The following is a 144,179-nucleotide window of genomic DNA, read 5'->3' as shown; positions in this document are numbered from 1 at the left end:
TCAGCAGTGATTGTGATCTCACAACAATATCTGCAGTGATGGTGATCTCACACCTATATCTGCAGTGATGGTGATCTCACACCTGTATCTGCAGTGATAGTGATCTCACACCTATATCTCAAGTAGTGATGATCTCACACCTATATTTGCAGTGATAATGATATCACACCTATATCTGCAGTGATGGTGACCTCACACCTATATCTGCAGTGATGGTGATCTCATACCTAAATCTGCAGTGATAGGGATCTCACACCTGTAACTGAAGTAATATCTGCAGTGATAGTGATCTCAAACCTATAGCTGCAGTGATAGTGATCTAACACCAATATCTACAGTGATAGTGATCTCACACCTATATCTGCAGTGATGGTGATCTCACACTTATATCTGCAGCGATGGTGATCTTACACCTATATCTGCAGTGATAGTGATCTCACACCTATCTCTGCAGTGATGGTGATCTTACACCTATACGTGCAGTGATAGTGATCTCACACCCATCTCTGCAGTGATAGTGATCTCACACCTATCTCTGCAGTGATGGTGATCTTACACCTATACGTGCAGTGATAGTGATCTCACACCCATCTCTGCAGTGATAGTGACCTCACACCTATACCTGCAGCAATAGTGATCTCACACCTATATCTACAGTGATATTGATCTCACACCTATATCTGCAGTGATAGTGATTTCACACCTATCTCTGAATTAATATCTGCAGTGATAGTGATCTCAAACCTATATCTGCAGTGATAGACATCTCACACCAATATCTACAGTGATAGAGATCTCACACTTATATCTGGCATGATAGTGATCTCACACCTATATCAGCAGTGATTGTGATCTCACAACAATATCTGCAGTGATGGTGATCTCACACCTATATCTGCAGCGATGGTGATCTCACACCTGTATCTGCAGTGATAGTGATCTCACACCTATATCTCAAGTAATGATGATCTCACACCTATATTTGCAGTGATAATGATCTCACACCTATATCTGCAGTGATGGTGACCTCACACCTATATCTGCAGTGATGGTGATCTCATACCTAAATCTGCAGTGATAGGGATCTTACACCTATAACTGAAGGAATATCTGCAGTGATAGTGATCTCAAAACTATAGCTGCAGTGATAGTGATCTAACACCAATATCTACAGTGATAGAGATCTCACACCTATATCTGCAGTGATGGTGATCTTACTCCTATATCTGCTGTGATAGTGATCTCACACCTATCTCTGCAGTGATGGTGATCTTACACCTATACGTGCAGTGATAGTGATCTCACACCTATCACTGCAGTGATAGTGATCTCACACTTATATCTGCAGCGATGGTGATCTTACACCTATATCTGCAGTGATGGTGATCTCACACCTGTATCTGCAGTGATAGTGATCTCACACCTATATCTCAAGTAATGATGATCTCACACCTATATTTGCAGTGATAATGATCTCACACCTATATCTGCAGTGATGCTGACCTCACACCTATATCTGCAGTGATGGTGATCTCATACCTAAATCTGCAGTGATAGGGATCTCACACCTGTAACTGAAGTAATATCTGCAGTGATAGTGATCTCAAACCTATAGCTGCAGTGATAGTGATCTAACACCAATATCTACAGTGATAGAGATCTCACACCTATATCTGCAGTGATGGTGATCTTACTCCTATATCTGCTGTGATAGTGATCTCACACCTATCTCTGCAGTGATAGTGATCTCACACTTATATCTGCAGTGATGGTGATCTTACACCTATATCTGCAGTGATAGTGATCTCACACCTATCTCTGCAGTGATGGTGATCTTACACCTATACGTGCAGTGATAGTGATCTCACACCTATATCTGCAGTGATAGTGATCTCTCACCCATATCTGCAGTGATGGTGATCTCACCTATATATGCAGTGATAGTGATCTCACACCTATATCTGAAGTAATGGTGATCTCACACCTATATCTACAGTAATAATAATCTCATACCTATATCTGCAGTGATGGTGATCTCATGCCTATATCTGCAGTGATAGTGAGCTCACACCCATCTCTGCAGTGATAGTGATCTCTCACCCATATCTGCAGTAATGGTGATCTCGCCTATATATGCAGTCATAGTGATCTCACACCTATATCTGAAGTAATGGTGATCTCACACCTATATCTACAGTAATAATAATCTCATACCTATATCTGCAGTGATGGTGATCTCACGCCTATATCTGCAGTGATAGTGATCTCGCACCTACATCTGCAGTGATGCTGATCTCACACCAATATCTGCAGTGATAGAGATCTCACACCTTTATCTGCAGTGATAGTGATCTCACACCAATATCTGCATTGGTGGTGATCTCACACCTATATCTGCAGTGATAGTGACCTCACACCTATACCTGCAGCAATAGTGATCTCACACCTATATCTGCAGTGATATTGATCTCAAACCTATATCTGCAGTGATAGTGATTTCACACCTATCTCTGAATTAATATCTGCAGTGATAGTGATCTCAAACCTATATCTGCAGTGATAGTCATCTCACACCAATATCTACAGTGATAGAGATCTCACACTTATATCTGCCATGATAGTGATCTCACACCTATATCAGCAGTGATTGTGATCTCACAACAATATCTGCAGTGATGTTGATCTCACACCTATATCTGCAGTGATGGTGATCTCACACCTGTATCTGCAGTGATAGTGATCTCACACCTATATCTTAAGTAATGATGATCTCACACCTATATTTGCAGTGATAATGATCTCACACCTATATCTGCAGTGATGGTGACCTCACACCTATATCTGCAGTGATGGTGATCTCATACCTAAATCTGCAGTGATAGGGATCTTACACCTATAACTGAAGTAATATCTGCAGTGATAGTGATCTCAAACCTATAGCTGCAGTGATAGTGATCTAACACCAATATCTACAGTGATAGAGATCTCACACCTATATCTGCAGTGATGGTGATCTTACTCCTATATCTGCTGTGATAGTGATCTCACACCTATCACTGCAGTGATAGTGATCTCACACTTATATCTGCAGCGATGGTGATCTTACACCTATATCTGCAGTGATAGTGATCTCACACCTATCTCTGCAGTGATGGTGATCTTACACCTATACGTGCAGTGATAGTGATCTCACACCTATATCAGCAGTGATTGTGATCTCACAACAATATCTGCAGTGATGGTGATCTCACACCTATATCTGCAGTGATGGTGATCTCACACCTGTATCTGCAGTGATAGTGATCTCACACCTATATCTCAAGTAGTGATGATCTCACACCTATATTTGCAGTGATAATGATATCACACCTATATCTGCAGTGATGGTGACCTCACACCTATATCTGCAGTGATGGTGATCTCATACCTAAATCTGCAGTGATAGGGATCTCACACCTGTAACTGAAGTAATATCTGCAATGATAGTGATCTCAAACCTATAGCTGCAGTGATAGTGATCTCACACCTATCTCTGCAGTGATGGTGATCTTACACCTATACGTGCAGTGATAGTGATCTCACACCCATCTCTGCAGTGATAGTGACCTCACACCTATACCTGCAGCAATAGTGATCTCACACCTATATCTGCAGTGATATTGATCTCACACCTATATCTGCAGTGATAGTGATTTCACACCTATCTCTGAATTAATATCTGCAGTGATAGTGATCTCAAACCTATATCTGCAGTGATAGACATCTCACACCAATATCTACAGTGATAGAGATCTCACACTTATATCTGGCATGATAGTGATCTCACACCTATATCAGCAGTGATTGTGATCTCACAACAATATCTGCAGTGATGGTGATCTCACACCTATATCTGCAGCGATGGTGATCTGACACCTGTATCTGCAGTGATAGTGATCTCACACCTATATCTCAAGTAATGATGATCTCACACCTATATTTGCAGTGATAATGATCTCACACCTATATCTGCAGTGATGGTGACCTCACACCTATATCTGCAGTGATGGTGATCTCATACCTAAATCTGCAGTGATAGGGATCTTACACCTATAACTGAAGTAATATCTGCAGTGATAGTGATCTCAAAACTATAGCTGCAGTGATAGTGATCTAGGGGTGGGCGGAATTTGCGGAATTAACCTTCGCAAATTATCGCGAGAATGTTTAAAATTATCGCAAACAAGCAGAAATATCGCAAAGATGCGGAAGTTTTTTTCCGGCATGTTCGCGAGATTTTCTGCATGGTTGCGGGTCGCCAACTTACCCATGTGGTTGCTTGCGGGCGCGGCCATCTTGTTTTGAGTTGTTCTCGCGGTGCATGATCGCGAGAAGAAAGACGTGATCGCGCGACGCATGACGTCACTGCGGGCGCGAACTGTCGCGAGACAGCGCAAATGGCTAAAAACAATACAACATCTCATGGAGAACGCGACCGGATCAAGAAAACTTGTCGGCGAACGCAGGGATTCAGGTAAGGCGATCGCGCACGCGCGAGAATGTATCATTTTACAGCGCGAGCAAGAAACAAATTATCGCCAAGCTGCGGAAACCGGAATTTTTGACATTTTCGCGCTCTCCGCGGAACGCAAAAATGTCAAATTATCGCAATTTCCGCGAACGGAACGAAATTTTTGCCCAGGCCTATAGTGATCTAACACCAATATCTACAGTGATAGAGATCTCACACCTATATCTGCAGTGATGGTGATCTTACTCCTATATCTGCTGTGATAGTGATCGCACACCTATCACTGCAGTGATAGTGATCTCACACTTATATCTGCAGCGATGGTGATCTTACACCTATATCTGCAGTGATAGTGATCTCACACCTATCTCTGCAGTGATGGTGATCTTACACCTATACGTGCAGTGATAGTGATCTCACACCTATCACTGCAGTGATAGTGATCTCACACTTATATCTGCAGCGATGGTGATCTTACACCTATATCTGCAGTGATGGTGATCTCACACCTGTATCTGCAGTGATAGTGATCTCACACCTATATCTCAAGTAATGATGATCTCACACCTATATTTGCAGTGATAATGATCTCACACCTATATCTGCAGTGATGGTGACCTCACACCTATATCTGCAGTGATGGTGATCTCATACCTAAATCTGCAGTGATAGGGATTTCACACCTGTAACTGAAGTAATATCTGCAGTGATAGTGATCTCAAACCTATAGCTGCAGTGATAGTGATCTAACACCAATATCTACAGTGATAGAGATCTCACACCTATATCTGCAGTGATGGTGATCTTACTCCTATATCTGCTGTGATAGTGATCTCACACCTATCTCTGCGGTGATAGTGATCTCACACTTATATCTGCAGTGATGGTGATCTTACACCTATATCTGCAGTGATAGTGATCTCACACCTATCTCTGCAGTGATGGTGATCTTACACCTATACGTGCAGTAATAGTGATCTCACACCTATATCTGCAGTGATAGTGATCTCTCACCCATATCTGCAGTGATGGTGATCTCACCTATATATGCAGTGATAGTGATCTCACACCTATATCTGAAGTAATGGTGATCTCACACCTATATCTACAGTAATAATAATCTCATACCTATATCTGCAGTGATGGTGATCTCATGCCTATATCTGCAGTGATAGTGAGCTCACACCCATCTCTGCAGTGATAGTGATCTCTCACCCATATCTGCAGTAATGGTGATCTCGCCTATATATGCAGTGATAGTGATCTCACACCTATATCTGAAGTAATGGTGATCTCACACCTATATCTACAGTAATAATAATCTCATACCTATATCTGCAGTGATGGTGATCTCACGCCTATATCTGCAGTGATAGTGATCTCGCACCTACATCTGCAGTGATGCTGATCTCACACCAATATCTGCAGTGATAGAGATCTCACACCTTTATCTGCAGTGATAGTGATCTCACACCAATATCTGCATTGGTGGTGATCTCACACCTATATCTGCAGTGATAGTGACCTCACACCTATACCTGCAGCAATAGTGATCTCACACCTATATCTGCAGTGATATTGATCTCACACCTATATCTGCAGTGATAGTGATTTCACACCTATCTCTGAATTAATATCTGCAGTGATAGTGATCTCAAACCTATATCTGCAGTGATAGTCATCTCACACCAATATCTACAGTGATAGAGATCTCACACTTATATCTGCCATGATAGTGATCTCACACCTATATCAGCAGTGATTGTGATCTCACAACAATATCTGCAGTGATTTTGATCTCACACCTATATCTGCAGTGATAGTGATCTCATACCTAAATCTGCAGTGATAGGGATCTTACACCTATAACTGAAGTAATATCTGCAGTGATAGTGATCTCAAACCTATAGCTGCAGTGATAGTGATCTAACACCAATATCTACAGTGATAGAGATCTCACACCTATATCTGCAGTGATGGTGATCTTACTCCTATATCTGCTGTGATAGTGATCTCACACCTATCACTGCAGTGATAGTGATCTCACACTTATATCTGCAGCGATGGTGATCTTACACCTATATCTGCAGTGATAGTGATCTCACACCTATCTCTGCAGTGATGGTGATCTTACACCTATACGTGCAGTGATAGTGATCTCACACCTATATCAGCAGTGATTGTGATCTCACAACAATATCTGCAGTGATGGTGATCTCACACCTATATCTGCAGTGATGGTGATCTCACACCTGTATCTGCAGTGATAGTGATCTCACACCTATATCTCAAGTAGTGATGATCTCACACCTATATTTGCAGTGATAATGATATCACACCTATATCTGCAGTGATGGTGACCTCACACCTATATCTGCAGTGATGGTGATCTCATACCTGATTCTGCAGTGATAGGGATCTCACACCTGTAACTGAAGTAATATCTGCAGTGATAGTTATCTCAAACCTATAGCTGCAGTGATAGTGATCTAACACCAATATCTACAGTGATAGAGATCTCACACCTATATCTGCAGTGATGGTGATCTCACACTTATTTCTGCAGCGATGGTGATCTTACACCTATATCTGCAGTGATAGTGATCTCACACCTATCTCTGCAGTGATGGTGATCTTACACCTATACGTGCAGTGATAGTGATCTCACACCCATCTCTGCAGTGATAGTGATCTCACACCTATCTCTGCAGTGATGGTGATCTTACACCTATACGTGCAGTGATAGTGATCTCACACCCATCTCTGCAGTGATAGTGACCTCACACCTATACCTGCAGCAATAGTGATCTCACACCTATATCTGCAGTGATATTGATCTCACACCTATATCTGCAGTGATAGTGATTTCACACCTATCTCTGAATTAATATCTGCAGTGATAGTGATCTCAAACCTATATCTGCAGTGATAGACATCTCACACCAATATCTACAGTGATAGAGATCTCACACTTATATCTGGCATGATAGTGATCTCACACCTATATCAGCAGTGATTGTGATCTCACAACAATATCTGCAGTGATGGTGATCTCACACCTATATCTGCAGCGATGGTGATCTCACACCTGTATCTGCAGTGATAGTGATCTCACACCTATATCTCAAGTAATGATGATCTCACACCTATATTTGCAGTGATATTGATCTCACACCTATATCTGCAGTGATGGTGACCTCACACCTATATCTGCAGTGATGGTGATCTCATACCTAAATCTGCAGTGATAGTGATCTCTCACCCATATCTGCAGTAATGGTGATCTCGCCTATATATGCAGTGATAGTGATCTCACACCTATATCTGAAGTAATGGTGATCTCACACCTATATCTACAGTAATAATAATCTCATACCTATATCTGCAGTGATGGTGATCTCATGCCTATATCTGCAGTGATAGTGATCTCGCACCTACATCTGCAGTGATGCTGACCTCACACCAATATCTGCAGTGATAGAGATCTCACACCTTTATCTGCAGTGATAGTGATCTCACACCAATATCTGCATTGGTGGTGATCTCACACCTATATCTGCAGTGATAGTGACCTCACACCTATACCTGCAGCAATAGTGATCTCACACCTATATCTGCAGTGATATTGATCTCACACCTATATCTGCAGTGATAGTGATTTCACACCTATCTCTGAATTAATATCTGCAGTGATAGTGATCTCAAACCTATATCTGCAGTGATAGTCATCTCACACCAATATCTACAGTGATAGAGATCTCACACTTATATCTACCAAGATAGTGATCTCACACCTATATCAGCAGTGATTGTGATCTCACAACAATATCTGCAGTGATGGTGATCTCACACCTATATCTGCAGTGATGGTGATCTCACACCTGTATCTGCAGTGATAGTGATCTCACACCTATATCTCAAGTAATGATGATCTCACACCTATATTTGCAGTGATAATGATCTCACACCTATATCTGCAGTGATGGTGACCTCACACCTATATCTGCAGTGATGGTGATCTCATACCTAAATCTGCAGTGATAGGGATCTTACACCTATAACTGAAGTAATATCTGCAGTGATAGTGATCTCAAACCTATAGCTGCAGTGATAGTGATCTAACACCAATATCTACAGTGATAGAGATCTCACACCTATATCTGCAGTGATGGTGATCTCACACTTATATCTGCAGCGATGGTGATCTTACACCTATATCTGCAGTGATAGTGATCTCACACCTATCTCTGCAGTGATGGTGATCTTACACCTATACGTGCAGTGATAGTGATCTCACACCCATCTCTGCAGTGATAGTGATCTCACACCTATCTCTGCAGTGATGGTGATCTTACACCTCTACGTGCAGTGATAGTGATCTCACACCCATCTCTGCAGTGATAGTGACCTCACACCTATACCTGCAGCAATAGTGATCTCACACCTATATCTGCAGTGATATTGATCTCACACCTATATCTGCAGTGATAGTGATTTCACACCTATCTCTGAATTAATATCTGCAGTGATAGTGATCTCAAACCTATATCTGCAGTGATAGACATCTCACACCAATATCTACAGTGATAGAGATCTCACACTTATATCTGGCATGATAGTGATCTCACACCTATATCAGCAGTGATTGTGATCTCACAACAATATCTGCAGTGATGGTGATCTCACACCTATATCTGCAGCGATGGTGATCTCACACCTGTATCTGCAGTGATAGTGATCTCACACCTATATCTCAAGTAATGATGATCTCACACCTATATCTACAGTAATAATAATCTCATACCTATATCTGCAGTGATGGTGATCTCACGCCTATATCTGCAGTGATAGTGAGCTCACACCCATCTCTGCAGTGATAGTGATCTCTCACCCATATCTGCAGTAATGGTGATCTCGCCTATATATGCAGTGATAGTGATCTCACACCTATATCTCAAGTAATGGTGATCTCACACCTATATCTACAGTAATAATAATCTCATACCTATATCTGCAGTGATGGTGATCTCACGCCTATATCTGCAGTGATAGTGATCTCGCACCTACATCTGCAGTGATGCTGATCTCACACCAATATCTGCAGTGATAGAGATCTCACACCTTTATCTGCAGTGATAGTGATCTCACACCAATATCTGCATTGGTGGTGATCTCACACCTATATCTGCAGTGATAGTGACCTCACACCTATACCTGCAGCAATAGTGATCTCACACCTATATCTGCAGTGATATTGATCTCACACCTATATCTGCAGTGATAGTGATTTCACACCTATCTCTGAATTAATATCTGCAGTGATAGTGATCTCAAACCTATATCTGCAGTGATAGTCATCTCACACCAATATCTACAGTGATAGAGATCTCACACTTATATCTGCCAAGATAGTGATCTCACACCTATATCAGCAGTGATTGTGATCTCACAACAATATCTGCAGTGATGGTGATCTCACACCTATATCTGCAGTGATGGTGATCTCACACCTGTATCTGCAGTGATAGTGATCTCACACCTATATCTCAAGTAATGATGATCTCACACCTATATTTGCAGTGATAATGATCTCACACCTATATCTGCAGTGATGGTGACCTCACACCTATATCTGCAGTGATGGTGATCTCATACCTAAATCTGCAGTGATAGGGATCTTACACCTATAACTGAAGTAATATCTGCAGTGATAGTGATCTCAAACCTATAGCTGCAGTGATAGTGATCTAACACCAATATCTACAGTGATAGAGATCTCACACCTATATCTGCAGTGATGGTGATCTCACACCTATATCTGCTGTGATGGTGATCTCACCTATATCTGCAGTGATAGTGATCTCACAACTATATATGAAGTAATGGTGATCTTACACCTATATCTGCAGTGATAGTGATCTCACACCTATCTCTGCAGTGATGGTGATCTTACACCTATACGTGCAGTGATAGTGATCTCACACCTATATCAGCAGTGATTGTGATCTCACAACAATATCTGCAGTGATGGTGATCTCACACCTATATCTGCAGTGAAGGTGATCTCACACCTGTATCTGCAGTGATAGTGATCTCACACCTATATCTCAAGTAATGATGATCTCACACCTATATTTGCAGTGATAATGATCTCACACCTATATCTGCAGTGATGGTGACCTCACACCTATATCTGCAGTGATGGTGATCTCATACCTAAATCTGCAGTGATAGGGATCTCACACCTGTAACTGAAGTAATATCTGCAGTGATAGTGATCTCAAACCTATAGCTGCAGTGATAGTGATCTAACACCAATATCTACAGTGATAGAGATCTCACACCTATATCTGCAGTGATGGTGATCTTACTCCTATATCTGCTGTGATAGTGATCTCACACCTATCTCTGCAGTGATAGTGATCTCACACTTATATCTGCAGCGATGGTGATCTTACACCTATATCTGCAGTGATAGTGATCTCACACCTATCTCTGCAGTGATGGTGATCTTACACCTATACGTGCAGTGATAGTGATCTCACACCTATATCTGCAGTGATGGTGATCTTACACCTATATCTGCAGTGATACTGAGCTCACACCCATCTCTGCAGTGATAGTGATCTCTCACCCATATCTGCAGTGATGGTGATCTCACCTATATATGCAGTGATAGTGATCTCACACCTATATCTGAAGTAATGGTGATCTCACACCTATATCTACAGTAATAATAATCTCATACCTATATCTGCAGTGATGGTGATCTCACGCCTATATCTGCAGTGATAGTGAGCTCACACCCATCTCTGCAGTGATAATGATCTCTCACCCATATCTGCAGTAATGGTGATCTCACCTATATATGCAGTGATAGTGATCTCACACCTATATCTGAAGTAATGGTGATCTCACACCTATATCTACAGTAATAATAATCTCATACCTATATCTGCAGTGATGGTGATCTCACGCCTATATCTGCAGTGATAGTGATCTCGCACCTACATCTGCAGTGATGCTGATCTCACACCTATATCTGCAGTGATGGTCATCTCACACCTATATCTGCAGTGATAGTGATCTCACACCTATATCTGAAGTGATGATGCTCTGACACCTATATCTGCAGTGATAGTGATGTCACACCAATATCTGTAGTCATGGTGATCTCACACCAATATCTGCAGTGATAGAGATCTCACACCTTTATCTGCAGTGATGGTGATCTCACACCTATATCTGCAGTGATAGTGATCTCACACCAATATCTGCATTGGTGGTGATCTCACACCTATATCTGCAGTGATAGTGATCTCACACCTATACCTGCAGCAATAGTGATCTCACACCTATATCTGCAGTGATAGTGATCTCACACCTATATCTGCAGTGATAGTGATTTCACACCTATCTCTGAATTAATATCTGCAGTGATAGTGATCTCAAACCTATATCTGCAGTGATAGTCATCTCACACCAATATCTACAGTGATAGAGATCTCACACTTATATCTGCCATGATAGTGATCTCACACCTATATCAGCAGTGATTGTGATCTCACAACAATATCTGCAGTGATGGTGATCTCACACCTATATCTGCAGTGATGGTGATCTCACACCTGTATCTGCAGTGATAGTGATCTCACACCTATATCTCAAGTAATGATGATCTCACACCTATATTTGCAGTGATAATGATCTCACACCTATATCTGCAGTGATGGTGATCTCACACCTATATCTGCAGTGATGGTGATCTCATACCTAAATCTGCAGTTATAGGGACCTCACACCTATATCTGAAGTAATATCTGCAGTGATAGTGATCTCAAACCTATAGCTGCAGTGATAGTGATCTAACACCAATATCTACAGTGATAGAGATCTCACACCTATATCTGCAGTGATGGTGATCTTACTCCTATATCTGCTGTGATAGTGATCTCACACCTATCTCTGCAATGATAGTGATCTCACACTTATATCTGCAACGATGGTGATCTTACACCTATATCTGCAGTGATAGTGATCTCACACCTATCTCTGCAGTGATGGTGATCTGCACCTATACGTGCAGTGATAGTGATCTCACACCTATCACTGCAGTGATAGTGATCTCACACTTATATCTGCAGCGATGGTGATCTTACACCTATATCTGCAGTGATAGTGATCTCACACCTATCTCTGCAGTGATGGTGATCGTACACCTATACGTGCAGTGATAGTGATCTCACACCTATATCAGCAGTGATTGTGATCTCACAACAATATCTGCAGTGATGGTGATCTCACACCTATATCTGCAGTGATGGGGATCTCACACCGGTATCTGCAGTGATAGTGATCTCACACCTATATCTCAAGTAATGATGATCTCACACCTATATTTGCAGTGATAATGATCTCACACCTATATCTGCAGTGATGGTGACCTCACACCTATATCTGCAGTGATGGTGATCTCATATCTAAATCTGCAGTGATAGGGATCTCACACCTGTAACTGAAGTAATATCTGCAGTGATAGTGATCTCAAACCTATAGCTGCAGTGATAGTGATCTAACACCAATATCTACAGTGATAGAGATCTCACACCTATATTTGCAGTGATGGTGATCTGCACCTATACGTGCAGTGATAGTGATCTCACACCTATCACTGCAGTGATAGTGATCTCACACTTATATCTGCAGTGATGGTGATCTTACACCTATATCTGCAGTGATAGTGATCTCACACCTATCTCTGCAGTGATGGTGATCGTACACCTATACGTGCAGTGATAGTGATCTCACACCTATATCAGCAGTGATTGTGATCTCACAACAATATCTGCAGTGATGGTGATCTCACACCTATATCTGCAGTGATGGGGATCTCACACCGGTATCTGCAGTGATAGTGATCTCACACCTATATCTCAAGTAATGATGATCTCACACCTATATTTGCAGTGATAATGATCTCACACCTATATCTGCAGTGATGGTGACCTCACACCTATATCTGCAGTGATGGTGATCTCATATCTAAATCTGCAGTGATAGGGATCTCACACCTGTAACTGAAGTAATATCTGCAGTGATAGTGATCTCAAACCTATAGCTGCAGTGATAGTGATCTAACACCAATATCTACAGTGATAGAGATCTCACACCTATATCTGCAGTGATGGTGATCTTACTCCTATATCTGCTGTGATAGTGATCTCACACCTATCTCTGCAGTGATAGTGATCTCACACTTATATCTGCAGCGATGGTGATCTTACACCTATATCTGCAGTGATAGTGATCTCACACCTATCTCTGCAGTGATGGTGATCTTACACCTATACGTGCAGTGATAGTGATCTCACACCTATATCTGCAGTGATGGTGATCTTACACCTATATCTGCAGTGATACTGAGCTCACACCCATCTCTGCAGTGATAGTGATCTCTCACCCATATCTGCAGTGATGGTGATCTCACCTATATATGCAGAGATAGTGATCTCACACCTATATCTGAAGTAATGGTGATCTCACACCTATATCTACAGTAATAATAATCTCATACCTATCTCTGCAGTGATGGTGATCTTACACCTATATGTGCAGTGATAGTGATCTCACACCTATATCTGAAGTGATGATGCTCTGACACCTATATCTGCAGTGATAGTGATCTCACACCAATATCTGTAGTGATGGTGATCTCACACCAATATCTGCAGTGATAGAGATCTCACACCTTTATCTGCAGTGATAGTGATCTCACACCAATATCTGCATTGGTGGTGATCTCACACCTATATCTGCAGTGATAGTGACCTCACACCTATACCTGCAGCAATAGTGATCTCACACCTATATCTGCAGTGATATTGATCTCACACCTATATCTGCAGTGATAGTGATTTCACACCTATCTCTGAATTAATATCTGCAGTGATAGTGATCTCAAACCTATATCTGCAGTGATAGTCATCTCACACCAATATCTACAGTGATAGAGATCTCACACTTATATCTGCCATGATAGTGATCTCACACCTATATCAGCAGTGATTGTGATCTCCCAACAATATCTGCAGTGATGGTGATCTCACACCTATATCTGCAGTGATGGTGATCTCACACCTGTATCTGCAGTGATAGTGATCTCACACCTATATCTCAAGTAATGATGATCTCACACCTATATTTGCAGTGATAATGATCTCACACCTATATCTGCAGTGATGGTGACCTCACACCTATATCTGCAGTGATGGTGATCTCATACCTAAATCTGCAGTGATAGGGATCTCACACCTATAACTGAAGTAATATCTGCAGTGATAGTGATCTCAAACCTATAGCTGCAGTGATAGTGATCTAACACCAATATCTACAGTGATAGAGATCTCACACCTATATCTGCAGTGATGGTGATCTTACTCCTATATCTGCTGTGATAGTGATCTCACACCTATCACTGCAGTGATAGTGATCTCACACTTATATCTGCAGCGATGGTGATCTTACACCTATATCTGCAGTGATAGTGATCTCACACCTATCTCTGCAGTGATGGTGATCTTACACCTATACGTGCAGTGATAGTGATCTCACACCTATCACTGCAGTGATAGTGATCTCACACTTATATCTGCAGCGATGGTGATCTTACACCTATATCTGAAGTGATAGTGATCTCACACCTATCTCTGCAGTGATGGTGATCTTACACCTATACGTGCAGTGATAGTGATCTCACACCCATCTCTGCAGTGATAGTGATCTCACACCTATCTCTGCAGTGATGGTGATCTTACACCTATACGTGCAGTGATAGTGATCTCACACCCATCTCTGCAGTGATAGTGACCTCACACCTATACCTGCAGCAATAGTGATCTCACACCTATATCTGCAGTGATAGTGATCTCACACCTATATCTGCAGTGATAGTGATTTCACACCTATCTCTGAATTAATATCTGCAGTGATAGTGATCTCAAACCTATATCTGCAGTGATAGTCATCTCACACCAATATCTACAGTGATAGAGATCTCACACTTATATCTGCCATGATAGTGATCTCACACCTATATCAGCAGTGATTGTGATCTCACAACAATATCTGCAGTGATGGTGATCTCACACCTATATCTGCAGTGATGGTGATCTCACACCTGTGTCTGCAGTGATAGTGATCTCACACCTATATCTCAAGTAATGATGATCTCACACCTATATTTGCAGTGATAATGATCTCACACCTATATCTGCAGTGATGGTGATCTCACACCTATATCTGCAGTGATGGTGATCTCATACCTAAATCTGCAGTTATAGGGACCTCACACCTATATCTGAAGTAATATCTGCAGTGATAGTGATCTCAAACCTATAGCTGCAGTGATAGTGATCTAACACCAATATCTACAGTGATAGAGATCTCACACCTATATCTGCAGTGATGGTGATCTTACTCCTATATCTGCTGTGATAGTGATCTCACACCTATCTCTGCAATGATAGTGATCTCACACTTATATCTGCAACGATGGTGATCTTACACCTATATCTGCAGTGATAGTGATCTCACACCTATCTCTGCAGTGATGGTGATCTGCACCTATACGTGCAGTGATAGTGATCTCACACCTATCACCGCAGTGATAGTGATCTCACACTTATATCTGCAGCGATGGTGATCTTACACCTATATCTGCAGTGATAGTGATCTCACACCTATCTCTGCAGTGATGGTGATCGTACACCTATACGTGCAGTGATAGTGATCTCACACCTATATCAGCAGTGATTGTGATCTCACAACAATATCTGCAGTGATGGTGATCTCACACCTATATCTGCAGTGATGGGGATCTCACACCGGTATCTGCAGTGATAGTGATCTCACACCTATATCTCAAGTAATGATGATCTCACACCTATATTTGCAGTGATAATGATCTCACACCTATATCTGCAGTGATGGTGACCTCACACCTATATCTGCAGTGATGGTGATCTCATATCTAAATCTGCAGTGATAGGGATCTCACACCTGTAACTGAAGTAATATCTGCAGTGATAGTGATCTCAAACCTATAGCTGCAGTGATAGTGATCTAACACCAATATCTACAGTGATAGAGATCTCACACCTATATTTGCAGTGATGGTGATCTGCACCTATACGTGCAGTGATAGTGATCTCACACCTATCACTGCAGTGATAGTGATCTCACACTTATATCTGCAGTGATGGTGATCTTACACCTATATCTGCAGTGATAGTGATCTCACACCTATCTCTGCAGTGATGGTGATCGTACACCTATACGTGCAGTGATAGTGATCTCACACCTATATCAGCAGTGATTGTGATCTCACAACAATATCTGCAGTGATGGTGATCTCACACCTATATCTGCAGTGATGGGGATCTCACACCGGTATCTGCAGTGATAGTGATCTCACACCTATATCTCAAGTAATGATGATCTCACACCTATATTTGCAGTGATAATGATCTCACACCTATATCTGCAGTGATGGTGACCTCACACCTATATCTGCAGTGATGGTGATCTCATATCTAAATCTGCAGTGATAGGGATCTCACACCTGTAACTGAAGTAATATCTGCAGTGATAGTGATCTCAAACCTATAGCTGCAGTGATAGTGATCTAACACCAATATCTACAGTGATAGAGATCTCACACCTATATCTGCAGTGATGGTGATCTTACTCCTATATCTGCTGTGATAGTGATCTCACACCTATCTCTGCAGTGATAGTGATCTCACACTTATATCTGCAGCGATGGTGATCTTACACCTATATCTGCAGTGATAGTGATCTCACACCTATCTCTGCAGTGATGGTGATCTTACACCTATACGTGCAGTGATAGTGATCTCACACCTATATCTGCAGTGATGGTGATCTTACACCTATATCTGCAGTGATACTGAGCTCACACCCATCTCTGCAGTGATAGTGATCTCTCACCCATATCTGCAGTGATGGTGATCTCACCTATATATGCAGAGATAGTGATCTCACACCTATATCTGAAGTAATGGTGATCTCACACCTATATCTACAGTAATAATAATCTCATACCTATCTCTGCAGTGATGGTGATCTTACACCTATATGTGCAGTGATAGTGATCTCACACCTATATCTGAAGTGATGATGCTCTGACACCTATATCTGCAGTGATAGTGATCTCACACCAATATCTGTAGTGATGGTGATCTCACACCAATATCTGCAGTGATAGAGATCTCACACCTTTATCTGCAGTGATAGTGATCTCACACCAATATCTGCATTGGTGGTGATCTCACACCTATATCTGCAGTGATAGTGACCTCACACCTATACCTGCAGCAATAGTGATCTCACACCTATATCTGCAGTGATATTGATCTCACACCTATATCTGCAGTGATAGTGATTTCACACCTATCTCTGAATTAATATCTGCAGTGATAGTGATCTCAAACCTATATCTGCAGTGATAGTCATCTCACACCAATATCTACAGTGATAGAGATCTCACACTTATATCTGCCATGATAGTGATCTCACACCTATATCAGCAGTGATTGTGATCTCCCAACAATATCTGCAGTGATGGTGATCTCACACCTATATCTGCAGTGATGGTGATCTCACACCTGTATCTGCAGTGATAGTGATCTCACACCTATATCTCAAGTAATGATGATCTCACACCTATATTTGCAGTGATAATGATCTCACACCTATATCTGCAGTGATGGTGACCTCACACCTATATCTGCAGTGATGGTGATCTCATACCTAAATCTGCAGTGATAGGGATCTCACACCTATAACTGAAGTAATATCTGCAGTGATAGTGATCTCAAACCTATAGCTGCAGTGATAGTGATCTAACACCAATATCTACAGTGATAGAGATCTCACACCTATATCTGCAGTGATGGTGATCTTACTCCTATATCTGCTGTGATAGTGATCTCACACCTATCACTGCAGTGATAGTGATCTCACACTTATATCTGCAGCAATGGTGATCTTACACCTATATCTGCAGTGATAGTGATCTCACACCTATCTCTGCAGTGATGGTGATCTTACACCTATACGTGCAGTGATAGTGATCTCACACCTATCACTGCAGTGATAGTGATCTCACACTTATATCTGCAGCGATGGTGATCTTACACCTATATCTGAAGTGATAGTGATCTCACACCTATCTCTGCAGTGATGGTGATCTTACACCTATACGTGCAGTGATAGTGATCTCACACCTATATCAGCAGTGATTGTGATCTCACAACAATATCTGCAGTGATGGTGATCTCACACCTATATCTGCAGTGATGGTGATCTCACACCTGTATCTGCAGTGATAGTGATCTCACACCTATATCTCAAGTAATGATGATCTCACACCTATATTTGCAGTGATAATGATCTCACACCTATATCTGCAGTGATGGTGACCTCACACCTATATCTGCAGTGATGGTGATCTCATACCTAAATCTGCAGTGATAGGGATCTCACACCTATAACTGAAGTAATATCTGCAATGATAGTGATCTCAAACCTATAGCTGCAGTGATAGTGATCTAACACCAATAGCTACAGTGATAGAGATCTCACACCTATATCTGCAGTGATGGTGATCTTACTCCTATATCTGCTGTGATAGTGATCTCACACCTATCACTGCAGTGATAGTGATCTCACACTTATATCTGCAGCGATGGTGATCTTACACCTATATCTGCAGTGATAGTGATCTCACACCTATCTCTGCAGTGATGGTGATCTTACACCTATACGTGCAGTGATAGTGATCTCACACCTATCACTGCAGTGATAGTGATCTCACACTTATATCTGCAGCGATGGTGATCTTACACCTATATCTGCAGTGATAGTGATCTCACACCTATCTCTGCAGTGATGGTGATCTTACACCCATACGTGCAGTGATAGTGATCTCACACCTATATCAGCAGTGATTGTGATCTCACAACAATATCTGCAGTGATGGTGATCTCACACCTATATCTGCAGTGATGGTGATCTCACAGCTGTATCTGCAGTGATAGTGATCTCACACCTATATCTCAAGTAATGATGATCTCACACCTATATTTGCAGTGATAATGATCTCACACCTATATCTGCAGTGATGGTGACCTCACACCTATATCTGCAGTGATGGTGATCTCATACCTAAATCTGCAGTGATAGGGATCTCACACCTGTAACTGAAGTAATATCTGCAGTGATAGTGATCTCAAACCTATAGCTGCAGTGATAGTGATCTAACACCAATATCTACAGTGATAGAGATCTCACACCTATATCTGCAGTGATGGTGATCTTACTCCTATATCTGCTGTGATAGTGATCTCACACCTATCACTGCAGTGATAGTGATCTCACACTTATATCTGCAGCGATGGTGATCTTACACCTATATCTGCAGTGATAGTGATCTCACACCTATCCCTGCAGTGATGGTGATCTTACACCTATACGTGCAGTGATAGTGATCTCACACCTATCACTGCAGTGATAGTGATCTCACACTTATATCTGCAGCGATGGTGATCTTACACCTATATCTGCAGTGATAGTGATCTCACACCTATCTCTGCAGTGATGGTGATCTTACACCTATACGTGCAGTGATAGTGATCTCACACCTATATCAGCAGTGATTGTGATCTCACAACAATATCTGCAGTGATGGTGATCTCACACCAATATCTGCAGTGATGGTGATCTCACACCTGTATCTGCAGTGATAGTGATCTCACACCTATATCTCAAGTAATGATGATCTCACACCTATATTTGCAGTGATAATGATCTCACACCTATATCTGCAGTGATGGTGACCTCACACCTATATCTGCAGTGATGGTGATCTCATATCTAAATCTGCAGTGATAGGGATCTCACACCTGTAACTGAAGTAATATCTGCAGTGATAGTGATCTCAAACCTATAGCTGCAGTGATAGTGATCTAACACCAATATCTACAGTGATAGAGATCTCACACCTATATCTGCAGTGATGGTGATCTTACTCCTATATCTGCTGTGATAGTGATCTCACACCTATCTCTGCAATGATAGTGATCTCACACTTATAGCTGCAGCGATGGTGATCTTACACCTATATCTGCAGTGATAGTGATCTCACACCTATCTCTGCAGTGATGGTGATCTTACACCTATACGTGCAGTGATAGTGATCTCACACCTATATCTGCAGTGATGGTGATCTTACACCTATATCTGCAGTGATACTGAGCTCACACCCATCTCTGCAGTGATAGTGATCTCTCACCCATATCTGCAGTGATGGTGATCTCACCTATATATGCAGTGATAGTGATCTCACACCTATATCTGAAGTAATGGTGATCTCACACCTATATCTACAGTAATAATAATCTCATACCTATCTCTGCAGTGATGGTGATCTTACACCTATATGTGCAGTGATAGTGATCTCACACCTATATCTGAAGTGATGATGCTCTGACACCTATATCTGCAGTGATAGTGATCTCACACCAATATCTGTAGTGATGGTGATCTCACACCAATATCTGCAGTGATAGAGATCTCACACCTTTATCTGCAGTGATAGTGATCTCACACCAATATCTGCATTGGTGGTGATCTCACACCTATCTCTGCAGTGATGGTGATCTTACACCGATACGTGCAGTGATAGTGATCTCACACCTATATCTGCAGTGATGGTGATCTTACACCTATATCTGCAGTGATACTGAGCTCACACCCATCTCTGCAGTGATAGTGATCTCTCACCCATATCTGCAGTGATGGTGATCTCACCTATATATGCAGTGATAGTGATCTCACACCTATATCTGAAGTAATGGTGATCTCACACCTATATCTACAGTAATAATAATCTCATACCTATATCTGCAGTGATGGTGATCTCACGCCTATATCTGCAGTGATAGTGAGCTCACACCCATCTCTGCAGTGATAGTGATCTCTCACCCATATCTGCAGTAATGGTGATCTCACCTATATATGCAGTCATAATGATCTCACACCTATATCTGCAGTGATGGTGATCTCACACCTATATCTGCAGTGATGGTGATCTCATACCTAAATCTGCAGTGATAGGGATCTCACACCTATATCTGAAGTAATATCTGCAGTGATAGTGATCTCAAACCTATAGCTGCAGTGATAGTGATCTAACACCAATATCTACAGTGATAGAGATCTCACACCTGTATCTGCGGTGATGGTGATCTTACACCTATATCTGCTGTGATAGTGATCTCACACCTATCTCAGCAGTGATAGTGATCTCACACTTATATCTGCAGTGATGGTGATCTTACACCTATAATTGCAGTGATAGTTATCTCACACTTATATCTGCAGTGATGGTGATCTTACACCTATAATTGCAGTGATAGTGATCTCACACCTATCTCTGCAGTGATGGTGATCTTACACCTATATGTGCAGTGATAGTGATCTCACACCTATATCTGAAGTGATGATGCTCTGACACCTATATCTGCAGTGATAGTGATCTCACACCAATATCTGTAGTGATGGTGATCTCACACCAATATCTGCAGTGATAGAGATCTCACACCTTTATCTGCAGTGATAGTGATCTCACACCAATATCTGCATTGGTGGTGATCTCACACCTATATCTGCAGTGATAGTGACCTCACACCTATACCTGCAGCAATAGTGATCTCACACCTATATCTGCAGTGATATTGATCTCACACCTATATCTGCAGTGATAGTGATTTCACACCTATCTCTGAATTAATATCTGCAGTGATAGTGATCTCAAACCTATATCTGCAGTGATAGTCATCTCACACCAATATCTACAGTGATAGAGATCTCACACTTATATCTGCCATGATAGTGATTTCACACCTATATCAGCAGTGATTGTGATCTCACAACAATATCTGCAGTGATGGTGATCTCACACCTATATCTGCAGTGATGGTGATCTCACACCTGTATCTGCAGTGATAGTGATCTCACACCTATATCTCAAGTAATGATGATCTCACACCTATATTTGCAGTGATAATGATCTCACACCTATATCTGCAGTGATGGTGACCTCACACCTATATCTGCAGTGATGGTGATCTCATACCTAAATCTGCAGTGATAGGGATCTCACACCTATAACTGAAGTAATATCTGCAGTGATAGTGATCTCAAACCTATAGCTGCAGTGATAGTGATCTAACACCAATATCTACAGTGATAGAGATCTCACACCTATATCTGCAGTGATGGTGATCTTACTCCTATATCTGCTGTGATAGTGATCTCACACCTATCACTGCAGTGATAGTGATCTCACACTTATATCTGCAGCGATGGTGATCTTACACCTATATCTGCAGTGATAGTGATCTCACACCTATCTCTGCAGTGATGGTGATCTTACACCTATATGTGCAGTGATAGTGATCTCACACCTATCACTGCAGTGATAGTGATCTCACACTTATATCTGCAGCGATGGTGATCTTACACCTATATCTGCAGTGATAGTGATCTCACACCTATCTCTGCAGTGATGGTGATCTTACACCTATACGTGCAGTGATAGTGATCTCACACCTATATCAGCAGTGATTGTGATCTCACAACAATATCTGCAGTGATGGTGATCTCACACCTATATCTGCAGTGATGATGATCTCACACCTGTATCTGCAGTGATAGTGATCTCACACCTATATCTCAAGTAATGATGATCTCACACCTATATTTGCAGTGATAATGATCTCACACCTATATCTGCAGTGATGGTGACCTCACACCTATATCTGCAGTGATGGTGATCTCATACCTAAATCTGCAGTGATAGGGATCTCACACCTGTAACTGAAGTAATATCTGCAGTGAATCTCAAACCTATAGCTGCAGTGATAGTGATCTAACACCAATATCTACAGTGATAGAGATCTCACACCTATATCTGCAGTGATGGTGATCTCACACCAATATCTGCAGTGATAGAGATCTCACACCTTTATCTGCAGTGATAGTGATCTCACACCAATATCTGTAGTGATGGTGATCTCACACCAATATCTGCAGTGATAGAGATCTCACACCTTTATCTGCAGTGATAGTGATCTCACACCAATATCTGCATTGGTGGTGATCTCACACCTATCTCTGCAGTGATGGTGATCTTACACCGATACGTGCAGTGATAGTGATCTCACACCTATATCTGCAGTGATGGTGATCTTACACCTATATCTGCAGTGATACTGAGCTCACACCCATCTCTGCAGTGATAGTGATCTCTCACCCATATCTGCAGTGATGGTGATCTCACCTATATATGCAGTGATAGTGATCTCACACCTATATCTGAAGTAATGGTGATCTCACACCTATATCTACAGTAATAATAATCTCATACCTATATCTGCAGTGATGGTGATCTCACGCCTATATCTGCAGTGATAGTGAGCTCACACCCATCTCTGCAGTGATAGTGATCTCTCACCCATATCTGCAGTAATGGTGATCTCACCTATATATGCAGTCATAATGATCTCACACCTATATCTGCAGTGATGGTGATCTCACACCTATATCTGCAGTGATGGTGATCTCATACCTAAATCTGCAGTGATAGGGATCTCACACCTATATCTGAAGTAATATCTGCAGTGATAGTGATCTCAAACCTATAGCTGCAGTGATAGTGATCTAACACCAATATCTACAGTGATAGAGATCTCACACCTGTATCTGCGGTGATGGTGATCTTACACCTATATCTGCTGTGATAGTATTCTCACACCTATCTCAGCAGTGATAGTGATCTCACACTTATATCTGCAGTGATGGTGATCTTACACCTATAATTGCAGTGATAGTGATCTCACACTTATATCTGCAGTGATGGTGATCTTACACCTATAATTGCAGTGATAGTGATCTCACACCTATCTCTGCAGTGATGGTGATCTTACACCTATATGTGCAGTGATAGTGATCTCACACCTATATCTGAAGTGATGATGCTCTGACACCTATATCTGCAGTGATAGTGATCTCACACCAATATCTGTAGTGATGGTGATCTCACACCAATATCTGCAGTGATAGAGATCTCACACCTTTATCTGCAGTGATAGTGATCTCACACCAATATCTGCATTGGTGGTGATCTCACACCTATATCTGCAGTGATAGTGACCTCACACCTATACCTGCAGCAATAGTGATCTCACACCTATATCTGCAGTGATATTGATCTCACACCTATATCTGCAGTGATAGTGATTTCACACCTATCTCTGAATTAATATCTGCAGTGATAGTGATCTCAAACCTATATCTGCAGTGATAGTCATCTCACACCAATATCTACAGTGATAGAGATCTCACACTTATATCTGCCATGATAGTGATTTCACACCTATATCAGCAGTGATTGTGATCTCACAACAATATCTGCAGTGATGGTGATCTCACACCTATATCTGCAGTGATGGTGATCTCACACCTGTATCTGCAGTGATAGTGATCTCACACCTATATCTCAAGTAATGATGATCTCACACCTATATTTGCAGTGATAATGATCTCACACCTATATCTGCAGTGATGGTGACCTCACACCTATATCTGCAGTGATGGTGATCTCATACCTAAATCTGCAGTGATAGGGATCTCACACCTATAACTGAAGTAATATCTGCAGTGATAGTGATCTCAAACCTATAGCTGCAGTGATAGTGATCTAACACCAATATCTACAGTGATAGAGATCTCACACCTATATCTGCAGTGATGGTGATCTTACTCCTATATCTGCTGTGATAGTGATCTCACACCTATCACTGCAGTGATAGTGATCTCACACTTATATCTGCAGCGATGGTGATCTTACACCTATATCTGCAGTGATAGTGATCTCACACCTATCTCTGCAGTGATGGTGATCTTACACCTATATGTGCAGTGATAGTGATCTCACACCTATCACTGCAGTGATAGTGATCTCACACTTATATCTGCAGCGATGGTGATCTTACACCTATATCTGCAGTGATAGTGATCTCACACCTATCTCTGCAGTGATGGTGATCTTACACCTATACGTGCAGTGATAGTGATCTCACACCTATATCAGCAGTGATTGTGATCTCACAACAATATCTGCAGTGATGGTGATCTCACACCTATATCTGCAGTGATGATGATCTCACACCTGTATCTGCAGTGATAGTGATCTCACACCTATATCTCAAGTAATGATGATCTCACACCTATATTTGCAGTGATAATGATCTCACACCTATATCTGCAGTGATGGTGACCTCACACCTATATCTGCAGTGATGGTGATCTCATACCTAAATCTGCAGTGATAGGGATCTCACACCTGTAACTGAAGTAATATCTGCAGTGAATCTCAAACCTATAGCTGCAGTGATAGTGATCTAACACCAATATCTACAGTGATAGAGATCTCACACCTATATCTGCAGTGATGGTGATCTTACTCCTATATCTGCTATGATAGTGATCTCACACCTATCACTGCAGTGATAGTGATCTCACACTTATATCTGCAGCGATGGTGATCTTACACCTATATCTGCAGTGATGGTGATCTCACACCTATATCTGCAGTGATGGTGATCTCACACCTGTATCTGCAGTGATAGTGATCTCACAACTATATCTCAAGTAATGATGATCTCACACCTATATTTGCAGTGATAATGATCTCACACCTATATCTGCAGTGATGGTGACCTCACACCTATATCTGCAGTGATGGTGATCTCATACCTAAATCTGCAGTGATAGGGATCTCACACCTGTAACTGAAGTAATATCTGCAGTGATAGTGATCTCAAACCTATAGCTGCAGTGATAGTGATCTAACACCAATATCTACAGTGATAGAGATCTCACACCTATATCTGCAGTGATGGTGATCTTACTCCTATATCTGCTGTGATAGTGATCTCACACCTATCTCTGCAGTGATAGTGATCTCACACTTATATCTGCAGCGATGGTGATCTTACACCTATATCTGCAGTGATAGTGATCTCACACCTATCTCTGCAGTGATGGTGATCTTACACCTATACGTGCAGTGATAGTGATCTCACACCTATATCTGCAGTGATAGTGATTTCTCATCCATATCTGCAGTGATGGTGATCTCACCTATATATGCAGTGATAGTGATCTCACACCTATATCTGAAGTAATGGTGATCTCACACCTATATCTACAGTAATAATAATCTCATACCTATATCTGCAGTGATGGTGATCTCACGCCTATATCTGCAGTGATAGTGAGCTCACACCCATCTCTGCAGTGATAGTGATCTCTCACCCATATCTGCAGTAATGGTGATCTCGCCTATATATGCAGTGATAGTGATCTCACACCTATATCTGAAGTAATGGTGATCTCACACCTATATCTACAGTAATAATAATCTCATACCTATATCTGCAGTGATGGTGATCTCACGCCTATATCTGCAGTGATAGTGATCTCGCACCTACATCTGCAGTGATGCTGATCTCACACCAATATCTGCAGTGATAGAGATCTCACACCTTTATCTGCAGTGATAGTGATCTCACACCAATATCTGCATTGGTGGTGATCTCACACCTATATCTGCAGTGATAGTGACCTCACACCTATACCTGCAGCAATAGTGATCTCACACCTATATCTGCAGTGATATTGATCTCACACCTATATCTGCAGTGATAGTGATTTCACACCTATCTCTGAATTAATATCTGCAGTGATAGTGATCTCAAACCCATATCTGCAGTGATAGTCATCTCACACCAATATCTACAGTGATAGAGATCTCACACTTATATCTGCCATGATAGTGATCTCACACCTATATCAGCAGTGATTGTGATCTCACAACAATATCTGCAGTGATGTTGATCTAACACCTATATCTGCAGTGATGGTGATCTCATACCTGTATCTGCAGTGATAGTGATCTCACACCTATATCTCAAGTAATGATGATCTCACACCTATATTTGCAGTGATAATGATCTCACACCTATATCTGCAGTGATGGTGACCTCACACCTATATCTGCAGTGATGGTGATCTCATACCTAAATCTGCAGTGATAGGGATCTTACACCTATAACTGAAGTAATATCTGCAGTGATAGTGATCTCAAACCTATAGCTGCAGTGATAGTGATCTAACACCAATATCTACAGTGATAGAGATCTCACACCTATATCTGCAGTGATGGTGATCTTACACCTATATCTGCAGTGATAGTGATCTCACACCTATCTCTGCAGTGATGGTGATCTTACACCTATACGTGCAGTGATAGTGATCTCACACCTATATCAGCAGTGATTGTGATCTCACAACAATATCTGCAGTGATGGTGATCTCACACCTATATCTGCAGTGATGGTGATCTCACACCTGTATCTGCAGTGATAGTGATCTCACACCTATATCTCAAGTAGTGATGATCTCACACCTATATTTGCAGTGATAATGATCTCACACCTATATCTGCAGTGATGGTGACCTCACACCTATATCTGCAGTGATGGTGATCTCATACCTAAATCTGCAGTGATTGGGATCTCACACCTGTAACTGAAGTAATATCTGCAGTGATAGTGATCTCAAACCTATAGCTGCAGTGATAGTGATCTAACACCAATATCTACAGTGATAGAGATCTCACACCTATATCTGCAGTGATGGTGATCTCACACTTATATCTGCAGCGATGGTGATCTTACACCTATATCTGCAGTGATAGTGATCTCACACCTATCTCTGCAGTGATGGTGATCTTACACCTATATGTGCAGTGATAGTGATCTCACACCTATATCTGAAGTGATGATGCTCTGACACCTATATCTGCAGTGATAGTGATCTCACACCAATATCTGTAGTGATGGTGATCTCACACCAATATCTGCAGTGATAGAGATCTCACACCTTTATCTGCAGTGATAGTGATCTCACACCAATATCTGCATTGGTGGTGATCTCACACCTATATCTGCAGTGATAGTGACCTCACACCTATACCTGCAGCAATAGTGATCTCACACCTATATCTGCAGTGATATTGATCTCACACCTATATCTGCAGTGATAGTGATTTCACACCTATCTCTGAATTAATATCTGCAGTGATAGTGATCTCAAACCTATATCTGCAGTGATAGTCATCTCACACCAATATCTACAGTGATAGAGATCTCACACTTATATCTGCCATGATAGTGATCTCACACCTATATCAGCAGTGATTGTGATCTCACAACAATATCTGCAGTGATGGTGATCTCACACCTATATCTGCAGTGATGGTGATCTCACACCTGTATCTGCAGTGATAGTGATCTCACACCTATATGTCAAGTAATGATGATCTCACACCTATATTTGCAGTGATAATGATCTCACACCTATATCTGCAGTGATGGTGACCTCACACCTATATCTGCAGTGATGGTGATCTCATACCTAAATCTGCAGTGATAGGGATCTCACACCTATAACTGAAGTAATATCTGCAGTGATAGTGATCTCAAACCTATAGCTGCAGTGATAGTGATCTAACACCAATATCTACAGTGATAGAGATCTCACACCTATATCTGCAGTGATGGTGATCTTACTCCTATATCTGCTGTGATAGTGATCTCACACCTATCACTGCAGTGATAGTGATCTCACACTTATATCTGCAGCGATGGTGATCTTACACCTATATCTGCAGTGATAGTGATCTCACACCTATCTCTGCAGTGATGGTGCTCTTACACCTATACGTGCAGTGATAGTGATCTCACACCTATCACTGCAGTGATAGTGATCTCACACTTATATCTGCAGCGATGGTGATCTTACACCTATATCTGAAGTGATAGTGATCTCACACCTATCTCTGCAGTGATGGTGATCTTACACCTATACGTGCAGTGATAGTGATCTCACACCTATATCAGCAGTGATTGTGATCTCACAACAATATCTGCAGTGATGGTGATCTCACACCTATATCTGCAGTGATGGTGATCTCACACCTGTATCTGCAGTGATAGTGATCTCACACCTATATCTCAAGTAATGATGATCTCACACCTATATTTGCAGTGATAATGATCTCACACCTATATCTGCAGTGATGGTGACCTCACACCTATATCTGCAGTGATGGTGATCTCATACCTAAATCTGCAGTGATAGGGATCTCACACCTATAACTGAAGTAATATCTGCAATGATAGTGATCTCAAACCTATAGCTGCAGTGATAGTGATCTAACACCAATAGCTACAGTGATAGAGATCTCACACCTATATCTGCAGTGATGGTGATCTTACTCCTATATCTGCTGTGATAGTGATCTCACACCTATCACTGCAGTGATAGTGATCTCACACTTATATCTGCAGCGATGGTGATCTTACACCTATATCTGCAGTGATAGTGATCTCACACCTATCTCTGCAGTGATGGTGATCTTACACCTATACGTGCAGTGATAGTGATCTCACACCTATCACTGCAGTGATAGTGATCTCACACTTATATCTGCAGCGATGGTGATCTTACACCTATATCTGCAGTGATAGTGATCTCACACCTATCTCTGCAGTGATGGTGATCTTACACCCATACGTGCAGTGATAGTGATCTCACACCTATATCAGCAGTGATTGTGATCTCACAACAATATCTGCAGTGATGGTGATCTCACACCTATATCTGCAGTGATGGTGATCTCACAGCTGTATCTGCAGTGATAGTGATCTCACACCTATATCTCAAGTAATGATGATCTCACACCTATATTTGCAGTGATAATGATCTCACACCTATATCTGCAGTGATGGTGACCTCACACCTATATCTGCAGTGATGGTGATCTCATACCTAAATCTGCAGTGATAGGGATCTCACACCTGTAACTGAAGTAATATCTGCAGTGATAGTGATCTCAAACCTATAGCTGCAGTGATAGTGATCTAACACCAATATCTACAGTGATAGAGATCTCACACCTATATCTGCAGTGATGGTGATCTTACTCCTATATCTGCTGTGATAGTGATCTCACACCTATCACTGCAGTGATAGTGATCTCACACTTATATCTGCAGCGATGGTGATCTTACACCTATATCTGCAGTGATAGTGATCTCACACCTATCTCTGCAGTGATGGTGATCTTACACCTATACGTGCAGTGATAGTGATCTCACACCTATCACTGCAGTGATAGTGATCTCACACTTATATCTGCAGCGATGGTGATCTTACACCTATATCTGCAGTGATAGTGATCTCACACCTATCTCTGCAGTGATGGTGATCTTACACCTATACGTGCAGTGATAGTGATCTCACACCTATATCAGCAGTGATTGTGATCTCACAACAATATCTGCAGTGATGGTGATCTCACACCTATATCTGCAGTGATGGTGATCTCACACCTGTATCTGCAGTGATAGTGATCTCACACCTATATCTCAAGTAATGATGATCTCACACCTATATTTGCAGTGATAATGATCTCACACCTATATCTGCAGTGATGGTGACCTCACACCTATATCTGCAGTGATGGTGATCTCATATCTAAATCTGCAGTGATAGGGATCTCACACCTGTAACTGAAGTAATATCTGCAGTGATAGTGATCTCAAACCTATAGCTGCAGTGATAGTGATCTAACACCAATATCTACAGTGATAGAGATCTCACACCTATATCTGCAGTGATGGTGATCTTACTCCTATATCTGCTGTGATAGTGATCTCACACCTATCTCTGCAGTGATAGTGATCTCACACTTATAGCTGCAGCGATGGTGATCTTACACCTATATCTGCAGTGATAGTGATCTCACACCTATCTCTGCAGTGATGGTGATCTTACACCTATACGTGCAGTGATAGTGATCTCACACCTATATCTGCAGTGATGGTGATCTTACACCTATATCTGCAGTGATACTGAGCTCACACCCATCTCTGCAGTGATAGTGATCTCTCACCCATATCTGCAGTGATGGTGATCTCACCTATATATGCAGTGATAGTGATCTCACACCTATATCTGAAGTAATGGTGATCTCACACCTATATCTACAGTAATAATAATCTCATACCTATCTCTGCAGTGATGGTGATCTTACACCTATATGTGCAGTGATAGTGATCTCACACCTATATCTGAAGTGATGATGCTCTGACACCTATGTCTGCAGTGATAGTGATCTCACACCAATATCTGTAGTGATGGTGATCTCACACCAATATCTGCAGTGATAGAGATCTCACACCTTTATCTGCAGTGATAGTGATCTCACACCAATATCTGCATTGGTGGTGATCTCACACCTATCTCTGCAGTGATGGTGATCTTACACCGATACGTGCAGTGATAGTGATCTCACACCTATATCTGCAGTGATGGTGATCTTACACCTATATCTGCAGTGATACTGAGCTCACACCCATCTCTGCAGTGATAGTGATCTCTCACCCATATCTGCAGTGATGGTGATCTCACCTATATATGCAGTGATAGTGATCTCACACCTATATCTGAAGTAATGGTGATCTCACACCTATATCTACAGTAATAATAATCTCATACCTATATCTGCAGTGATGGTGATCTCACGCCTATATCTGCAGTGATAGTGAGCTCACACCCATCTCTGTAGTGATAGTGATCTCTCACCCATATCTGCAGTAATGGTGATCTCACCTATATATGCAGTCATAATGATCTCACACCTATATCTGCAGTGATGGTGATCTCACACCTATATCTGCAGTGATGGTGATCTCATACCTAAATCTGCAGTGATAGGGATCTCACACCTATATCTGAAGTAATATCTGCAGTGATAGTGATCTCAAACCTATAGCTGCAGTGATAGTAATCTAACACCAATATCTACAGTGATAGAGATCTCACACCTGTATCTGCGGTGATGGTGATCTTACACCTATATCTGCTGTGATAGTGATCTCACACCTATCTCAGCAGTGATAGTGATCTCACACTTATATCTGCAGTGATGGTGATCTTACACCTATAATTGCAGTGATAGTGATCTCACACTTATATCTGCAGTGATGGTGATCTTACACCTATAATTGCAGTGATAGTGATCTCACACCTATCTCTGCAGTGATGGTGATCTTACACCTATATGTGCAGTGATAGTGATCTCACACCTATATCTGAAGTGATGATGCTCTGACACCTATATCTGCAGTGATAGTGATCTCACACCAATATCTGTAGTGATGGTGATCTCACACCAATATCTGCAGTGATAGAGATCTCACACCTTTATCTGCAGTGATAGTGATCTCACACCAATATCTGCATTGGTGGTGATCTCACACCTATATCTGCAGTGATAGTGACCTCACACCTATACCTGCAGCAATAGTGATCTCACACCTATATCTGCAGTGATATTGATCTCACACCTATATCTGCAGTGATAGTGATTTCACACCTATCTCTGAATTAATATCTGCAGTGATAGTGATCTCAAACCTATATCTGCAGTGATAGTCATCTCACACCAATATCTACAGTGATAGAGATCTCACACTTATATCTGCCATGATAGTGATTTCACACCTATATCAGCAGTGATTGTGATCTCACAACAATATCTGCAGTGATGGTGATCTCACACCTATATCTGCAGTGATGGTGATCTCACACCTGTATCTGCAGTGATAGTGATCTCACACCTATATCTCAAGTAATGATGATCTCACACCTATATTTGCAGTGATAATGATCTCACACCTATATCTGCAGTGATGGTGACCTCACACCTATATCTGCAGTGATGGTGATCTCATACCTAAATCTGCAGTGATAGGGATCTCACACCTATAACTGAAGTAATATCTGCAGTGATAGTGATCTCAAACCTATAGCTGCAGTGATAGTGATCTAACACCAATATCTACAGTGATAGAGATCTCACACCTATATCTGCAGTGATGGTGATCTTACTCCTATATCTGCTGTGATAGTGATCTCACACCTATCACTGCAGTGATAGTGATCTCACACTTATATCTGCAGCGATGGTGATCTTACACCTATATCTGCAGTGATAGTGATCTCACACCTATCTCTGCAGTGATGGTGATCTTACACCTATACGTGCAGTGATAGTGATCTCACACCTATCACTGCAGTGATAGTGATCTCACACTTATATCTGCAGCGATGGTGATCTTACACCTATATCTGCAGTGATAGTGATCTCACACCTATCTCTGCAGTGATGGTGATCTTACACCTATACGTGCAGTGATAGTGATCTCACACCTATATCAGCAGTGATTGTGATCTCACAACAATATCTGCAGTGATGGTGATCTCACACCTATATCTGCAGTGATGATGATCTCACACCTGTATCTGCAGTGATAGTGATCTCACACCTATATCTCAAGTAATGATGATCTCACACCTATATTTGCAGTGATAATGATCTCACACCTATATCTGCAGTGATGGTGACCTCACACCTATATCTGCAGTGATGGTGATCTCATACCTAAATCTGCAGTGATAGGGATCTCACACCTGTAACTGAAGTAATATCTGCAGTGAATCTCAAACCTATAGCTGCAGTGATAGTGATCTAACACCAATATCTACAGTGATAGAGATCTCACACCTATATCTGCAGTGATGGTGATCTTACTCCTATATCTGCTATGATAGTGATCTCACACCTATCACTGCAGTGATAGTGATCTCACACTTATATCTGCAGCGATGGTGATCTTACACCTATATCTGCAGTGATAGTGATCTCACACCTATCTCTGCAGTGATGGTGATCTTACACCTATACGTGCAGTGATAGTGATCTCACACATATCACTGCAGTGATAGTGATCTCACACTTATATCTGCAGCGATGGTGATCTTACACCTATAGCTGCAGTGATAGTGATCTCACACCTATCTCTGCAGTGATGGTGATCTTACACCTATACGTGCAGTGATAGTGATCTCACACCTATATCAGCAGTGATTGTGATCTCACAACAATATCTGCAGTGATGGTGATCTCACACCTATATCTGCAGTGATGGTGATCTCACACCTGTATCTGCAGTGATAGTGATCTCACAACTATATCTCAAGTAATGATGATCTCACACCTATATTTGCAGTGATAATGATCTCACACCTATATCTGCAGTGATGGTGACCTCACACCTATATCTGCAGTGATGGTGATCTCATACCTAAATCTGCAGTGATAGGGATCTCACACCTGTAACTGAAGTAATATCTGCAGTGATAGTGATCTCAAACCTATAGCTGCAGTGATAGTGATCTAACACCAATATCTACAGTGATAGAGATCTCACACCTATATCTGCAGTGATGGTGATCTTACTCCTATATCTGCTGTGATAGTGATCTCACACCTATCTCTGCAGTGATAGTGATCTCACACTTATATCTGCAGCGATGGTGATCTTACACCTATATCTGCAGTGATAGTGATCTCACACCTATCTCTGCAGTGATGGTGATCTTACACCTATACGTGCAGTGATAGTGATCTCACACCTATATCTGCAGTGATAGTGATTTCTCACCCATATCTGCAGTGATGGTGATCTCACCTATATATGCAGTGATAGTGATCTCACACCTATATCTGAAGTAATGGTGATCTCACACCTATATCTACAGTAATAATAATCTCATACCTATATCTGCAGTGATGGTGATCTCACGCCTATATCTGCAGTGATAGTGAGCTCACACCCATCTCTGCAGTGATAGTGATCTCTCACCCATATCTGCAGTAATGGTGATCTCGCCTATATATGCAGTGATAGTGATCTCACACCTATATCTGAAGTAATGGTGATCTCACACCTATATCTACAGTAATAATAATCTCATACCTATATCTGCAGTGATGGTGATCTCACGCCTATATCTGCAGTGATAGTGATCTCGCACCTACATCTGCAGTGATGCTGATCTCACACCAATATCTGCAGTGATAGAGATCTCACACCTTTATCTGCAGTGATAGTGATCTCACACCAATATCTGCATTGGTGGTGATCTCACACCTATATCTGCAGTGATAGTGACCTCACACCTATACCTGCAGCAATAGTGATCTCACACCTATATCTGCAGTGATATTGATCTCACACCTATATCTGCAGTGATAGTGATTTCACACCTATCTCTGAATTAATATCTGCAGTGATAGTGATCTCAAACCCATATCTGCAGTGATAGTCATCTCACACCAATATCTACAGTGATAGAGATCTCACACTTATATCTGCCATGATAGTGATCTCACACCTATATCAGCAGTGATTGTGATCTCACAACAATATCTGCAGTGATGTTGATCTCACACCTATATCTGCAGTGATGGTGATCTCATACCTGTATCTGCAGTGATAGTGATCTCACACCTATATCTCAAGTAATGATGATCTCACACCTATATTTGCAGTGATAATGATCTCACACCTATATCTGCAGTGATGGTGACCTCACACCTATATCTGCAGTGATGGTGATCTCATACCTAAATCTGCAGTGATAGGGATCTTACACCTATAACTGAAGTAATATCTGCAGTGATAGTGATCTCAAACCTATAGCTGCAGTGATAGTGATCTAACACCAATATCTACAGTGATAGAGATCTCACACCTATATCTGCAGTGATGGTGATCTTACACCTATATCTGCAGTGATAGTGATCTCACACCTATCTCTGCAGTGATGGTGATCTTACACCTATACGTGCAGTGATAGTGATCTCACACCTATATCAGCAGTGATTGTGATCTCACAACAATATCTGCAGTGATGGTGATCTCACACCTATATCTGCAGTGATGGTGATCTCACACCTGTATCTGCAGTGATAGTGATCTCACACCTATATCTCAAGTAGTGATGATCTCACACCTATATTTGCAGTGATAATGATCTCACACCTATATCTGCAGTGATGGTGACCTCACACCTATATCTGCAGTGATGGTGATCTCATACCTAAATCTGCAGTGATTGGGATCTCACACCTGTAACTGAAGTAATATCTGCAGTGATAGTGATCTCAAACCTATAGCTGCAGTGATAGTGATCTAACACCAATATCTACAGTGATAGAGATCTCACACCTATATCTGCAGTGATGGTGATCTCACACTTATATCTGCAGCGATGGTGATCTTACACCTATATCTGCAGTGATAGTGATCTCACACCTATCTCTGCAGTGATGGTGATCTTACACCTATACGTGCAGTGATAGTGATCTCACACCCATCTCTGCAGTGATAGTGATCTCACACCTATCTCTGCAGTGATGGTGATCTTACACCTATACGTGCAGTGATAGTGATCTCACACCCATCTCTGCAGTGATAGTGACCTCACACCTATACCTGCAGCAATAGTGATCTCAAACCTATATCTGCAGTGATATTGATCTCACACCTATATCTGCAGTGATAGTGATTTCACACCTATCTCTGAATTAATATCTGCAGTGATAGTGATCTCAAACCTATATCTGCAGTGATAGACATCTCACACCAATATCTACAGTGATAGAGATCTCACACTTATATCTGCCATGATAGTGATCTCACACCTATATCAGCAGTGATTGTGATCTCACAACAATATCTGCAGTGATGGTGATCTCACACCTATATCTGCAGCGATGGTGATCTCACACCTGTATCTGCAGTGATAGTGATCTCACACCTATATCTCAAGTAATGATGATCTCACACCTATATTTACAGTGATAATGATCTCACACCTATATCTGCAGTGATGGTGACCTCACACCTATATCTGCAGTGATGGTGATCTCATACCTAAATCTGCAGTGATAGGGATCTTACACCTATAACTGAAGTAATATCTGCAGTGATAGTGATCTCAAACCTATAGCTGCAGTGATAGTGATCTAACACCAATATCTACAGTGATAGAGATCTCACACCTATATCTGCAGTGATGGTGATCTTACTCCTATATCTGCTGTGATAGTGATCTCACACCTATCACTGCAGTGATAGTGATCTCACACTTATATCTGCAGCGATGGTGATCTTACACCTATATCTGCAGTGATAGTGATCTCACACCTATCTCTGCAGTGATGGTGATCTTACACCTATACGTGCAGTGATAGTGATCTCACACCTATCACTGCAGTAATAGTGATCTCACTTATATCTGCAGCGATGGTGATCTTACACCTATATCTGCAGTGATAGTGATCTCACACCTATCTCTGCAGTGATGGTGATCTTACACCTATACGTGCAGTGATAGTGATCTCACACCTATATCAGCAGTGATTGTGATCTCACAACAATATCTGCAGTGATGGTGATCTCACACCTATATCTGCAGTGATGATGATCTCACACCTGTATCTGCAGTGATAGTGATCTCACACCTATATCTCAAGTAATGATGATCTCACACCTATATTTGCAGTGATAATGATCTCACACCTATATCTGCAGTGATGGTGACCTCACACCTATATCTGCAGTGATGGTGATCTCATACCTAAATCTGCAGTGATAGGGATCTCACACCTGTAACTGAAGTAATATCTGCAGTGATAGTGATCTCAAACCTATAGCTGCAGTGATAGTGATCTAACACCAATATCTACAGTGATAGAGATCTCACACCTATATCTGCAGTGATGGTGATCTTACTCCTATATCTGCTGTGATAGTGATCTCACACCTATCACTGCAGTGATAGTGATCTCACACTTATATCTGCAGCGATGGTGATCTTACACCTATATCTGCAGTGATAGTGATCTCACACCTATCTCTGCAGTGATGGTGATCTTACACCTATACGTGCAGTGATAGTGATCTCACACCTATCACTGCAGTGATAGTGATCTCACACTTATATCTGCAGCGATGGTGATCTTACACCTATATCTGCAGTGATAGTGATCTCACACCTATCTCTGCAGTGATGGTGATCTTACACCTATACGTGCAGTGATAGTGATCTCACACCTATATCAGCAGTGATTGTGATCTCACAACAATATCTGCAGTGATGGTGATCTCACACCTATATCTGCAGTGATGGTGATCTCACACCTGTATCTGCAGTGATAGTGATCTCACACCTATATCTCAAGTAATGATGATCTCACACCTATATTTGCAGTGATAATGATCTCACACCTATAACTGCAGTGATGGTGACCTCACACCTATATCTGCAGTGATGGTGATCTCATACCTAAATCTGCAGTGATAGGGATCTCACACCTGTAACTGAAGTAATATCTGCAGTGATAGTGATCTCAAACCTATAGCTGCAGTGATAGTGATCTAACACCAATATCTACAGTGATAGAGATCTCACACCTATATCTGCAGTGATGGTGATCTTACTCCTATATCTGCTGTGATAGTGATCTCACACCTATCTCTGCAGTGATAGTGATCTCACACTTATATCTGCAGCGATGGTGATCTTACACCTATATCTGCAGTGATAGTGATCTCACACCTATCTCTGCAGTGATGGTGATCTTACACCTATACGTGCAGTGATAGTGATCTCACACCTATATCTGCAGTGATAGTGATCTCTCACCCATATCTGCAGTGATGGTGATCTCACCTATATATGCAGTGATAGTGATCTCACACCTATATCTGAAGTAATGGTGATCTCACACCTATATCTACAGTAATAATAACCTCATACCAATATCTGCAGTGATGGTGATCTCACGCCTATATCTGCAGTGATAGTGAGCTCACACCCATCTCTGCAGTGATAGTGATCTCTCACCCATATCTGCAGTAATGGTGATCTCGCCTATATATGCAGTGATAGTGATCTCACACCTATATCTGAAGTAATGGTGATCTCACACCTATATCTACAGTAATAATAATCTCATACCTATATCTGCAGTGATGGTGATCTCACGCCTATATCTGCAGTGATAGTGATCTCGCACCTACATCTGCAGTGATGCTGATCTCACACCAATATCTGCAGTGATAGAGATCTCACACCTTTATCTGCAGTGATAGTGATCTCACACCAATATCTGCATTGGTGGTGATCTCACACCTATATCTGCAGTGATAGTGACCTCACACCTATACCTGCAGCAATAGTGATCTCACACCTATATCTGCAGTGATATTGATCTCACACCTATATCTGCAGTGATAGTGATTTCACACCTATCTCTGAATTAATATCTGCAGTGATAGTGATCTCAAACCTATATCTGCAGTGATAGTCATCTCACACCAATATCTACAGTGATAGAGATCTCACACTTATATCTGCCATGATAGTGATCTCACACCTATATCAGCAGTGATTGTGATCTCACAACAATATCTGCAGTGATGGTGATCTCACACCTATATCTGCAGTGATGGTGATCTCACACCTGTATCTGCAGTGATAGTGATCTCACACCTATATCTCAAGTAATGATGATCTCACACCTATATTTGCAGTGATAATGATCTCACACCTATATCTGCAGTGATGGTGACCTCACACCTATATCTGCAGTGATGGTGATCTCATACCTAAATCTGCAGTGATAGGGATCTTACACCTATAACTGAAGTAATATCTGCAGTGATAGTGATCTCAAACCTATAGCTGCAGTGATAGTGATCTAACACCAATATCTACAGTGATAAAGATCTCACACCTATATCTGCAGTGATGGTGATCTTACTCCTATATCTGCTGTGATAGTGATCTCACACCTATCACTGCAGTGATAGTGATCTCACACTTATATCTGCAGTGATGGTGATCTTACACCTATATCTGCAGTGATAGTGATCTCACACCTATCTCTGCAGTGATGGTGATCTTACACCTATACTTGCAGTGATAGTGATCTCACACCTATCACTGCAGTGATAGTGATCTCACACTTATATCTGCAGCGATGGTGATCTTACACCTATATCTGCAGTGATAGTGATCTCACACCTATCTCTGCAGTGATGGTGATCTTACACCTACACGTGCAGTGATAGTGATCTCACACCTATATCAGCAGTGATTGTGATCTCACAACAATATCTGCAGTGATGGTGATCTCACACCTATATCTGCAGTGATGGTGATCTCACACCTGTATCTGCAGTGATAGTGATCTCATACCTATATCTCAAGTAATGATGATCTCACACCTATATTTGCAGTGATAATGATCTCACACCTATATCTGCAGTGATGGTGACCTCACACCTATATCTGCAGTGATGGTGATCTCATACCTAAATCTGCAGTGATAGGGATCTCACACCTGTAACTGAAGTAATATCTGCAGTGATAGTGATCTCAAACCTATAGCTGCAGTGATAGTGATCTAACACCAATATCTACAGTGATAGAGATCTCACACCTATATCTGCAGTGATGGTGATCTCACACTTATATCTGCAGCGATGGTGATCTTACACCTATATCTGCAGTGATAGTGATCTCACACCTATCTCTGCAGTGATGGTGATCTTACACCTATACGTGCAGTGATAGTGATCTCACACCCATCTCTGCAGTGATAGTGATCTCACACCTATCTCTGCAGTGATGGTGATCTTACACCTATACGTGCAGTGATAGTGATCTCACACCCATCTCTGCAGTGATAGTGACCTCACACCTATACCTGCAGCAATAGTGATCTCACACCTATATCTGCAGTGATATTGATCTCACACCTATATCTGCAGTGATAGTGATTTCACACCTATCTCTGAATTAATATCTGCAGTGATAGTGATCTCAAACCTATATCTGCAGTGATAGTCATCTCACACCAATATCTACAGTGATAGAGATCTCACACTTATATCTGCCATGATAGTGATCTCACACCTATATCAGCAGTGATTGTGATCTCACAACAATATCTGCAGTGATGGTGATCTCACACCTATATCTGCAGCGATGGTGATCTCACACCTGTATCTGCAGTGATAGTGATCTCACACCTATATCTCAAGTAATGATGATCTCACACCTATATTTGCAGTGATAATGATCTCACACCTATATCTGCAGTGATGGTGACCTCACACCTATATCTGCAGTGATGGTGATCTCATACCTAAATCTGCAGTGATAGGGATCTTACACCTATAACTGAAGTAATATCTGCAGTGATAGTGATCTCAAACCTATAGCTGCAGTGATAGTGATCTAACACCAATATCTACAGTGATAGAGATCTCACACCTATATCTGCAGTGATGGTGATCTTACTCCTATATCTGCTGTGATAGTGATCTCACACCTATCACTGCAGTGATAGTGATCTCACACTTATATCTGCAGCGATGGTGATCTTACACCTATATCTGCAGTGATAGTGATCTCACACCTATCTCTGCAGTGATGGTGATCTTACACCTATACGTGCAGTGATAGTGATCTCACACCTATCACTGCAGTGATAGTGATCTCACACTTATATCTGCAGCGATGGTGATCTTACACCTATATCTGCAGTGATAGTGATCTCACACCTATCTCTGCAGTGATGGTGATCTTACACCTATACGTGCAGTGATAGTGATCTCACACCTATATCAGCAGTGATTGTGATCTCACAACAATATCTGCAGTGATGGTGATCTCACACCTATATCTGCAGTGATGGTGATCTCACACCTGTATCTGCAGTGATAGTGATCTCACACCTATATCTCAAGTAATGATGATCTCACACCTATATTTGCAGTGATAATGATCTCACACCTATATCTGCAGTGATGGTGACCTCACACCTATATCTGCAGTGATGATGATCTCATACCTAAATCTGCAGTGATAGGGATCTCACACCTGTAACTGAAGTAATATCTGCAGTGATAGTGATCTCAAACCTATAGCTGCAGTGATAGTGATCTAACACCAATATCTACAGTGATAGAGATCTCACACCTATATCTGCAGTGATGGTGATCTTACTCCTATATCTGCTGTGATAGTGATCTCACACCTATCTCTGCAGTGATAGTGATCTCACACTTATATCTGCAGTGATGGTGATCTTACACCTATATCTGCAGTGATAGTGATCTCACACCTATCTCTGCAGTGATGGTGATCTTACACCTATACGTGCAGTGATAGTGATCTCACACCTATATCTGCAGTGATGGTGATCTTACACCTATATCTGCAGTGATACTGAGCTCACACCCATCTCTGCAGTGATAGTGATCTCTCACCCATATCTGCAGTGATGGTGATCTCACCTATATATGCAGTGATAGTGATCTCACACCTATATCTGAAGTAATGGTGATCTCACACCTATATCTACAGTAATAATAATCTCATACCTATATCTGCAGTGATGGTGATCTCACGCCTATATCTGCAGTGATAGTGAGCTCACACCCATCTCTGCAGTGATAGTGATCTCTCACCCATATCTGCAGTAATGGTGATCTCACCTATATATGCAGTGATAGTGATCTCACACCTATATCTGAAGTAATGGTGATCTCACACCTATATCTACAGTAATAATAATCTCATACCTATATCTGCAGTGATGGTGATCTCACGCCTATATCTGCAGTGATAGTGATCTCGCACCTACATCTGCAGTGATGCTGATCTCACACCTATATCTGAAGTGATGATGCTCTGACACCTATATCTGCAGTGATAGTGATGTCACACCAATATCTGTAGTCATGGTGATCTCACACCAATATCTGCAGTGATAGAGATCTCACACCTTTATCTGCAGTGATGGTGATCTCACACCTATATCTGCAGTGATAGTGATCTCACACCAATATCTGCATTGGTGGTGATCTCACACCTATATCTGCAGTGATGGTGATCTTACACCTATATCTGCAGTGATACTGAGCTCACACCCATCTCTGCAGTGATAGTGATCTCTCACCAATATCTGTAGTGATGGTGATCTCACACCAATATCTGCAGTGATAGAGATCTCACACCTTTATCTGCAGTGATAGTGATCTCACACCAATATCTGCATTGGTGGTGATCTCACACCTATATCTGCAGTGATAGTGACCTCACACCTATACCTGCAGCAATAGTGATCTCACAACTATATCTGCAGTGATATTGATCTCACACCTATATCTGCAGTGATAGTTATTTCACACCTATCTCTGAATTAATATCTGCAGTGATAGTGATCTCAAACCTATATCTGCAGAGATAGTCATCTCACACCAATATCTACAGTGATAGAGATCTCACACTTATATCTGCCATGATAGTGATCTCACACGTATATCAGCAGTGATTGTGATCTCACAACAATATCTGCAGTGATGGTGATCTCACACCTATATCTGCAGTGATGGTGATCTCACACCTGTATCTGCAGTGATAGTGATCTCACACCTATATCTCAAGTAATAATGATCTCACACCTATATTTGCAGTGATAATGATCTCACACCTATATCTGCAGTGATGGTGACCTCACACCTATATCTGCAGTGATGGTGATCTCATACCTAAATCTGCAGTGATAGGGATCTCACACCTATAACTGAAGTAATATCTGCAGTGATAGTGATCTCAAACCTATAGCTGCAGTGATAGTGATCTAACACCAATACCTACAGTGATAGAGATCTCACACCTATATCTGCAGTGATGGTGATCTTACTCCTATATCTGCTGTGATAGTGATCTCACACCTATCACTGCAGTGATAGTGATCTCACACTTATATCTGCAGCGATGGTGATCTTACACCTATATCTGCAGTGATAGTGATCTCACACCTATCTCTGCAGTGATGGTGATCTTACACCTATACGTGCAGTGATAGTGATCTCACACCTATCACTGCAGTGATAGTGATCTCACACTTATATCTGCAGCGATGGTGATCTTACACCTATATCTGCAGTGATAGTGATCTCACACCTATCTCTGCAGTGATGGTGATCTTATACCTATACGTGCAGTGATAGTGATCTCACACCTATATCAGCAGTGATTGTGATCTCACAACAATATCTGCAGTGATGGTGATCTCACACCTATATCTGCAGTGATGGTGATCTCACACCTGTATCTGCAGTGATAGTGATCTCACACCTATATCTCAAGTAATGATGATCTCACACCTATATTTGCAGTGATAATGATCTCACACCTATATCTGCAGTGATGGTGACCTCACACCTATATCTGCAGTGATGGTGATCTCATACCTAAATCTGCAGTGATAGGGATCTCACACCTATAACTGAAGTAATATCTGCAGTGATAGTGATCACAAACCTATAGCTGCAGTGATAGTGATCTAACACCAATAGCTACAGTGATAGAGATCTCACACCTATATCTGCAGTGATGGTGATCTTACTCCTATATCTGCTGTGATAGTGATCTCACACCTATCACTGCAGTGATAGTGATCTCACACTTATATCTGCAGCGATGGTGATCTTACACCTATATCTGCAGTGATAGTGATCTCACACCTATCTCTGCAGTGATGGTGATCTTACACCTATACGTGCAGTGATAGTGATCTCACACCTATCACTGCAGTGATAGTGATCTCACACTTATATCTGCAGCGATGGTGATCTTACACCTATATCTGCAGTGATAGTGATCTCACACCTATCTCTGCAGTGATGGTGATCTTACACCCATACGTGCAGTGATAGTGATCTCACACCTATATCAGCAGTGATTGTGATCTCACAACAATATCTGCAGTGATGGTGATCTCACACCTATATCTGCAGTGATGGTGATCTCACACCTGTATCTGCAGTGATAGTGATCTCACACCTATATCTCAAGTAATGATGATCTCACACCTATATTTGCAGTGATAATGATCTCACACCTATATCTGCAGTGATGGTGACCTCACACCTATATCTGCAGTGATGGTGATCTCATACCTAAATCTGCAGTGATAGGGATCTCACACCTGTAACTGAAGTAATATCTGCAGTGATAGTGATCTCAAACCTATAGCTGCAGTGATAGTGATCTAACACCAATATCTACAGTGATAGAGATCTCACACCTATATCTGCAGTGATGGTGATCTTACTCCTATATCTGCTGTGATAGTGATCTCACACCTATCACTGCAGTGATAGTGATCTCACACTTATATCTGCAGCAATGGTGATCTTACACCTATATCTGCAGTGATAGTGATCTCACACCTATCTCTGCAATGATGGTGATCTTACACCTATACGTGCAGTGATAGTGATCTCACACCTATCACTGCAGTGATAGTGATCTCACACTTATATCTGCAGCGATGGTGATCTTACACCTATATCTGCAGTGATAGTGATCTCACACCTATCTCTGCAGTGATGGTGATCTTACACCTATACGTGCAGTGATAGTGATCTCACACCTATATCAGCAGTGATTGTGATCTCACAACAATATCTGCAGTGATGGTGATCTCACACCTATATCTGCAGTGATGGTGATCTCACACCTGTATCTGCAGTGATAGTGATCTCACACCTATATCTCAAGTAATGATGATCTCACACCTATATTTGCAGTGATAATGATCTCACACCTATATCTGCAGTGATGGTGACCTCACACCTATATCTGCAGTGATGGTGATCTCATACCTAAATCTGCAGTGATAGGGATCTCACACCTGTAACTGAAGTAATATCTGCAGTGATAGTGATCTCAAACCTATAGCTGCAGTGATAGTGATCTAACACCAATATCTACAGTGATAGAGATCTCACACCTATATCTGCAGTGATGGTGATCTTACTCCTATATCTGCTGTGATAGTGATCTCACACCTATCTCTGCAGTGATAGTGATCTCACACTTATATCTGCAGCGATGGTGATCTTACACCTATATCTGCAGTGATAGTGATCTCACACCTATCTCTGCAGTGATGGTGATCTTACACCTATACGTGCAGTGATAGTGATCTCACACCTATATCTGCAGTGATGGTGATCTTACACCTATATCTGCAGTGATACTGAGCTCACACCCATCTCTGCAGTGATAGTGATCTCTCACCCATATCTGCAGTGATGGTGATCTCACCTATATATGCAGTGATAGTGATCTCACACCTATATCTGAAGTAATGGTGATCTCACACCTATATCTACAGTAATAATAATCTCATACCTATCTCTGCAGTGATGGTGATCTTACACCTATATGTGCAGTGATAGTGATCTCACACCTATATCTGAAGTGATGATGCTCTGACACCTATATCTGCAGTGATAGGGATCTCACACCAATATCTGTAGTGATGGTGATCTCACACCAATATCTGCAGTGATAGAGATCTCACACCTTTATCTGCAGTGATAGTGATCTCACACCAATATCTGCATTGGTGGTGATCTCACACCTATATCTGCAGTGATAGTGACCTCACACCTATACCTGCAGCAATAGTGATCTCACACCTATATCTGCAGTGATATTGATCTCACACCTATATCTGCAGTGATAGTGATTTCACACCTATCTCTGAATTAATATCTGCAGTGATAGTGATCTCAAACCTATATCTGCAGTGATAGTCATCTCACACCAATATCTACAGTGATAGAGATCTCACACTTATATCTGCCATGATAGTGATCTCACACCTATATCAGCAGTGATTGTGATCTCACAACAATATCTGCAGTGATGGTGATCTCACACCTATATCTGCAGTGATGGTGATCTCACACCTGTATCTGCAGTGATAGTGATCTCACACCTATATCTCGAGTAATGATGATCTCACACCTATATTTGCAGTGATAATGATCTCACACCTATATCTGCAGTGATGGTGACCTCACACCTATATCTGCAGTGATGGTGATCTCATACCTAAATCTGCAGTGATAGGGATCTCACACCTGTAACTGAAGTAATATCTGCAGTGATAGTGATCTCAAACCTATAGCTGCAGTGATAGTGATCTAACACCAATATCTACAGTGATAGAGATCTCACACCTATATCTGCAGTGATGGTGATCTTACTCCTATATCTGCTGTGATAGTGATCTCACACCTATCACTGCAGTGATAGTGATCTCACACTTATATCTGCAGCGATGGTGATCTTACACCTATATCTGCAGTGATAGTGATCTCACACCTATCTCTGCAGTGATGGTGATCTTACACCTATACGTGCAGTGATAGTGATCTCACACCTATCACTGCAGTGATAGTGATCTCACACTTATATCTGCAGCGATGGTGATCTTACACCTATATCTGCAGTGATAGTGATCTCACACCTATCTCTGCAGTGATGGTGATCCTACACCTATACGTGCAGTGATAGTGATCTCACACCTATATCAGCAGTGATTGTGATCTCACAACAATATCTGCAGTGATGGTGATCTCACACCTATATCTGCAGTGATGGTGATCTCACACCTGTATCTGCAGTGATAGTGATCTCACACCTATATCTCAAGTAATGATGATCTCACACCTATATTTGCAGTGATAATGATCTCACACCTATATCTGCAGTGATGGTGACCTCACACCTATATCTGCAGTGATGGTGATCTCATACCTAAATCTGCAGTGATAGGGATCTCACACCTGTAACTGAAGTAATATCTGCAGTGATAGTGATCTCAAACCTATAGCTGCAGTGATAGTGATCTAACACCAATATCTACAGTGATAGAGATCTCACACCTATATCTGCAGTGATGGTGATCTTACTCCTATATCTGCTGTGATAGTGATCTCACACCTATCACTGCAGTGATAGTGATCTCACACTTATATCTGCAGCGATGGTGATCTTACACCTATTTCTGCAGTGATAGTGATCTCACACCTATCTCTGCAGTGATGGTGATCTTACACCTATATGTGCAGTGATAGTGATCTCACACCTATCACTGCAGTGATAGTGATCTCACACTTATATCTGCAGCGATGGTGATCTTACACCTATATCTGCAGTGATAGTGATCTCACACCTATCTCTGCCGTGATGGTGATCTTACACCTATATGTGCAGTGATAGTGATCTCACACCTATATCAGCAGTGATTGTGATCTCACAACAATATCTGCAGTGATGGTGATCTCACACCTATATCTGCAGTGATGGTGATCTCACACCTGTATCTGCAGTGATAGTGATCTCACACCTATATCTCAAGTAATGATGATCTCACACCTATATTTGCAGTGATAATGATCTCACACCTATATCTGCAGTGATGGTGACCTCACACCTATATCTGCAGTGATGGTGATCTCATACCTAAATCTGCAGTGATAGGGATCTCACACCTGTAACTGAAGTAATATCTGCAGTGATAGTGATCTCAAACCTATAGCTGCAGTGATAGTGATCTAACACCAATATCTACAGTGATAGAGATCTCACACCTATATCTGCAGTGATGGTGATCTTACTCCTATATCTGCTGTGATAGTGATCTCACACCTATCTCTGCAGTGATAGTGATCTCACACTTATATCTGCAGCGATGGTGATCTTACACCTATATCTGCAGTGATAGTGATCTCACACCTATCTCTGCAGTGATGGTGATCTTACACCTATACGTGCAGTGATAGTGATCTCACACCTATATCTGCAGTGATGGTGATCTTACACCTATATCTGCAGTGATACTGAGCTCACACCCATCTCTGCAGTGATAGTGATCTCTCACCCATATCTGCAGTGATGGTGATCTCACCTATATATGCAGTGATAGTGATCTCACACCTATATCTGAAGTAATGGTGATCTCACACCTATATCTACAGTAATAATAATCTCATACCTATCTCTGCAGTGATGGTGATCTTACACCTATATGTGCAGTGATAGTGATCTCACACCTATATCTGAAGTGATGATGCTCTGACACCTATATCTGCAGTGATAGTGATCTCACACCAATATCTGTAGTGATGGTGATCTCACACCAATATCTGCAGTGATAGAGATCTCACTCCTTTATCTGCAGTGATAGTGATCTCACACCAATATCTGCATTGGTGGTGATCTCACACCTATATCTGCAGTGATAGTGACCTCACACCTATACCTGCAGCAATAGTGATCTCACACCTATATCTGCAGTGATATTGATCTCACACCTATATCTGCAGTGATAGTGATTTCACACCTATCTCTGAATTAATATCTGCAGTGATAGTGATCTCAAACCTATATCTGCAGTGATAGTCATCTCACACCAATATCTACAGTGATAGAGATCTCACACTTATATCTGCCATGATAGTGATCTCACACCTATATCAGCAGTGATTGTGATCTCACAACAATATCTGCAGTGATGGTGATCTCACACCTATATCTGCAGTGATGGTGATCTCACACCTGTATTTGCAGTGATAGTGATCTCACACCTATATCTCGAGTAATGATGATCTCACACCTATATTTGCAGTGATAATGATCTCACACCTATATCTGCAGTGATGGTGACCTCACACCTATATCTGCAGTGATGGTGATCTCATACCTAAATCTGCAGTGATAGGGATCTCACACCTGTAACTGAAGTAATATCTGCAGTGATAGTGATCTCAAACCTATAGCTGCAGTGATAGTGATCTAACACCAATATATACAGTGATAGAGAACTCACACCTATATCTGCAGTGATGGTGATCTTACTCCTATATCTGCTGTGATAGTGATCTCACACCTATCACTGCAGTGATAGTGATCTCACACTTATATCTGCAGCGATGGTGATCTTACACCTATATCTGCAGTGATAGTGATCTCACACCTATCTCTGCAGTGATGGTGATCTTACACCTATACGTGCAGTGATAGTGATCTCACACCTATCACTGCAGTGATAGTGATCTCACACTTATATCTGCAGCGATGGTGATCTTACACCTATATCTGCAGTGATAGTGATCTCACACCTATCTCTGCAGTGATGGTGATCTTACACCTATACGTGCAGTGATAGTGATCTCACACCTATATCAGCAGTGATTGTGATCTCACAACAATATCTGCAGTGATGGTGATCTCACACCTATATCTGCAGTGATGGTGATCTCACACCTGTATCTGCAGTGATAGTGATCTCACACCTATATCTCAAGTAATGATGATCTCACACCTATATTTGCAGTGATAATGATCTCACACCTATATCTGCAGTGATGGTGACCTCACACCTATATCTGCAGTGATGGTGATCTCATACCTAAATCTGCAGTGATAGGGATCTCACACCTGTCACTGAAGTAATATCTGCAGTGATAGTGATCTTAAACCTATAGCTGCAGTGATAGTGATCTAACACCAATATCTACAGTGATAGAGATCTCACACCTATATCTGCAGTGATGGTGATCTTACTCCTATATCTGCTGTGATAGTGATCTCACACCTATCACTGCAGTGATAGTGATCTCACACTTATATCTGCAGCGATGGTGATCTTACACCTATATCTGCAGTGATAGTGATCTCACACCTATCTCTGCAGTGATGGTGATCTTACACCTATACGTGCAGTGATAGTGATCTCACACCTATCACTGCAGTGATAGTGATCTCACACTTATATCTGCAGCGATGGTGATCTTACACCTATATCTGCAGTGATAGTGATCTCACACCTATCTCTGCAGTGATGGTGATCTTACACCTATACGTGCAGTGATAGTGATCTCACACCTATATCAGCAGTGATTGTGATCTCACAACAATATCTGCAGTGATGGTGATCTCACACCTATATCTGCAGTGATGGTGATCTCACACCTGTATCTGCAGTGATAGTGATCTCACACCTATATCTCAAGTAATGATGATCTCACACCTATATTTGCAGTGATAATGATCTCACACCTATATCTGCAGTGATGGTGACCTCACACCTATATCTGCAGTGATGGTGATCTCATACCTAAATCTGCAGTGATAGGGATCTCACACCTGTAACTGAAGTAATATCTGCAGTGATAGTGATCTCAAACCAATAGCTGCAGTGATAGTGATCTAGCACCAATATCTACAGTGATAGAGATCTCACACCTATATCTGCAGTGATGGTGATCTTACTCCTATATCTGCTGTGATAGTGATCTCACACCTATCTCTGCAGTGATAGTGATCTCACACTTATATCTGCAGCGATGGTGATCTTACACCTATATCTGCAGTGATAGTGATTTCACACCTATCTCTGCAGTGATGGTGATCTTACAGCTATACGTGCAGTGATAGTGATCTCACACCTATATCTGCAGTGATGGTGATATTACACCTATATCTGCAGTGATACTGAGCTCACACCCATCTCTGCATTGATAGTGATCTCTCACCCATATCTGCAGTGATGGTGATCTCACCTATATATGCAGTGATAGTGATCTCACACCTATATCTGAAGTAATGGTGATCTCACACCTATATCTACAGTAATAATAATCTCATACCTATATCTGCAGTGATGGTGATCTCACGCCTATATCTGCAGTGATAGTGAGCTCACACCCATCTCTGCAGTGATAGTGATCTCTCATCCATATCTGCAGTAATGGGGATCTCACCTATATATGCAGTGATAGTGATCTCACACCTATATCTGAAGTAATGGTGATCTCACACCTATATCTACAGTAATATTAATCTCATACCTATATCTGCAGTGATGGTGATCTCACGCCTATATCTGCAGTGATAGTGATCTCGCACCTACATCTGCAGTGATGCTGATCTCACACCAATATCTGCAGGGATAGAGATCTCACACCTTTATCTGCAGTGATAGTGATCTCACACCAATATCTGCATTGGTGGTGATCTCACACCTATATCTGCAGTGATAGTGACCTCACACCTATACCTGCAGCAATAGTGATCTCACACCTATATCTGCAGTGATATTGATCTCACACCTATATCTGCAGTGATAGTGATTTCACACCTATCTCTGAATTAATATCTGCAGTGATAGTGATCTCAAACCTATATCTGCAGTGATAGTCATCTCACACCAATATCTACAGTGATAGAGATCTCACACTTATATCTGCCATGATAGTGATCTCACACCTATATCAGCAGTGATTGTGATCTCACAACAATATCTGCAGTGATGGTGATCTCACACCTATATCTGCAGTGATGGTGATCTCACACCTGTATCTGCAGTGATAGTGATCTCACACCTATATCTCAAGTAATGATGATCTCACACCTATATTTGCAGTGATAATGATCTCACACCTATATCTGCAGTGATGGTGACCTCACACCTATATCTGCAGTGATTGTGATCTCATACCTAAATCTGCAGTGATAGGGATCTCACACCTATAACTGAAGTAATATCTGCAGTGATAGTGATCTCAAACCTATAGCTGCAGTGATAGTGATCTAACACCAATATCTACAGTGATAGAGATCTCACACCTATATCTGCAGTGATGGTGATCTTACTCCTATATCTGCTGTGATAGTGATCTCACAGCTATCACTGCAGTGATAGTGATCTCACACTTATATCTGCAGCGATGGTGATCTTACACCTATATCTGCAGTGATAGTGATCTCACACCTATCTCTGCAGTGATGGTGATCTTACACCTATACGTGCAGTGATAGTGATCTCACACCTATCACTGCAGTGATAGTGATCTCACACTTATATCTGCAGCGATGGTGATCTTACACCTATATCTGCAGTGATAGTGATCTCACACCTATCTCTGCAGTGATGGTGATCTTACACCTATACGTGCAGTGATAGTGATCTCACACCTATATCAGCAGTGATTGTGATCTCACAACAATATCTGCAGTGATGGTGATCTCACACCTATATCTGCAGTGATGGTGATCTCACACCTGTATCTGCAGTGATAGTGATCTCACACCTATATCTCAAGTAATGATGATCTCACACCTATATTTGCAGTGATAATGATCTCACACCTATATCTGCAGTGATGGTGACCTCACACCTATATCTGCAGTGATGGTGATCTCATACCTAAATCTGCAGTGATAGGGATCTCACACCTGTAACTGAAGTAATATCTGCAGTGATAGTGATCTCAAACCTATAGCTGCAGTGATAGTGATCTAACACCAATATCTACAGTGATAGAGATCTCACACCTATATCTGCAGTGATGGTGATCTTACTCCTATATCTGCTGTGATAGTGATCTCACACCTATCACTGCAGTGATAGTGATCTCACACTTATATCTGCAGCGATGGTGATCTTACACCTATATCTGCAGTGATAGTGATCTCACACCTATCTCTGCAGTGATGGTGATCTTACACCTATACGTGCAGTGATAGTGATCTCACACCTATCACTGCAGTGATAGTGATCTCACACTTATATCTGCAGCGATGGTGATCTTACACCTATATCTGCAGTGATAGTGATCTCACACCTATCTCTGCAGTGATCGTGATCTTACACCTATACGTGCAGTGATAGTGATCTCACACCTATATCAGCAGTGATTGTGATCTCACAACAATATCTGCAGTGATGGTGATCTCACACCTATATCTGCAGTGATGGTGATCTCACACCTGTATCTGCAGTGATAGTGATCTCACACCTATATCTCAAGTAATGATGATCTCACACCTATATTTGCAGTGATAATGATCTCACACCTATATCTGCAGTGATGGTGACCTCACACCTATATCTGCAGTGATGGTGATCTCATACCTAGATCTGCAGTGATAGGGATCTCACACCTGTAACTGAAGTAATATCTGCAGTGATAGTGATCTCAAACCAATAGCTGCAGTGATAGTGATCTAACACCAATATCTACAGTGATAGAGATCTCACACCTATATCTGCAGTGATGGTGATCTTACTCCTATATCTGCTGTGATAGTGATCTCACACCTATCTCTGCAGTGATAGTGATCTCACACTTATATCTGCAGCGATGGTGATCTTACACCTATATCTGCAGTGATAGTGATTTCACACCTATCTCTGCAGTGATGGTGATCTTACACCTATACGTGCAGTGATAGTGATCTCACACCTATATCTGCAGTGATGGTGATATTACACCTATATCTGCAGTGATACTGAGCTCACACCCATCTCTGCAGTGATAGTGATCTCTCACCCATATCTGCAGTGATGGTGATCTCACCTATATATGCAGTGATAGTGATCTCACACCTATATCTGAAGTAATGGTGATCTCACACCTATATCTACAGTAATAATAATCTCATACCTATATCTGCAGTGATGGTGATCTCACGCCTATATCTGCAGTGATAGTGAGCTCACACCCATCTCTGCAGTGATAGTGATCTCTCACCCATATCTGCAGTAATGGTGATCTCACCTATATATGCAGTGATAGTGATCTCACACCTATATCTGAAGTAATGGTGATCTCACACCTATATCTACAGTAATAATAATCTCATACCTATATCTGCAGTGATGGTGATCTCACGCCTATATCTGCAGTGATAGTGATCTCGCACCTGCATCTGCAGTGATGCTGATCTCACACCAATATCTGCAGTGATAGAGATCTCACACCTTTATCTGCAGTGATAGTGATCTCACACCAATATCTGCATTGGTGGTGATCTCACACCTATATCTGCAGTGATAGTGACCTCACACCTATACCTGCAGCAATAGTGATCTCACACCTATATCTGCAGTGATATTGATCTCACACCTATATCTGCAGTGATAGTGATTTCACACCTATCTCTGAATTAATATCTGCAGTGATAGTGATCTCAAACCTATATCTGCAGTGATAGTCATCTCACACCAATATCTACAGTGATAGAGATCTCACACTTATATCTGCCATGATAGTGATCTCACACCTATATCAGCAGTGATTGTGATCTCACAACAATATCTGCAGTGATGGTGATCTCACACCTATATCTGCAGTGATGGTGATCTCACACCTGTATCTGCAGTGATAGTGATCTCACACCTATATCTCAAGTAATGATGATCTCACACCTATATTTGCAGTGATAATGATCTCACACCTATATCTGCAGTGATGGTGACCTCACACCTATATCTGCAGTGATGGTGATCTCATACCTAAATCTGCAGTGATAGGGATCTCACACCTATAACTGAAGTAATATCTGCAGTGATAGTGATCTCAAACCTATAGCTGCAGTGATAGTGATCTAACACCAATATCTACAGTGATAGAGATCTCACACCTATATCTGCAGTGATGGTGATCTTACACCTATATCTGCAGTGATAGTGATCTCACACCTATCTCTGCAGTGATGGTGATCTTACACCTATACGTGCAGTGATAGTGATCTCACACCTATCACTGCAGTGATAGTGATCTCACACTTATATCTGCAGCGATGGTGATCTTACACCTATATCTGCAGTGATAGTGATCTCACACCTATCTCTGCAGTGATCGTGATCTTACACCTATACGTGCAGTGATAGTGATCTCACACCTATATCAGCAGTGATTGTGATCTCACAACAATATCTGCAGTGATGGTGATCTCACACCTATATCTGCAGTGATGGTGATCTCACACCTGTATCTGCAGTGATAGTGATCTCACACCTATATCTCAAGTAATGATGATCTCACACCTATATTTGCAGTGATAATGATCTCACACCTATATCTGCAGTGATGGTGACCTCACACCTATATCTGCAGTGATGGTGATCTCATACCTAAATCTGCAGTGATAGGGATCTCACACCTGTAACTGAAGTAATATCTGCAGTGATAGTGATCTCAAACCTATAACTGCAGTGATAGTGATCTAACACCAATATCTACAGTGATAGAGATCTCACACCTATATCTGCAGTGATGGTGATCTTACTCCTATATCTGCTGTGATAGTGATCTCACACCTATCTCTGCAGTGATAGTGATCTCACACTTATATCTGCAGCGATGGTGATCTTACACCTATATCTGCAGTGATAGTGATCTCACACCTATCTCTGCAGTGATGGTGATCTTACACCTATACGTGCAGTGATAGTGATCTCACACCTATATCTGCAGTGATGGTGATCTTACACCTATATCTGCAGTGATACTGAGCTCACACCCATCTCTGCAGTGAAAGTGATCTCTCACCCATATCTGCAGTGATGGTGATCTCACCTATATATGCAGTGATAGTGATCTCACACCTATATCTGAAGTAATGGTGATCTCACACCTATATCTACAGTAATAATAATCTCATACCTATCTCTGCAGTGATGTTGATCTTACACCTATATCTGCAGTGATAGTGATCTCACACCAATATCTGTAGTGATGGTGATCTCACACCAATATCTGCAGTGATAGAGATCTCACACCTTTATCTGCAGTGATAGTGATCTCACACCAATATCTGCATTGGTGGTGATCTCACACCTATATCTGCAGTGATAGTGACCTCACACCTATACCTGCAGCAATAGTGATCTCACACCTATATCTGCAGTGATATTGATCTCACACCTATATCTGCAGTGATAGTGATTTCACACCTATCTCTGAATTAATATCTGCAGTGATAGTGATCTCAAACCTATATCTGCAGTGATAGTCATCTCACACCAATATCTACAGTGATAGAGATCTCACACTTATATCTGCCATGATAGTGATCTCACACCTATATCAACAGTGATTGTGATCTCACAACAATATCTGCAGTGATGGTGATCTCACACCTATATCTGCAGTGATGGTGATCTCACCCCTGTATCTGCAGTGATAGTGATCTCACACCTATATCTCGAGTAATGATGATCTCACACCTATATTTGCAGTGATAATGATCTCACACCTATATCTGCAGTGATGGTGACCTCACACCTATATCTGCAGTGATGGTGATCTCATACCTAAATCTGCAGTGATAGGGATCTCACACCTATAACTGAAGTAATATCTGCAGTGATAGTGATCTCAAACCTATAGCTGCAGTGATAGTGATCTAACACCAATATCTACAGTGATAGAGATCTCACACCTATATCTGCAGTGATGGTGATCTTACTCCTATATCTGCTGTGATAGTGATCTCACACCTATCAATGCAGTGATAGTGATCTCACACTTATATCTGCAGCGATGGTGATCTTACACCTATATCTGCAGTGATAGTGATCTCACACCTATCTCTGCAGTGATGGTGATCTTACACCTATACGTGCAGTGATAGTGATCTCACACCTATCACTGCAGTGATAGTGATCTCACATTTATATCTGCAGCGATGGTAATCTTACACCAATATCTGCAGTGATAGTGATCTCACACCCATCTCTGCAGTGATGGTGATCTTACACCTATACGTGCAGTGATAGTGATCTCACACCTATATCAGCAGTGATTGTGATCTCACAACAATATCTGCAGTGATGGTGATCTCACACCTATATCTGCAGTGATGGTGATCTCACACCTGTATCTGCAGTGATAGTGATCTCACACCTATATCTCAAGTAATGATGATCTCACACCTATATATGCAGTGATAATGATCTCACACCTATATCTGCAGTGATGGTGACCTCACACCTATATCTGCAGTGATGGTGATCTCATACCTAAATCTGCAGTGATAGGGATCTCACACCTGTAACTGAAGTAATATCTGCAGTGATAGTGATCACAAACCTATAGCTGCAGTGATAGTGATCTAACACCAATATCTACAGTGATAGAGATCTCACACCTATATCTGCAGTGATGGTGATCTTACTCCTATATCTGCTGTGATAGTGATCTCACACCTATCACTGCAGTGATAGTGATCTCACACTTATATCTGCAGCGATGGTGATCTTACACCTATATCTGCAGTGATAGTGATCTCACACCTATCTCTGCAGTGATGGTGATCTTACACCTATACGTGCAGTGATAGTGATCTCACACCTATCTCTGCAGTGATAGTGATCTCACACTTATATCTGCAGCGATGGTGATCTTACACCTATATCTGCAGTGATAGTGATCTCACACCTATCTCTGCAGTGATGGTGATCTTACACCTATACGTGCAGTGATAGTGATCTCACACCTATATCAGCAGTGATTGTGATCTCACAACAATATCTGCAGTGATGGTGATCTCACACCTATATCTGCAGTGATGGTGATCTCACACCTGTATCTGCAGTGATAGTGATCTCACACCTATATCTCAAGTAATGATGATCTCACACCTATATTTGCAGTGATAATGATCTCACACCTATATCTGCAGTGATGGTGACCTCACACCTATATCTGCAGTGATGGTGATCTCATACCTAAATCTGCAGTGATAGGGATCTCACACCTGTAACTGAAGTAATATCTGCAGTGATAGTGATCTCAAACCTATAGCTGCAGTGATAGTGATCTAACACCAATATCTACAGTGATAGAGATCTCACACCTATATCTGCAGTGATGGTGATCTTACTCCTATATCTGCTGTGATAGTGATCTCACACCTATCTCTGCAGTGATAGTGATCTCACACTTATATCTGCAGCGATGGTGATCTTACACCTATATCTGCAGTGATAGTGATCTCACACCTATCTCTGCAGTGATGGTGATCTTACACCTATACGTGCAGTGATAGTGATCTCACACCTATATCTGCAGTGATGGTGATCTTACACCTATATCTGCAGTGATACTGAGCTCACACCCATCTCTGCAGTGATAGTGATCTCTCACCCATATCTGCAGTGATGGTGATCTCACCTATATATGCAGTGATAGTGATCTCACACCTATATCTGAAGTAATGGTGATCTCACACCTATATCTACAGTAATAATAATCTCATACCTATCTCTGCAGTGATGGTGATCTTACACCTATATGTGCAGTGATAGTGATCTCACACCTATATCTGAAGTGATGATGCTCTGACACCTATATCTGCAGTGATAGTGATCTCACACCAATATCTGCAGTGATGGTGATCTCACACCAATATCTGCAGTGATAGAGATCTCACACCTTTATCTGCAGTGATAGTGATCTCACACCAATATCTGCATTGGTGGTGATCTCACACCTATATCTGCAGTGATAGTGACCTCACACCTATACCTGCAGCAATAGTGATCTCACACCTATATCTGCAGTGATATTGATCTCACACCTATATCTGCAGTGATAGTGATTTCACACCTATCTCTGAATTAATATCTGCAGTGATAGTGATCTCAAACCTATATCTGCAGTGATAGTCATCTCACACCAATATCTACAGTGATAGAGATCTCACACTTATATCTGCCATGATAGTGATCTCACACCTATATCAGCAGTGATTGTGATCTCACAACAATATCTGCAGTGATGGTGATCTCACACCTATATCTGCAGTGATGGTGATCTCACACCTGTATCTGCAGTGATAGTGATCTCACACCTATATCTCGAGTAATGATGATCTCACACCTATATTTGCAGTGATAATGATCTCACACCTATATCTGCAGTGATGGTGACCTCACACCTATATCTGCAGTGATGGTGATCTCATACCTAAATCTGCAGTGATAGGGATCTCACACCTGTAACTGAAGTAATATCTGCAGTGATAGTGATCTCAAACCTATAGCTGCAGTGATAGTGATCTAACACCAATATCTACAGTGATAGAGATCTCACACCTATATCTGCAGTGATGGTGATCTTACTCCTATATCTGCTGTGATAGTGATCTCACACCTATCACTGCAGTGATAGTGATCTCACACTTATATCTGCAGCGATGGTGATCTTACACCTATATCTGCAGTGATAGTGATCTCACACCTATCTCTGCAGTGATGGTGATCTTACACCTATACGTGCAGTGATAGTGATCTCACACCTATCACTGCAGTGATAGTGATCTCACACTTATATCTGCAGCGATGGTGATCTTACACCTATATCTGCAGTGATAGTGATCTCACACCTATCTCTGCAGTGATGGTGATCTTACACCTATACGTGCAGTGATAGTGATCTCACACCTATATCAGCAGTGATTGTGATCTCACAACAATATCTGCAGTGATGGTGATCTCACACCTATATCTGCAGTGATGGTGATCTCACACCTGTATCTGCAGTGATAGTGATCTCACACCTATATCTCGAGTAATGATGATCTCACACCTATATTTGCAGTGATAATGATCTCACACCTATATCTGCAGTGATGGTGACCTCACACCTATATCTGCAGTGATGGTGATCTCATACCTAAATCTGCAGTGATAGGGATCTCACACCTGTAACTGAAGTAATATCTGCAGTGATAGTGATCTCAAACCTATAGCTGCAGTGATAGTGATCTAACACCAATATCTACAGTGATAGAGATCTCACACCTATATCTGCAGTGATGGTGATCTTACTCCTATATCTGCTGTGATAGTGATCTCACACCTATCACTGCAGTGATAGTGATCTCACACTTATATCTGCAGCGATGGTGATCTTACACCTATATCTGCAGTGATAGTGATCTCACACCTATCTCTGCAGTGATGGTGATCTTACACCTATACGTGCAGTGATAGTGATCTCACACCTATCACTTCAGTGATAGTGATCTCACACTTATATCTGCAGCGATGGTGATCTTACACCTATATCTGCAGTGATAGTGATCTCACACCTATCTCTGCAGTGATGGTGATCTTACACCTATACGTGCAGTGATAGTGATCTCACACCTATATCAGCAGTGATTGTGATCTCACAACAATATCTGCAGTGATGGTGATCTCACACCTATATCTGCAGTGATGGTGATCTCACACCTGTATCTGCAGTGATAGTGATCTCACACCTATATCTCAAGTAATGATGATCTCACACCTATATTTGCAGTGATAATGATCTCACACCTATATCTGCAGTGATGGTGACCTCACACCTATATCTGCAGTGATGGTGATCTCATACCTAAATCTGCAGTGATAGGGATCTCACACCTGTAACTGAAGTAATATCTGCAGTGATAGTGATCTCAAACCTATAGCTGCAGTGATAGTGATCTAACACCAATATCTACAGTGATAGAGATCTCACACCTATATCTGCAGTGATGGTGATCTTACTCCTATATCTGCTGTGATAGTGATCTCACACCTATCACTGCAGTGATAGTGATCTCACACTTATATCTGCAGCGATGGTGATCTTACACCTATATCTGCAGTGATAGTGATCTCACACCTATCTCTGCAGTGATGGTGATCTTACACCTATACGTGCAGTGATAGTGATCTCACACCTATCACTGCAGTGATAGTGATCTCACACTTATATCTGCAGCGATGGTGATCTTACACCTATATCTGCAGTGATAGTGATCTCACACCTATCTCTGCAGTGATGGTGATCTTACACCTATATGTGCAGTGATAGTGATCTCACACCTATATCAGCAGTGATTGTGATCTCACAACAATATCTGCAGTGATGGTGATCTCACACCTATATCTGCAGTGATGGTGATCTCACACCTGTATCTGCAGTGATAGTGATCTCACACCTATATCTCAAGTAATGATGATCTCACACCTATATTTGCAGTGATAATGATCTCACACCTATATCTGCAGTGATGGTGACCTCACACCTATATCTGCAGTGATGGTGATCTCATACCTAAATCTGCAGTGATAGGGATCTCACACCTGTAACTGAAGTAATATCTGCAGTGATAGTGATCTCAAACCTATAGCTGCAGTGATAGTGATCTAACACCAATATCTACAGTGATAGAGATCTCACACCTATATCTGCAGTGATGGTGATCTTACTCCTATATCTGCTGTGATAGTGATCTCACACCTATCTCTGCAGTGATAGTGATCTCACACTTATATCTGCAGCGATGGTGATCTTACACCTATATCTGCACTGATAGTGATCTCACACCTATCTCTGCAGTGATGGTGATCTTACACCTATACGTGCAGTGATAGTGATCTCACACCTATATCTGCAGTGATGGTGATCTTACACCTATATCTGCAGTGATACTGAGCTCACACCCATCTCTGCAGTGATAGTGATCTCTCACCCATATCTGCAGTGATGGTGATCTCACCTATATATGCAGTGATAGTGATCTCACACCTATATCTGAAGTAATGGTGAACTCACACCTATATCTACAGTAATAATAATCTCATACCTATCTCTGCAGTGATGGTGATCTTACACCTATATGTGCAGTGATAGTGATCTCACACCTATATCTGAAGTGATGATGCTCTGACACCTATATCTGCAGTGATAGTGATCTCACACCAATATCTGTAGTGATGGTGATCTCACACCAATATCTGCAGTGATAGAGATCTCACACCTTTATCTGCAGTGATAGTGATCTCACACCAATATCTGCATTGGTGGTGATCTCACACCTATATCTGCAGTGATAGTGACCTCACACCTATACCTGCAGCAATAGTGATCTCACACCTATATCTGCAGTGATATTGATCTCACACCTATATCTGCAGTGATAGTGATTTCACACCTATCTCTGAATTAATATCTGCAGTGATAGTGATCTCAAACCTATATCTGCAGTGATAGTCATCTCACACCAATATCTACAGTGATAGAGATCTCACACTTATATCTGCCATGATAGTGATCTCACACCTATATCAGCAGTGATTGTGATCTCACAACAATATCTGCAGTGATGGTGATCTCACACCTATATCTGCAGAGATGGTGATCTCACACCTGTATCTGCAGTGATAGTGATCTCACACCTATATCTCGAGTAATGATGATCTCACACCTATATTTGCAGTGATAATGATCTCACACCTATATCTGCAGTGATGGTGACCTCACACCTATATCTGCAGTGATGGTGATCTCATACCTAAATCTGCAGTGATAGGGATCTCACACCTGTAACTGAAGTAATATCTGCAGTGATAGTGATCTCAAACCTATAGCTGCAGTGATAGTGATCTAACACCAATATCTACAGTGATAGAGATCTCACACCTATATCTGCAGTGATGGTGATCTTACTCCTATATCTGCTGTGATAGTGATCTCACACCTATCACTGCAGTGATAGTGATCTCACACTTATATCTGCAGCGATGGTGATCTTACACCTATATCTGCAGTGATAGTGATCTCACACCTATCTCTGCAGTGATGGTGATCTTACACCTATACGTGCAGTGATAGTGATCTCACACCTATCACTGCAGTGATAGTGATCTCACACTTATATCTGCAGCGATGGTGATCTTACACCTATATCTGCAGTGATAGTGATCTCACACCTATCTCTGCAGTGATGGTGATCTTACACCTCTACGTGCAGTGATAGTGATCTCACACCTATATCAGCAGTGATTGTGATCTCACAACAATATCTGCAGTGATGGTGATCTCACACCTATATCTGCAGTGATGGTGATCTCACACCTGTATCTGCAGTGATAGTGATCTCACACCTATATCTCAAGTAATGATGATCTCACACCTATATTTGCAGTGATAATGATCTCACACCTATATCTGCAGTGATGGTGACCTCACACCTATATCTGCAGTGATGGTGATCTCATACCTAAATCTGCAGTGATAGGGATCTCACACCTGTAACTGAAGTAATATCTGCAGTGATAGTGATCTTAAACCTATAGCTGCAGTGATAGTGATCTAACACCAATATCTACAGTGATAGAGATCTCACACCTATATCTGCAGTGATGGTGATCTTACTCCTATATCTGCTGTGATAGTGATCTCACACCTATCACTGCAGTGATAGTGATCTCACACTTATATCTGCAGCGATGGTGATCTTACACCTATATCTGCAGTGATAGTGATCTCACACCTATCTCTGCAGTGATGGTGATCTTACACCTATACGTGCAGTGATAGTGATCTCACACCTATCACTGCAGTGATAGTGATCTCACATTTATATCTGCAGCGATGGTAATCTTACACCTATATCTGCAGTGATAGTGATCTCACACCCATCTCTGCAGTGATGGTGATCTTACACCTATACGTGCAGTGATAGTGATCTCACACCTATATCAGCAGTGATTGTGATCTCACAACAATATCTGCAGTGATGGTGATCTCACACCTATATCTGCAGTGATGGTGATCTCACACCTGTATCTGCAGTGATAGTGATCTCACACCTATATCTCAAGTAATGATGATCTCACACCTATATATGCAGTGATAATGATCTCACACCTATATCTGCAGTGATGGTGACCTCACATCTATATCTGCAGTGATGGTGATCTCATACCTAAATCTGCAGTGATAGGGATCTCACACCTGTAACTGAAGTAATATCTGCAGTGATAGTGATCTCAAACCTATAGCTGCAGTGATAGTGATCTAACACCAATATCTACAGTGATAGAGATCTCACACCTATATCTGCAGTGATGGTGATCTTACTCCTATATCTGCTGTGATAGTGATCTCACACCTATCACTGCAGTGATAGTGATCTCACACTTATATCTGCAGCGATGGTGATCTTACACCTATATCTGCAGTGATAGTGATCTCACACCTATCTCTGCAGTGATGGTGATCTTACACCTATACGTGCAGTGATAGTGATCTCACACCTATCTCTGCAGTGATAGTGATCTCACACTTATATCTGCAGCGATGGTGATCTTACACCTATATCTGCAGTGATAGTGATCTCACACCTATCTCTGCAGTGATGGTGATCTTACACCTATACGTGCAGTGATAGTGATCTCACACCTATATCAGCAGTGATTGTGATCTCACAACAATATCTGCAGTGATGGTGATCTCACACCTATATCTGCAGTGATGGTGATCTCACACCTGTATCTGCAGTGATAGTGATCTCACACCTATATCTCAAGTAATGATGATCTCACACCTATATTTGCAGTGATAATGATCTCACACCTATATCTGCAGTGATGGTGACCTCACACCTATATCTGCAGTGATGGTGATCTCATACCTAAATCTGCAGTGATAGGGATCTCACACCTGTAACTGAAGTAATATCTGCAGTGATAGTGATCTCAAACCTATAGCTGCAGTGATAGTGATCTAACACCAATATCTACAGTGATAGAGATCTCACACCTATATCTGCAGTGATGGTGATCTTACTCCTATATCTGCTGTGATAGTGATCTCACACCTATCTCTGCAGTGATAGTGATCTCACACTTATATCTGCAGCGATGGTGATCTTACACCTATATCTGCAGTGATAGTGATCTCACACCTATCTCTGCAGTGATGGTGATCTTACACCTATACGTGCAGTGATAGTGATCTCACACCTATCACTGCAGTGATAGTGATCTCACACTTATATCTGCAGCGATGGTGATCTTACACCTATATCTGCAGTGATAGTGATCTCACACCTATCTCTGCAGTGATGGTGATCTTACACCTATACGTGCAGTGATAGTGATCTCACACCTATATCAGCAGTGATTGTGATCTCACAACAATATCTGCAGTGATGGTGATCTCACACCTATATCTGCAGTGATGGTGATCTCACACCTGTATCTGCAGTGATAGTGATCTCACACCTATATCTCAAGTAATGATGATCTCACACCTATATTTGCAGTGATAATGACCTCACACCTATATCTGCAGTGATGGTGACCTCACACCTATATCTGCAGTGATGGTGATCTCATACCTAAATCTGCAGTGATAGGGATCTCACACCTGTAACTGAAGTAATATCTGCAGTGATAGTGATCTCAAACCTATAGCTGCAGTGATAGTGATCTAACACCAATATCTACAGTGATAGAGATCTCACACCTATATCTGCAGTGATGGTGATCTTACTCCTATATCTGCTGTGATAGTGATCTCACACCTATCACTGCAGTGATAGTGATCTCACACTTATATCTGCAGCGATGGTGATCTTACACCTATATCTGCAGTGATAGTGATCTCACACCTATCTCTGCAGTGATGGTGATCTTACACCTATACGTGCAGTGATAGTGATCTCACACCTATCACTGCAGTGATAGTGATCTCACACTTATATCTGCAGCGATGGTGATCTTACACCTATATCTGCAGTGATAGTGATCTCACACCTATATCAGCAGTGATTGTGATCTCACAACAATATCTGCAGTGATGGTGATCTCACACCTATATCTGCAGTGATGGTGATCTCACACCTGTATCTGCAGTGATAGTGATCTCACACCTATATCTCAAGTAATGATGATCTCACACCTATATTTGCAGTGATAATGATCTCACACCTATATCTGCAGTGATGGTGACCTCACACCTATATCTGCAGTGATGGTGATCTCATACCTAAATCTGCAGTGATAGGGATCTCACACCTGTAACTGAAGTAATATCTGCAGTGATAGTGATCTCAAACCTATAGCTGCAGTGATAGTGATCTAACACCAATATCTACAGTGATAGAGATCTCACACCTATATCTGCAGTGATGGTGATCTTACTCCTATATCTGCTGTGATAGTGATCTCACACCTATCTCTGCAGTGATAGTGATCTCACACTTATATCTGCAGCGATGGTGATCTTACACCTATATCTGCAGTGATAGTGATCTCACACCTATCTCTGCAGTGATGGTGATCTTACACCTATACGTGCAGTGATAGTGATCTCACACCTATATCTGCAGTGATGGTGATCTTACACCTATATCTGCAGTGATACTGAGCTCACACCCATCTCTGCAGTGATAGTGATCTCTCACCCATATCTGCAGTGATGGTGATCTCACCTATATATGCAGTGATAGTGATCTCACACCTATATCTGAAGTAATGGTGAACTCACACCTATATCTACAGTAATAATAATCTCATACCTATCTCTGCAGTGATGGTGATCTTACACCTATATGTGCAGTGATAGTGATCTCACACCTATATCTGAAGTGATGATGCTCTGACACCTATATCTGCAGTGATAGTGATCTCACACCAATATCTGTAGTGATGGTGATCTCACACCAATATCTGCAGTGATAGAGATCTCACACCTTTATCTGCAGTGATAGTGATCTCACACCAATATCTGCATTGGTGGTGATCTCACACCTATATCTGCAGTGATAGTGACCTCACACCTATACCTGCAGCAATAGTGATCTCACACCTATATCTGCAGTGATATTGATCTCACACCTATATCTGCAGTGATAGTGATTTCACACCTATCTCTGAATTAATATCTGCAGTGATAGTGATCTCAAACCTATATCTGCAGTGATAGTCATCTCACACCAATATCTACAGTGATAGAGATCTCACACTTATATCTGCCATGATAGTGATCTCACACCTATATCAGCAGTGATTGTGATCTCACAACAATATCTGCAGTGATGGTGATCTCACACCTATATCTGCAGTGATGGTGATCTCACACCTGTATCTGCAGTGATAGTGATCTCACACCTATATCTCGAGTAATGATGATCTCACACCTATATTTGCAGTGATAATGATCTCACACCTATATCTGCAGTGATGGTGACCTCACACCTATATCTGCAGTGATGGTGATCTCATACCTAAATCTGCAGTGATAGGGATCTCACACCTGTAACTGAAGTAATATCTGCAGTGATAGTGATCTCAAACCTATAGCTGCAGTGATAGTGATCTAACACCAATATCTACAGTGATAGAGATCTCACACCTATATCTGCAGTGATGGTGATCTTACTCCTATATCTGCTGTGATAGTGATCTCACACCTATCACTGCAGTGATAGTGATCTCACACTTATATCTGCAGCGATGGTGATCTTACACCTATATCTGCAGTGATAGTGATATCACACCTATCTCTGCAGTGATGGTGATCTTACACCTATACGTGCAGTGATAGTGATCTCACACCTATCACTGCAGTGATAGTGATCTCACACTTATATCTGCAGCGATGGTGATCTTACACCTATATCTGCAGTGATAGTGATCTCACACCTATCTCTGCAGTGATGGTGATCTTACACCTATACGTGCAGTGATAGTGATCTCACACCTATATCAGCAGTGATTGTGATCTCACAACAATATCTGCAGTGATGGTGATCTCACACCTATATCTGCAGTGATGGTGATCTCACACCTGTATCTGCAGTGATAGTGATCTCACACCTATATCTCAAGTAATGATGATCTCACACCTATATTTGCAGTGATAATGATCTCACACCTATATCTGCAGTGATGGTGACCTCACACCTATATCTGCAGTGATGGTGATCTCATACCTAAATCTTCAGTGATAGGGATCTCATACCTGTAACTGAAGTAATATCTGCAGTGATAGTGATCTTAAACCTATAGCTGCAGTGATAGTGATCTAACACCAATATCTACAGTGATAGAGATCTCACACCTATATCTGCAGTGATGGTGATCTTACTCCTATATCTGCTGTGATAGTGATCTCACACCTATCACTGCAGTGATAGTGATCTCACACTTATATCTGCAGCGATGGTGATCTTACACCTATATCTGCAGTGATAGTGATCTCACACCTATCTCTGCAGTGATGGTGATCTTACACCTATACGTGCAGTGATAGTGATCTCACACCTATCACTGCAGTGATAGTGATCTCACACTTATATCTGCAGCGATGGTGATCTTACACCTATATCTGCAGTGATAGTGATCTCACACCTATCTCTGCAGTGATGGTGATCTTACACCTATACGTGCAGTGATAGTGATCTCACACCTATATCAGCAGTGATTGTGATCTCACAACAATATCTGCAGTGATGGTGATCTCACACCTATATCTGCAGTGATGGTGATCTCACACCTGTATCTGCAGCGATAGTGATCTCACACCTATATCTCAAGTAATGATGATCTCACACCTATATTTGCAGTGATAATGATCTCACACCTATATCTGCAGTGATGGTGACCTCACACCTATATCTGCAGTGATGGTGATCTCATACCTAAATCTGCAGTGATAGGGATCTCACACCTGTAACTGAAGTAATATCTGCAGTGATAGTGATCTCAAACCAATAGCTGCAGTGATAGTGATCTAACACCAATATCTACAGTGATAGAGATCTCACACCTATATCTGCAGTGATGGTGATCTTACTCCTATATCTGCTGTGATAGTGATCTCACACCTATCTCTGCAGTGATAGTGATCTCACACTTATATCTGCAGCGATGGTGATCTTACACCTATATCTGCAGTGATAGTGATTTCACACCTATCTCTGCAGTGATGGTGATCTTACACCTATACGTGCAGTGATAGTGATCTCACACCTATATCTGCAGTGATGGTGATATTACACCTATATCTGCAGTGATACTGAGCTCACACCCATCTCTGCAGTGATAGTGATCTCTCACCCATATCTGCAGTGATGGTGATCTCACCTATATATGCAGTGATAGTGATCTCACACCTATATCTGAAGTAATGGTGATCTCACACCTATATCTACAGTAATAATAATCTCATACCTATATCTGCAGTGATGGTGATCTCACGCCTATATCTGCAGTGATAGTGAGCTCACACCCATCTCTGCAGTGATAGTGATCTCTCACCCATATCTGCAGTAATGGGGATCTCACCTATATATGCAGTGATAGTGATCTCACACCTATATCTGAAGTAATGGTGATCTCACACCTATATCTACAGTAATAATAATCTCATACCTATATCTGCAGTGATGGTGATCTCACGCCTATATCTGCAGTGATAGTGATCTCGCACCTACATCTGCAGTGATGCTGATCTCACACCAATATCTGCAGTGATAGAGATCTCACACCTTTATCTGCAGTGATAGTGATCTCACACCAATATCTGCATTGGTGGTGATCTCACACCTATATCTACAGTGATAGTGACCTCACACCTATACCTGCAGCAATAGTGATCTCACACCTATATCTGCAGTGATATTGATCTCACACCTATATCTGCAGTGATAGTGATTTCACACCTATCTCTGAATTAATATCTGCAGTGATAGTGATCTCAAACCTATATCTGCAGTGATAGTCATCTCACACCAATATCTACAGTGATAGAGATCTCACACTTATATCTGCCATGATAGTGATCTCACACCTATATCAGCAGTGATTGTGATCTCACAACAATATCTGCAGTGATGGTGATCTCACACCTATATCTGCAGTGATGGTGATCTCACACCTGTATCTGCAGTGATAGTGATCTCACACCTATATCTCAAGTAATGATGATCTCACACCTATATTTGCAGTGATAATGATCTCACACCTATATCTGCAGTGATGGTGACCTCACACCTATATCTGCAGTGATGGTGATCTCATATCTAAATCTGCAGTGATAGGGATCTCACACCTATAACTGAAGTAATATCTGCAGTGATAGTGATCTCAAACCTATAGCTGCAGTGATAGTGATCTAACACCAATATCTACAGTGATAGAGATCTCACACCTATATCTGCAGTGATGGTGATCTTACTCCTATATCTGCTGTGATAGTGATCTCACACCTATCACTGCAGTGATAGTGATCTCACACTTATATCTGCAGCGATGGTGATCTTACACCTATATCTGCAGTGATAGTGATCTCACACCTATCTCTGCAGTGATGGTGATCTTACACCTATACGTGCAGTGATAGTGATCTCACACCTATCACTGCAGTGATAGTGATCTCACACTTATATCTGCAGCGATGGTGATCTTACACCTATATCTGCAGTGATAGTGATCTCACACCTATCTCTGCAGTGATGGTGATCTTACACCTATACGTGCAGTGATAGTGATCTCACACCTATATCAGCAGTGATTGTGATCTCACAACAATATCTGCAGTGATGGTGATCTCACACCTATATCTGCAGTGATGGTGATCTCACACCTGTATCTGCAGTGATAGTGATCTCACACCTATATCTCAAGTAATGATGATCTCACACCTATATTTGCAGTGATAATGATCTCACACCTATATCTGCAGTGATGGTGACCTCACACCTATATCTGCAGTGATGGTGATCTCATACCTAAATCTGCAGTGATAGGGATCTCACACCTGTAACTGAAGTAATATCTGCAGTGATAGTGATCTCAAACCTATAGCTGCAGTGATAGTGATCTAACACCAATATCTACAGTGATAGAGATCTCACACCTATATCTGCAGTGATAGTGATCTTACTCCTATATCTGCTGTGATAGTGATCTCACACCTATCACTGCAGTGATAGTGATCTCACACTTATATCTGCAGCGATGGTGATCTTACACCTATATCTGCAGTGATAGTGATCTCACACCTATATCTGCAGTGATGATGATCTTACACCTATACGTGCAGTGATAGTGATCTCACACCTATCACTGCAGTGATAGTGATCTCACACTTATATCTGCAGCGATGGTGATATTACACCTATATCTGCAGTGATAGTGATCTCACACCTATCTCTGCAGTGATCGTGATCTTACACCTATACGTGCAGTGATAGTGATCTCACACCTATATCTGAAGTAATGGTGATCTCACACCTATATCTACAGTAATAATAATCTCATACCTATATCTGCAGTGATGGTGATCTCACACCTGTATCTGCAGTGATAGTGATCTCACACCTATATCTCAAGTAATGATGATCTCACACCTATATCTGCAGTGATGGTGACCTCACACCTATATCTGCAGTGATGGTGATCTCATACCTAAATCTGCAGTGATAGGGATCTCACACCTGTAACTGAAGTAATATCTGCAGTGATAGTGATCTCAAACCAATAGCTGCAGTGATAGTGATCTAACACCAATATCTACAGTGATAGAGATCTCACACCTATATCTGCAGTGATGGTGATCTTACTCCTATATCTGCTGTGATAGTGATCTCACACCTATCTCTGCAGTGATAGTGATCTCACACTTATATCTGCAGCGATGGTGATCTTACACCTATATCTGCAGTGATAGTGATTTCACACCTATCTCTGCAGTGATGGTGATCTTACACCTATACGTGCAGTGATAGTGATCTCACACCTATATCTGCAGTGATGGTGATATTACACCTATATCTGCAGTGATACTGAGCTCACACCTATCTCTGCAGTGATAGTGATCTCTCACCCATATCTGCAGTGATGGTGATCTCACCTATATATGCAGTGATAGTGATCTCACACCTATATCTGAAGTAATGGTGATCTCACACCTATATCTACAGTAATAATAATCTCATACCTATATCTGCAGTGATGGTGATCTCACGCCTATATCTGCAGTGATAGTGAGCTCACACCCATCTCTGCAGTGATAGTGATCTCTCACCCATATCTGCAGTAATGGTGATCTCACATATATATGCAGTGATAGTGACCTCACACCTATACCTGCAGCAATAGTGATCTCACACCTATATCTGCAGTGATATTGATCTCACACCTATATCTGCAGTGATAGTGATTTCACACCTATCTCTGAATTAATATCTGCAGTGATAGTGATCTCAAACCTATATCTGCAGTGAAAGTCATCTCACACCAATATCTACAGTGATAGAGATCTCACACTTATATCTGCCATGATAGTGATCTCACACCTATATCAGCAGTGATTGTGATCTCACAACAATATCTGCAGTGATGGTGATCTCACACCTATATCTGCAGTGATGGTGATCTCACACCTGTATCTGCAGTGATAGTGATCTCACACCTATATCTCAAGTAATGATGATCTCACACCTATATTTGCAGTGATAATGATCTCACACCTATATCTGCAGTGATGGTGACCTCACACCTATATCTGCAGTGATGGTGATCTCATACCTAAATCTGCAGTGATAGGGATCTCACACCTATAACTGAAGTAATATCTGCAGTGATAGTGATCTCAAACCTATAGCTGCAGTGATAGTGATCTAACACCAATATCTACAGTGATAGAGATCTCACACCTATATCTGCAGCGATGGTGATCTTACACCTATATCTGCAGTGATAGTGATCTCACACCTATCTCTGCAGTGATGGTGATCTTACACCTATACGTGCAGTGATAGTGATCTCACACCTATCACTGCAGTGATAGTGATCTCACACTTATATCTGCAGCGATGGTGATCTTACACCTATATCTGCAGTGATAGTGATCTCACACCTATCTCTGCAGTGATCGTGATCTTACACCTATACGTGCAGTGATAGTGATCTCACACCTATATCTGCAGTGATTGTGATCTCACAACAATATCTGCAGTGATGGTGATCTCACACCTATATCTGCAGTGATGGTGATCTCACACCTGTATCTGCAGTGATAGTGATCTCATGACTATATCTCAAGTAATGATGATCTCACACCTATATTTGCAGTGATAATGATCTCACACCTATATCTGCAGTGATGGTGACCTCACACCTATATATGCAGTGATGGTGATCTCATACCTAAATCTGCAGTGATAGGGATCTCACACCTGTAACTGAAGTAATATCTGCAGTGATAGTGATCCCAAACCTATAGCTGCAGTGATAGTGATCTAACACCAATATCTACAGTGATAGAGATCTCACACCTATATCTGCAGTGATGGTGATCTTACTCCTATATCTGCTGTGATAGTGATCTCACACCTATCTCTGCAGTGATAGTGATCTCACACTTATATCTGCAGCGATGGTGATCTTACACCTATATCTGCAGTGATAGTGATCTCACACCTATCTCTGCAGTGATGGTGATCTTACACCTATACGTGCAGTGATAGTGATCTCACACCTATATCTGCAGTGATGGTGATCTTACACCTATATCTGCAGTGATACTGAGCTCACACCCATCTCTGCAGTGACAGTGATCTCTCACCCATTTCTGCAGTAATGGTGATCTCACCTATATATGCAGTGATAGTGATCTCACACCTATATCTGAAGTAATGGTGATCTCAAACCTATATCTACAGTAATAATAATCTCATACCTATCTCTGCAGTGATGGTGATCTTACACCTATATGTGCAGTGATAGTGATCTCACACCTATATCTGAAGTGATGATGCTCTGACACCTATATCTGCAGTGATAGTGATCTCACACCAATATCTGTAGTGATGGTGATCTCACACCAATATCTGCAGTGATAGAGATCTCACACCTTTATCTGCAGTGATAGTGATCTCACACCAATATCTGCATTGGTGGTGATCTCACACCTATATCTGCAGTGATAGTGACCTCACACCTATACCTGCAGCAATAGTGATCTCACACCTATATCTGCAGTGATATTGATCTCACACCTATATCTGCAGTGATAGTGATTTCACACCTATCTCTGAATTAATATCTGCAGTGATAGTGATCTCAAACCTATATCTGCAGTGATAGTCATCTCACACCAATATCTACAGTGATAGAGATCTCACACTTATATCTGCCATGATAGTGATCTCACACCTATATCAGCAGTGATTGTGATCTCACAACAATATCTGCAGTGATGGTGATCTCACACCTATATCTGCAGTGATGGTGATCTCACACCTGTATCTGCAGTGATAGTGATCTCACACCTATATCTCAAGTAATGATGATCTCACACCTATATTTGCAGTGATAATGATCTCACACCTATATCTGCAGTGATGGTGACCTCACACCTATATCTGCAGTGATGGTGATCTCATACCTAAATCTGCAGTGATAGGGATCTCACACCTATAACTGAAGTAATATCTGCAGTGATAGTGATCTCAAACCTATAGCTGCAGTGATAGTGATCTAACACCAATATCTACAGTGATAGAGATCTCACACCTATATCTGCAGTGATGGTGATCTTACTCCTATATCTGCTGTGATAGTGATCTCACACCTATCAATGCAGTGATAGTGATCTCACACTTATATCTGCAGCGATGGTGATCTTACACCTATATCTGCAGTGATAGTGATCTCACACCTATCTCTGCAGTGATGGTGATCTTACACCTATACGTGCAGTGATAGTGATCTCACACCTATCACTGCAGTGATAGTGATCTCACATTTATATCTGCAGCGATGGTAATCTTACACCTATATCTGCAGTGATAGTGATCTCACACCCATCTCTGCAGTGATGGTGATCTTACACCTATACGTGCAGTGATAGTGATCTCACACCTATATCAGCAGTGATTGTGATCTCACAACAATATCTGCAGTGATGGTGATCTCACACCTATATCTGCAGTGATGGTGATCTCACACCTGTATCTGCAGTGATAGTGATCTCACACCTATATCTCAAGTAATGATGATCTCACACCTATATATGCAGTGATAATGATCTCACACCTATATCTGCAGTGATGGTGACCTCACACCTATATCTGCAGTGATGGTGATCTCATACCTAAATCTGCAGTGATAGGGATCTCACACCTGTAACTGAAGTAATATCTGCAGTGATAGTGATCTCAAACCTATAGCTGCAGTGATAGTGATCTAACACCAATATCTACAGTGATAGAGATCTCACACCTATATCTGCAGTGATGGTGATCTCACACTTATATCTGCAGCGATGGTGATCTTACACCTATATCTGCAGTGATAGTGATCTCACACCTATATCTCAAGTAATGATGATCTCACACCTATATTTGCAGTGATAATGATCTCACACCTATATCTGCAGTGATGGTGACCTCACACCTATATCTGCAGTGATGGTGATCTCATACCTAAATCTGCAGTGATAGGGATCTCACACCTGTAACTGAAGTAATATCTGCAGTGATAGTGATCTCAAACCTATAGCTGCAGTGATAGTGATCTAACACCAATATCTACAGTGATAGAGATCTCACACCTATATCTGCAGTGATGGTGATCTTACTCCTATATCTGCTGTGATAGTGATCTCACACCTATCTCTGCAGTGATAGTGATCTCACACTTATATCTGCAGCGATGGTGATCTTACACCTATATCTGCAGTGATAGTGATCTCACACCTATCTCTGCAGTGATGGTGATCTTACACCTATACGTGCAGTGATAGTGATCTCACACCTATATCTGCAGTGATGGTGATCTTACACCTATATCTGCAGTGATACTGAGCTCACACCCATCTCTGCAGTGATAGTGATCTCTCACCCATATCTGCAGTGATGGTGATCTCACCTATATATGCAGTGATAGTGATCTCACACCTATATCTGAAGTAATGGTGATCTCACACCTATATCTACAGTAATAATAATCTCATACCTTTATCTGCAGTGATGGTGATCTCACGCCTATATCTGCAGTGATAGTGAGCTCACACCCATCTCTGCAGTGATAGTGATCTCTCACCCATATCTGCAGTAATGGTGATCTCACCTATATATGCAGTGATAGTGATCTCACACCTATATCTGAAGTAATGGTGATCTCACACCTATATCTACAGTAATAATAATCTCATACCTATATCTGCAGTGATGGTGATCTCACGCCTATATCTGCAGTGATAGTGATCTCGCACCTACATCTGCAGTGATGCTGATCTCACACCAATATCTGTAGTGATAGAGATCTCACACCTTTATCTGCAGTGATAGTGATCTCACACCAATATCTGCATTAGTGGTGATCTCACACCTATATCTGCAGTGATAGTGACCTCACACCTATACCTGCAGCAATAGTGATCTCACACCTATATCTGCAGTGATATTGATCTCACACCTATATCTGCAGTGATAGTGATTTCACACCTATCTCTGAATTAATATCTGCAGTGATAGTGATCTCAAACCTATATCTGCAGTGATAGTCATCTCACACCAATATCTACAGTGATAGAGATCTCACACTTATATCTGCCATGATAGTGACCTCACACCTATATCAGCAGTGATTGTGATCTCACAACAATATCTGCCGTGATGGTGATCTCACACCTATATCTGCAGTGATGGTGATCTCACACCTGTATCTGCAGTGATAGTGATCTCACACCTATATCTCAAGTAATGATGATCTCACACCTATATTTGCAGTGATAATGATCTCACACCTATATCTGCAGTGATGGTGACCTCACACCTATATCTGCAGTGATGGTGATCTCATACCTAAATCTGCAGTGATAGGGATCTCACACCTATAACTGAAGTAATATATGCAGTGATAGTGATCTCAAACCTATAGCTGCAGTGATAGTGATCTAACACCAATATCTACAGTGATAGAGATCTCATACCTATATCTGCAGTGATGGTGATCTTACTCCTATATCTGCTGTGATAGTGATCTCACACCTATCACTGCAGTGATAGTGATCTCACACTTATATCTGCAGCGATGGTGATCTTACACCTATATCTGCAGTGATAGTGATCTCACACCTATCTCTGCAGTGATGGTGATCTTACACCTATATGTGCAGTGATAGTGATCTCACACCTATCACTGCAGTGATAGTGATCTCACACTTATATCTGCAGCGATGGTGATCTTACACCTATATCTGCAGTGATAGTGATCTCACACCTATCTCTGCAGTGATGGTGATCTTACACCTATACGTGCAGTGATAGTGATCTCACACCTATATCAGCAGTGATTGTGATCTCACAACAATATCTGCAGTGATGGTGATCTCACACCTATATCTGCAGTGATGGTGATCTCACACCTGTATCTGCAGTGATAGTGATCTCACACCTATATCTCAAGTAATGATGATCTCACACCTATATTTGCAGTGATAATGATCTCACACCTATATCTGCAGTGATGGTGACCTCACACCTATATCTGCAGTGATGGTGATCTCATACCTAAATCTGCAGTGATAGGGATCTCACACCTGTAACTGAAGTAATATCTGCAGTGATAGTGATCTCAAACCTATAGCTGCAGTGATAGTGATCTAACACCAATATCTACAGTGATAGAGATCTCACACCTATATCTGCAGTGATGGTGATCTTACTCCTATATCTGCTGTGATAGTGATCTCACACCTATCACTGCAGTGATAGTGATCTCACACTTATATCTGCAGCGATGGTGATCTTACACCTATATCTGCAGTGATAGTGATCTCACACCTATCTCTGCAGTGATGGTGATCTTACACCTATACGTGCAGTGATAGTGATCTCACACCTATCACTGCAGTGATAGTGATCTCACACTTATATCTGCAGCGATGGTGATCTTACACCTATATCTGCAGTGATAGTGATCTCACACCTATCTCTGCAGTGATGGTGATCTTACACCTATACGTGCAGTGATAGTGATCTCACACCTTTATCAGCAGTGATTGTGATCTCACAACAATATCTGCAGTGATGGTGATCTCACACCTATATCTGCAGTGATGGTGATCTCACACCTGTATCAGCAGTGATAGTGATCTCACACCTATATCTCAAGTAATGATGATCTCACACCTATATTTGCAGTGATAATGATCTCACACCTATATCTGCAGTGATGGTGACCTCACACCTATATCTGCAGTGATGGTGATCTCATACCTAAATCTGCAGTGATAGGGATCTCACACCTATAACTGAAGTAATATCTGCAGTGATAGTGATCTCAAACCTATAGCTGCAGTGATAGTGATCTAACACCAATATCTACAGTGATAGAGATCTCACACCTATATCTGCAGTGATGGTGATCTTACTCCTATATCTGCTGTGATAGTGATCTCACACCTATCTCTGCAGTGATAGTGATCTCACACTTATATCTGCAGCGATGGTGATCTTACACCTATATCTGCAGTGATAGTGATCTCACACCTATCTCTGCATTGATGGTGATCTTATACCTATACGTGCAGTGATAGTGATCTCACACCTATATCTGCAGTGATGGTGATCTTACACCTATATCTGCAGTGATACTGAGCTCACACCCATCTCTGCAGTGATAGTGATCTCTCACCCATATCTGCAGTGATGGTGATCTCACCTATATATGCAGTGATAGTGATCTCACACCTATATCTGAAGTAATGGTGATCTCACACCTATATCTACAGTAATAATAATCTCATACCTATATCTGCAGTGATGGTGATCTCACGCCTATATCTGCAGTGATAGTGAGCTCACACCCATCTCTGCAGTGATAGTGATCTCTCACCCATATCTGCAGTAATGGTGATCTCACCTATATATGCAGTGATAGTGATCTCACACCTATATCTGAAGTAATGGTGATCTCACACCTATATCTACAGTAATAATAATCTCATACCTATATCTGCAGTGATGGTGATCTCACGCCTATATCTGCAGTGATAGTGATCTCGCACCTACATCTGCAGTGATGCTGATCTCACACCAATATCTGCAGTGATAGTGATCTCACACCTATATCTCAAGTAATGATGATCTCACACCTATATTTGCAGTGATAATGATCTCACACCTATATCTGCAGTGATGGTGACCTCACACCTATATCTGCAGTGATGGTGATCTCATACCTAAATCTGCAGTGATAGGGATCTCACACCTGTAACTGAAGTAATATCTGCAGTGATAGTGATCTCAAACCTATAGCTGCAGTGATAGTGATCTAACACCAATATCTGCAGTGATGGTGATCTTACTCCTATATCTGCTGTGATAGTGATCTCACACCTATCACTGCAGTGATAGTGATCTCACACTTATATCTGCAGCGATGGTGATCTTACACCTATATCTGCAGTGATAGTGATCTCACACCTATCTCTGCAGTGATCGTGATCTTACACCTATACGTGCAGTGATAGTGATCTCACACCTATATCAGCAGTGATTGTGATCTCACAACAATATCTGCAGTGATGGTGATCTCACACCTATATCTGCAGTGATGGTGATCTCACACCTGTATCTGCAGTGATAGTGATCTCACACCTATATCTCAAGTAATGATGATCTCACACCTATATTTGCAGTGATAATGATCTCACACCTATATCTGCAGTGATGGTGACCTCACACCTATATCTGCAGTGATGGTGATCTCATACCTAAATCTGCAGTGATAGGGATCACACACCTGTAACTGAAGTAATATCTGCAGTGATAGTGATCTCAAACCTATAGCTGCAGTGATAGTGATCTAACACCAATATCTACAGTGATAGAGATCTCACACCTATATCTGCAGTGATGGTGATCTTACTCCTATATCTGCTGTGATAGTGATCTCACACCTATCTCTGCAGTGATAGTGATCTCACACTTATATCTGCAGCGATGGTGATCTTACACCTATATCTGCAGTGATAGTGATCTCACACCTATCTCTGCAGTGATGGTGATCTTACACCTATACGTGCAGTGATAGTGATCTCACACCTATATCTGCAGTGATGGTGATCTTACACCTATATCTGCAGTGATACTGAGCTCACACCCATCTCTGCAGTGATAGTGATCTCTCACCCATATCTGCAGTGATGGTGATCTCACCTATATATGCAGTGATAGTGATCTCACACCTATATCTGAAGTAATGGTGATCTCACACCTATATCTACAGTAATAATAATCTCATACCTATCTCTGCAGTGATGGTGATCTTACACCTATATGTGCAGTGATAGTGATCTCACACCTATATCTGAAGTGATGATGCTCTGACACCTATATCTGCAGTGATAGTGATCTCACACCAATATCTGTAGTGATGGTGATCTCACACCTTTATCTGCAGTGATAGTGATCTCACACCAATATCTGCATTGGTGGTGATCTCACACCTATATCTGCAGTGATAGTGACCTCACACCTATACCTGCAGCAATAGTGATCTCACACCTATATCTGCAGTGATATTGATCTCACACCTATATCTGCAGTGATAGTGATTTCACAACTATCTCTGAATTAATATCTGCAGTGATAGTGATCTCAAACCTATATCTGCAGTGATAGTCATCTCACACCAATATCTACAGTGATAGAGATCTCACACTTATATCTGCCATGATAGTGATCTCACACCTATATCAGCAGTGATTGTGATCTCACAACAATACCTGCAGTGATGGTGATCTCACACCTATATCTGCAGTGATGGTGATCTCACACCTGTATCTGCAGTGATAGTGATCTCACACCTATATCTCAAGTAATGATGATCTCACACCTATATTTGCAGTGATAATGATCTCACACCTATATCTGCAGTGATGGTGACCTCACACCTATATCTGCAGTGATGGTGATCTCATACCTAAATCTGCAGTGATAGGGATCTCACACCTATAACTGAAGTAATATCTGCAGTGATAGTGATCTCAAACCTATGGCTGCAGTGATAGTGATCTAACACCAATATCTACAGTGATAGAGATCTCACACCTATATCTGCAGTGATGGTGATCTTACTCCTATATCTGCTGTGATAGTGATCTCACACCTATCACTGCAGTGATAGTGATCTCACACTTATATCTGCAGCGATGGTGATCTTACACCTATATCTGCAGTGATAGTGATCTCACACCTATCTCTGCAGTGATGGTGATCTTACACCTATACGTGCAGTGATAGTGATCTCACACCTATATCTGCAGTGATGGTGATCTTACACCTATATCTGCAGTGATACTGAGCTCACACCCATCTCTGCAGTGATAGTGATCTCTCACCCATATCTGCAGTGATGGTGATCTCACCTATATATGCAGTGATAGTGATCTCACACCTATATCTGAAGTAATGGTGATCTCACACCTATATCTACAGTAATAATAATCTCATACCTATCTCTGCAGTGATGGTGATCTTACACCTATACGTGCAGTGATAGTGATCTCACACCTATATCAGCAGTGATTGTGATCTCACAACAATATCTGCAGTGATGGTGATCTCACACCTATATCTGCAGTGATGGTGATCTCACACCTGTATCTGCAGTGATAGTGATCTCACACCTATATCTCAAGTAATGATGATCTCACACCTATATTTGCAGTGATAATGATCTCACACCTATATCTGCAGTGATGGTGACCTCACACCTATATCTGCAGTGATGGTGATCTCATACCTAAATCTGCAGTGATAGGGATCTCACACCTGTAACTGAAGTAATATCTGCAGTGATAGTGATCTCAAACCTATAGCTGCAGTGATAGTGATCTAACACCAATATCTACAGTGATAGAGATCTCACACCTATATCTGCAGTGATGGTGATCTTACTCCTATATCTGCTGTGATAGTGATCTCACACCTATCTCTGCAGTGATAGTGATCTCACACTTATATCTGCAGCGATGGTGATCTTACACCTATATCTGCAGTGATAGTGATCTCACACCTATCTCTGCAGTGATGGTGATCTTACACCTATACGTGCAGTGATAGTGATCTCACACCTATATCTGCAGTGATGGTGATCTTACACCTATATCTGCAGTGATACTGAGCTCACACCCATCTCTGCAGTGATAGTGATCTCTCACCCATATCTGCAGTGATGGTGATCTCACCTATATATGCAGTGATAGTGATCTCACACCTATATCTGAAGTAATGGTGATCTCACACCTATATCTACAGTAATAATAATCTCATACCTATCTCTGCAGTGATGGTGATCTTACACCTATATGTGCAGTGATAGTGATCTCACACCTATATCTGAAGTGATGATGCTCTGACACCTATATCTGCAGTGATAGTGATCTCACACCAATATCTGTAGTGATGGTGATCTCACACCAATATCTGCAGTGATAGAGATCTCACACCTTTATCTGCAGTGATAGTGATCTCACACCAATATCTGCATTGGTGGTGATCTCACACCTATATCTGCAGTGATAGTGACCTCACACCTATACCTGCAGCAATAGTGATCTCACACCTATATCTGCAGTGATATTGATCTCACACCTATATCTGCAGTGATAGTGATTTCACACCTATCTCTGAATTAATATCTGCAGTGATAGTGATCTCAAACCTATATCTGCAGTGATAGTCATCTCACACCAATATCTACAGTGATAGAGATCTCACACTTATATCTGCCATGATAGTGATCTCACACCTATATCAGCAGTGATTGTGATCTCACAACAATATCTGCAGTGATGGTGATCTCACACCTATATCTGCAGTGATGGTGATCTCACACCTGTATCTGCAGTGATAGTGATCTCACACCTATATCTCAAGTAATGATGATCTCACACCTATATTTGCAGTGATAATGATCTCACACCTATATCTGCAGTGATGGTGACCTCACACCTATATCTGCAGTGATGGTGATCTCATACCTAAATCTGCAGTGATAGGGATCTCACACCTATAACTGAAGTAATATCTGCAGTGATAGTGATCTCAAACCTATAGCTGCAGTGATAGTGATCTAACACCAATATCTACAGTGATAGAGATCTCACACCTATATCTGCAGTGATGGTGATCTTACTCCTATATCTGCTGTGATAGTGATCTCACACCTATCACTGCAGTGATAGTGATCTCACACTTATATCTGCAGCAATGGTGATCTTACACCTATATCTGCAGTGATAGTGATCTCACACCTATCTGCAGTGATGGTGATCTTACACCTATACGTGCAGTGATAGTGATCTCACACCTATCACTGCAGTGATAGTGATCTCACACTTATATCTGCAGCGATGGTGATCTTACACCTATATCTGCAGTGATAGTGATCTCACACCTATCTCTGCAGTGATGGTGATCTTACACCTATACGTGCAGTGATAGTGATCTCACACCTATATCAGCAGTGATTGTGATCTCACAACAATATCTGCAGTGATGGTGATCTCACACCTATATCTGCAGTGATGGTGATCTCACACCTGTATCTGCAGTGATAGTGATCTCACACCTATATCTCAAGTAATGATGATCTCACACCTATATTTGCAGTGATAATGATCTCACACCTATATCTGCAGTGATGGTGACCTCACACCTATATCTGCAGTGATGGTGATCTCATACCTAAATCTGCAGTGATAGGGATCTCACACCTGTAACTGAAGTAATATCTGCAGTGATAGTGATCTCAAACCTATAGCTGCAGTGATAGTGATCTAACACCAATATCTACAGTGATAGAGATCTCACACCTATATCTGCAGTGATGGTGAGCTTACTCCTATATCTGCTGTGATAGTGATCTCACACCTATCACTGCAGTGATAGTGATCTCACACTTATATCTGCAGCGATGGTGATCTTACACCTATATCTGCAGTGATAGTGATCTCACACCTATCTCTGCAGTGATGGTGATCTTACACCTATACGTGCAGTGATAGTGATCTCACACCTATCACTGCAGTGATAGTGATCTCACACTTATATCTGCAGCGATGGTGATCTTACACCTATATCTGCAGTGATAGTGATCTCACACCTATCTCTGCAGTGATGGTGATCTTACACCTATACGTGCAGTGATAGTGATCTCACACCTTTATCAGCAGTGATTGTGATCTCACAACAATATCTGCAGTGATGGTGATCTCACACCTATATCTGCAGTGATGGTGATCTCACACCTGTATCAGCAGTGATAGTGATCTCACACCTATATCTCAAGTAATGATGATCTCACACCTATATTTGCAGTGATAATGATCTCACACCTATATCTGCAGTGATGGTGACCTCACACCTATATCTGCAGTGATGGTGATCTCATACCTAAATCTGCAGTGATAGGGATCTCACACCTATAACTGAAGTAATATCTGCAGTGATAGTGATCTCAAACCTATAGCTGCAGTGATAGTGATCTAACACCAATATCTACAGTGATAGAGATCTCACACCTATATCTGCAGTGATGGTGATCTTACTCCTATATCTGCTGTGATAGTGATCTCACACCTATCTCTGCAGTGATAGTGATCTCACACTTATATCTGCAGCGATGGTGATCTTACACCTATATCTGCAGTGATAGTGATCTCACACCTATCTCTGCATTGATGGTGATCTTACACCTATACGTGCAGTGATAGTGATCTCACACCTATATCTGCAGTGATGGTGATCTTACACCTATATCTGCAGTGATACTGAGCTCACACCCATCTCTGCAGTGATAGTGATCTCTCACCCATATCTGCAGTGATGGTGATCTCACCTATATATGCAGTGATAGTGATCTCACACCTATATCTGAAGTAATGGTGATCTCACACCTATATCTACAGTAATAATAATCTCATACCTATATCTGCAGTGATGGTGATCTCACGCCTATATCTGCAGTGATAGTGAGCTCACACCCATCTCTGCAGTGATAGTGATCTCTCACCCATATCTGCAGTAATGGTGATCTCACCTATATATGCAGTGATAGTGATCTCACACCTATATCTGAAGTAATGGTGATCTCACACCTATATCTACAGTAATAATAATCTCATACCTATATCTGCAGTGATGGTGATCTCACGCCTATATCTGCAGTGATAGTGATCTCGCACCTACATCTGCAGTGATGCTGATCTCACACCAATATCTGCAGTGATAGTGATCTCACACCTATATCTCAAGTAATGATGATCTCACACCTATATTTGCAGTGATAATGATCTCACACCTATATCTGCAGTGATGGTGACCTCACACCTATATCTGCAGTGATGGTGATCTCATACCTAAATCTGCAGTGATAGGGATCTCACACCTGTAACTGAAGTAATATCTGCAGTGATAGTGATCTCAAACCTATAGCTGCAGTGATAGTGATCTAACACCAATATCTGCAGTGATGGTGATCTTACTCCTATATCTGCTGTGATAGTGATCTCACACCTATCACTGCAGTGATAGTGATCTCACACTTATATCTGCAGCGATGGTGATCTTACACCTATATCTGCAGTGATAGTGATCTCACACCTATCTCTGCAGTGATCGTGATCTTACACCTATACGTGCAGTCATAGTGATCTCACACCTATATCAGCAGTGATTGTGATCTCACAACAATATCTGCAGTGATGGTGATCTCACACCTATATCTGCAGTGATGGTGATCTCACACCTGTATCTGCAGTGATAGTGATCTCACACCTATATCTCAAGTAATGATGATCTCACACCTATATTTGCAGTGATAATGATCTCACACCTATATCTGCAGTGATGGTGACCTCACACCTATATCTGCAGTGATGGTGATCTCATACCTAAATCTGCAGTGATAGGGATCACACACCTGTAACTGAAGTAATATCTGCAGTGATAGTGATCTCAAACCTATAGCTGCAGTGATAGTGATCTAACACCAATATCTACAGTGATAGAGATCTCACACCTATATCTGCAGTGATGGTGATCTTACTCCTATATCTGCTGTGATAGTGATCTCACACCTATCTCTGCAGTGATAGTGATCTCACACTTATATCTGCAGCGATGGTGATCTTACACCTATATCTGCAGTGATAGTGATCTCACACCTATCTCTGCAGTGATGGTGATCTTACACCTATACGTGCAGTGATAGTGATCTCACACCTATATCTGCAGTGATGGTGATCTTACACCTATATCTGCAGTGATACTGAGCTCACACCCATCTCTGCAGTGATAGTGATCTCTCACCCATATCTGCAGTGATGGTGATCTCACCTATATATGCAGTGATAGTGATCTCACACCTATATCTGAAGTAATGGTGATCTCACACCTATATCTACAGTAATAATAATCTCATACCTATCTCTGCAGTGATGGTGATCTTACACCTATATGTGCAGTGATAGTGATCTCACACCTATATCTGAAGTGATGATGCTCTGACACCTATATCTGCAGTGATAGTGATCTCACACCAATATCTGTAGTGATGGTGATCTCACACCTTTATCTGCAGTGATAGTGATCTCACACCAATATCTGCATTGGTGGTGATCTCACACCTATATCTGCAGTGATAGTGACCTCACACCTATACCTGCAGCAATAGTGATCTCACACCTATATCTGCAGTGATATTGATCTCACACCTATATCTGCAGTGATAGTGATTTCACAACTATCTCTGAATTAATATCTGCAGTGATAGTGATCTCAAACCTATATCTGCAGTGATAGTCATCTCACACCAATATCTACAGTGATAGAGATCTCACACTTATATCTGCCATGATAGTGATCTCACACCTATATCAGCAGTGATTGTGATCTCACAACAATACCTGCAGTGATGGTGATCTCACACCTATATCTGCAGTGATGGTGATCTCACACCTGTATCTGCAGTGATAGTGATCTCACACCTATATCTCAAGTAATGATGATCTCACACCTATATTTGCAGTGATAATGATCTCACACCTATATCTGCAGTGATGGTGACCTCACACCTATATCTGCAGTGATGGTGATCTCATACCTAAATCTGCAGTGATAGGGATCTCACACCTATAACTGAAGTAATATCTGCAGTGATAGTGATCTCAAACCTATGGCTGCAGTGATAGTGATCTAACACCAATATCTACAGTGATAGAGATCTCACACCTATATCTGCAGTGATGGTGATCTTACTCCTATATCTGCTGTGATAGTGATCTCACACCTATCACTGCAGTGATAGTGATCTCACACTTATATCTGCAGCGATGGTGATCTTACACCTATATCTGCAGTGATAGTGATCTCACACCTATCTCTGCAGTGATGGTGATCTTACACCTATACGTGCAGTGATAGTGATCTCACACCTATATCTGCAGTGATGGTGATCTTACACCTATATCTGCAGTGATACTGAGCTCACACCCATCTCTGCAGTGATAGTGATCTCTCACCCATATCTGCAGTGATGGTGATCTCACCTATATATGCAGTGATAGTGATCTCACACCTATATCTGAAGTAATGGTGATCTCACACCTATATCTACAGTAATAATAATCTCATACCTATCTCTGCAGTGATGGTGATCTTACACCTATACGTGCAGTGATAGTGATCTCACACCTATATCAGCAGTGATTGTGATCTCACAACAATATCTGCAGTGATGGTGATCTCACACCTATATCTGCAGTGATGGTGATCTCACACCTGTATCTGCAGTGATAGTGATCTCACACCTATATCTCAAGTAATGATGATCTCACACCTATATTTGCAGTGATAATGATCTCACACCTATATCTGCAGTGATGGTGACCTCACACCTATATCTGCAGTGATGGTGATCTCATACCTAAATCTGCAGTGATAGGGATCTCACACCTGTAACTGAAGTAATATCTGCAGTGATAGTGATCTCAAACCTATAGCTGCAGTGATAGTGATCTAACACCAATATCTACAGTGATAGAGATCTCACACCTATATCTGCAGTGATGGTGATCTTACTCCTATATCTGCTGTGATAGTGATCTCACACCTATCTCTGCAGTGATAGTGATCTCACACTTATATCTGCAGCGATGGTGATCTTACACCTATATCTGCAGTGATAGTGATCTCACACCTATCTCTGCAGTGATGGTGATCTTACACCTATACGTGCAGTGATAGTGATCTCACACCTATATCTGCAGTGATGGTGATCTTACACCTATATCTGCAGTGATACTGAGCTCACACCCATCTCTGCAGTGATAGTGATCTCTCACCCATATCTGCAGTGATGGTGATCTCACCTATATATGCAGTGATAGTGATCTCACACCTATATCTGAAGTAATGGTGATCTCACACCTATATCTACAGTAATAATAATCTCATACCTATCTCTGCAGTGATGGTGATCTTACACCTATATGTGCAGTGATAGTGATCTCACACCTATATCTGAAGTGATGATGCTCTGACACCTATATCTGCAGTGATAGTGATCTCACACCAATATCTGTAGTGATGGTGATCTCACACCAATATCTGCAGTGATAGAGATCTCACACCTTTATCTGCAGTGATAGTGATCTCACACCAATATCTGCATTGGTGGTGATCTCACACCTATATCTGCAGTGATAGTGACCTCACACCTATACCTGCAGCAATAGTGATCTCACACCTATATCTGCAGTGATATTGATCTCACACCTATATCTGCAGTGATAGTGATTTCACACCTATCTCTGAATTAATATCTGCAGTGATAGTGATCTCAAACCTATATCTGCAGTGATAGTCATCTCACACCAATATCTACAGTGATAGAGATCTCACACTTATATCTGCCATGATAGTGATCTCACACCTATATCAGCAGTGATTGTGATCTCACAACAATATCTGCAGTGATGGTGATCTCACACCTATATCTGCAGTGATGGTGATCTCACACCTGTATCTGCAGTGATAGTGATCTCACACCTATATCTCAAGTAATGATGATCTCACACCTATATTTGCAGTGATAATGATCTCACACCTATATCTGCAGTGATGGTGACCTCACACCTATATCTGCAGTGATGGTGATCTCATACCTAAATCTGCAGTGATAGGGATCTCACACCTATAACTGAAGTAATATCTGCAGTGATAGTGATCTCAAACCTATAGCTGCAGTGATAGTGATCTAACACCAATATCTACAGTGATAGAGATCTCACACCTATATCTGCAGTGATGGTGATCTTACTCCTATATCTGCTGTGATAGTGATCTCACACCTATCACTGCAGTGATAGTGATCTCACACTTATATCTGCAGCAATGGTGATCTTACACCTATATCTGCAGTGATAGTGATCTCACACCTATCTGCAGTGATGGTGATCTTACACCTATACGTGCAGTGATAGTGATCTCACACCTATCACTGCAGTGATAGTGATCTCACACTTATATCTGCAGCGATGGTGATCTTACACCTATATCTGCAGTGATAGTGATCTCACACCTATCTCTGCAGTGATGGTGATCTTACACCTATACGTGCAGTGATAGTGATCTCACACCTATATCAGCAGTGATTGTGATCTCACAACAATATCTGCAGTGATGGTGATCTCACACCTATATCTGCAGTGATGGTGATCTCACACCTGTATCTGCAGTGATAGTGATCTCACACCTATATCTCAAGTAATGATGATCTCACACCTATATTTGCAGTGATAATGATCTCACACCTATATCTGCAGTGATGGTGACCTCACACCTATATCTGCAGTGATGGTGATCTCATACCTAAATCTGCAGTGATAGGGATCTCACACCTGTAACTGAAGTAATATCTGCAGTGATAGTGATCTCAAACCTATAGCTGCAGTGATAGTGATCTAACACCAATATCTACAGTGATAGAGATCTCACACCTATATCTGCAGTGATGGTGAGCTTACTCCTATATCTGCTGTGATAGTGATCTCACACCTATCACTGCAGTGATAGTGATCTCACACTTATATCTGCAGCGATGGTGATCTTACACCTATATCTGCAGTGATAGTGATCTCACACCTATCTCTGCAGTGATGGTGATCTTACACCTATACGTGCAGTGATAGTGATCTCACACCTATCACTGCAGTGATAGTGATCTCACACTTATATCTGCAGCGATGGTGATCTTACACCTATATCTGCAGTGATAGTGATCTCACACCTATCTCTGCAGTGATCGTGATCTTACACCTATACGTGCAGTGATAGTGATCTCACACCTATATCAGCAGTGATTGTGATCTCACAACAATATCTGCAGTGATGGTGATCTCACACCTATATCTGCAGTGATGGTGATCTCACACCTGTATCTGCAGTGATAGTGATCTCATACCTATATCTCAAGTAATGATGATCTCACACCTATATTTGCAGTGATAATGATCTCACACCTATATCTGCAGTGATGGTGACCTCACACCTATATCTGCAGTGATGGTGATCTCATACCTAAATCTGCAGTGATAGGGATCTCACACCTATAACTGAAGTAATATCTGCAGTGATAGTGATCTCAAACCTATAGCTGCAGTGATAGTGATCTAACACCAATATCTACAGTGATAGAGATCTCACACCTATATCTGCAGCGATGGTGATCTTACACCTATATCTGCAGTGATAGTGATCTCAAACCTATAGCTGCAGTGATAGTGATCTAACACCAATATCTACAGTGATAGAGATCTCACACCTATATCTGCAGCGATGGTGATCTTACACCTATATCTGCAGTGATAGTGATCTCACACCTATCTCTGCAGTGATGGTGATCTTACACCTATACGTGCAGTGATAGTGATCTCACACCTATCACTGCAGTGATAGTGATCTCACACTTATATCTGCAGCGATGGTGATCTTACACCTATATCTGCAGTGATAGTGATCTCACACCTATCTCTGCAGTGATCGTGATCTTACACCTATACGTGCAGTGATAGTGATCTCACACCTATATCAGCAGTGATTGTGATCTCACAACAATATCTGCAGTGATGGTGATCTCACACCTATATCTGCAGTGATGGTGATCTCACACCTGTATCTGCAGTGATAGTGATCTCACACCTATATCTCAAGTAATGATGATCTCACACCTATATTTGCAGTGATAATGATCTCAGACCTATATCTGCAGTGATGGTGACCTCACACCTATATCTGCAGTGATGGTGATCTCATACCTAAATCTGCAGTGATAGGGATCACACACCTGTAACTGAAGTAATATCTGCAGTGATAGTGATCTCAAACCTATAGCTGCAGTGATAGTGATCTAACACCAATATCTACAGTGATAGAGATCTCACACCTATATCTGCAGTGATGGTGATCTTACTCCTATATCTGCTGTGATAGTGATCTCACACCTATCACTGCAGTGATAGTGATCTCACACTTATATCTGCAGCAATGGTGATCTTACACCTATATCTGCAGTGATAGTGATCTCACACCTATCTGCAGTGATGGTGATCTTACACCTATACGTGCAGTGATAGTGATCTCACACCTATCACTGCAGTGATAGTGATCTCACACTTATATCTGCAGCGATGGTGATCTTACACCTATATCTGCAGTGATAGTGATCTCACACCTATCTCTGCAGTGATGGTGATCTTACACCTATACGTGCAGTGATAGTGATCTCACACCTATATCAGCAGTGATTGTGATCTCACAACAATATCTGCAGTGATGGTGATCTCACACCTATATCTGCAGTGATGGTGATCTCACACCTGTATCTGCAGTGATAGTGATCTCACACCTATATCTCAAGTAATGATGATCTCACACCTATATTTGCAGTGATAATGATCTCACACCTATATCTGCAGTGATGGTGACCTCACACCTATATCTGCAGTGATGGTGATCTCATACCTAAATCTGCAGTGATAGGGATCTCACACCTGTAACTGAAGTAATATCTGCAGTGATAGTGATCTCAAACCTATAGCTGCAGTGATAGTGATCTAACACCAATATCTACAGTGATAGAGATCTCACACCTATATCTGCAGTGATGGTGATCTTACTCCTATATCTGCTGTGATAGTGATCTCACACCTATCACTGCAGTGATAGTGATCTCACACTTATATCTGCAGCGATGGTGATCTTACACCTATATCTGCAGTGATAGTGATCTCACACCTATCTCTGCAGTGATGGTGATCTTACACCTATACGTGCAGTGATAGTGATCTCACACCTATCACTGCAGTGATAGTGATCTCACACTTATATCTGCAGCGATGGTGATCTTACACCTATATCTGCAGTGATAGTGATCTCACACCTATCTCTGCAGTGATCGTGATCTTACACCTATACGTGCAGTGATAGTGATCTCACACCTATATCAGCAGTGATTGTGATCTCACAACAATATCTGCAGTGATGGTGATCTCACACCTATATCTGCAGTGATGGTGATCTCACACCTGTATCTGCAGTGATAGTGATCTCACACCTATATCTCAAGTAATGATGATCTCACACCTATATTTGCAGTGATAATGATCTCACACCTATATCTGCAGTGATGGTGACCTCACACCTATATCTGCAGTGATGGTGATCTCATACCTAAATCTGCAGTGATAGGGATCACACACCTGTAACTGAAGTAATATCTGCAGTGATAGTGATCTCAAACCTATAGCTGCAGTGATAGTGATCTAACACCAATATCTACAGTGATAGAGATCTCACACCTATATCTGCAGTGATGGTGATCTTACTCCTATATCTGCTGTGATAGTGATCTCACACCTATCTCTGCAGTGATAGTGATCTCACACTTATATCTGCAGCGATGGTGATCTTACACCTATATCTGCAGTGATAGTGATCTCACACCTATCTCTGCAGTGATGGTGATCTTACACCTATACGTGCAGTGATAGTGATCTCACACCTATATCTGCACTGATGGTGATCTTACACCTATATCTGCAGTGATACTGAGCTCACACCCATCTCTGCAGTGATAGTGATCTCTCACCCATATCTGCAGTGATGGTGATCTCACCTATATATGCAGTGATAGTGATCTCACACCTATATCTGAAGTAATGGTGATCTCACACCTATATCTACAGTAATAATAATCTCATACCTATCTCTGCAGTGATGGTGATCTTACACCTATATGTGCAGTGATAGTGATCTCACACCTATATCTGAAGTGATGATGCTCTGACACCTATATCTGCAGTGATAGTGATCTCACACCAATATCTGTAGTGATGGTGATCTCACACCAATATCTGCAGTGATAGAGATCTCACACCTTTATCTGCAGTGATAGTGATCTCACACCAATATCTGCATTGGTGGTGATCTCACACCTATATCTGCAGTGATAGTGACCTCACACCTATACCTGCAGCAATAGTGATCTCACACCTATATCTGCAGTGATATTGATCTCACACCTATATCTGCAGTGATAGTGATTTCACAACTATCTCTGAATTAATATCTGCAGTGATAGTGATCTCAAACCTATATCTGCAGTGATAGTCATCTCACACCAATATCTACAGTGATAGAGATCTCACACTTATATCTGCCATGATAGTGATCTCACACCTATATCAGCAGTGATTGTGATCTCACAACAATATCTGCAGTGATGGTGATCTCACACCTATATCTGCAGTGATGGTGATCTCACACCTGTATCTGCAGTGATAGTGATCTCACACCTATATCTCAAGTAATGATGATCTCACACCTATATTTGCAGTGATAATGATCTCACACCTATATCTGCAGTGATGGTGACCTCACACCTATATCTGCAGTGATGGTGATCTCATACCTAAATCTGCAGTGATAGGGATCTCACACCTATAACTGAAGTAATATCTGCAGTGATAGTGATCTCAAACCTATAGCTGCAGTGATAGTGATCTAACACCAATATCTACAGTGATAGAGATCTCACACCTATATCTGCAGTGATGGTGATCTTACTCCTATATCTGCTGTGATAGTGATCTCACACCTATCACTGCAGTGATAGTGATCTCACACTTATATCTGCAGCAATGGTGATCTTACACCTATATCTGCAGTGATAGTGATCTCACACCTATCTGCAGTGATGGTGATCTTACACCTATACGTGCAGTGATAGTGATCTCACACCTATCACTGCAGTGATAGTGATCTCACACTTATATCTGCAGCGATGGTGATCTTACACCTATATCTGCAGTGATAGTGATCTCACACCTATCTCTGCAGTGATGGTGATCTTACACCTATACGTGCAGTGATAGTGATCTCACACCTATATCAGCAGTGATTGTGATCTCACAACAATATCTGCAGTGATGGTGATCTCACACCTATATCTGCAGTGATGGTGATCTCACACCTGTATCTGCAGTGATAGTGATCTCACACCTATATCTCAAGTAATGATGATCTCACACCTATATTTGCAGTGATAATGATCTCACACCTATATCTGCAGTGATGGTGACCTCACACCTATATCTGCAGTGATGGTGATCTCATACCTAAATCTGCAGTGATAGGGATCTCACACCTGTAACTGAAGTAATATCTGCAGTGATAGTGATCTCAAACCTATAGCTGCAGTGATAGTGATCTAACACCAATATCTACAGTGATAGAGATCTCACACCTATATCTGCAGTGATGGTGATCTTACTCCTATATCTGCTGTGATAGTGATCTCACACCTATCACTGCAGTGATAGTGATCTCACACTTATATCTGCAGCGATGGTGATCTTACACCTATATCTGCAGTGATAGTGATCTCACACCTATCTCTGCAGTGATGGTGATCTTACACCTATACGTGCAGTGATAGTGATCTCACACCTATCACTGCAGTGATAGTGATCTCACACTTATATCTGCAGCGATGGTGATCTTACACCTATATCTGCAGTGATAGTGATCTCACACCTATCTCTGCAGTGATCGTGATCTTACACCTATACGTGCAGTGATAGTGATCTCACACCTATATCAGCAGTGATTGTGATCTCACAACAATATCTGCAGTGATGGTGATCTCACACCTATATCTGCAGTGATGGTGATCTCACACCTGTATCTGCAGTGATAGTGATCTCACACCTATATCTCAAGTAATGATGATCTCACACCTATATTTGCAGTGATAATGATCTCAGACCTATATCTGCAGTGATGGTGACCTCACACCTATATCTGCAGTGATGGTGATCTCATACCTAAATCTGCAGTGATAGGGATCACACACCTGTAACTGAAGTAATATCTGCAGTGATAGTGATCTCAAACCTATAGCTGCAGTGATAGTGATCTAACACCAATATCTACAGTGATAGAGATCTCACACCTATATCTGCAGTGATGGTGATCTTACTCCTATATCTGCTGTGATAGTGATCTCACACCTATCTCTGCAGTGATAGTGATCTCACACTTATATCTGCAGCGATGGTGATCTTACACCTATATCTGCAGTGATAGTGACCTCACACCTATCTCTGCAGTGATGGTGATCTTACACCTATACGTGCAGTGATAGTGATCTCACACCTATATCTGCAGTGATGGTGATCTTACACCTATATCTGCAGTGATACTGAGCTCACACCCATCTCTGCAGTGATAGTGATCTCTCACCCATATCTGCAGTGATGGTGATCTCACCTATATATGCAGTGATAGTGATCTCACACCTATATCTGAAGTAATGGTGATCTCACACCTATATCTACAGTAATAATAATCTCATACCTATCTCTGCAGTGATGGTGATCTTACACCTATATGTGCAGTGATAGTGATCTCACACCTATATCTGAAGTGATGATGCTCTGACACCTATATCTGCAGTGATAGTGATCTCACACCAATATCTGTAGTGATGGTGATCTCACACCAATATCTGCAGTGATAGAGATCTCACACCTTTATCTGCAGTGAAAGTGATCTCACACCAATATCTGCATTGGTGGTGATCTCACACCTATATCTGCAGTGATAGTGACCTCACACCTATACCTGCAGCAATAGTGATCTCACACCTATATCTGCAGTGATATTGATCTCACACCTATATCTGCAGTGATAGTGATTTCACAACTATCTCTGAATTAATATCTGCAGTGATAGTGATCTCAAACCTATATCTGCAGTGATAGTCATCTCACACCAATATCTACAGTGATAGAGATCTCACACTTATATCTGCCATGATAGTGATCTCACACCTATATCAGCAGTGATTGTGATCTCACAACAATATCTGCAGTGATGGTGATCTCACACCTATATCTGCAGTGATGGTGATCTCACACCTGTATCTGCAGTGATAGTGATCTCACACCTATATCTCAAGTAATGATGATCTCACACCTATATTTGCAGTGATAATGATCTCACACCTATATCTGCAGTGATGGTGACCTCACACCTATATCTGCAGTGATGGTGATCTCATATCTAAATCTGCAGTGATAGGGATCTCACACCCATAACTGAAGTAATATCTGCAGTGATAGTGATCTCAAACCTATAGCTGCAGTGATAGTGATCTAACACCAATATCTACAGTGATAGAGATCTCACACCTATATCTGCAGTGATGGTGATCTTACTCCTATATCTGCTGTGATAGTGATCTCACACCTATCACTGCAGTGATAGTGATCTCACACTTATATCTGCAGCAATGGTGATCTTACACCTATATCTGCAGTGATAGTGATCTCACACCTATCTCTGCAGTGATGGTGATCTTACACCTATACGTGCAGTGATAGTGATCTCACACCTATCACTGCAGTGATAGTGATCTCACACCTATCACTGCAGTGATAGTGATCTCACACTTATATCTGCAGCGATGGTGATCTTACACCTATATCTGTAGTGATAGTGATCTCACACCTATCTCTGCAGTGATGGTGATCTTACACCTATACGTGCAGTGATAGTGATCTCACACCTATATCAGCAGTGATTGTGATCTCACAACAATATCTGCAGTGATGGTGATCTCACACCTATATCTGCAGTGATGGTGATCTCACACCTGTATCTGCAGTGATAGTGATCTCACACCTATATCTCAAGTAATGATGATCTCACACCTATATTTGCAGTGATAATGATCTCACACCTATATCTGCAGTGATGGTGACCTCACACCTATATCTGCAGTGATGGTGATCTCATACCTAAATCTGCAGTGATAGGGATCTCACACCTGTAACTGAAGTAATATCTGCAGTGATAGTGATCTCAAACCTATATCAGCAGTGATGGTGATCTTACTCCTATATCTGCTGTGATAGCGATCTCACACCTATCTCTGCAGTGATAGTGATCTCACACTTATATCTGCAGCGATGGTGATCTTACACCTATATCTGCAGTGATAGTGATCTCACACCTATCTCTGCAGTGATGGTGATCTTACACCTATACGTGCAGTAATAGTGATCTCACACCTATATCTGCAGTGATGGTGATCTTACACCTATATCTGCAGTGATACTGAGCTCACACCCATCTCTGCAGTGATAGTGATCTCTCACCCATATCTGCAGTGATAGTGATCTCACACCTATATCTGAAGTAATGGTGATCTCACACCTATATCTACAGTAATAATAATCTCATACCTATATCTGCAGTGATGGTGATCTCACGCCTATATCTGCAGTGATAGTGAGCTCACACCCATCTCTGCAGTGATAGTGATCTCTCACCCATATCTGCAGTAATGGTGATCTCACCTATATATGCAGTGATAGTGATCTCACACCTATATCTGAAGTAATGGTGATCTCACACCTATATCTACAGTAATAATAATCTCATACCTATATCTGCAGTGATGGTGATCTCACGCCTATATCTGCAGTGATAGTGATCTCGCACCTACATCTGCAGTGATGCTGATCTCACACCAATATCTGCAGTGATAGAGATCTCACACCTTTATCTGCAGTGATAGTGATCTCACACCAATATCTGCATTGGTGGTGATCTCACACCTATATCTGCAGTGATAGTGACCTCACACATATACCTGCAGCAATAGTGATCTCACACCTATATCTGCAGTGATATTGATCTCACACCTATATCTGCAGTGATAGTGATTTCACACCTATCTCTGAATTAATATCTGCAGTGATAGTGATCTCAAACCTATATCTGCAGTGATAGTCATCTCACACCAATATCTACAGTGATAGAGATCTCACACTTATATCTGCCATGATAGTGATCTCACACCTATATCAGCAGTGATTGTGATCTCACAACAATATCTGCAGTGATGGTGATCTCACACCTATATCTGCAGTGATGGTGATCTCACACCTGTATCTGCAGTGATAGTGATCTCACACCTATATCTCAAGTAATGATGATCTCACACCTATATTTGCAGTGATAATGATCTCACACCTATATCTGCAGTGATGGTGACCTCACACCTATATCTGCAGTGATGGTGATCTCATACCTAAATCTGCAGTGATAGGGATCTCACACCTATAACTGAAGTAATATCTGCAGTGATAGTGATCTCAAACCTATAGCTGCAGTGATAGTGATCTAACACCAATATCTACAGTGATAGAGATCTCACACCTATATCTGCAGTGATGGTGATCTTACTCCTATATCTGCTGTGATAGTGGTCTCACACCTATCACTGCAGTGATAGTGATCTCACACTTATATCTGCAGCGATGGTGATCTTACACCTATATCTGCAGTGATAGTGATCTCACACCTATCTCTGCAGTGATGGTGATCTTACACCTATACGTGCAGTGATAGTGATCTCACACCTATCACTGCAGTGATAGTGATCTCACACTTATATCTGCAGCGATGGTGATCTTACACCTATATCTGCAGTGATAGTGATCTCACACCTATCTCTGCAGTGATGGTGATCTTACACCTATACGTGCAGTGATAGTGATCTCACACCTATATCAGCAGTGATTGTGATCTCACAACAATATCTGCAGTGATGGTGATCTCACACCTATATCTGCAGTGATGGTGATCTCACACCTGTATCTGCAGTGATAGTGATCTCACACCTATATCTCAAGTAATGATGATCTCACACCTATATTTGCAGTGATAATGATCTCACACCTATATCTGCAGTGATGGTGACCTCACACCTATATCTGCAGTGATGGTGATCTCATACCTAAATCTGCAGTGATAGGGATCTCACACCTGTAACTGAAGTAATATCTGCAGTGATAGTGATCTCAAACCTATAGCTGCAGTGATAGTGATCTAACACCAATATCTACAGTGATAGTGATCTCTCACCCATATCTGCAGTGATGGTGATGTCACCTATATATGCAGTGATAGTGATCTCACACCTATATCTGAAGTAATGGTGATCTCACACCTATATCTACAGTAATAATAATCTCATACCTATATCTGCAGTGATGGTGATCTCACGCCTATATCTGCAGTGATAGTGAGCTCACACCCATCTCTGCAGTGATAGTGATCTCTCACCCATATCTGCAGTAATGGTGATCTCACCTATATATGCAGTGATAGTGATCTCACACCTATATCTGAAGTAATGGTGATCTCACACCTATATCTACAGTAATAATAATCTCATACCTATATCTGCAGTGATGGTGATCTCACGCCTATATCTGCAGTGATAGTGATCTCGCACCTACATCTGCAGTGATGCTGATCTCACACCAATATCTGCAGTGATAGAGATCTCACACCTTTATCTGCAGTGATAGTGATCTCACACCAATATCTGCATTGGTGGTGATCTCACACCTATATCTGCAGTGATAGTGACCTCACACCTATACCTGCAGCAATAGTGATCTCACACCTATATCTGCAGTGATATTGATCTCACACCTATATCTGCAGTGATAGTGATTTCACACCTATCTCTGAATTAATATCTGCAGTGATAGTGATCTCAAACCTATATCTGCAGTGATAGTCATCTCACACCAATATCTACAGTGATAGAGATCTCACACTTATATCTGCCATGATAGTGATCTCACACCTATATCAGCAGTGATTGTGATCTCAAAACAATATCTGCAGTGATGGTAATCTCACGCCTATATCTGCAGTGATGGTGATCTCACACCTGTATCTGCAGTGATAGTGATCTCACACCTATATCTCAAGTAATGATGATCTCACACCTATATTTGCAGTGATAATGATCTCACACCTATATCTGCAGTGATGGTGACCTCACACCTATATCTGCAGTGATGGTGATCTCATACCTAAATCTGCAGTGATAGGGATCTCACACCTATAACTGAAGTAATATCTGCAGTGATAGTGATCTCAAACCTATAGCTGCAGTGATAGTGATCTAACACCAATATCTACAGTGATAGAGATCTCACACCTATATCTGCAGTGATGGTGATCTTGCTCCTATATCTGCTGTGATAGTGGTCTCACACCTATCACTGCAGTGATAGTGATCTCACACTTATATCTGCAGCGATGGTGATCTTACACCTATATCTGCAGTGATAGTGATCTCACACCTATCTCTGCAGTGATGGTGATCTTACACCTATACGTGCAGTGATAGTGATCTCACACCTATCACTGCAGTGATAGTGATCTCACACTTATATCTGCAGCGATGGTGATCTTACACCTATATCTGCAGTGATAGTGATCTCACACCTATCTCTGCAGTGATGGTGATCTTACACCTATACGTGCAGTGATAGTGATCTCACACCTATATCAGCAGTGATTGTGATCTCACAACAATATCTGCAGTGATGGTGATCTCACACCTATATCTGCAGTGATGGTGATCTTACACCTATATCTGCAGTGATACTGAGCTCACACCCATCTCTGCAGTGATAGTGATCTCTCACCCATATCTGCAGTGATGGTGATCTCACCTATATATGCAGTGATAGTGATCTCACACCTATATCTGAAGTAATGGTGATCTCACACCTATATCTACAGTAATAATAATCTCATACCTATCTCTGCAGTGATGGTGATCTTACACCTATACGTGCAGTGATAGTGATCTCACACCTATATCAGCAGTGATTGTGATCTCACAACAATATCTGCAGTGATGGTGATCTCACACCTATATCTGCAGTGATGGTGATCTCACACCTGTATCTGCAGTGATAGTGATCTCACACCTATATCTCAAGTAATGATGATCTCACACCTATATTTGCAGTGATAATGATCTCACACCTATATCTGCAGTGATGGTGACCTCACACCTATATCTGCAGTGATGGTGATCTCATACCTAAATCTGCAGTGATAGGGATCTCACACCTGTAACTGAAGTAATATCTGCAGTGATAGTGATCTCAAACCTATAGCTGCAGTGATAGTGATCTAACACCAATATCTACAGTGATAGAGATCTCACACCTATATCTGCAGTGATGGTGATCTTACTCCTATATCTGCTGTGATAGTGATCTCACACCTATCTCTGCAGTGATAGTGATCTCACACTTATATCTGCAGCGATGGTGATCTTACACCTATATCTGCAGTGATAGTGATCTCACACCTATCTCTGCAGTGATGGTGATCTTACACCTATACGTGCAGTGATAGTGATCTCACACCTATATCTGCAGTGATGGTGATCTTACACCTATATCTGCAGTGATACTGAGCTCACACCCATCTCTGCAGTGATAGTGATCTCTCACCCATATCTGCAGTGATGGTGATCTCACCTATATATGCAGTGATAGTGATCTCACACCTATATCTGAAGTAATGGTGATCTCACACCTATATCTACAGTAATAATAATCTCATACCTATCTCTGCAGTGATGGTGATCTTACACCTATATGTGCAGTGATAGTGATCTCACACCTATATCTGAAGTGATGATGCTCTGACACCTATATCTGCAGTGATAGTGATCTCACACCAATATCTGTAGTGATGGTGATCTCACACCAATATCTGCAGTGATAGAGATCTCACACCTTTATCTGCAGTGATAGTGATCTCACACCAATATCTGCATTGGTGGTGATCTCACACCTATATCTGCAGTGATAGTGACCTCACACCTATACCTGCAGCAATAGTGATCTCACACCTATATCTGCAGTGATATTGATCTCACACCTATATCTGCAGTGATAGTGATTTCACACCTATCTCTGAATTAATATCTGCAGTGATAGTGATCTCAAACCTATATCTGCAGTGATAGTCATCTCACACCAATATCTACAGTGATAGAGATCTCACACTTATATCTGCCATGATAGTGATCTCACACCTATATCAGCAGTGATTGTGATCTCACAACAATATCTGCAGTGATGGTGATCTCACACCTATATCTGCAGTGATGGTGATCTCACACCTGTATCTGCAGTGATAGTGATCTCACACCTATATCTCAAGTAATGATGATCTCACACCTATATTTGCAGTGATAATGATCTCACACCTATATCTGCAGTGATGGTGACCTCACACCTATATCTGCAGTGATGGTGATCTCATACCTAAATCTGCAGTGATAGGGATCTCACACCTATAACTGAAGTAATATCTGCAGTGATAGTGATCTCAAACCTATAGCTGCAGTGATAGTGATCTAACACCAATATCTACAGTGATAGAGATCTCACACCTATATCTGCAGTGATGGTGATCTTACTCCTATATCTGCTGTGATAGTGATCTCACACCTATCACTGCAGTGATAGTGATCTCACACTTATATCTGCAGCAATGGTGATCTTACACCTATATCTGCAGTGATAGTGATCTCACACCTATCTGCAGTGATGGTGATCTTACACCTATACGTGCAGTGATAGTGATCTCACACCTATCACTGCAGTGATAGTGATCTCACACTTATATCTGCAGCGATGGTGATCTTACACCTATATCTGCAGTGATAGTGATCTCACACCTATCTCTGCAGTGATGGTGATCTTACACCTATACGTGCAGTGATAGTGATCTCACACCTATATCAGCAGTGATTGTGATCTCACAACAATATCTGCAGTGATGGTGATCTCACACCTATATCTGCAGTGATGGTGATCTCACACCTGTATCTGCAGTGATAGTGATCTCACACCTATATCTCAAGTAATGATGATCTCACACCTATATTTGCAGTGATAATGATCTCACACCTATATCTGCAGTGATGGTGACCTCACACCTATATCTGCAGTGATGGTGATCTCATACCTAAATCTGCAGTGATAGGGATCTCACACCTGTAACTGAAGTAATATCTGCAGTGATAGTGATCTCAAACCTATAGCTGCAGTGATAGTGATCTAACACCAATATCTACAGTGATAGAGATCTCACACCTATATCTGCAGTGATGGTGATCTTACTCCTATATCTGCTGTGATAGTGATCTCACACCTATCACTGCAGTGATAGTGATCTCACACTTATATCTGCAGCGATGGTGATCTTACACCTATATCTGCAGTGATAGTGATCTCACACCTATCTCTGCAGTGATGGTGATCTTACACCTATACGTGCAGTGATAGTGATCTCACACCTATCACTGCAGTGATAGTGATCTCACACTTATATCTGCAGCGATGGTGATCTTACACCTATATCTGCAGTGATAGTGATCTCACACCTATCTCTGCAGTGATCGTGATCTTACACCTATACGTGCAGTGATAGTGATCTCACACCTATATCAGCAGTGATTGTGATCTCACAACAATATCTGCAGTGATGGTGATCTCACACCTATATCTGCAGTGATGGTGATCTCACACCTGTATCTGCAGTGATAGTGATCTCACACCTATATCTCAAGTAATGATGATCTCACACCTATATTTGCAGTGATAATGATCTCACACCTATATCTGCAGTGATGGTGACCTCACACCTATATCTGCAGTGATGGTGATCTCATACCTAAATCTGCAGTGATAGGGATCTCACACCTATAACTGAAGTAATATCTGCAGTGATAGTGATCTCAAACCTATAGCTGCAGTGATAGTGATCTAACACCAATATCTACAGTGATAGAGATCTCACACCTATATCTGCAGCGATGGTGATCTTACACCTATATCTGCAGTGATAGTGATCTCACACCTATCTCTGCAGTGATGGTGATCTTACACCTATACGTGCAGTGATAGTGATCTCACACCTATCACTGCAGTGATAGTGATCTCACACTTATATCTGCAGCGATGGTGATCTTACACCTATATCTGCAGTGATAGTGATCTCACACCTATCTCTGCAGTGATCGTGATCTTACACCTATACGTGCAGTGATAGTGATCTCACACCTATATCAGCAGTGATTGTGATCTCACAACAATATCTGCAGTGATGGTGATCTCACACCTATATCTGCAGTGATGGTGATCTCACACCTGTATCTGCAGTGATAGTGATCTCATGACTATATCTCAAGTAATGATGATCTCACACCTATATTTGCAGTGATAATGATCTCACACCTATATCTGCAGTGATGGTGACCTCACACCTATATCTGCAGTGATGGTGATCTCATACCTAAATCTGCAGTGATAGGGATCTCACACCTATAACTGAAGTAATATCTGCAGTGATAGTGATCTCAAACCTATAGCTGCAGTGATAGTGATCTAACACCAATATCTACAGTGATAGAGATCTCACACCTATATCTGCAGTGATGGTGATCTTACTCCTATATCTGCTGTGATAGTGATCTCACACCTATCACTGCAGTGATAGTGATCTCACACTTATATCTGCAGCAATGGTGATCTTACACCTATATCTGCAGTGATAGTGATCTCACACCTATCTGCAGTGATGGTGATCTTACACCTATACGTGCAGTGATAGTGATCTCACACCTATCACTGCAGTGATAGTGATCTCACACTTATATCTGCAGCGATGGTGATCTTACACCTATATCTGCAGTGATAGTGATCTCACACCTATCTCTGCAGTGATGGTGATCTTACACCTATACGTGCAGTGATAGTGATCTCACACCTATATCAGCAGTGATTGTGATCTCACAACAATATCTGCAGTGATGGTGATCTCACACCTATATCTGCAGTGATGGTGATCTCACACCTGTATCTGCAGTGATAGTGATCTCACACCTATATCTCAAGTAATGATGATCTCACACCTATATTTGCAGTGATAATGATCTCACACCTATATCTGCAGTGATGGTGACCTCACACCTATATCTGCAGTGATGGTGATCTCATACCTAAATCTGCAGTGATAGGGATCTCACACCTGTAACTGAAGTAATATCTGCAGTGATAGTGATCTCAAACCTATAGCTGCAGTGATAGTGATCTAACACCAATATCTACAGTGATAGAGATCTCACACCTATATCTGCAGTGATGGTGATCTTACTCCTATATCTGCTGTGATAGTGATCTCACACCTATCACTGCAGTGATAGTGATCTCACACTTATATCTGCAGCGATGGTGATCTTACACCTATATCTGCAGTGATAGTGATCTCACACCTATCTCTGCAGTGATGGTGATCTTACACCTATACGTGCAGTGATAGTGATCTCACACCTATCACTGCAGTGATAGTGATCTCACACTTATATCTGCAGCGATGGTGATCTTACACCTATATCTGCAGTGATAGTGATCTCACACCTATCTCTGCAGTGATCGTGATCTTACACCTATACGTGCAGTGATAGTGATCTCACACCTATATCAGCAGTGATTGTGATCTCACAACAATATCTGCAGTGATGGTGATCTCACACCTATATCTGCAGTGATGGTGATCTCACACCTGTATCTGCAGTGATAGTGATCTCACACCTATATCTCAAGTAATGATGATCTCACACCTATATTTGCAGTGATAATGATCTCACACCTATATCTGCAGTGATGGTGACCTCACACCTATATCTGCAGTGATGGTGATCTCATACCTAAATCTGCAGTGATAGGGATCACACACCTGTAACTGAAGTAATATCTGCAGTGATAGTGATCTCAAACCTATAGCTGCAGTGATAGTGATCTAACACCAATATCTACAGTGATAGAGATCTCACACCTATATCTGCAGTGATGGTGATCTTACTCCTATATCTGCTGTGATAGTGATCTCACACCTATCTCTGCAGTGATAGTGATCTCACACTTATATCTGCAGCGATGGTGATCTTACACCTATATCTGCAGTGATAGTGATCTCACACCTATCTCTGCAGTGATGGTGATCTTACACCTATACGTGCAGTGATAGTGATCTCACACCTATATCTGCAGTGATGGTGATCTTACACCTATATCTGCAGTGATACTGAGCTCACACCCATCTCTGCAGTGATAGTGATCTCTCACCCATATCTGCAGTGATGGTGATCTCACCTATATATGCAGTGATAGTGATCTCACACCTATATCTGAAGTAATGGTGATCTCACACCTATATCTACAGTAATAATAATCTCATACCTATCTCTGCAGTGATGGTGATCTTACACCTATATGTGCAGTGATAGTGATCTCACACCTATATCTGAAGTGATGATGCTCTGACACCTATATCTGCAGTGATAGTGATCTCACACCAATATCTGTAGTGATGGTGATCTCACACCAATATCTGCAGTGATAGAGATCTCACACCTTTATCTGCAGTGATAGTGATCTCACACCAATATCTGCATTGGTGGTGATCTCACACCTATATCTGCAGTGATAGTGACCTCACACCTATACCTGCAGCAATAGTGATCTCACACCTATATCTGCAGTGATATTGATCTCACACCTATATCTGCAGTGATAGTGATTTCACACCTATCTCTGAATTAATATCTGCAGTGATAGTGATCTCAAACCTATATCTGCAGTGATAGTCATCTCACACCAATATCTACAGTGATAGAGATCTCACACTTATATCTGCCATGATAGTGATCTCACACCTATATCAGCAGTGATTGTGATCTCACAACAATATCTGCAGTGATGGTGATCTCACACCTATATCTGCAGTGATGGTGATCTCACACCTGTATCTGCAGTGATAGTGATCTCACACCTATATCTCAAGTAATGATGATCTCACACCTATATTTGCAGTGATAATGATCTCACACCTATATCTGCAGTGATGGTGACCTCACACCTATATCTGCAGTGATGGTGATCTCATACCTAAATCTGCAGTGATAGGGATCTCACACCTATAACTGAAGTAATATCTGCAGTGATAGTGATCTCAAACCTATAGCTGCAGTGATAGTGATCTAACACCAATATCTACAGTGATAGAGATCTCACACCTATATCTGCAGTGATGGTGATCTTACTCCTATATCTGCTGTGATAGTGATCTCACACCTATCACTGCAGTGATAGTGATCTCACACTTATATCTGCAGCAATGGTGATCTTACACCTATATCTGCAGTGATAGTGATCTCACACCTATCTGCAGTGATGGTGATCTTACACCTATACGTGCAGTGATAGTGATCTCACACCTATCACTGCAGTGATAGTGATCTCACACTTATATCTGCAGCGATGGTGATCTTACACCTATATCTGCAGTGATAGTGATCTCACACCTATCTCTGCAGTGATGGTGATCTTACACCTATACGTGCAGTGATAGTGATCTCACACCTATATCAGCAGTGATTGTGATCTCACAACAATATCTGCAGTGATGGTGATCTCACACCTATATCTGCAGTGATGGTGATCTCACACCTGTATCTGCAGTGATAGTGATCTCACACCTATATCTCAAGTAATGATGATCTCACACCTATATTTGCAGTGATAATGATCTCACACCTATATCTGCAGTGATGGTGACCTCACACCTATATCTGCAGTGATGGTGATCTCATACCTAAATCTGCAGTGATAGGGATCTCACACCTGTAACTGAAGTAATATCTGCAGTGATAGTGATCTCAAACCTATAGCTGCAGTGATAGTGATCTAACACCAATATCTACAGTGATAGAGATCTCACACCTATATCTGCAGTGATGGTGATCTTACTCCTATATCTGCTGTGATAGTGATCTCACACCTATCACTGCAGTGATAGTGATCTCACACTTATATCTGCAGCGATGGTGATCTTACACCTATATCTGCAGTGATAGTGATCTCACACCTATCTCTGCAGTGATGGTGATCTTACACCTATACGTGCAGTGATAGTGATCTCACACCTATCACTGCAGTGATAGTGATCTCACACTTATATCTGCAGCGATGGTGATCTTACACCTATATCTGCAGTGATAGTGATCTCACACCTATCTCTGCAGTGATCGTGATCTTACACCTATACGTGCAGTGATAGTGATCTCACACCTATATCAGCAGTGATTGTGATCTCACAACAATATCTGCAGTGATGGTGATCTCACACCTATATCTGCAGTGATGGTGATCTCACACCTGTATCTGCAGTGATAGTGATCTCACACCTATATCTCAAGTAATGATGATCTCACACCTATATTTGCAGTGATAATGATCTCACACCTATATCTGCAGTGATGGTGACCTCACACCTATATCTGCAGTGATGGTGATCTCATACCTAAATCTGCAGTGATAGGGATCTCACACCTATAACTGAAGTAATATCTGCAGTGATAGTGATCTCAAACCTATAGCTGCAGTGATAGTGATCTAACACCAATATCTACAGTGATAGAGATCTCACACCTATATCTGCAGCGATGGTGATCTTACACCTATATCTGCAGTGATAGTGATCTCACACCTATCTCTGCAGTGATGGTGATCTTACACCTATACGTGCAGTGATAGTGATCTCACACCTATCACTGCAGTGATAGTGATCTCACACTTATATCTGCAGCGATGGTGATCTTACACCTATATCTGCAGTGATAGTGATCTCACACCTATCTCTGCAGTGATCGTGATCTTACACCTATACGTGCAGTGATAGTGATCTCACACCTATATCAGCAGTGATTGTGATCTCACAACAATATCTGCAGTGATGGTGATCTCACACCTATATCTGCAGTGATGGTGATCTCACACCTGTATCTGCAGTGATAGTGATCTCATGACTATATCTCAAGTAATGATGATCTCACACCTATATTTGCAGTGATAATGATCTCACACCTATATCTGCAGTGATGGTGACCTCACACCTATATCTGCAGTGATGGTGATCTCATACCTAAATCTGCAGTGATAGGGATCTCACACCTATAACTGAAGTAATATCTGCAGTGATAGTGATCTCAAACCTATAGCTGCAGTGATAGTGATCTAACACCAATATCTACAGTGATAGAGATCTCACACCTATATCTGCAGTGATGGTGATCTTACTCCTATATCTGCTGTGATAGTGATCTCACACCTATCACTGCAGTGATAGTGATCTCACACTTATATCTGCAGCAATGGTGATCTTACACCTATATCTGCAGTGATAGTGATCTCACACCTATCTGCAGTGATGGTGATCTTACACCTATACGTGCAGTGATAGTGATCTCACACCTATCACTGCAGTGATAGTGATCTCACACTTATATCTGCAGCGATGGTGATCTTACACCTATATCTGCAGTGATAGTGATCTCACACCTATCTCTGCAGTGATGGTGATCTTACACCTATACGTGCAGTGATAGTGATCTCACACCTATATCAGCAGTGATTGTGATCTCACAACAATATCTGCAGTGATGGTGATCTCACACCTATATCTGCAGTGATGGTGATCTCACACCTGTATCTGCAGTGATAGTGATCTCACACCTATATCTCAAGTAATGATGATCTCACACCTATATTTGCAGTGATAATGATCTCACACCTATATCTGCAGTGATGGTGACCTCACACCTATATCTGCAGTGATGGTGATCTCATACCTAAATCTGCAGTGATAGGGATCTCACACCTGTAACTGAAGTAATATCTGCAGTGATAGTGATCTCAAACCTATAGCTGCAGTGATAGTGATCTAACACCAATATCTACAGTGATAGAGATCTCACACCTATATCTGCAGTGATGGTGATCTTACTCCTATATCTGCTGTGATAGTGATCTCACACCTATCACTGCAGTGATAGTGATCTCACACTTATATCTGCAGCGATGGTGATCTTACACCTATATCTGCAGTGATAGTGATCTCACACCTATCTCTGCAGTGATGGTGATCTTACACCTATACGTGCAGTGATAGTGATCTCACACCTATCACTGCAGTGATAGTGATCTCACACTTATATCTGCAGCGATGGTGATCTTACACCTATATCTGCAGTGATAGTGATCTCACACCTATCTCTGCAGTGATCGTGATCTTACACCTATACGTGCAGTGATAGTGATCTCACACCTATATCAGCAGTGATTGTGATCTCACAACAATATCTGCAGTGATGGTGATCTCACACCTATATCTGCAGTGATGGTGATCTCACACCTGTATCTGCAGTGATAGTGATCTCACACCTATATCTCAAGTAATGATGATCTCACACCTATATTTGCAGTGATAATGATCTCACACCTATATCTGCAGTGATGGTGACCTCACACCTATATCTGCAGTGATGGTGATCTCATACCTAAATCTGCAGTGATAGGGATCACACACCTGTAACTGAAGTAATATCTGCAGTGATAGTGATCTCAAACCTATAGCTGCAGTGATAGTGATCTAACACCAATATCTACAGTGATAGAGATCTCACACCTATATCTGCAGTGATGGTGATCTTACTCCTATATCTGCTGTGATAGTGATCTCACACCTATCTCTGCAGTGATAGTGATCTCACACTTATATCTGCAGCGATGGTGATCTTACACCTATATCTGCAGTGATAGTGATCTCACACCTATCTCTGCAGTGATGGTGATCTTACACCTATACGTGCAGTGATAGTGATCTCACACCTATATCTGCACTGATGGTGATCTTACACCTATATCTGCAGTGATACTGAGCTCACACCCATCTCTGCAGTGATAGTGATCTCTCACCCATATCTGCAGTGATGGTGATCTCACCTATATATGCAGTGATAGTGATCTCACACCTATATCTGAAGTAATGGTGATCTCACACCTATATCTACAGTAATAATAATCTCATACCTATCTCTGCAGTGATGGTGATCTTACACCTATATGTGCAGTGATAGTGATCTCACACCTATATCTGAAGTGATGATGCTCTGACACCTATATCTGCAGTGATAGTGATCTCACACCAATATCTGTAGTGATGGTGATCTCACACCAATATCTGCAGTGATAGAGATCTCACACCTTTATCTGCAGTGATAGTGATCTCACACCAATATCTGCATTGGTGGTGATCTCACACCTATATCTGCAGTGATAGTGACCTCACACCTATACCTGCAGCAATAGTGATCTCACACCTATATCTGCAGTGATATTGATCTCACACCTATATCTGCAGTGATAGTGATTTCACAACTATCTCTGAATTAATATCTGCAGTGATAGTGATCTCAAACCTATATCTGCAGTGATAGTCATCTCACACCAATATCTACAGTGATAGAGATCTCACACTTATATCTGCCATGATAGTGATCTCACACCTATATCAGCAGTGATTGTGATCTCACAACAATATCTGCAGTGATGGTGATCTCACACCTATATCTGCAGTGATGGTGATCTCACACCTGTATCTGCAGTGATAGTGATCTCACACCTATATCTCAAGTAATGATGATCTCACACCTATATTTGCAGTGATAATGATCTCACACCTATATCTGCAGTGATGGTGACCTCACACCTATATCTGCAGTGATGGTGATCTCATACCTAAATCTGCAGTGATAGGGATCTCACACCTATAACTGAAGTAATATCTGCAGTGATAGTGATCTCAAACCTATAGCTGCAGTGATAGTGATCTAACACCAATATCTACAGTGATAGAGATCTCACACCTATATCTGCAGTGATGGTGATCTTACTCCTATATCTGCTGTGATAGTGATCTCACACCTATCACTGCAGTGATAGTGATCTCACACTTATATCTGCAGCAATGGTGATCTTACACCTATATCTGCAGTGATAGTGATCTCACACCTATCTGCAGTGATGGTGATCTTACACCTATACGTGCAGTGATAGTGATCTCACACCTATCACTGCAGTGATAGTGATCTCACACTTATATCTGCAGCGATGGTGATCTTACACCTATATCTGCAGTGATAGTGATCTCACACCTATCTCTGCAGTGATGGTGATCTTACACCTATACGTGCAGTGATAGTGATCTCACACCTATATCAGCAGTGATTGTGATCTCACAACAATATCTGCAGTGATGGTGATCTCACACCTATATCTGCAGTGATGGTGATCTCACACCTGTATCTGCAGTGATAGTGATCTCACACCTATATCTCAAGTAATGATGATCTCACACCTATATTTGCAGTGATAATGATCTCACACCTATATCTGCAGTGATGGTGACCTCACACCTATATCTGCAGTGATGGTGATCTCATACCTAAATCTGCAGTGATAGGGATCTCACACCTGTAACTGAAGTAATATCTGCAGTGATAGTGATCTCAAACCTATAGCTGCAGTGATAGTGATCTAACACCAATATCTACAGTGATAGAGATCTCACACCTATATCTGCAGTGATGGTGATCTTACTCCTATATCTGCTGTGATAGTGATCTCACACCTATCACTGCAGTGATAGTGATCTCACACTTATATCTGCAGCGATGGTGATCTTACACCTATATCTGCAGTGATAGTGATCTCACACCTATCTCTGCAGTGATGGTGATCTTACACCTATACGTGCAGTGATAGTGATCTCACACCTATCACTGCAGTGATAGTGATCTCACACTTATATCTGCAGCGATGGTGATCTTACACCTATATCTGCAGTGATAGTGATCTCACACCTATCTCTGCAGTGATCGTGATCTTACACCTATACGTGCAGTGATAGTGATCTCACACCTATATCAGCAGTGATTGTGATCTCACAACAATATCTGCAGTGATGGTGATCTCACACCTATATCTGCAGTGATGGTGATCTCACACCTGTATCTGCAGTGATAGTGATCTCACACCTATATCTCAAGTAATGATGATCTCACACCTATATTTGCAGTGATAATGATCTCAGACCTATATCTGCAGTGATGGTGACCTCACACCTATATCTGCAGTGATGGTGATCTCATACCTAAATCTGCAGTGATAGGGATCACACACCTGTAACTGAAGTAATATCTGCAGTGATAGTGATCTCAAACCTATAGCTGCAGTGATAGTTGTGAGAAGTTGGCCTGGTATATGATGCTCACTAGTTAAAGTGATCACCTTGTACCATGCCAAGCAACCCTTATGGTGTGGTTGTAAGTCAACCTTTTCGGACTAGCTGCCCTAGTGGTAGCGTAGGCTAAGCAGTCTTTGAGGCTAAACTCGTGAAGCGTGTTAAGCAAGCTGTTTTACCAATAGTAACCCCCTTTTATACCAATGAAAGGACACCACACAGATATATATTCAAAATATATATGTATTTATTTCTCAAAGTAACCCCTAGTCTCTTTATGAGCACAGGAGCACAAATCGTCAAACAAGATTACAGTAGAATACACAGAAGTTGCACTTTATATGGATAGGCCCTGGTGGCCACTCGAACCATATACTAAAATAGTGGTATAAGTACCACGAACAGAAAAGGGAAAAGGCCTAGGGCCTCTAGAATCGCTGGGCCTACAAGGAGCTAACGTCAGTTAGTGACCAGGAGGTCCACGGGTGGCGTGTGCAGAGCAAATAGTCACACGCGGGCTCCCATAGGTTTCAATGGGTGCGTAAAAAGTACAAAGTTACTGCAAAAGGAATCTTCCGGATGACCTAGGAACTTAAGATTTGGAACACAGGCACTAGAGATGTATTACTACACATGGGCACCGGAGTACCAGCTTTACCTCACCCACAGGAAGCGGGTGCATAGGCCTCAAAGTGCGTCGGGTTTCTTCTATCTGTTCCGTTGAGCCTGGGACAAAGATGCTGCAGGCGGTCGGTCGGGAAGAGATGCAGTGGATCCAAGAGTGGATCGGAGATGTTGAAGACCTGTAAGCAGAGGGGACAGTGTTCACAGTCACTAGCCAGTGACCAGCGTGGCACCAGGTGGGTACCAGGCGATGTCGGGTGCAAACAGGTGATGAGGGGTAGCTTGTCTCCGCAGCCACGTGGTCCCTGAAGGTCGACGACGTCCAGGAGTCGAGTCACGAGCTGTCCCACGCAGGCTCTCGCTGTCGGCGGTGTCGGCGACTTGATCGAAGCAAACAAGCCTTGGCAAAAGCAATTGTTGTAGGCAAGGAGTTTAAGCTGTTGGTTCTGACCAGCAAGGTCAGAGGGATTGCTCCTTTGGAGGGGAGCAAGAGCCAGTCTGGAGCAACCAGACCAGCGGTGTTTGTCGTAGATTTCGTCGCCAAGATGGCCACTAGCCAGCGGGCCAGCAACCGGTTAGGCGCGTCGAGTGGCAAAATGCAGAAGGGCCCCACGCAGATCGTGGAGATGCTGGAGGGCTCACCTTTGGTGCAGATGCTGCTCGAGGGTTGGGCTTCTCAGGACCCAAAGCACAACTTGGAGGGAGCCTCGGTTGTTGCACTGGTCAGCTTGTCGTAGTCGTTCCAAGATGGCTGGCTCCACGTGTCTCGGTGCCTCCACGGGTCTCCTCTTTGCAGGGACTGTGGATCGGGCAGTGAGAGGTCTGGAGGTCCAGGTCTTGTCAGTCTCTGGGCTCGGGCTCCGGCGGGAGGCGGCGGCAAAGCAGACGTTGATTCGCTGGATGGTGCTTGCGTTAGCAAGGTGGTCACTCCCTGACCACAGGGGAGATTGGCTTCAGTCCTCTGTGCAGCAGAGCGTCGAAGTTCCCGTCTTCTTCTTAGTTTTAAGTTGATTCCAGGATGTCTGAAGTCTTAGGACACAGCTCCTACCTTTATTCGGATTCTAGGGGCCGGACTACCTGCTAGGTCCCTCCCTATGGGTGGGACCAGGAAGGGGGGTGGTTACACCCCCAATCCTTTGTCCAGCTCGCCCCAGGCCCGGGACTGGTGTGCCCCAGGACCGGTTTGAACTGGCATATGCACCGAGGCTCCTTGTGAGCCACAGGCATGTCTGGTTTCTTTCAAGCCCTACCTGACCAATACACAAAATCCTGTCTGGGGTGGTGCACGCACCTCCCCTGGCAGGAAACCCTTTGTCCACACCTCCCAAGCTGGAAGGACTCCCAGCAGCAGGAGGGCAGACTTGTGTCTGTGGTGGCAGCATCCATTTTGTGGAGCTGAGGCTATGTCTGATTTTACCCGGGTTTCAGGCACTGTACATGTCGTGTCCCTCTAGAAGGGTGGAATGCTAACCCCGTCGCCAGAATTGGCGAGGGGTTAGTATTCCAATTCGTATGACACCTTACTCGACATGTTTTGATAAAGCCAAACCAAAGATAGCATTTAACCGCGAGGTTCATAATGCACTTAAGAGTATATGGTATGACGATATCTGGAAACAGTAGAAGGAAGTTGTTCCGACCACTGCAGACAGGCTCAGCTCATGCCAGAGCACCATCTCACATGGAACCAAGCACTCTGCCTTCAGGATTGTTAAGGCCTGCCATAGGAGTGACTTATAGGCTACCAGGTGTCCCATTTAAGTTTAGGTATAGGTATACTACACCTAAGTAAGAGGTGATTACACCAACTTACCCCAGCTGAGTGATCAGCCAGTTGTGTCAGATTGTTAGGCCAAGCCTGGGGTGGCATAATACATGCTGCAGCCCTTGGCAGGCCTTGGGTACACCAATGCCCTGGGTACCTAGTGTACACTGGTACAGGGGCTGACAGGGTGATCCAACCAATTGGGTATGTACCTAGGGTACATGGAGTCCATTTTACAGAGAGAGCAGATAGCCTGAGAGCCTGAATGGCAGGATCTCAGGCCAACTAAGTCGAAAAACCAGCTAGACACTAGGCAAAAATTTGGGGGTAACCATAGTCAGATATCCACCTTCCTACACAACCCCCCCCCAAACGAAGGGAGATAAGGCTGACCTTGACCAGGTAAGCCTATATTGCCCAAGTGGCCATATAAGGAGGAACCAGCACTGGCATGGTTACCCCCTGTCTCATGGTCCACTAAGCAATCCCTCACCCTAAGGGTATCAGAGGGTCTCCACCATAGGGAATCTCTACCTGTGGTGTGTCTTGGCAAAGTAAAAGGCTGGTGTTGAGATGGAGTACTGAAGTGAGTGTCCTCAAAGTGAGGCCTCAGCTTCCTCCAATCATCCTCCACCATGGATGCCTTTCTTTCTTTAACTGAGTTGCACTGTGCTCTCAGGGTCAGCCTCTGGCTACCTAAAGCTGGAGGCTGGGTCCCTTTTGTGGGCTTACTGGAGGGACAGGTCAGGTTTGGGGCCCTAAGGTCCCATGTTTGCCTGTGCCCAACAGAATCCCCCTGGGGGAGGTCCCTAACTACCTGTAAAGGAGATCCCTCAGGAATGTTTTTACCCATCACCTGACTAGGGCTACTAGCCAGGCAATCCTCATTCTTTTGATGGGGGGGTTCTTGTGGACAGGGGCCCTCTGGGGGTCCACTGGCCTCCCTGACCTCTGCAGCCCTGGGCTGACTGAGGCAGGGTAGAGAGAGGCAGGCTACCTGCACCAGACTGGGTCCCACCTTGGAAGGGGCCACTGACATCAGAGGCTCTGCCAGGCCAGGCCTGGCTACCTCTGGGGCAGTTCCTTCACAAGGGGTGAGGTCAGATCCCTGAGGAGGCTGACCTTTTCCTAATGTCTGGGGAGAGGGAGACTTTTCTTCCTCCCCACTACTCTCAGTTTGTGTGGAGTGATCCATTGTTTCAGGCTTCACTACACCTATGTCAGTCTGAGTATAGGCTGAGACCATTACAGCCTTGCCAACCTTTTCAGGGTGGCACTCAGTTTGTGTTTGAGCTGTGACTGTCACAGCTCTGCCAGTCTCTACAGTGAAGTCTGTCTGTGCCTGGGCTGTGGCTACCACTGCCCTTCCAACCTTTTCAGGGAGGAAATCTATTTGGACAGGGGTTGTGAATGGCACAACCCCCCTACCCTTTTGTGACAGGCCTACCATTTTAGAATGGGTGTCTTGTTCAACTCCAGCCCAAGCTGAGAGTTCTAAGTCATTCCCCAGTAAGCAGTCTACAGGCAAGGTTGGGGACACTGCCACCCTTTTAGGGCCAGTGACACCTCCCCAGCTGAGACATACCTCTGCCATGGGATGACTGTTCTGTTTGCCATCAATGTTGGTCACCTGGTAGGAGAAACCAGGCAAAAGCTGCTCAGAGGGAACTAGCCAATGGGCCACCATTGTGATGCTAGCTCCAGTGTCTCTGTAGGCCTCAGCTTTTGTACCATTGATGTAGGGCTCCTGTCTGTACCTACCCAAAGTGTTGGGACAGGCAGTGAAGTTGGCAAACCCCATGCCACCATCACAGACAAGAGTATCTGCTGCAGGGGAATTGGCTAAGCCAGGGTCCCCCTGTGTTCCCCAAGTAAACCCACCCAGATTTCTGGGGGCACTCCCACCACCTGGGGGATTACTGCTGACAGTAATAGGTGGTGTGACAGGAGTAATTGGAGGAACAGTTTTGTTTTTAGCCCTTGGGCAACCGCTGTCAGTTTTCCAATGCCCAGGAGTTTTACACTCATGGCAGTAGGGCTTTTTGGCTGTGGTAGAGGAGGGAGCTTGGGACCCACCACCCTGTGTGGAGTTTTGGGGCCCTGAGGAAGGTTTCTCTTTTTCTTTATCCCCACCCTTCTCTTGAGGCTTGGTGGTATCTTTCTTTTGGTCACCACCCTGGTTTTTAGGCCTGATCCTGGTCCTGACCCATTTATCTGCCCTCTTTCCCAATTCTTGGGGAGAGGTCAAATCTGAGTCTACCAGGTGTTGATGGAGAAGCTGGTTTTGACAATTACTTAAAATCTGCTCTCTCATCATCAAATTGTACAATCCTGTATAATCAGACACCTTACTTCCCAGCAACCAACCCTCCAAAGCCTTAGTGGCACATTCCACATATTCAGACCAGTCCTGAGTCTGTGTCTTCTGGGTGTCTCTGAACATTAACCTGTACTGTTCAGTGGTTAAGCCTAACCCATCAACTAGGACACTCTTCAGGACTCTGTAATTTCTGACATCCTCTTCTCTAACAGTGAGGAGTCTATCTCTGCCTCTCCCCTCAAAGGAGAGCCATAAGATTGCTGCCCACTGGTCTTCAGGAACCTGCTGCACTTTGCAGGCTCTCTCAAGAGCAGTCATCCATTTGTGGATGTCATCCCCACTTTTGTAGGGGGGCACAATCTTGGACAGGTTCCTATTGTCAAAGACCCTATCTTTGTCCCTAGGGACATTGCTGCCACCAGTGGGTATAGACCCACTCTCTCTATGCTGCCTAGCCTTGCTCAGTTTTTCTTCCATCAGGGCTACTTCTAGCTCCTGCTTCCTGATCCTCAGCTGGGCTTCCTGCATTCTGGCCTCATGTTCCCTCCTCTGAGGGGTGGTCATCCTTTTCCTGGAGTGACCTTGAGAGCCTCTAGAGCCATGGGAAGCATTGGAGTCACCTGAGCGATTCCTTTGCCTTCCAAGCCCTGTGTTAAGTCCACTGGGGAGATCCAGTGGGTTGAACCCACTGTCAGTCCCCAATAGCCTTGGTTTAGCTGGGCCAAGTATAATACTTGGCACTGGGCTAGTTCTCCCTTCATCCTCACTACTGTCAGTATCCTTTTCACTCTCATCCTCTGTGGTAGGCATCCCATCTACGGGGTGACTATTGGGAAGGGGTACTTCAGTGGCATCTTTAGAAGGGGGGCCTCCTGTTCCTGTCCCTAAGGGGGCTAACTGGGAAGCTTTCTTGAGTGCTCTCTGATTCTCATCATTCTGTAAGAGCTCTCTGAGCTCAGCAGAGTTTGGGTTCTTGGGCTGTTTAAGGCCTCTAAGAGTTGCCAAATGCCTGAGCTCATTCTGATTAAGGGTAGCAAAGCTGGATGGTGCCCTCTGGGGGTCACTCTCAACAGAGATGGGTACAGTGGACCCCTCTGCCCCGGCCATTGCTCTTAAGTGTGGGTGGATGTGTTGCAATCTACCTACACTTGGGTTTACCTACTAAACCTATCTAGTAGTTGTAGTCAGGGTGTGCTACTCCCTTTGCTCTACAACAACTAAGTTCAGTAGAACTTAAGTATATCTAATCTTGTTTTATATGTACCTACAGGTACCTATGTGATCTTTCAATTGGTAACCAAGAGATTACAATGGTAAAACACAGCAAGCTCAAATCCAACCGCTGCTCACCAATGTGAGAAGTTGGCCTGGTATATGATGCTCACTAGTTAAAGTGATCACCTTGTACCATGCCAAGCAACCCTTATGGTGTGGTTGTAAGTCAACCTTTTCGGACTAGCTGCCCTAGTGGTAGCGTAGGCTAAGCAGTCTTTGAGGCTAAACTCGTGAAGCGTGTTAAGCAAGCTGTTTTACCAATAGTAACCCCCTTTTATACCAATGAAAGGACACCACACAGATATATATTCAAAATATATATGTATTTATTTCTCAAAGTAACCCCTAGTCTCTTTATGAGCACAGGAGCACAAATCGTCAAACAAGATTACAGTAGAATACACAGAAGTTGCACTTTATATGGATAGGCCCTGGTGGCCACTCGAACCATATACTAAAATAGTGGTATAAGTACCACGAACAGAAAAGGGAAAAGGCCTAGGGCCTCTAGAATCGCTGGGCCTACAAGGAGCTAACGTCAGTTAGTGACCAGGAGGTCCACGGGTGGCGTGTGCAGAGCAAATAGTCACACGCGGGCTCCCATAGGTTTCAATGGGTGCGTAAAAAGTACAAAGTTACTGCAAAAGGAATCTTCCGGATGACCTAGGAACTTAAGATTTGGAACACAGGCACTAGAGATGTATTACTACACATGGGCACCGGAGTACCAGCTTTACCTCACCCACAGGAAGCGGGTGCATAGGCCTCAAAGTGCGTCGGGTTTCTTCTATCTGTTCCGTTGAGCCTGGGACAAAGATGCTGCAGGCGGTCGGTCGGGAAGAGATGCAGTGGATCCAAGAGTGGATCGGAGATGTTGAAGACCTGTAAGCAGAGGGGACAGTGTTCACAGTCACTAGCCAGTGACCAGCGTGGCACCAGGTGGGTACCAGGCGATGTCGGGTGCAAACAGGTGATGAGGGGTAGCTTGTCTCCGCAGCCACGTGGTCCCTGAAGGTCGACGACGTCCAGGAGTCGAGTCACGAGCTGTCCCACGCAGGCTCTCGCTGTCGGCGGTGTCGGCGACTTGATCGAAGCAAACAAGCCTTGGCAAAAGCAATTGTTGTAGGCAAGGAGTTTAAGCTGTTGGTTCTGACCAGCAAGGTCAGAGGGATTGCTCCTTTGGAGGGGAGCAAGAGCCAGTCTGGAGCAACCAGACCAGCGGTGTTTGTCGTAGATTTCGTCGCCAAGATGGCCACTAGCCAGCGGGCCAGCAACCGGTTAGGCGCGTCGAGTGGCAAAATGCAGAAGGGCCCCACGCAGATCGTGGAGATGCTGGAGGGCTCACCTTTGGTGCAGATGCTGCTCGAGGGTTGGGCTTCTCAGGACCCAAAGCACAACTTGGAGGGAGCCTCGGTTGTTGCACTGGTCAGCTTGTCGTAGTCGTTCCAAGATGGCTGGCTCCACGTGTCTCGGTGCCTCCACGGGTCTCCTCTTTGCAGGGACTGTGGATCGGGCAGTGAGAGGTCTGGAGGTCCAGGTCTTGTCAGTCTCTGGGCTCGGGCTCCGGCGGGAGGCGGCGGCAAAGCAGACGTTGATTCGCTGGATGGTGCTTGCGTTAGCAAGGTGGTCACTCCCTGACCACAGGGGAGATTGGCTTCAGTCCTCTGTGCAGCAGAGCGTCGAAGTTCCCGTCTTCTTCTTAGTTTTAAGTTGATTCCAGGATGTCTGAAGTCTTAGGACACAGCTCCTACCTTTATTCGGATTCTAGGGGCCGGACTACCTGCTAGGTCCCTCCCTATGGGTGGGACCAGGAAGGGGGGTGGTTACACCCCCAATCCTTTGTCCAGCTCGCCCCAGGCCCGGGACTGGTGTGCCCCAGGACCGGTTTGAACTGGCATATGCACCGAGGCTCCTTGTGAGCCACAGGCATGTCTGGTTTCTTTCAAGCCCTACCTGACCAATACACAAAATCCTGTCTGGGGTGGTGCACGCACCTCCCCTGGCAGGAAACCCTTTGTCCACACCTCCCAAGCTGGAAGGACTCCCAGCAGCAGGAGGGCAGACTTGTGTCTGTGGTGGCAGCATCCATTTTGTGGAGCTGAGGCTATGTCTGATTTTACCCGGGTTTCAGGCACTGTACATGTCGTGTCCCTCTAGAAGGGTGGAATGCTAACCCCGTCGCCAGAATTGGCGAGGGGTTAGTATTCCAATTCGTATGACACCTTACTCGACATGTTTTGATAAAGCCAAACCAAAGATAGCATTTAACCGCGAGGTTCATAATGCACTTAAGAGTATATGGTATGACGATATCTGGAAACAGTAGAAGGAAGTTGTTCCGACCACTGCAGACAGGCTCAGCTCATGCCAGAGCACCATCTCACATGGAACCAAGCACTCTGCCTTCAGGATTGTTAAGGCCTGCCATAGGAGTGACTTATAGGCTACCAGGTGTCCCATTTAAGTTTAGGTATAGGTATACTACACCTAAGTAAGAGGTGATTACACCAACTTACCCCAGCTGAGTGATCAGCCAGTTGTGTCAGATTGTTAGGCCAAGCCTGGGGTGGCATAATACATGCTGCAGCCCTTGGCAGGCCTTGGGTACACCAATGCCCTGGGTACCTAGTGTACACTGGTACAGGGGCTGACAGGGTGATCCAACCAATTGGGTATGTACCTAGGGTACATGGAGTCCATTTTACAGAGAGAGCAGATAGCCTGAGAGCCTGAATGGCAGGATCTCAGGCCAACTAAGTCGAAAAACCAGCTAGACACTAGGCAAAAATTTGGGGGTAACCATAGTCAGATATCCACCTTCCTACAATAGTGATCTAACACCAATATCTACAGTGATAGAGATCTCACACCTATATCTGCAGTGATGGTGATCTTACTCCTATATCTGCTGTGATAGTGATCTCACACCTATCTCTGCAGTGATAGTGATCTCACACTTATATCTGCAGCGATGGTGATCTTACACCTATATCTGCAGTGATAGTGACCTCACACCTATCTCTGCAGTGATGGTGATCTTACACCTATACGTGCAGTGATAGTGATCTCACACCTATATCTGCAGTGATGGTGATCTTACACCTATATCTGCAGTGATACTGAGCTCACACCCATCTCTGCAGTGATAGTGATCTCTCACCCATATCTGCAGTGATGGTGATCTCACCTATATATGCAGTGATAGTGATCTCACACCTATATCTGAAGTAATGGTGATCTCACACCTATATCTACAGTAATAATAATCTCATACCTATCTCTGCAGTGATGGTGATCTTACACCTATATGTGCAGTGATAGTGATCTCACACCTATATCTGAAGTGATGATGCTCTGACACCTATATCTGCAGTGATAGTGATCTCACACCAATATCTGTAGTGATGGTGATCTCACACCAATATCTGCAGTGATAGAGATCTCACACCTTTATCTGCAGTGATAGTGATCTCACACCAATATCTGCATTGGTGGTGATCTCACACCTATATCTGCAGTGATAGTGACCTCACACCTATACCTGCAGCAATAGTGATCTCACACCTATATCTGCAGTGATATTGATCTCACACCTATATCTGCAGTGATAGTGATTTCACAACTATCTCTGAATTAATATCTGCAGTGATAGTGATCTCAAACCTATATCTGCAGTGATAGTCATCTCACACCAATATCTACAGTGATAGAGATCTCACACTTATATCTGCCATGATAGTGATCTCACACCTATATCAGCAGTGATTGTGATCTCACAACAATATCTGCAGTGATGGTGATCTCACACCTATATCTGCAGTGATGGTGATCTCACACCTGTATCTGCAGTGATAGTGATCTCACACCTATATCTCAAGTAATGATGATCTCACACCTATATTTGCAGTGATAATGATCTCACACCTATATCTGCAGTGATGGTGACCTCACACCTATATCTGCAGTGATGGTGATCTCATATCTAAATCTGCAGTGATAGGGATCTCACACCCATAACTGAAGTAATATCTGCAGTGATAGTGATCTCAAACCTATAGCTGCAGTGATAGTGATCTAACACCAATATCTACAGTGATAGAGATCTCACACCTATATCTGCAGTGATGGTGATCTTACTCCTATATCTGCTGTGATAGTGATCTCACACCTATCACTGCAGTGATAGTGATCTCACACTTATATCTGCAGCAATGGTGATCTTACACCTATATCTGCAGTGATAGTGATCTCACACCTATCTCTGCAGTGATGGTGATCTTACACCTATACGTGCAGTGATAGTGATCTCACACCTATCACTGCAGTGATAGTGATCTCACACCTATCACTGCAGTGATAGTGATCTCACACTTATATCTGCAGCGATGGTGATCTTACACCTATATCTGTAGTGATAGTGATCTCACACCTATCTCTGCAGTGATGGTGATCTTACACCTATACGTGCAGTGATAGTGATCTCACACCTATATCAGCAGTGATTGTGATCTCACAACAATATCTGCAGTGATGGTGATCTCACACCTATATCTGCAGTGATGGTGATCTCACACCTGTATCTGCAGTGATAGTGATCTCACACCTATATCTCAAGTAATGATGATCTCACACCTATATTTGCAGTGATAATGATCTCACACCTATATCTGCAGTGATGGTGACCTCACACCTATATCTGCAGTGATGGTGATCTCATACCTAAATCTGCAGTGATAGGGATCTCACACCTGTAACTGAAGTAATATCTGCAGTGATAGTGATCTCAAACCTATATCTGCAGTGATGGTGATCTTACTCCTATATCTGCTGTGATAGTGATCTCACACCTATCTCTGCAGTGATAGTGATCTCACACTTATATCTGCAGCGATGGTGATCTTACACCTATATCTGCAGTGATAGTGATCTCACACCTATCTCTGCAGTGATGGTGATCTTACACCTATACGTGCAGTGATAGTGATCTCACACCTATATCTGCAGTGATGGTGATCTTACACCTATATCTGCAGTGATACTGAGCTCACACCCATCTCTGCAGTGATAGTGATCTCTCACCCATATCTGCAGTGATAGTGATCTCACACCTATATCTGAAGTAATGGTGATCTCACACCTATATCTACAGTAATAATAATCTCATACCTATATCTGCAGTGATGGTGATCTCACGCCTATATCTGCAGTGATAGTGAGCTCACACCCATCTCTGCAGTGATAGTGATCTCTCACCCATATCTGCAGTAATGGTGATCTCACCTATATATGCAGTGATAGTGATCTCACACCTATATCTGAAGTAATGGTGATCTCACACCTATATCTACAGTAATAATAATCTCATACCTATATCTGCAGTGATGGTGATCTCACGCCTATATCTGCAGTGATAGTGATCTCGCACCTACATCTGCAGTGATGCTGATCTCACACCAATATCTGCAGTGATAGAGATCTCACACCTTTATCTGCAGTGATAGTGATCTCACACCAATATCTGCATTGGTGGTGATCTCACACCTATATCTGCAGTGATAGTGACCTCACACATATACCTGCAGCAATAGTGATCTCACACCTATATCTGCAGTGATATTGATCTCACACCTATATCTGCAGTGATAGTGATTTCACACCTATCTCTGAATTAATATCTGCAGTGATAGTGATCTCAAACCTATATCTGCAGTGATAGTCATCTCACACCAATATCTACAGTGATAGAGATCTCACACTTATATCTGCCATGATAGTGATCTCACACCTATATCAGCAGTGATTGTGATCTCACAACAATATCTGCAGTGATGGTGATCTCACACCTATATCTGCAGTGATGGTGATCTCACACCTGTATCTGCAGTGATAGTGATCTCACACCTATATCTCAAGTAATGATGATCTCACACCTATATTTGCAGTGATAATGATCTCACACCTATATCTGCAGTGATGGTGACCTCACACCTATATCTGCAGTGATGGTGATCTCATACCTAAATCTGCAGTGATAGGGATCTCACACCTATAACTGAAGTAATATCTGCAGTGATAGTGATCTCAAACCTATAGCTGCAGTGATAGTGATCTAACACCAATATCTACAGTGATAGAGATCTCACACCTATATCTGCAGTGATGGTGATCTTACTCCTATATCTGCTGTGATAGTGGTCTCACACCTATCACTGCAGTGATAGTGATCTCACACTTATATCTGCAGCGATGGTGATCTTACACCTATATCTGCAGTGATAGTGATCTCACACCTATCTCTGCAGTGATGGTGATCTTACACCTATACGTGCAGTGATAGTGATCTCACACCTATCACTGCAGTGATAGTGATCTCACACTTATATCTGCAGCGATGGTGATCTTACACCTATATCTGCAGTGATAGTGATCTCACACCTATCTCTGCAGTGATGGTGATCTTACACCTATACGTGCAGTGATAGTGATCTCACACCTATATCAGCAGTGATTGTGATCTCACAACAATATCTGCAGTGATGGTGATCTCACACCTATATCTGCAGTGATGGTGATCTCACACCTGTATCTGCAGTGATAGTGATCTCACACCTATATCTCAAGTAATGATGATCTCACACCTATATTTGCAGTGATAATGATCTCACACCTATATCTGCAGTGATGGTGACCTCACACCTATATCTGCAGTGATGGTGATCTCATACCTAAATCTGCAGTGATAGGGATCTCACACCTGTAACTGAAGTAATATCTGCAGTGATAGTGATCTCAAACCTATAGCTGCAGTGATAGTGATCTAACACCAATATCTACAGTGATAGTGATCTCTCACCCATATCTGCAGTGATGGTGATGTCACCTATATATGCAGTGATAGTGATCTCACACCTATATCTGAAGTAATGGTGATCTCACACCTATATCTACAGTAATAATAATCTCATACCTATATCTGCAGTGATGGTGATCTCACGCCTATATCTGCAGTGATAGTGAGCTCACACCCATCTCTGCAGTGATAGTGATCTCTCACCCATATCTGCAGTAATGGTGATCTCACCTATATATGCAGTGATAGTGATCTCACACCTATATCTGAAGTAATGGTGATCTCACACCTATATCTACAGTAATAATAATCTCATACCTATATCTGCAGTGATGGTGATCTCACGCCTATATCTGCAGTGATAGTGATCTCGCACCTACATCTGCAGTGATGCTGATCTCACACCAATATCTGCAGTGATAGAGATCTCACACCTTTATCTGCAGTGATAGTGATCTCACACCAATATCTGCATTGGTGGTGATCTCACACCTATATCTGCAGTGATAGTGACCTCACACCTATACCTGCAGCAATAGTGATCTCACACCTATATCTGCAGTGATATTGATCTCACACCTATATCTGCAGTGATAGTGATTTCACACCTATCTCTGAATTAATATCTGCAGTGATAGTGATCTCAAACCTATATCTGCAGTGATAGTCATCTCACACCAATATCTACAGTGATAGAGATCTCACACTTATATCTGCCATGATAGTGATCTCACACCTATATCAGCAGTGATTGTGATCTCAAAACAATATCTGCAGTGATGGTAATCTCACACCTATATCTGCAGTGATGGTGATCTCACACCTGTATCTGCAGTGATAGTGATCTCACACCTATATCTCAAGTAATGATGATCTCACACCTATATTTGCAGTGATAATGATCTCACACCTATATCTGCAGTGATGGTGACCTCACACCTATATCTGCAGTGATGGTGATCTCATACCTAAATCTGCAGTGATAGGGATCTCACACCTATAACTGAAGTAATATCTGCAGTGATAGTGATCTCAAACCTATAGCTGCAGTGATAGTGATCTAACACCAATATCTACAGTGATAGAGATCTCACACCTATATCTGCAGTGATGGTGATCTTGCTCCTATATCTGCTGTGATAGTGGTCTCACACCTATCACTGCAGTGATAGTGATCTCACACTTATATCTGCAGCGATGGTGATCTTACACCTATATCTGCAGTGATAGTGATCTCACACCTATCTCTGCAGTGATGGTGATCTTACACCTATACGTGCAGTGATAGTGATCTCACACCTATCACTGCAGTGATAGTGATCTCACACTTATATCTGCAGCGATGGTGATCTTACACCTATATCTGCAGTGATAGTGATCTCACACCTATCTCTGCAGTGATGGTGATCTTACACCTATACGTGCAGTGATAGTGATCTCACACCTATATCAGCAGTGATTGTGATCTCACAACAATATCTGCAGTGATGGTGATCTCACACCTATATCTGCAGTGATGGTGATCTCACACCTGTATCTGCAGTGATAGTGATCTCACACCTATATCTCAAGTAATGATGATCTCACACCTATATTTGAAGTGATAATGATCTCACACCTATATCTGCAGTGATGGTGACCTCACACCTATATCTGCAGTGATGGTGATCTCATACCTAAATCTGCAGTGATAGGGATCTCACACCTGTAACTGAAGTAATATCTGCAGTGATAGTGATCTCAAACCTATAGCTGCAGTGATAGTGATCTAACACCAATATCTACAGTGATAGAGATCTCACACCTATATCTGCAGTGATGGTGATCTTACTCCTATATCTGCTGTGATAGTGATCTCACACCTATCACTGCAGTGATAGTGATCTCACACTTATATCTGCAGCGATGGTGATCTTACACCTATATCTGCAGTGATAGTGATCTCACACCTATCTCTGCAGTGATGGTGATCTTACACCTATACGTGCAGTGATAGTGATCTCACACCTATCACTGCAGTGATAGTGATCTCACACTTATATCTGCAGCGATGGTGATCTTACACCTATATCTGCAGTGATAGTGATCTCACACCTATCTCTGCAGTGATTGTGATCTTACACCTATACGTGCAGTGATAGTGATCTCACACCTATATCAGCAGTGATTGTGATCTCACAACAATATCTGCAGTGATGGTGATCTCACACCTATATCTGCAGTGATGGTGATCTCACACCTGTATCTGCAGTGATAGTGATCTCACACCTATATCTCAAGTAATGATGATCTCACACCTATATTTGCAGTGATAATGATCTCACACCTATATCTGCAGTGATGGTGACCTCACACCTATATCTGCAGTGATGGTGATCTCATACCTAAATCTGCAGTGATAGGGATCTCACACCTGTAACTGAAGTAATATCTGCAGTGATAGTGATCTCAAACCTATAGCTGCAGTGATAGTGATCTAACACCAATATCTACAGTGATAGAGATCTCACACCTATATCTGCAGTGATGGTGATCTTACTCCTATATCTGCTGTGATAGTGATCTCACACCTATCTCTGCAGTGATAGTGATCTCACACTTATATCTGCAGCGATGGTGATCTTACACCTATATCTGCAGTGATAGTGATCTCACACCTATCTCTGCAGTGATGGTGATCTTACACCTATACGTGCAGTGATAGTGATCTCAAACCTATAGCTGCAGTGATAGTGATCTAACACCAATATCTACAGTGATAGAGATCTCACACCTATATCTGCAGTGATGGTGATCTTACTCCTATATCTGCTGTGATAGTGATCTCACACCTATCACTGCAGTGATAGTGATCTCACACTTATATCTGCAGCAATGGTGATCTTACACCTATATCTGCAGTGATAGTGATCTCACACCTATCTCTGCAGTGATGGTGATCTTACACCTATACGTGCAGTGATAGTGATCTCACACCTATCACTGCAGTGATAGTGATCTCACACTTATATCTGCAGCGATGGTGATCTTACACCTATATCTGCAGTGATAGTGATCTCACACCTATCTCTGCAGTGATGGTGATCTTACACCTATACGTGCAGTGATAGTGATCTCACACCTATATCAGCAGTGATTGTGATCTCACAACAATATCTGCAGTGATGGTGATCTCACACCTATATCTGCAGTGATGGTGATCTCACACCTGTATCTGCAGTGATAGTGATCTCACACCTATATCTCAAGTAATGATGATCTCACACCTATATTTGCAGTGATAATGATCTCACACCTATATCTGCAGTGATGGTGACCTCACACCTATATCTGCAGTGATGGTGATCTCATACCTAAATCTGCAGTGATAGGGATCTCACACCTGTAACTGAAGTAATATCTGCAGTGATAGTGATCTCAAACCTATAGCTGCAGTGATAGTGATCTAACACCAATATCTACAGTGATAGAGATCTCACACCTATATCTGCAGTGATGGTGATCTTACTCCTATATCTGCTGTGATAGTGATCTCACACCTATCACTGCAGTGATAGTGATCTCACACTTATATCTGCAGCGATGGTGATCTTACACCTATATCTGCAGTGATAGTGATCTCACACCTATCTCTGCAGTGATGGTGATCTTACACCTATACGTGCAGTGATAGTGATCTCACACCTATCACTGCAGTGATAGTGATCTCACACTTATATCTGCAGCGATGGTGATCTTACACCTATATCTGCAGTAATAGTGATCTCACACCTATCTCTGCAGTGATGGTGATCTTACACCTATACGTGCAGTGATAGTGATCTCACACCTATCACTGCAGTGATAGTGATCTCACACCTATCACTGCAGTGATAGTGATCTCACACTTATATCTGCAGCGATGGTGATCTTACACCTATATCTGTAGTGATAGTGATCTCACACCTATCTCTGCAGTGATGGTGATCTTACACCTATACGTGCAGTGATAGTGATCTCACACCTATATCAGCAGTGATTGTGATCTCACAACAATATCTGCAGTGATGGTGATCTCACACCTATATCTGCAGTGATGGTGATCTCACACCTGTATCTGCAGTGATAGTGATCTCACACCTATATCTCAAGTAATGATGATCTCACACCTATATTTGCAGTGATAATGATCTCACACCTATATCTGCAGTGATGGTGACCTCACACCTATATCTGCAGTGATGGTGATCTCACACCTGTATCTGCAGTGATAGTGATCTCACACCTATATCTCAAGTAATGATGATCTCACACCTATATTTGCAGTGATAATGATCTCACACCTATATCTGCAGTGATGGTGACCTCACACCTATATCTGCAGTGATGGTGATCTCATACCTAAATCTGCAGTGATAGGGATCTCACACCTGTAACTGAAGTAATATCTGCAGTGATAGTGATCTCAAACCTATATCTGCAGTGATGGTGATCTTACTCCTATATCTGCTGTGATAGTGATCTCACACCTATCTCTGCAGTGATAGTGATCTCACACTTATATCTGCAGCGATGGTGATCTTACACCTATATCTGCAGTGATAGTGATCTCACACCTATCTCTGCAGTGATGGTGATCTTACACCTATACGTGCAGTGATAGTGATCTCACACCTATATCTGCAGTGATGGTGATCTTACACCTATATCTGCAGTGATACTGAGCTCACACCCATCTCTGCAGTGATAGTGATCTCTCACCCATATCTGCAGTGATGGTGATCTCACCTATATATGCAGTGATAGTGATCTCACACCTATATCTGAAGTAATGGTGATCTCACACCTATATCTACAGTAATAATAATCTCATACCTATATCTGCAGTGATGGTGATCTCACGCCTATATCTGCAGTGATAGTGAGCTCACACCCATCTCTGCAGTGATAGTGATCTCTCACCCATATCTGCAGTAATGGTGATCTCACCTATATATGCAGTGATAGTGATCTCACACCTATATCTGAAGTAATGGTGATCTCACACCTATATCTACAGTAATAATAATCTCACACCTATATCTGAAGTAATGGTGATCTCACACCTATATCTACAGTAATAATAATCTCATACCTATATCTGCAGTGATGGTGATCTCACGCCTATATCTGCAGTGATAGTGATCTCGCACCTACATCTGCAGTGATGCTGATCTCACACCAATATCTGCAGTGATAGAGATCTCACACCTTTATCTGCAGTGATAGTGATCTCACACCAATATCTGCATTGGTGGTGATCTCACACCTATATCTGCAGTGATAGTGACCTCACACATATACCTGCAGCAATAGTGATCTCACACCTATATCTGCAGTGATATTGATCTCACACCTATATCTGCAGTGATAGTGATTTCACACCTATCTCTGAATTAATATCTGCAGTGATAGTGATCTCAAACCTATATCTGCAGTGATAGTCATCTCACACCAATATCTACAGTGATAGAGATCTCACACTTATATCTGCCATGATAGTGATCTCACACCTATATCAGCAGTGATTGTGATCTCACAACAATATCTGCAGTGATGGTGATCTCACACCTATATCTGCAGCGATGGTGATCTCACACCTGTATCTGCAGTGATAGTGATCTCACACCTATATCTCAAGTAATGATGATCTCACACCTATATTTGCAGTGATAATGATCTCACACCTATATCTGCAGTGATGGTGACCTCACACCTATATCTGCAGTGATGGTGATCTCATACCTAAATCTGCAGTGATAGGGATCTTACACCTATAACTGAAGTAATATCTGCAGTGATAGTGATCTCAAACCTATAGCTGCAGTGATAGTGATCTAACACCAATATCTACAGTGATAGAGATCTCACACCTATATCTGCAGTGATGGTGATCTTACTCCTATATCTGCTGTGATAGTGATCTCACACCTATCACTGCAGTGATAGTGATCTCACACTTATATCTGCAGCGATGGTGATCTTACACCTATATCTGCAGTGATAGTGATCTCACACCTATCTCTGCAGTGATGGTGATCTTACACCTATACGTGCAGTGATAGTGATCTCACACCTATCACTGCAGTGATAGTGATCTCACACCTATCACTGCAGTGATAGTGATCTCACACTTATATCTGCAGCGATGGTGATCTTACACCTATATCTGTAGTGATAGTGATCTCACACCTATCTCTGCAGTGATGGTGATCTTACACCTATACGTGCAGTGATAGTGATCTCACACCTATATCAGCAGTGATTGTGATCTCACAACAATATCTGCAGTGATGGTGATCTCACACCTATATCTGCAGTGATGGTGATCTCACACCTGTATCTGCAGTGATAGTGATCTCACACCTATATCTCAAGTAATGATGATCTCACACCTATATTTGCAGTGATAATGATCTCACACCTATATCTGCAGTGATGGTGACCTCACACCTATATCTGCAGTGATGGTGATCTCATACCTAAATCTGCAGTGATAGGGATCTCACACCTGTAACTGAAGTAATATCTGCAGTGATAGTGATCTCAAACCTATATCTGCAGTGATGGTGATCTTACTCCTATATCTGCTGTGATAGTGATCTCACACCTATCTCTGCAGTGATAGTGATCTCACACTTATATCTGCAGCGATGGTGATCTTACACCTATATCTGCAGTGATAGTGATCTCACACCTATCTCTGCAGTGATGGTGATCTTACACCTATACGTGCAGTGATAGTGATCTCACACCTATATCTGCAGTGATGGTGATCTTACACCTATATCTGCAGTGATACTGAGCTCACACCCATCTCTGCAGTGATAGTGATCTCTCACCCATATCTGCAGTGATGGTGATCTCACCTATATATGCAGTGATAGTGATCTCACACCTATATCTGAAGTAATGGTGATCTCACACCTATATCTACAGTAATAATAATCTCATACCTATATCTGCAGTGATGGTGATCTCACGCCTATATCTGCAGTGATACTGAGCTCACACCCATCTCTGCAGTGATAGTGATCTCTCACCCATATCTGCAGTAATGGTGATCTCACCTATATATGCAGTGATAGTGATCTCACACCTATATCTGAAGTAATGGTGATCTCACACCTATATCTACAGTAATAATAATCTCATACCTATCTCTGCAGTGATTGTGATCTTACACCTATATGTGCAGTGATAGTGATCTCACACCTATATCTGAAGTGATGATGCTCTGACACCTATATCTGCAGTGATAGTGATCTCACACCAATATCTGTAGTGATGGTGATCTCACACCAATATCTGCAGTGATAGAGATCTCACACCTTTATCTGCAGTGATAGTGATCTCACACCAATATCTGCATTGGTGGTGATCTCACACCTATATCTGCAGTGATAGTGACCTCACACCTATACCTGCAGCAATAGTGATCTCACACCTATATCTGCAGTGATATTGATCTCACACCTATATCTGCAGTGATAGTGATTTCACAACTATCTCTGAATTAATATCTGCAGTGATAGTGATCTCAAACCTATATCTGCAGTGATAGTCATCTCACACCAATATCTACAGTGATAGAGATCTCACACTTATATCTGCCATGATAGTGATCTCACACCTATATCAGCAGTGATTGTGATCTCACAACAATATCTGCAGTGATGGTGATCTCACACCTATATCTGCAGTGATGGTGATCTCACACCTGTATCTGCAGTGATAGTGATCTCACACCTATATCTCAAGTAATGATGATCTCACACCTATATTTGCAGTGATAATGATCTCACACCTATATCTGCAGTGATGGTGACCTCACACCTATATCTGCAGTGATGGTGATCTCATACCTAAATCTGCAGTGATAGGGATCTCACACCTATAACTGAAGTAATATCTGCAGTGATAGTGATCTCAAACCTATAGCTGCAGTGATAGTGATCTAACACCAATATCTACAGTGATAGAGATCTCACACCTATATCTGCAGTGATGGTGATCTTACTCCTATATCTGCAGTGATAGTGATCTCACACCCATCTCTGCAGTGATGGTGATCTTACACCTATACGTGCAGTGATAGTGATCTCACACCTATATCAGCAGTGATTGTGATCTCACAACAATATCTGCAGTGATGGTGATCTCACACCTATATCTGCAGTGATGGTGATCTCACACCTGTATCTGCAGTGATAGTGATCTCACACCTATATCTCAAGTAATGATGATCTCACACCTATATTTGCAGTGATAATGATCTCACACCTATATCTGCAGTGATGGTGACCTCACACCTATATCTGCAGTGATGGTGATCTCATACCTAAATCTGCAGTGATAGGGATCTCACACCTGTAACTGAAGTAATATCTGCAGTGATAGTGATCTCAAACCTATAGCTGCAGTGATAGTGATCTAACACCAATATCTACAGTGATAGAGATGTCACACCTATATCTGCAGTGATGGTGATCTTACTCCTATATCTGCTGTGATAGTGATCTCACACCTATCACTGCAGTGATAGTGATCTCACACTTATATCTGCAGCGATGGTGATCTTACACCTATATCTGCAGTGATAGTGATCTCACACCTATCTCTGCAGTGATGGTGATCTTACACCTATACGTGCAGTGATAGTGATCTCACACCTATCACTGCAGTGATAGTGATCTCACACTTATATCTGCAGCGATGGTGATCTTACACCTATATCTGCAGTGATAGTGATCTCACACCTATCTCTGCAGTGATGGTGATCTTACACCTATACGTGCAGTGATAGTGATCTCACACCTATATCAGCAGTGATTGTGATCTCACAACAATATCTGCAGTGATGGTGATCTCACACCTATATCTGCAGTGATGGTGATCTCACACCTGTATCTGCAGTGATAGTGATCTCACACCTATATCTCAAGTAATGATGATCTCACACCTATATTTGCAGTGATAATGATCTCACACCTATATCTGCAGTGATGGTGACCTCACACCTATATCTGCAGTGATGGTGATCTCATACCTAAATCTGCAGTGATAGGGATCTCACACCTGTAACTGAAGTAATATCTGCAGTGATAGTGATCTCAAACCTATAGCTGCAGTGATAGTGATCTAACACCAATATCTACAGTGATAGAGATCTCACACCTATATCTGCAGTGATGGTGATCTTACTCCTATATCTGCTGTGATAGTGATCTCACACCTATCTCTGCAGTGATAGTGATCTCACACTTATATCTGCAGCGATGGTGATCTTACACCTATATCTGCAGTGATAGTGATCTCACACCTATCTCTGCAGTGATGGTGATCTTACACCTATACGTGCAGTGATAGTGATCTCACACCTATATCTGCAGTGATGGTGATCTTACACCTATATCTGCAGTGATACTGAGCTCACACCCATCTCTGCAGTGATAGTGATCTCTCACCCATATCTGCAGTGATGGTGATCTCACCTATATATGCAGTGATAGTGATCTCACACCTATATCTGAAGTAATGGTGATCTCACACCTATATCTACAGTAATAATAATCTCATACCTATCTCTGCAGTGATGGTGATCTTACACCTATATGTGCAGTGATAGTGATCTCACACCTATATCTGAAGTGATGATGCTCTGACACCTATATCTGCAGTGATAGTGATCTCACACCAATATCTGTAGTGATGGTGATCTCACACCAATATCTGCAGTGATAGAGATCTCACACCTTTATCTGCAGTGATAGTGATCTCACACCAATATCTGCATTGGTGGTGATCTCACACCTATATCTGCAGTGATAGTGACCTCACACCTATACCTGCAGCAATAGTGATCTCACACCTATATCTGCAGTGATATTGATCTCACACCTATATCTGCAGTGATAGTGATTTCACACCTATCTCTGAATTAATATCTGCAGTGATAGTGATCTAAAACCTATATCTGCAGTGATAGTCATCTCACACCAATATCTACAGTGATAGAGATCTCACACTTATATCTGCCATGATAGTGATCTCACACCTATATCAGCAGTGATTGTGATCTCACAACAATATCTGCAGTGATGGTGATCTCACACCTATATCTGAGGTGATGGTGATCTCACACCTGTATCTGCAGTGATAGTGATCTCACACCTATATCTCAAGTAATGATGATCTCACACCTATATTTGCAGTGATAATGATCTCACACCTATATCTGCAGTGATGGTGACCTCACACCTATATCTGCAGTGATGGTGATCTCATACCTAAATCTGCACTGATAGGGATCTCACACCTGTAACTGAAGTAATATCTGCAGTGATAGTGATCTCAAACCTATAGCTGCAGTGATAGTGATCTAACACCAATATCTACAGTGATAGAGATCTCATACCTATATCTGCAGTGATGGTGATCTTACTCCTATATCTGCTGTGATAGTGATCTCACACCTATCACTGCAGTGATAGTGATCTCACACTTATATCTGCAGCGATGGTGATCTTACACCTATATCTGCAGTGATAGTGATCTCACACCTATCTCTGCAGTGATGGTGATCTTACACCTATACGTGCAGTGATAGTGATCTCACACCTATCACTGCTGTGATAGTGATCTCACACTTATATCTGCAGCGATGGTGATCTTACACCTATATCTGCAGTGATAGTGATCTCACACCTATCTCTGCAGTGATGGTGATCTTACACCTATACGTGCAGTGATAGTGATCTCACACCTATATCAGCAGTGCTTGTGATCTCACAACAATATCTGCAGTGATGGTGATCTCACACCTATATCTGCAGTGATGGTGATCTCACACCTGTATCTGCAGTGATAGTGATCTCACACCTATATCTCAAGTAATGATGATCTCACACCTATATTTGCAGTGATAATGATCTCACACCTATATCTGCAGTGATGGTGACCTCACACCTATATCTGCAGTGATGGTGATCTCATACCTAAATCTGCAGTGATAGGGATCTCACACCTGTAACTGAAGTAATATCTGCAGTGATAGTGATCTCAAACCTATAGCTGCAGTGATAGTGATCTAACACCAATATCTACAGTGATAGAGATCTCACACCTATATCTGCAGTGATGGTGATCTTACTCCTATATCTGCTGTGATAGTGATCTCACACCTATCACTGCAGTGATAGTGATCTCACACTTATATCTGCAGCGATGGTGATCTTACACCTATATCTGCAGTGATAGTGATCTCACACCTATCTCTGCAGTGATGGTGATCTTACACCTATACATGCAGTGATAGTGATCTCACACCTATCACTGCAGTGATAGTGATCTCACACTTATATCTGCAGCGATGGTGATCTTACACCTATATCTGCAGTGATAGTGATCTCACACCTATCTCTGCAGTGATGGTGATCTTACACCTATACGTGCAGTGATAGTGATCTCACACCTATATCAGCAGTGATTGTGATCTCACAACAATATCTGCAGTGATGGTGATCTCACACCTATATCTGCAGTGATGGTGATCTCACACCTGTATCTGCAGTGATAGTGATCTCACACCTATATCTCAAGTAATGATGATCTCACACCTATATTTGCAGTGATAATGATCTCACACCTATATCTGCAGTGATGGTGACCTCACACCTATATCTGCAGTGATGGTGATCTCATACCTAAATCTGCAGTGATAGGGATCTCACACCTGTAACTAAAGTAATATCTGCAGTGATAGTGATCTCAAACCTATAGCTGCAGTGATAGTGATTCAACACCAATATCTACAGTGATAGAGATCTCACACCTATATCTGCAGTGATGGTGATCTTACTCCTATATCTGCTGTGATAGTGATCTCACACCTATCACTGCATTGATGGTGATCTTACACCTATACGTGCAGTGATAGTGATCTCACACCTATATCTGCAGTGATGGTGATCTTACACCTATATCTGCAGTGATACTGAGCTCACACCCATCTCTGCAGTGATAGTGATCTCTCACCCATATCTGCAGTGATGGTGATCTCACCTATATATGCAGTGATAGTGATCTCACACCTATATCTGAAGTAATGGTGATCTCACACCTATATCTACAGTAATAATAATCTCATACCTATATCTGCAGTGATGGTGATCTCACGCCTATATCTGCAGTGATAGTGAGCTCACACCCATCTCTGCAGTGATAGTGATCTCTCACCCATATCTGCAGTAATGGTGATCTCACCTATATATGCAGTGATAGTGATCTCACACCTATATCTGAAGTAATGGTGATCTCACACCTATATCTACAGTAATATTAATCTCATACCTATATCTGCAGTGATGGTGATCTCACGCCTATATCTGCAGTGATAGTGATCTCGCACCTACATCTGCAGTGATGCTGATCTCACACCAATATCTGCAGTGATAGAGATCTCACACTTTTATCTGCAGTGATAGTGATCTCACACCAATATCTGCATTGGTGGTGATCTCACACCTATATCTGCAGTGATAGTGACCTCACACCTATACCTGCAGCAATAGTGATCTCACACCTATATCTGCAGTGATATTGATCTCACACCTATATCTGCAGTGATAGTGATTTCACACCTATCTCTGAATTAATATCTGCAGTGATAGTGATCTCAAACCTATATCTGCAGTTATAGTCATCTCACACCAATATCTACAGTGATAGAGATCTCACACTTATATCTGCCATGATAGTGATCTCACACCTATATCAGCAGTGATTGTGATCTCACAACAATATCTGCAGTGATGGTGATCTCACACCTATATCTGCAGTGATGGTGATCTCACACCTGTATCTGCAGTGATAGTGATCTCACACCTATATCTCAAGTAATGATGATCTCACACCTATATTTGCAGTGATAATGATCTCACACCTATATCTGCAGTGATGGTGACCTCACACCTATATCTGCAGTGATGGTGATCTCATACCTAAATCTGCAGTGATAGGGATCTCACACCTATAACTGAAGTAATATCTGCAGTGATAGTGATCTCAAACCTATAGCTGCAGTGATAGTGATCTAACACCAATATCTACAGTGATAGAGATCTCACACCTATATCTGCAGTGATGGTGATCTTACTCCTATATCTGCTGTGATAGTGATCTCACACCTATCACTGCAGTGATAGTGATCTCACACTTATATCTGCAGCGATGGTGATCTTACACCTATATCTGCAGTGATAGTGATCTCACACCTATCTCTGCAGTGATGGTGATCTTACACCTATACGTGCAGTGATAGTGATCTCACACCTATCACTGCAGTGATAGTGATCTCACACTTATATCTGCAGCGATGGTGATCTTACACCTATATCTGCAGTGATAGTGATCTCACACCTATCTCTGCAGTGATGGTGATCTTACACCTATACGTGCAGTGATAGTGATCTCACACCTATATCAGCAGTGATTGTGATCTCACAACAATATCTGCAGTGATGGTGATCTCACACCTATATCTGCAGTGATGGTGATCTCACACCTGTATCTGCCGTGATAGTGATCTCACACCTATATCTCAAGTAATGATGATCTCACACCTATATTTGCAGTGATAATGATCTCACACCTATATCTGCAGTGATGGTGACCTCACACCTATATCTGCAGTGATGGTGATCTCATACCTAAATCTGCAGTGATAGGGATCTCACACCTGTAACTGAAGTAATATCTGCAGTGATAGTGATCTCAAACCAATATCTACAGTGATAGAGATCTCACACCTATATCTGCAGTGATGGTGATCTTACTCCTATATCTGCTGTGATAGTGATCTCACACCTATCACTGCAGTGATAGTGATCTCACACTTATATCTGCAGCGATGGTGATCTTACACCTATATCTGCAGTGATAGTGATCTCACACCTATCTCTGCAGTGATGGTGATCTTACACCTATACGTGCAGTGATAGTGATCTCACACCTATCACTGCAGTGATAGTGATCTCACACTTATATCTGCAGCGATGGTGATCTTACACCTATATCTGCAGTGATAGTGATATCACACCTATCTCTGCAGTGATGGTGATCTTACACCTATACGTGCAGTGATAGTGATCTCACACCTATATCAGCAGTGATTGTGATCTCACAACAATATCTGCAGTGATGGTGATCTCACACCTGTATCTGCAGTGATAGTGATCTCACACCTATATCTCAAGTAATGATGATCTCACACCTATATTTGCAGTGATAATGATCTCACACCTATATCTGCAGTGATGGTGACCTCACACCTATATCTGCAGTGATGGTGATCTCATACCTAAATCTGCAGTGATAGGGATCTCACACCTGTAACTGAAGTAATATCTGCAGTGATAGTGATCTCAAACCAATATCTACAGTGATAGAGATCTCACACCTATATCTGCAGTGATGGTGATCTTACTCCTATATCTGCTGTGATAGTGATCTCACACCTATCACTGCAGTGATAGTGATCTCACACTTATATCTGCAGTGATGGTGATCTTACACCTATATCTGCAGTGATAGTGATCTCACACCTATCTCTGCAGTGATGGTGATCTTACACCTATACGTGCAGTGATAGTGATCTCACACCTATCACTGCAGTGATAGTGATCTCACACTTATATCTGCAGCGATGGTGATCTTACACCTATATCTGCAGTGATAGTGATCTCACACCTATCTCTGCAGTGATCGTGATCTTACACCTATACGTGCAGTGATAGTGATCTCACACCTATATCAGCAGTGATTGTGATCTCACAACAATATCTGCAGTGATGGTGATCTCACACCTATATCTGCAGTGATGGTGATCTCACACCTGTATCTGCAGTGATAGTGATCTCACACCTATATCTCAAGTAATGATGATCTCACACCTATATTTGCAGTGATAATGATCTCACACCTATATCTGCAGTGATGGTGACCTCACACCTATATCTGCAGTGATGGTGATCTCATACCTAAATCTGCAGTGATAGGGATCTCACACCTGTAACTGAAGTAATATCTGCAGTGATAGTGATCTCAAACCTATAGCTGCAGTGATAGTGATCTAACACCAATATCTACAGTGATAGAGATCTCACACCTATATCTGCAGTGATGGTGATCTTACTCCTATATCTGCTGTGATAGTGATCTCACACCTATCTCTGCAGTGATAGTGATCTCACACTTATATCTGCAGTGATGGTGATCTTACACCTATATCTGCAGTGATAGTGATCTCACACCTATCTCTGCAGTGATGGTGATCTTACACCTATACGTGCAGTGATAGTGATCTCACACCTATATCTGCAGTGATGGTGATCTTACACCTATATCTGCAGTGATACTGAGCTCACACCCATCTCTGCAGTGATAGTGATCTCTCACCCATATCTGCAGTGATGGTGATCTCACCTATATATGCAGTGATAGTGATCTCACACCTATATCTGAAGTAATGGTGATCTCACACCTATATCTACAGTAATAATAATCTCATACCTATCTCTGCAGTGATGGTGATCTTACACCTATATGTGCAGTGATAGTGATCTCACACCTATATCTGAAGTGATGATGCTCTGACACCTATATCTGTAGTGATGGTGATCTCACACCAATATCTGCAGTGATAGAGATCTCACACCTTTATCTGCAGTGATAGTGATCTCACACCAATATCTGCATTGGTGGTGATCTCACACCTATATCTGCAGTGATAGTGACCTCACACCTATACCTGCAGCAATAGTGATCTCACACCTATATCTGCAGTGATATTGATCTCACACCTATATCTGCAGTGATAGTGATTTCACAACTATCTCTGAATTAATATCTGCAGTGATAGTGATCTCAAACCTATATCTGCAGTAATAGTCATCTCACACCAATATCTACAGTGATAGAGATCTCACACTTATATCTGCCATGATAGTGATCTCACACCTATATCAGCAGTGATTGTGATCTCACAACAATATCTGCAGTGATGGTGATCTCACACCTATATCTGCAGTGATGGTGATCTCACACCTGTATCTGCAGTGATAGTGATCTCTCACCTATATCTCAAGTAATGATGATCTCACACCTATATTTGCAGTGATAATGATCTCACACCTATATCTGCAGTGATGGTGACCTCACACCTATATCTGCAGTGATGGTGATCTCATACCTAAATCTGCAGTGATAGGGATCTCACACCTATAACTGAAGTAATATCTGCAGTGATAGTGATCTCAAACCTATAGCTGCAGTGATAGTGATCTAACACCAATATCTACAGTGATAGAGATCTCACACCTATATCTGCAGTGATGGTGATCTTACTCCTATATCTGCTGTGATAGTGATCTCACACCTATCACTGCAGTGATAGTGATCTCACACTTATATCTGCAGCGATGGTGATCTTACACCT

The sequence above is a fragment of the Triturus cristatus genome, chromosome 1_1 (assembly GCF_964204655.1).
Source record: "Triturus cristatus chromosome 1_1, aTriCri1.1, whole genome shotgun sequence".
Taxonomy (NCBI): Eukaryota; Metazoa; Chordata; class Amphibia; order Caudata; family Salamandridae; genus Triturus; species Triturus cristatus.
Note: the sequence above shows the minus strand (reverse complement) of the source record.